Source organism: Pelecanus crispus, chromosome 2, assembly GCF_030463565.1.
Source record: "Pelecanus crispus isolate bPelCri1 chromosome 2, bPelCri1.pri, whole genome shotgun sequence".
NCBI classification, from domain to species: domain Eukaryota; kingdom Metazoa; phylum Chordata; class Aves; order Pelecaniformes; family Pelecanidae; genus Pelecanus; species Pelecanus crispus.
In genome coordinates, this window is record NC_134644.1 from 124039693 (window position 1) to 124183871 (window position 144179).

General features: G+C 43.3%; 2 protein-coding genes across 2 annotated transcripts in view; one reads left to right on the plus strand and one right to left on the minus strand.

The window, feature by feature from the left end:
• Nucleotides 1–11475: 11475 nt before the first annotated feature.
• On the plus strand, nucleotides 11476–85446 carry TAF4B (TATA-box binding protein associated factor 4b). The gene is made up of 16 exons (XM_075705706.1): nucleotides 11476–11797; nucleotides 27380–27528; nucleotides 28299–28406; nucleotides 32694–32861; nucleotides 32967–33089; nucleotides 35251–35340; nucleotides 38712–39290; nucleotides 44959–45094; nucleotides 45678–45783; nucleotides 51297–51466; nucleotides 51632–51712; nucleotides 54219–54349; nucleotides 60252–60377; nucleotides 61423–61479; nucleotides 74017–74136; nucleotides 85279–85446. The coding sequence occupies exons 1-16, from the start codon at nucleotides 11476–11478 to the stop codon at nucleotides 85444–85446; spliced, it is 2634 nt and encodes an 877-aa protein (XP_075561821.1).
• A 31867-nt stretch (nucleotides 85447–117313) lies between these two features.
• The window catches only part of KCTD1 (potassium channel tetramerization domain containing 1), a 34623-nt gene continuing 7757 nt past the window's right edge, over nucleotides 117314–144179 (minus strand). The window contains exons 2-4 of the mRNA XM_009489324.2: nucleotides 124006–124150; nucleotides 121354–121659; nucleotides 117314–117472 (exon numbers count right to left, since the gene is read on the minus strand). Of these exons, the coding sequence (XP_009487599.1) occupies nucleotides 117314–117472; nucleotides 121354–121659; nucleotides 124006–124150 (610 nt within the window). The remainder of the gene's footprint in view (nucleotides 117473–121353; nucleotides 121660–124005; nucleotides 124151–144179) is intronic.

The window sequence follows — 144179 nt, forward strand, 5'->3', positions numbered from 1 at the left end:
TTATTAAATGAAGACAGGTAGAGGCAGGGTTGAGGAAGTCCTCTGGCTAAAGGAACAGTCACACCTGACTGCAGCTGGTGTCGTCCATACTTCTTACTCAGTCAATGAGATATTTTTCACTTTAAATTACTGGAGTAATTTAATTGCTGAGTTTGTGCCTAGTGGTTGCTGAAAGCCCTTACAGTGCGTGAGCTCATGTGAGAGAGCTCGCTCTTCATTAGTAAACAAAACTGCCAAAGCCCACTTCTTGTCCCCAAGACCATGTTCGTACCAGACTCTCCTTGCCTCCAAAATGGACTAGCTGTGTCCTGGCTGCCTGCTCCCAATGTGTGCCAGAGACCATTGTAGCAACAGAGATAATCTGGACCCGTGCGCTGACAACTTTTCTGTTCTGGCATAGGTACAGCTAAGGTAGCTGAAAGCTGCTGCAGTGGATTGGTCTCCCCAGTGCAGACAGGAGCGGTGTCCACCTTTACTGTTCAAAAGGCTTTGGATTAATTCTTTTTGAAAATAAGTATCTTCCAAACTTAGCAGGAGAAGAGGAGGGGGGAAGATAGCATGCCAGCATGTTGTAATAGCTTCGTGCTTTGGTTATGTGTAAATTGGAACAATTTTTCTGTGGAATGGGTTAAAACTCCCCCAAACCTGTAAGTGTATGTGCCTTGGTGAAGGCAAAATCAAAGATCACATTTGCTTTGAGGCAAAGGGCTGAAGGGTATAAGGATCCTTTGAAGTCTTACCCTAGTTTTATGTATGTTCTGTGTATTTTATGAGTTTCTTTCTGTCTTTGGCCACCAATGAAATAAATGATCCAAAGAAAAAGTTGAATAATGAATATCAACTTCTGTATTGACCTATCTTTGTTTCCAAGTGGATAGTTTATTATATAAGTATTTCTCATTACTGTGTTGATACTGTAAATGCCAGTTTTATCAATTTGATATTTTTTGTCACTTTTCTTGCACATAATAATACTATTGATGGCTTTAACGTAGCTGCTAGTACTGGCAAGGAAGTAAACACTTTGCGTTGTTTCCAGTTAAGAACTTTGTGGGAAAAAATGCCTTTTAGATAATTTAATGTGTCAGGCAATAGCCATTCTTGCTGTTAGCATTATCTCCTTTCCAGCTCCCTTTTGCTCCGAGTTTTGGGTTCTTAACTTGGAGGTTATGGACAAAAGGTAAGGAGAAGTCCTAATTCCTTCTTTCCTCCTTTTTTTAATTATTGCATTTTTGTTTTGTTTTTTTTGTTTTTATTTTTCCCAAGGTGAGCGTAGACTAGCAGAGTTACGTACCAATGCAAGTGGTAGTGTTTTTGCTTTGCAGTCTTCTATTGTTCTATACCATGATACGCTCATCACATCGCCTTCTTGGTTCCCTGTCCTGCTGCGACCTGCTAGTAGTTGCTGCTTATTCCCTAGTTTTTGCCTCAAGGGTGTAGTTAATTGGATTATGGTTCATGTTCTCTGCTTGATTCCCAGGAGTCAGAAAGTAGGGAAGTCCTAGCCACCATCTGCTTTTCCTCGGTTCTGTGGATTTCTTTCATCTCTAATGAGCTTGGACCAAAACATGGACCACTGTGCTCATGAGCTATCATAATACTTAAGATGCGTTTTTGAGCTAGCTGGGAAAGAGTCCTGGGACATGCAGATAAATGTTGGATAGATCAAGCAATGAGTCTGTGAAAAGCTGAGGACTTACAGAATCTGACAACTGGTTTATTAATGACAGTATTGTAAACATGAAAAGAAAAACAACTTTCTGAATGTACTTTTTTCACTGTAAATAATACAAGACGCCATTCTTGCCTTTCTCGTTTTCATTTGAGAAAATGCTGCTGGAACCTTGTCTGCAGGATTGGCAGAGGTGTGTTGGCAGTTGGGCCACCAGGGATACAGTTAGCTGACAAAGTCATGGCATGGGTGGAGATGGTCATAATCAGCTCCTCAGTAAATTGAGATGAATCTTCTGCCTGCCTTCCACTTCCCCTTTAAATGAACAAATGTTAGTGATTTTTTATAATTATTACATTAGAATAAGTTTTTATTATTACTGAACTTCAGAGAGGGGAAGATAATCCTTGAATCACTACAAATATGTATTCACTAGATATTGCAAGAAAATACAATAGCCGCAGCACTGGAAGCCAGTCCTGCACACCAGACCATGTGGACACTCCTCAATTCACCAGGAAGCTCCAATAGCAATTTAAATGCCAGTGAAACGGAAAAAAGCTTTGGGTTTCATTTGAGAGAAACCCTGTACGCATACTTTTTTTCCTATCTGATGTAAAGAAATCAGTACCAAGCTTTGGCAGTTCTTCCAAATGGAACTTCTTGGGGTTTGACTGAAAAACAAACCCACAAAATAACATGGCACTTGTAAAATGCTCAATCTAGATCTACGTTGGTTAGTGAGGTATTTTACATCCTGGCTTATTCAGAATGCTTCTCCCATGGACAGAATTTAATTTGAGTTTCTTCAACTATTGCTCAGAGGACTGTGTTAAAGAGTGTTGACATTTCTGTCCTTCCCCTAGCTCTCCATCAGAAGAGGTTTTAGCAAACACAGACTTGCTAGTGTAGTTTACATAAAGAAAAAGATGCGTGGCATGAAAAATTTGAGAGCTGCTGTTCTCATATGTTCTCAGATACCCTAAGATCAAGTATTGAAACATTAGCAGAGGCTACGTAGAAGCTGCGAGGGGAAATCATTGACCTGGCAGACGGGCAAGTTGTGCACCGCATATTCCATAATGATAGTGAGAGAGTCCCAGTATGAAATGCACACAAGCCTTTATGAGATGGATTACAGCACGTAAATTATGTTGTGGTGAGATTTATAATTTCCTTTCTATCTTCCACAGGCCACTGCAATTGGTGACAATGCTACAACTGGATAAGGGTTTTTGGAAAAGAGTTACCCAGAAGAAGCTACAGGAGCTCAAAAGGACTCTATCGAATTAGCAATCAGCTTTGCTAAGAAGTAATCCAGTACAAAGTATGTGATAAATGCTTCAAGACAAGCTTGGGCTTCTTTCCTTCATGAAAATGTAAACTGCTTGGTAAATATTCTTGTTTTAATGATTTCATTGTATGCTACCCTGTGAAATCTGGTGGAAAAAACATTGAACTTCCTACAACAAGGAGAAACCAGCCACCACAGGTATGTGTTAATGACTTTATAGGAAACAAGTATGTAACTGGTACAGAAAATCTTCTCACAAAAATTATTCCAGGTGACACCTGTGCATTCAGCTTGATGTATGAAATCTCCCCTAACATCTGGTGGTACAATGTTAGGTGACTTTTGTAGTGTCTCTGTGGATTGATAGTGCTGGGAGCTATAGTGATTGCTGCTAATTTATAATAGTGTAAGACACTGTTGGGAACATTTCATGCAGGAAGCAGTGTAGGAAGGTGTATGGCAACACGCAGCTTGTGTGGGTTGTATAAGACATTATCATTGTCTTTGAAAATGATGAAAATGATGGCAATGTTTTATCCTGTAGTGGTCCTTATCACAGTATTTCTGACATGCTGTGGTCCCTTCATAGCTTAAGAGCTTCTGCTTCTATCACAAGTGGAAAATACAGCCTTTAGAATATATATATATTAAAAAATGACATTAAAATACTATCATTATACAATACTTTCACTTCTTGGAACAGTTACTTGAATACTTACTACATACTACAAAGTTTTGCTGGAAGGTCGAGGGAGGGGATCCTTCCCCTCTACTCAGCAGTGGTGAGGCCACACCTGGAGTGCTGTGTCCAGTTCTGGGCTGCCCAGTACAAGAGAGGCATGGACATACTGGAGAGAGTCCAGCAAAGGGTCCCAAAGGTGATGAAGGGACTGGACATCTGTCCCATGAGGACAGGCTGAGAGAGCTGGGACTGCTCAGCTTGGAGAAGAGAAGGCTCAAGGGGATCTTGTCAATGTACGTAAATACCTGAAGGGAGGGTGCAAAGCAAAAAGGACGGAGCCAGGCTCTTGTCAGTGGTGCCCAGTGGTTGTGGAGTCTCCCTCCTTAGATATTCACAAGCCATCTGGACATGGTCCTGGGCAATTGGTTCTAGGTGGCCCTGCTTGGGCAGGAAGGGGTTGGACCAGAGGACCTCCAGAGATCCCTTCGTGCCTCAGCCACTCTGTGATTCTGTGATAGTTTGTGGAAAAAATAAAGCCATCATCTTCAAAACTGTGTCCATTGTTCCAGCTCATCATGTTTTGGGTTTGTTTTGCTTTTCTCCAGTAACTCTCAGGTGTGGATGGAGAGGAGGGGTGGACTCAAATTTACCTGGCCTAACTACAGGTACCTAGGGTTTCCTATTGACTGTCTCTAGGCCTTCAGCTTGAATATCAAATTTCAATGACTGTGTGCTTTGAAATTCAGTGTGCACTTCATCTCTTGCAATACAATAGTACAGTAAGTGACTGTGACTTGGATGTTTAGGAAAACAGCACAGAGAAAATGGGGGACGGAAAAATATGTAAACACATCCCAAATATTTAAAGAAGTTGAGCAATTCATCTGCTTTGCATTAATGCTTTTGACATTAATTAGACTAATGTTTTAGTTTTAACATTTGTTCAACATTTAAAATGCTTCTCTGCCCCCTCAAATACGAGAACAGTGGGAGGGAGGGAAAAGGACCAAAAAAAAAAAATCTCCATCTTTTCATTATTCACAAAAACAAGTGAAAAGATATGTCCAGGTGTTCTTTGCAGGCAGTTTTTATTTTTGATCAAGTAAACCAGCTTGTTTGAAACATCCATGGAACTAAAAGCAGGAAGCAAGGTTGCAGTTCCAGGTCCAGAAATCATGTATTTCCATGCTTTTATGCTTTGTGTGTGTTAAGGGTGAATCAAATTACAAATTCCCAGTGGAAGGCCAGCAGTTCAGCTGAAAAACATGCACCTGCTTAATCCAAGATGATATGCAAGCACAGGGAGGTGGAAATTAAACACACCACTCCAGCAACAGTTTCCTACAACATGATACTTATGAGGATAAAGGAAAACAAGGACACAGCCTTGTCATTTGAAGGAGAAATTGTGTTTTGCCCTGATGGAACTGATTTGCTATGTCCTTTTTCCAGTCAGTACTGGGTTTTTTGGTTTTGTTTTGTGGGTTTTTTTTTTTTCCCCAGAGGAAAAAAATAACTGCGCTGTAGGCTTTATTTTCACAACAAATTTGGAATACTCACCAGAGTGTTAGTTTTTGAGTGTTCTCTTTTCTTTTAGAAATACAAATTTCTAATAGCTGGCATAACTACCTATGTGTTTATAAAATGCTGATAAACACAATTAAATATAGTACATATTCTTATATTTTGGAAAGTACCTAGTGGAGTATAGTTCCAACTGACATCTGAGCTTGTTTAATACTAGGGCACAGAATGAAAGAATAGGAAGGCATCCTATATGGTACAACAGAATTCCAGTCTCTGTTTAAGGAGGTAGGTGAACACCAAGACCAGTTTTCATTTGTCTGCAGTTGGATTTCAGATTTTACTGGTGTAGTCTGTGCTACAGCTTTCGCTCAGCCTTATCGTGGCTGGTGTTAAGTGGTGGAAGGGGGATGCAGTCCCTTTTAGCCCCTCTGGCAACTCCACTGTTGGTTGCTGGTGGTCTCTTAATTCACCATCATTTGATTCATAAGTCTGATTCTGACTGCATTGCTTTCAAATGCTTTACAAATATTTAGAAGTTTTTGCTATGGAATGTAACTAAATAGATTAGAGCATCACAATTGGAAAACAGTGCTATTAATAATTTTGTCTTACTTGGATTTTTAGTGCAAAAGATATTGAAATGCAAGTTGCAGAAATAGAGAAAGGAAAAAGAATCTGAAAAGAAAAAGAGAAAAATACCTGTCACAGAACAATTATGATAGCTGTTATAATGTTTTTGAAGTTCTAAGAGTAATTGTCTACAGTGCACATAGCTGCTGAATGAACTTGTTTCTTCCTAAGCCAAGTTCTGTAGTTTTCCTGAAACTTGATGGAGCTACAGTTGTGCTAAACCCAATATGCTCGTTCATGCTGCACTGTGCAGAGAGGCATATATTCACATATTCTTTTTTTTTTCTTGCATGTGTATTTGCCACAAAATGTTACTAACATGTTTTCCAGAGGCTGATGATTGCCCCTGGTTAGTGTTGGTACAAGATACGTAAAATCTGTCAGAACCCCTATTTTTTTTTTCCTTTTCTACTGTAACTTTTTGCAAATGGGATAACAACTGCTCAGTGGTATTACAAGTCCAGTAAAGTTCTGATTTGTGTTCTGTTTCATTTACTAAGTGTTGCAACGTTGTACGTTACTCACAAAAAATAGACTAGCGATGTCACTTTATATAATGCTGTATTATTATACGCCACTGCAGCTTCAGTGATAAAGCTGCTTTCTTTTGGTGAATTATACTAGATAGCAATATGACTTCTTAATGCAGTTATGTAATTCTTCAAATGTTAGGTCTTGGATCGATTTTTTTTTTTTTTTTTTTTTTTTTACTCTCTGTGTTCTGTTGAGAATATATTTGTGCCCAATGGCTAAGCCTTTAATGCTGTGAATCTTTTTTGCTGAGGCATTTTAACTGTACCTATTCCCTGTTACTGTATATTTTCAGCTACCCATTTCTATTGCTTGTGCCCGTTCCACCCTTCTTTCTCCCTCTGTGCACTTAGTCTTCTCATTTTTCTGCCTTACTTCAAGCCTAGCTTGTGAGGTACTTGTGCTTCCCTGACCTTCCCACCTCATCGGGTCGCTTCTGTGGCTTCATGATGCAGCTTTGGGTTCCCCAAACCAGCAGGAACTGCAGGTGCACATCCAGATAGGCTTTCCTTGCCTGGGACTTAACATGCCTCACCGTGTAGCTAACTAAGCTCCGTGTTTCGTTAGCTCTCTTGTTATTAGTAGCCCAGTATAGTCAACCAAGCTTTATTGTTTAGAATAATATAAAAGTATATGCCTAATTCTTTTGTTGTACCTTCCTGTTGTACTTTTAAGTGTTTCGTAAGGTTTTGCAGCTGCAGTGCATTGCACCTCATGGAACAAAGAGTTTGACTTATTTATAGTGTAATGTTTGGCATCTGTCACCTGAATGTCCAAAAGAAAGAGGCACCTCCATAAAAGACCATCAGTCAAGACAGAAATAACAGGGCAGACTGTAACACTGACTATAAATTCAGAAAAAATCTGCTCAAATCGCAAACAATGTAGAGGTGTGGTCACTGAGGATATTAAGTAGCCAGTCGTGATTTCACTTGACAGTTTTCATTGCTAAATAAATTCACATTTGCAACTGTATTCCCATTACTTAATCTTTTTGGTCATATCTTGTATTTCTGCATTTCCAACTAGCTCATTCTCACTTTTTTTTTTTGTGTGTGAAATTTTCTGTTCCCCAATTTTTAGTGCTGTCTTCTACAGTAGCGCATTTCTTTCAGCATCTTTTCCTGAAGAGCTAGTGTTCTTTGTTACTATTTAACATGTTTCATGGTAAGCTTTTCATTTTTTCCCATTAAAATCAACTATTTTAACTAATGAGATTAAATCTTCACACATTTCTTCCCTTCGTGTTGCAGTTACATGCTTAAGTTAATTCCATAGAGTTGCCAAGTCTCTGTCATTTAAGAAAAGCTTAAGGCAAATATTACAAGTTTCTCATTCCAGCTAATTTGCTGGTTGTATTTAATTGACAATTTATCAATCAGAGAGAAAACAGAACTTCTGTAAAAAGGATCGCTGACAGATTAAAAATCTTGAAGCATATTAGATGGATTTTATAGGGTGTAGAATGCTGAAACTGACTTAAGATCTGAGGGCTTTAGAAGGGTCTGCCTTTGGAAGAGTTAAGGTCTGCTCTCTGGACAGGAATTTTGGAGGGTGGGTAGTTGGTTTGTGTTTTAAATACCTTATTTGAAACCCTGGAGAAAGCTTAGTACAGCAGAGACCGATTCAGTGTGCACTGTATAAGTCTCAGCTGTTGGAAAGGGGTTATGCAGACCAAACTACGGGCAGTATATCACCTAATAGCCCCTGGGAAGGAAATCTGAACTGTTGTTTGCAGTAATGCTTTCCTATGCCCGGAAGGTAAAGAAGATACTTCTACGTAAATGTCAGAGGAGTCTGTTCATGGGTTATTTGAAGTAGCAAAGCAGGTCAATTCTCCAAGGCTGGAAATTCATGGAATGAACAGCTTGATATATCTTCAGCTGACTTTGAAAAGCAGTTACCGTGTTTCTCAGTACATCCTGGACAAGGCCTTGGGAAAAAAAGCTGTAGACAAGAATGATGACTTAATTCCAAGTTTTTCAAAGCATGGGTTTTTTTGGTGGGGTAACAGTCACCTAAGAAAATAAAGATTAAAAAAAACCCCAAACTCCAGGTGTAGCGACAAAAGTGACTTTCCTTACATGTGCAGTAACCTGTTCAGTTATGAAAATAGCTTTAGAATTCCACGGTCTTTGTTCCTTGTTATTCTGACTGACTTTTTGCATTTCTTTTACTCTGGGTTATGAAGACTGCATACTGGTAATATCCAGTCCTCTATTATAACACATTTTTCCAGTGTGAAAAAAGGACCCTTCCTTTTTATTTCCTGTGCAGTTTCATAGAGTGATAGATGCACCTGCTTTGTTTGGAGAGGACACTTAGGGCACTTTAACTTAGCCCAGTGTGGGGTTTTTTGGAGATGTGCATATTTCTAAATCTTCTGGGCTTTGGTGGATTTTTTCTCTTTATTATCATTGTGCTATACCTTTTCCTGTGTTGTCTTTCATATCACTGCTTTTGCTCCTTCTGCAGCCTCTGTATGTGTTTTCTCTCACTATGCTGTATTTTCTACTTCCTCTTTTCACGCTCTGCTGTGCCTCGCAGCTTTAGTGCATACACTTCTGTCTTCTTCAGCTGCTTCTTTTTGTCTCTTCCAGATATGCTTTCACTCCTGAGCATTTGCATGGGGGTCTCGGAGATTGCTTCAGAAGTTGAATGGCCCCGAGAAGAGAAAAACGTGGTCTTAAATAGTAAGCCAACTCTGTTCTTCCTGAAGTCCAAGAGCATTGGACAGTGTGCCTTCCCTTGCATCCTCCTCCTCCCACCGTCAGTCACTGTTGGCCATTGCTGGAACTGAAGTTTCCCTGTCTCCTGGTCTCTGAGCATCCTTTGGCATGTGGGAAGTAACTGTACCCTGGTTGTTACTTTGGGCGTGTAGCACAGCTTCATACGCCTAAGAAGTGATGTAACTTGCTCAGACTTGGCAGAGCTCTAAGGGGTACAGGGACTGCCTCCCTCCCGTGTTACGCCATCGCCTCCTCTGCCACCGTGTTCCTAGCCTGCTCTCATACTCGGAAACTGTAACCATTGCTGCTGCCGCCTCTTAGGGGATTTTGGACTGTTTGCTCTGGAACAGTAGGTACGGCGAGAGCTGTGGCGATGGGGGAGAGGGGATACGGTGTGACAGAGCAAATACTGTCTGTGGATCCTGAATAGTGGGGTTTTTTGTGTTCCCAAATATAGGCTTCTGTGGCAATGTTTCCAACCTGGTGTGTTGCAAATGCAGGTGCCATAGCTGCACCTTCTGCAATCTGCTGAAGCTACTGGGGTAACAGTAGTGGTAAAAGTGTGGTAGAATGAACTTGACATGCATGTAAAAGATTAAGGCACTTACCCAGCTAGTCCACGCGACTTATCCTCATGCCTGTTACTACCTGTACTAGTGGAGTTTGGGAGAGTACAGTTACCTGTGTTGCGGCCATAGTGGAAATTAAGCTGTCACCATATGCTTTCAGTTCTCATCTCAAGCGATTTCTGTTCTGTAGCTGCTTCAGCTGCTGCTGACAGCATTTTAAAGCAGTAATACTGTGAAATCGAGGAAGGTTGTGAATGGAAATGGTCAAAAAGAGGAGTGTTTCCTTTGCTCCTCCAGTCTGACAAACCTGCAAGCAGCAGTGCATGGAACAATCTATCAGGGCATGGAAAAAGAGTTTTATAATTATTTTTGCATTCTGTTCACATTTTACATGATTTTCAGTGTATCCTCAAGTATTACAATTTCTTGTCTACGCTTCTACCTGGAAAACATAGTTGCAAAGGATGTTTAATAGAAGAGTAGTTAAAATGAAAATTATTTTTTGCTCTCCTAACACTTTGTTGGATTTTGTGCTTTTTGTACCACTATAATGAACTGTACACCAGGCCTTGGTTTTTGTAGTCACTTATGCTATGCTCAGCTTGGGCAGATGAGCAATGCCCCTGAAGTTTTATGGGTATAAAGAAGCACGTGCGTAAGCATCCTTCAAAACCTATTGAAACTTAGCCCAAACTTAGCTATGATAGACAAAAAACCTCAAAACAATTATTGAAGGTCATGCTGACATCCCTATCAAATGAGCAAAAACTTGCAGTTACGCTGTGAAAATTGTTTTTAAAAGCTGTGTTGTACGCATCCTGTAACGATTATGCTTGCTTTACAGGGGGAGCGAGCTGCGCATCCTTCCTCAGCATCCTTCCTCAGCCGTTCTTCAAGTCGAGCCCTGGGCGTGAAGGTCAAGCGGGACAACTTTGTCCCCTTCATCCTTACAGGTACGCGCTGCTTTCGCCTCTCTTCGGCCGGGCAGCGAGGTCAGCTCCGGTCCTGGGCCGACCGCGACACGGGGAACTTCCTGCGCTTGCTGGAGCTCCCTGGTCGTGATCGGACGCCCCGAGGGCACCTGCAGCCCCAGGTGCAGGCGGAGGGGCGGCCGGACACCGGCGGCCGGAGACCGGCGCCCGGCCCGCTCCCGCCCAGCGTGGCGGCTCCGCCGCGCTCAGCCCCGCTTCACCGACTGGAGCTGACGGACGCGGGGCGCTGGGAGCCGGCGGGGACGGCAGCCGGGTCCCGCGGGGAGGCGAGGGGGACGCCGCTGCCTCCCGAGGGAGCCCCGGTGGGGCCCCGCGGCCTCTCCCCGGCGGCGAGACCCCGGCCGCCCCCCGCCTGCCGCCAACTTTCCCCTCAGCGGCGGCCCCGCCCGGTGTGTGTGTGTGGGGCGGGGGGGGCGCCGGGGAACGGGGCCGCGGCGCCTGCGCGGGCTCCGCATGGCTCCATAAACACGGCGGGCGGGGGCGCCGGTCCGCGGCCGGGCGGGCTCTGAGGGGCGGCGGGCCCGGGCTGGGCTGGGCGCCGCCGCAGTAGGGCGCGGCGGCGGCGTGGGCCCGCCCTCCGCCCGCCTCCCCTCCCTCCCTCCCCCCCCTCCCTCCCTCCCCCCCCTCCCGCCGCCGGCAGGGGAGGCCGGGCCGGCCGGGCCCACGTGCGCGGCGCCCGGGAGCCGGCGGAGCGGGGCCACCATGTGTTCCCGCGGGCGAGCCGCCGGCCGGGCCAGCGCCTGAGCGTCCCCCGCCCGCGATGCTGCGGGGCGGCGCGGGGCTCTACGCGACGCGGCCGCCCGTCCCCTCGCCGCCTGCCGTCCCGTCGCCGCCGCCTCCTCCTCCTCCATGAGCGCCTCGGCGGCGGCCCCCGTCAGGCTGATGCCCGGCGGGCACCCGGAGCAGGCGGCCGCCGCCGCGCCTCCCGCGGGGCTCCTCTGCGCCCCCGCCGCCGCGGGCCCGCCGCCCGACCGGGGCAGCCCGGTCGCCAAGGTGCCCGGCGGCCCGGCGCCCCCCGCCGCCCCGCAGCCGCCGCCGCCGCGCCTGGCGGCCGCCCCCATGGGGGCCCTGATGGCGCGGGGGGCCGCCGCCGGGGGCCCGCGGCCGGTGGCGCCCAAGGGGCCGCCCACGGCCGCCCTCCAGCTGCCGGCCAACTTCCAGCTGCCCCCAGGTGGGTGGGCTTCGCGCTGGGGCCCGTGTCGCGACTTGCCCGGCGGGGAGCGGGTCGGGAGGACGGGGTGGCGGCCGGGCGTCGCCGGGAGCCCGTCGCCCTGCCCCGGCTGCGGGGGGCGAGCCGGGAAGAACGGGCAGGGCGGTGGGGGAACGGCAGCTGCCGAAGGGGGGCCGGGGGTGTGTGGGGGGGTGTGTGTGTGTGTTTCACGGGTGGTGTGCCGAAAAGTTCGGGGCGAGTTGCTTTTCCGCCCCAAACTTCTGGGAGCTGGGGTGTTTGTCTGTCTTGGGGTGCGTGTCTGTCTTGCAGGGCATTGCAAACGTAGGTGGGTGAAGTCATTTAGCGCTTGGGATGCTTAGAGCATCCGAGATGCTTGGAGCGTATCTGGAGGATGCATCTGGAAGTCTCTGGATTAAGGCAACTTTTTACTTTGCTGGATAGCATGAGGAGCAGGAGGACTAGCCAGAAACCCGGTGGCCAAGTTACCTCAATTTGTGGCTTGAAAAAGGCTAATTGAGGCTTTCGTGGAACTCGCATGAACGAGTAACACGGGGAAGAGTGAACGTGGGTTAGCGACTGCAAAGTAACTCCCACTTACCGTGCAAGTCATACTGCTCTTACTCCCCCTCCAAGCAAGCTGTTCTGGAGGAATTGTTTTCCCTGTTACAACCAGGCCGATGCGAAGTGTTATTGAAACAAAACACTACCCTGCATAAGGAGCGTAACGTTGAAATTTCACTATGTGTTGCCCTTTGAAACACTTTGTAGAAAAAAGCGTATGTGGGAAACGAAGAGTTTAGAGAGGTACCACACTTATGCATGTACCTCCTATAGCAGCAAAGAAAATATTAATGTAGGAATTGCATAGTGCTGATAAAGACGGCTTAATACTTTGGGTAGTAGCAGAGGGTTAGCCAGGGCTGCTACCTGTGCTTTCTCACGAGAGGAAGAAAGTGCTGCTAGTTCTGTACTTCCCGCTCTCCCCTGTCAGGATGTATTTAAATCCTTTTTTAAAAAGAAAGTGACTTTGATTCCACTGGTCTTGGTCTTGCCATATTGAGACCCCAAGATATGTAATCACTTTATTGCTATTGTTGCTATAATTGTTTCCTGTCAGGACAGTTCCTTTGTTAGAGCATCTGTTGCAATTACTTTCAGGTAGGATGTTGCCTAAAAGGATGACTGGGTTTACATTAATTCCTGTGCTGCTGGTACCTATTTGCATTTTTTTTTCTTTTTTCTTTCTTTCTTTCCTCTTTTTTTCCCCCCGTGTCTTTATCAAAGACATGCACCTCTCAAGGAAATAGAGAATGCTAATGAAATTTAAAAAAATATTGTCTTTAATCAGTAAGTTTCATTGTAGATTTCCCAGCACTCGCGTGATGCTATAATGTCTGGGTAGTCAGCAGTCGAGGATGAGTCTAAATCCTTGCCAACTTTCCTCTGAAATGAACCATCATGGAAATATATTAATTTTTTTTGTAGTACCCCCCCCTCCCCCCAGATCTTCAGGTATTTCTATTTAATATTTTTGTTTTCTGGAATGTATCAGCATTCGGTTAAACATCTTTTTGAGAAGGTGAATGCTTATGTAGTTTGGGAACTACAAGTTAGCAAAACTTTTGCTTTTCCTAGTAGTTTGCGTTTGTTTACATCAAGGTATACTGCTGAATGTCATCTGACTTGTATTGTGGCAGTAGGCAGGTGTCACACAAGCAGCGTTACCCTTCGGTTGCATCGGCTTGTTTTCCTTGCTCCTGGGACAAGAAACAAAGCAAGCAGACTTTGTATTGGAAGTTCAGAGGTGCCGGTACTGTGCAGCATTGTAAATTAAAAGTAACTGTATGGAGTTTAGTGCTCCAGAAGGAGCATAGAAGTTGTCAGATTTCAAATGGATCAATGTTTCAGGGAAACTTGTCTAAATATTTGTCCTAAGGATGATTTAAAAATGCCTTCTGGCTTGAGTCAGTATTCTACCCCTGCCTTCTATGGGGATTCAATTTTTAATGAATAATGCAATCATTCAAAAACTTAAATGCAAGACGAATAGCGTTAAAACTACAAGTGTTAGCATCCTTAAAAAAAGGAAGTGGAATAAACCACCAAATTCTTAGGCTTGAAAAGTTTTTATTTCAAATAAATTGCAAAATCTAGCCGCACAGGGTAAAATACAGAAGAGAGAATGCACTTGGCTTTAAAATCAAGGCATTCAACCTGTGGCACACGCTAAGAAAAATGCATACAGAAAGCATCCTCCCCCTGAGTTTCAAAGGGAGATATTTCAGCTGGCTTGTTCTGAGGAAGGCTGGACAGCACTGCCCTTACTGGTCATCCTGAAGTTCTGGGGAAGGAAGGGCACCAGGGGAGCTGTGTTTGCCCCCATGGCTTGGAGGGCAGTGGCGGTTCATGGAAGTCATGGATTTAGGCCGTTCTTTCTCTTCCATCTCTACCTCCCCCTCCCTCTTGCCCAGAATAAAGCCAGGAGGTGGGAAAGGCGGACGACCAGGTATGACTTCTCACCTCTCTGAGCACGGATTGTCCCTCTGCCAAGTGCCGCTTTACCCGGTTACCCAGGAAAGATCACTGAGCTTCGCAAGTTCTCCAGGTCTTGCAGGACCCAGGCTTGCTCGTGAGTAACAAGGGTTTTTCGTCACCTTCCTATGTTTTCCTCTACAAAGTGCTGGTTTTCAGCTGAGTAGCCAGCTGTTAGACCAGTGCTGGTACTTGAGACCTTCCTCCTTCACCCTCATGGTATCTCCTGTACCAGCAGTCAGGAGGTGTGAGTCCACCCCTAGCTTATGGCTGGCCACCATTGGGGGTTTTAGCATGCAGTAGGACTCCATCCGGGGACTGTCTCCTCTATACTCCTTCAGCTGGACAGATTCTGCCTTGAAGGTTTGGTTGTGGCGTTTTGACCTTGCATACCATCACCTCTTAGACTGAACGGTTGGGCTGTGCCTTCCTAAATGGAGGGAGCTTGTATGATCTACCAGAGGGACCCTTCCTCAGTTGCCCTCTTTGTTGACAAGAACACGTTAGTGGCATTTCAGAAGGCTTTGCATGTAGCAGTGTGTGGGACTGGCAGAGAGCAAACCAGCACAGCGAGTGCAGTACTGCCTCAGACCTGAGCTCTGCGGGTCGTGTGGTCTGTGCTGATGCTCACAAAACTGCCAATGTCTTGTGTCATAGGCCATCTGCTTAAGAAGAAATTGGGTCCTTGGTTAACTTGAGCTTAATGTTGGCAGGAAAAATGGTTGGGCTGTGCTACTAACAGGAGGGAAGTAGTTAAAGGCTTGGGAAGGGGAAGGAGTGACAAGGTTTCCATGTGTCATGATGGATGTTTATAAGCTCACCTTAGTGCCTTTGGGCCCCACACCGCTTTGGAGAAATGGAGGGTAGAAAAAGAGCATAAAAATAACAAGGAGAATGTTGTTCCTTGGTTTCCTTTCTTTGCTTTTCTTGAACTTCGTTTTGTTGTCGCTTCTGTGTCTGTTCTTGTGGCTTTCATTCTATCCCTGGCCCCGGAATGTTCATTACAGGCAGGCGTTGAAAGGACAATTAGCAGATGTATCTGCTTCTCTTGTGGAGGGCTGAAAAAATACAGAACTCGACCGGATGCTAGGGATCCTCCGTTGTTACCTTAGGATCTGCTTACAGCAGAAAGCTCTTCAAAAAGCTCGCCTGATGCCACTGCTGCTGGTTACAGGGCTACGACAGCAGCTGCCGGCGCTCTTCACTGTAGCATCAGCTGCCTCTGGTGTGTGTATTTCTGTTTTACGCTTTCCATTATTGCTAACGCCAACGGGCCTGAACAAGTATGGTGTCAGCAAAGAGAAGTTGCCCCGAGTCTGCCTTAGTTTGCACTCGTAAGGTGGTACAAGGCATGGGCGCCCTATAAAGTTTCCTTTGCACCCGACTTACAGGGGAACGGCGGTAGGTACAGATTCTTGGTTTGTCTGCAGCTCAGTTGTCTTTGCTTGGATGTTTTGGCTTGTCCCTGGCAGGTTTGCCACTGCCTGCAGCTTATCTAGGCTGATAGTGGGTTACTGTTCAGAAAGCACAACCCCTGTTCGTGGCAGGTGGCCAGGGCTGCGTGGCAAGAGGCAGGCAGCCAGCGTGCGGGCACCTGTGGCTGGGAGGGAGAGAGCTGATGTGGATATCCCAAAACTGCTGTGGGGTGGTATGGAGCCTGATCTCATCAGGTTTCTCTTAACTGGGTGTAGCAACTAAGGTGACCTGAAGAGGTAAAGGCTGGTAAACGTCTGAATGCTGCCGCCTTCTGCTTTTGAAGTTGGCCTAATACCTCTCAAGTACAGTACTCTGAATCTCCCTCTTCATGTTCTAGTTGTTATTTCTTGATTGTACAACTGCATGAGGATGTATCTGGTCCTTCACTTTGGAATAGGAGGAAGCGCTGATTTTGAAATACTTCTTAGTTTATATTATGTTTGGGTAGGAGGAGGCTAGCTAAAGATTTCTTGTTTCAACGAGACAAAAAACCTAGAAACTCCTTCAAAGCCAGCAATTTCTGGATGTTGATTATCTCATGAAGTCTGAGCATAATACTTGTGCTGTAGGATGACCAGTAGGGGCTAAATCGTACATGGCTGCAACCTTTTATATCCCAATAGTGTCCTCTGTTTAGCAGCTTTGTCAGGATGGATTCTTTGCAAACTTCTCTCTTCATATTAGGCAACACCAGTCAACTTTTTTTTCTGAGGGAGGGGTCAGCAAAGCTTTGGCAGGCTGGAGGAACTAAGTCAGACTTAAAAAATAATGAGTAAATATCTTCCATTGTAACCAGTAGACATTTCAGCTGCTCTGTAGAACTTTATTTTGCTTTCAGAACTGAATGTGTCTAGCAAAACAATGCCTTCATATCATTAAATGCGCAGCCCTGTGGGAATTAAGATTTAAATCTTGGCAAAAGATATAAAGCTAATTTCTAGATTTATGGTTTTCACAAAAAAACCCAGATGCATTCTGAATACTGAAGCACTGAAATATGATGCTCAATAAAATTAATGTTAAATGCTGTTCAGATTTTACAATCAATTGGAGTGTATTACAAAGAATTACAGCTACAGATTGGCGAATAGTAAACTTTTTTTAATCCTTAGAAGAGAGAGGATGTGAGCCTGACTTCTGTTGCTTTTGCAGTATTTAAAGGACCCTTCAGCTTGTAGCAGTAAAAATAGCATCATCCACACACAAGTGACAGCTGGAAGAAATAGTAATTATATTTCAGTATTCTTTTCCCAAAGATGCTGATAAAGTAGGTAAGCTCATGAGTTGTTATTTTGAGTAGTTTGCAATACTATATATTTTTTTAAGTTATCTTAGAGAATCAAGTATTTGTCATGCCATGTGGTAGAAATCTGTGGTGTGCTCAGTGGGTAGGATTGCATGTTACAGTTGTATATGCAAGTTTTGATGTAAGTTGCAAAGCTTCTGATAACTATCAGAGATAAATAATTTCTACTGCCCTAACCACGCCCAAAGGCAAATGCTTTTTTTTTTTTTTTTTTTTTTTTTTTTTTTTTTTGGAATTCTTTTTGCATGAAGCTACTTCTCTGAAAAATATGATGATTTCAGAAGAAAAATGTATATAATTCACAGAATGGAAATAGATGTTTCTGAGTGGCTTGCTATTCAAATTGTCAGGATTAAGGTCTGTTCTGCCATCTGGGTCACCTTTAGAACAAAGTCCACTAACGGATCTTTTCCACCAGTGCTTGAGGAAATAGCCTCTGATCATAGCTGATGCAAGGTAAAAATGACAGCAGATGGAAGATCCTTGTTGCTAATGAGCAAATCTAGGGTCTGTTAAGGCTGGAGAACTCATGAAGCTCAGTGATCTTACTGGGGTGATTTGGTGAACTAGGAACAGTCAGATATTTGATGGCACTTGGTTTTCACAGCTTGTGTTTGCAGACCTCTTCTAGTGCATGCTTCCGGTTTGGTGGAGGCAGAGGAGATGGCTTTGTTGGTACTGGCTGCTCCTAGGAGTTGCCTGGGAAATCAAAGTTCCTTGTGTGGATGTCCAGGCTAGACTAACAAGCGGGTGAAACAGCATACCCTAGTTGGCATAACACCCGAAGACTTTCACTTGGAGCTTGCCAAGTGGCAGTTGCCATCTAGTTCAAGTGGAGCCCTTGAAGCCAGGTCCAGCTGACTGCTTGGTGGTGTATTACTAGGCAGTCTGCTTGGGGCAGCCGATGGTGTGTGTTGAAGGGGCTAAGTGTGTTCAGAACGCTTTTGTATATGGCTTGCATGCTAGCCACTTGACAAATAGCACACAGTTTTGGTGACAGTTTCCACAGTATCCGTGTAGACAGAAGTTAATACTTCCATGAAGGTTCTGCTGTCTTCTACAAGAATTTTTGTTTGCTCCATCCCACTTACAGCAAGGTGGTAATCAGTGTTAAAATTCAGTGCTAAGCTCTTGCTTGCCCTTCTGAAATAAGTGAAAATCCATCCAACAGAGGGGTGAATATGTACTTTTAGAGGAAACTAAGTGGAGTTCAACCTTCTGCTGGTCCCCATGTGAACACCAAGGAAGCAAGTGTCCCATTGCAAAATTACTCTGGATTGAGTTGATTCTCCTCTTATACAAATGAGACAGAGATTTAAAGGGGGCTGATCTTGTTCTTTATTAGAACTCTACCAAGGCACCAGTTATGGTTTTAGCATCTCTTTTTTTAAAATTAAGATTTATAGTTCAACACTCTGGAAGCTTCAGATTTCTGTAACAGCTTAATAGCTTACAGTGTTCTAGAAATGGTAAGTGGAGTGTATTGGCATACCTTCTGGTCCTTATAAAGCTGTGCACTGTATATGTATGGCTGCAATGTGCCAAGCATCTAACTTGCTATTTAAAGAATTTGACTCCAGGGAATAGTAGGAGTGCACAGCAAACTAGACGAGGGTGTGGTGTATAGATTCAGTGCTTTTTTCAGTGCAGTAGGAGTTGTCTTGAAAGTAAGGAAGTGTCACTTTGGCTTCGTGGAGGTGCTGTTTCACTGCCATCAGCTGGGTCCTCTGCAAATGCTTGAAGCTCCTTCGTGAAGTAATCTGAGTCCTGGAGAACTCTTAAGTCAGATCATCTTATCTGTAGACAATCCTGGACTGTATGATTACTTGGATAGGAAAGCAACTAAGCCTCAAGTAGCAAAGTTGCAAACCACAAAGATGAGATGGGGAAATGCTGATGGGAAATGATCCCAGTTGCTGAAAGACGCGGCCCAAGGACAAGAGCTAGATGTTCTCACGATATCAAATAAGACTCTGCCTTGTGGAGCACAGTGTTGGCCAGGAATCCAGTATGCCTACCCACAATAAAAAAAAAAAAGCTCTTGGGATTCAAGTGTAATAAATACACTTTGAATTCGAATAGAAACAGTAGTGCCATCTTGGAACTATGCCCAGAAAAAGTCTATGACCTGTCAGTTGTTTACAACCCCTCCAAGAATCAATGTAAAGTCCAGATTTTCTTTAGATGGTTGGAATGGACATCTGTTGTTTGCTATAAATAAAAGGTATACTACCTTGCAACTGGGACAGTTACATTTTTGCACAAGAGTTCTACTATAACTGTAAAATTCTGTGGTTATAAATGTATTCTCAAGTAATGAAGCTCAACTGTGCATGCAGTCGAGGAGAACTCTTAGCTCTAAAATGTGGGCCTGTATTCTGTAAAAAAAAAGTCATCAGCGCAGGGGGGGCCGAAATTGCTAGTCTGTTAAATAGAGATATCCATCTGGGCACCAAAATGCATTGATGAGCAGCTAGCTAGCCTCCAACAGCTTGGATAAGATTTACTGATTAAGCAGTGTGTAAAACTAGGCTTCAGGTTTTTGCATCTTCAGCACTCTGTGTCTAGTTCCTGGAGGAAGGGAGGGAGAGGAGACGTTGTTTAGGCTCTTCAGAAAGATGCCTGGTGCCCATTATTCCAGACTATTTTAAATAATAGGCTATCAGACTCTGCTCCATCCTGCCTAGAAGAGACAATTTCATCCCTTTCCTGGCTCCCTATGCTTGAAAAGGCTGTGCCTGTACTGGGCATCTCAGGAGCTGGTGCCTGCTGTTGGCCCAGGGTCTTACTAGAGAAAGGTTGGAGTTACTGGAGGCAGCAGCCTTTGCCACTCGAGCTGTTAGTGTGAGAGAGTTGTGGGTGCATGGTGGTTTAAAAAGCTGCTCACAGCAACCCAGGCAATCTGGGACACAGTAATGCTAATGAAACAGTGCTATCAACTGGACAGTGATGTCTGTGAGTAAGGCTAATCCCTGGCTTTGAAAAGGTGAGATGTGGTCAGACATCTAATGCTCACGCAACCTTAAAAGTTGTAGGCCAGAGTCTACAAGAATCTGCAGTGTGGTTTTTGTGCAGTTGGCAAAGATGCAATCAACTTCTTTAAAGAACTTGTGGGTATAACATTGTATTGTATTTTATTTAGCCTGTCTGTGTTCCGTTGTAGCATGAAAGTGTATTGGAATCATGCCCTTCGAACTTTTCTCCTGACCTGAAAATTAATTAATTCCATATCCATGGGCAAAACAAGGTGTCTTTCATTGGAGCTCAAAATCAGGCATCTCATTGTGACGCTACAATATCTACACACTAGTCATTGGTCCTGAGCCATTGCTACAAAGACCCGTTAGTATAGAAACTTCTGTGGAACGGATGGAAAGGGCACAGAGGGTGATTTCTGAGGTGTGTAATTATTTAGTTAGTGAAACAACATGTGAGTGGAATGAATTGGGTGCGGGCCTGGGTATGTGGTGAGTGATTCTAGTTGCTGCCGTAACAGTGTTGATTACGGGTTGATTATTGCTGTATTCCTCTTGCATCAACTAAAATTGACTTCCAAAGGTTGGAATGATTTGTTGTAGAGAGTAAAATGCTTTGTGGATGTAGTGTACAAGCTGAACAACTCAACTTGACCCTTGTGGTGCAGATGAGCCCTCTACCCTGCTTGTCTGGGAAGTCTAAGAGCAATCGGAGATGTTTTCCCAAGAAAAGCCCCAAACAGGTAGTCTTTGTGGCTTCCCAGAAGATCAGTTGTCCGAAGTCAATTGTATTTGATTTAAGAAGTTAGAGCTCATCATTGGGAGCTTGTGGCGAGGTAACCTTGGGTGGCCACCAGATACTCATTGTAGCTTTGTTCCTAAGACAGTGAGAAGCACAGCTAGATGTTGCCTCCAGATTGGGCTGTCTTCGTGTCTTCATCTTCAGTACAGAAATCTGCAGTAGACATCTAGGAAAACTCAAGTACCAAGTGAGGGTCATGGGGAACAAGTAGTTCTCCTGCATGCAGTATGGTCCATACTTCATCTGAAAACATACAGCCCCAACATATTAGAAGCATTATGCAAGTCATGTAAAAGTTAAGTCACTTCAGTATCAGACTTGCCTATCGTGTCTTTCGCAGTATTTCATTAACACTTTCTGCCTCTTTAGCAGTCTTTTACAGCCAGTTTACAACATAACGCACCTTGATATGAACACTGTCTAAACAGTCGATGTCTCTAACAGTGTCCATTCTGGTTCTGTCTTATTCAGTCCTGTAATGTGTTTTTGTAACTTTGTGACCTGTTCTGTGGGGCTCAGTAAATGGGGTTGAAGAAGAAAAAAATGCTTTTTTTTTTTTTTTAAAGGATGTCTTTAGAGAGAAAAACTATTTTCAAAGCTGTTGCATGGATTAGTAGTATTTGGTGCGTTCATTTTCTGAATTTCCAGTCATCCTAAATAGTCAGGCTAAGAAACTTAAAACCAGTATTCCTTTCTAGTTGCTATTTAGTTTCGTACTAAAACGTCCCCTTTAAAGCTTGGTCTTACCTTGTAACTGCCTTAAAAGCTATCCCTTTGTTTTGAGTAGTTAGGGAAAGAATGAGATTTGTTTAGGAACAGAGAGCACTGAAACATTACTGTTGTTTTAAAACATTCTTGTTGTTAAACTGTTCACTTACTGATTTGGGACCTGAAAGTCTCCTTTAGCCCTGTATTTGTAATTGGTGTTAAAGTGAACTTTACTAAGGTTGACAAAGTACCTGTGCAGGCATACCTTGTTTTGAAATAAGCTAAACTTACCCTTCTTCGAAAGTGTTTTTTGTAACTTGTGTTCTCTTAAATGAGTTGGGTCTAATGCAGTTGGTTTTTGCTTGTATTTTATTTTAGAAGCAAGAGACTTCTTTGCATTTACTCACGTTGCTCCTCAGCCAGCAGTTGCGAAGAGCTGTTGTGTTGAGCAGTTGTGTTGGAAACCATGCAATCGAGGTGGTGGCTTAACTTGACAATTTCAGCTTCATGTGTAACAGCATATGGTTCATCTCCACTGGAGCACACCTGGCTCATCTGGTGGAGCTGGTTCATCTCAGGAAATTCCTTCTGGATGTTCCCCTTAAGAAATGGCCTTGAGCTTGTCTTATGTGTTGGAAGTTGCCCTTATGGTGGGATGCTTTTAGCATACATTGGTGTTCAGTGCTGCTGGATGAAACCCTGAGTTTCGGTTGGCAGCACAGCTTTACATTAACAACAGTGTGGTTTCTTTAACGCTGTTCCCTGAAATACAGTGAAGCCCATGCAGGTGGCCTTACATACGGTGGCATAAACAGATCTCTGCGATGATCCCACAGCATCTTGTTTATGTCTCTGGTGAGTTTTTGGTTCTCCGTCTGTAGTTACAACGAAGAGGCGTCTGGAAGCTGATTTTCCTGCTGACCTGTGTTTCTTCATTCCTGGGTTGGGTGCTGAACACAGCTACAGCTTTGAAAATTTGAAGTGCATTATAACCAAGTTCAGAAAAAGCTGAATTTCCTGTGTTGGTGTTGCCAGGACAGCAAAAATTTACAGTGGAGGTATCTCAGGTTTGAGCAGCAAATGGAAATTTAATAGAAGGCCTCTGGTTTTCCTTGGCATTCACTGCTGGCATGCCTAGATGGAGGCTGTCCTGGGTTGTGGCTGCCTAAGCTTTGCAGGAGTGATGCCAGGCACTCTTTCTGGAGGCATGGTTCCTGGAGCCCCTGTTCCAGGAGAAGGCAGGTCACTGGAGAGGAAGGGTATAGATCTCAGTGAGACCTCTTCAAGGTGAGAAGCTGTAGTGTGGCTCCTTCTGTGTAGCTCTGGAGGAAGGCGAGCTGGGTTTCAGTTGTCAGTTCCTTCCCCTCCAGCCTTCCTGCAGGATTGCAGCTGAAGGAAGGTGTGCAGGCAGCAAAGGGCTGAAATAGCATATTGTATTTTAACTGCCTTCTCTGGCAGTCAAGAAAAATAAATAACTTTCCAAAGGATGTTTTTGGCAGGACAGGCAGAATATCTAGAGACAGAAGTCTCAATCCATTGTAAAAAGGTCTGTTTATTAATCTGCAAGAGACACGCGAGTCCTCCAGCAAAGCATGTAAGAACTAATCCCTGCTGGTAACTGGTCACTTAGGTTTTCTGTTTGTGCTCTGAAAACAGGAACAGCCTTGTAGCCTCAAAGGGATTGTGCCTTACTCTTATTATCAAAGTGCACGAGTGGTGAGAAAGTCTTTCCTGTTCTCTGAAACAACTTCAGTAAAACTACCAAACTGTGTAGGCTGTAAACATTGCTTTCCTGGAAGTGCTGCCCAAAAGAGGGCACCTTTGGCATTATGAAGAAGCCCAATTGCTGTTCAGTAACTACAGTTGGTGCTGATATTTTGGCCAGAGGTTGCAGATATTTTTTCGGTTTTTAAATGCTGTGCTGAGTGGTGTTAGCTGAAACTTTACTGTTTCAGCTATTCAGAGTTTTTTCCCCCCATTTCCCCTTGGAGTTGCAATGACTGCAAGACCTGACCTGCTTTCACTTTTAGTTTGGCAAAAATTGCCTTCTAGTGAATGTGAAAACAGCTCTTGATAACAAATATTTTTTCTTTTTTTTTCTCCAAGTGAAGAATGTGGATTCTTGCACTTCATTTCTGATAGTAGCATCTTGGTAGCTGCATGAGTCTGTTTACATGACCTTTCTGTTGAGAACCTCAAGGTTACCATAACCTGGTGTTCCCTCATTTCACACTTGTGCAGCTGTACATGGTGTATGAGGCTTCAGGCATTGGTTTTGAGTGCTGTGGAACCTTTTCTTCTGGCAGAAGACACCTCCTGTGTCTCCTCTTGGAGCCTGCACTGTTGACTTCAGTGTTGGGTCGTTGCTTTTGTTTCAAGGCAGAAAGAGAGTATTGGAAGACTGGGGGTATTTTTGAGTTGGGAAAAAATATAAGTAAATTGCAGCAACCAGAAGTGAAAAACAAATGCCCTTCTCCACACCTTTCAAACTGTTTCAGACGATCCATGTGTCAGTTTACTGTCACTTCGCAACATTAGGTTGTAACTGCCCAGAACTGTGTGTTTCATGCTTGAAGTTATGTCTTATGGCGCTTCCCTGTATGGATCTGTAACTATGACAGTTGTTTCAAATTTGCCTTCACCTTTATTTGTGCTAGCATCAGGCATTTACAGTATTAAGCCTACAAAAGCAGTAGTTAGTAGATTACCATAATACTGGTTTTGTTGGTTTTGGAGTTCTAATTTTGCTAGCTGTCACGAAAAGCTACTGCTATGAAAAAGCTACCACCATACTAAAAATTCTGCCAAATGAAACAAACATAGGGAAATTAATGTTTGTTCCAAGTGGAACAGGTTCTTACCATAACTTATATGAAAGTAAGCAGGCATCATCTTAGTTGTTTGTTCCAGTCAAGGCTATGACCACTGGAGTGGCCTCAGGTAACTACTTCTGTGGATGCTCTCACCAAGAATAAGCCTAAAGTTATTTTACAGTGTTCTGATAAAGTATAGATGTCTTTGTATTGACTAATCCTGTTACTAGGAAGAAAGTTGATTTATGTTTCAGGGTACAGTGCTGTTGGGGATCACTGCAGTCATAGTCAAATGTGAAGGGGCTACTGGGACTTGTTAATATTGGTGGTGGTGGTTGTTTACTTTTTTTTAGGTGTTCATGAATTTGCGTATGAACTGCATTGTGTTTGCATAAGCTTGCTAGCTGTGTTGCTTTTGAGTTAATTTCTGTTAAGTGGAGTCTGCTGGAAACTCTGCCCATTCAAGTGACTGGAGGATGGAACACTCTTCAGGCAGGGTGTCCATCTCTGGCAAATGCTGACTGAAACTTCAGAACAGTAGTGCAGAACTGCCCCCCCCCCCCCCCCCGCCGATATAATCGAGTTGACTGGTAACGATGCTGTTTCTGGTATGCAGTATGATTCGGAGAAGTAGAAACTGTGCTTCTGACAGTTTGGCTTAAAACCCAAATGTAATGAGTAGTGACAAAATATCCCAATACATGATAACAAGACATTTAATGCATTCCAAATCTCTAAAGTAACCAAATGATAAATTTATATGTGCCTTCTCAAAGAGTAGAGCTAACAATGACATTTTAAAGCAAGCTTAGAGGGGGGGGGGAAGCTTAAAACATCCAGCAGCAACACTTCTACCATCCTGAGTGTAGACTCAGTGTAGAGAAAGGCAATTGCTATCCAAATGTGTGATATCATCAGCTTTCTCTCTTCCCCTAGAATCTGCATAAGCACGTGATGTGAACAAGGAAAAAAATGCCCTTTTTTGACTGATGATAAATTGTATGCCATGAATCACTGTCTAAATAAGATGGCATGAAAAGAAATTTAGAAATCTGATATGTTTTCTATGACTCCAGGTATTCATTGATTAAATTAAAAGATCCATCTGTACCTAAATATAATTACAGTCAAGACTGCAGTGGAGGAGGAGAAAGCTGAGTTGTCAGATGGAGTAACAGTACTTTTCTGGGTATGCAACTGTCTTGTGCATCTGACCCATGTAGTAAAGGCTGCTTGAGAAAGGAGGGAATCACTCTAGATGCTACTGTTGCAGTCTCAGTTTGTGTGTGCTATGTAAATGCCAATGCTGATGTTACAGAATTTTATACCAGGTTTTGTGTTGTCTTGCAATATCCTCTTCTGCTTTTAGATGTGGAGGATGAAAAGTCGTTTCTAAGCGTGTGGTTATAGCTTGATCTTTTTTTTTTTTTAAAGAAAAAACCAAAACCCAACTCATGGAGCTTGTGGCTTTTCCTGTTGTATTCATTTAAACTCGGACAGAAGCAGTGTTTTAAGGCTGTATTGTACAGCAATATTTTGACAGCTTCCAGACTAACCAGGTAGTAAAAAGACTATTCCATTGATGCAGGCTTGTTTTACACTAGGAAAGATCATAAGTGTGCTTAGAAAGATCTGGGATTCTTCAGATATTGGATATCTTGCAAGCAAGTTTAATGCAGTCCTCCAAAAATGTTGAGGTGCTCTTTACATATCTGGCATTCTCCTGTACCTTCCCCCTCTCTTTTATGCAAAAGGCCTTTAAGTGAGGTGTTTGAGGATGGTGGTTTTAGTGGTGGACTCTGCAGCAGCTGCTGTTGAAGGTAAAGGAGATGAGGCAGCAGCAAAGGTGGGGTGCTCCGTAGCTCTCTTGAAGGATCTGAAGCCGTTGAGACCAGGGACCAGCCGGCACTTTGTATTTGTGACTCTCTGGAAAATCCAGAGTTTCATCAGCCTAGCCCTTAGGCGGGGAGGGAGGAGGAGGCAGCATTGGTAGCTGAATTGTTTCCAAATGCAGGGAAGATGGGACTGTGATGTGGCATCTGACTGATTCTCCTTAGGGTGATTTTCATTTGAAAGCTTTAGGAAAAATAGTCATTGTTTGTTAACTGTTTAATTGTTTGTCATTATAGCTGATGGGGTAGGAGAAAAGTGGTAGGAGTTCAAGCATGGCGGGCTGACATTGCTGTAGGGTTGAAAGGAAAACAAAAAAGCAAGGAAACAAGGCAGAAAAGTCTCTTCCCCCCCCCCCCCCCCTTTTTTTTTCTTTTTTTTTTCCTTTCCCATTGGAATCTCCCTATTTGCCATAAGCTGTTTTGATTAAAACCATGCATTTTAATGCTTTTGGACAGACCCTTGACAGAGGGTCAGCTTCAAATGTCTGAGTGGCCTTGGCTTTCATTGGAGACCACTGCCCTCTGACCAAGGGGGATAGTCTTGATGTAAGCAAGTGAACTGGTATTCATCAGGCTTCAGTTCCCATTGCAGGTTTTCTCTAAACCATATCTTCACCTGTAGGTATGTGCCTACATGTTCAGAAAGTGAAAATGTATAGAGGCAGCCAAGTGTGATAGTGGTGATGAATTTTGCAGGTTGAAGAACTGCTTAAAGAAGTTACTGTTAAAGTAATCCCAGAGAGTGTGTGTGTGGTGTGTCTGTCTTTTTAATGTTCAAAATATCTTTTTGACTCAAATGATGAACTGCTTTGCAGTTTGCATCTTGTATACACATAGTGTTTTGATGTGGCTGTCTAGTTAAGTTTTTCTCTTGACTTTAGGAATTGTTTTCTGTCATAAAATGTAGAGTGAAGCTGAAGTGCACTTAGCTCTTACATTTCTTGGCAGCTGTTCCTTGGAGTAAGAAACTAAATATTACATTATCTTATCAGTGTGGTCTAGTTATTTCTTCCACAGTAGCATAGGAAAGCCATAATATCGCTTAATTTCTAACAGTCTGGATGTTTTTCTCCAACAGGAACTGTTCTTATCAGAAGCAGTAATGGCCAACTAATGCTAGTATCTCAACAAGCAATAGCGCAAGCACAGAGTCAGCCACAAAACAACACAAGTGTGAGGCCATCTGTACCGACCAGCACACCTGCAATCAGAATATGTGCTGTACAGGTAACTTCTCTCATAGCTTTAATTTGATGTAGCTGTATGTTGTGTAGTTATAACAGGGTTTGCAAATAAGTTATGGAGGGCTACATAAGCATTTGAGCACTGTCTGAACAGCATGATGGTGTTTGGTTTTGCACATAAACTTCACTATGTGCTTTGCTTTCTCAGTTTGAAAAAACTGCTAGCTGTTACATATGGTATAGTTCAAATTAGGGGATTCCTCTCTGATGATCATGATGTGAAGGGTTTTAAAACCAAAACCAACCCAAAACAAAAAAACCTACTTAAATGGTTACTGCTAGTAACTGCAACCTTGCGAACCTCTGGTGGGATACTTCTCTGAACCTGAGTGAAGCTGAGGACCTTTCACATGTCCCCAGGATGTTCCTTTGTCCCTGAGCTCTGCTGGCTTTTTGCTTCTGTCTCTTGCAATGTAGTCGGCATACAAGAGGAAGGGTGGGTATAAAAAAAGTAACCATCTGCGTAGGTCTCGCCAACAGGCTTATCCTTTAACTGTTTTGTTCTGATTAGGCATTGTGTCTAAATGTCTCTGAATCTGTTCTTGATTATTAAACTGGTAGAGAAATAGCTTTGAACAGTGTTTAAACTATATGGGCTATGTGAATGATGCCTCTGTTGTTACTGTAAGAGTGGATGTCTTGGTTTATATCAGACAAGAGCCGGTACTAACTTCAGTGTCTGTTCTGTCGTTTACTTGCCTGACAGCTGTTCTCTGCACATGTTTAATTATTTTTTATTTTTATTTTTTCAAGAACTCTGGCACCCAGTTAGTAAAGAAAGTAGCAGCTACTCCTGTGAAACCATTATCCCAAACAACAAATGCTGTGGCTTCTACTGTTCAGCCACCTGCTGTAATACAGGTAGGTGGCAAGCTTTACTGTGCAGTGGAATAAGTGACAGAGAGAAATGAAGAAAATACGGATACATTCTTGTCATTTCCTAACTCTAATCTGGTTTTCACTGAGCTGGTAACTTTTGTCCTCATGATAAATTCTTTCCTGAATGTCTTTTTTAAACGCATAATTTAATTATGCTTCTGCCAGTGTGTGTCAGCTCATCTTCTCTCACTACAGTAGAAAGCGCATGAACAATGGATAAAATAGATAGTTCAGAGAGCCATTTCCAGTGCCTTTGTACCCTATGACACAGCTCCTTCAAGCTCTAACTGATGCTTTTCTCGGAGATGGAGACTTCCTAATGCTCTCTCCTGTTTGGGTTCGTTGATTCCTTAGGGGGGGAAAAAAGTATACCTGGGATGTTGTTGAGGGGGAAAATGAGCTGTCTGCACTAGTCAAGCTGTTTTTCAGGTCTACACATTTTTTCCCCCTCATTAAAAGCTGAAGGAAGGTCATAGCTGAAAACCTCTGTTCACTAATTGAATTTGGTAGACAGGTTCCACAGATACTACTGAACATAGGCAGTGGTTGGAAATGCCTCATTATTTTTAGGTAGTTTTTTGTCTTACTTCTCTTTTTCTGGAGAAAAATGTTGTAGGGCTCTTCTGAAGAGGCTCTTGCTACCTGTAGAGTATGAGTCTTCTCCTAGATACAGTTCTTCCTGTGTTCTTGGAGACCAGAGTTCTGGATAAGCACGTGTGATGAAAAGAAAACTGCTTCTTTCTACAGCTAAAATATTTTGTTCTCCTCTCAACCTGGAGGAGAAATTGGGAAGAAGTCTGGCTTGTACGTACCTTTTCTTTTGTGAACAAGAGGCTGAAGGAGACTGGGCTGTAGTGGCTGACCAAGCATTCAGTAAGTGAGCAGGATCAGTCATTCAAAAAACCATGCTGGATGTATGCTCTTGACCTTGAAGGTGTTTGAAGGATTGGGGGACATGTTTGCTTACAGCGGTAACTAACAGTCTGACTTAAAAATTCATCCTCCTGCTGCTCTTCTATATCAGCAACTGAAAAATACTCACAGCTCTGCCCGTGATTTTTTTTTTTTCTTCCTTCTCACTACAGATCGATAATGTTGGGCTAAAGGGGAAAATCCAGAGGCTTCTCTTAATACATTTTCTATTTTGCTTAGAATAGAAACCACATACGCTTTATGTCTAAGAACAGTAACAGGTATTCCTTACGCACTTTTATTTTGGAATACTAGCTTGCAAACCATGTGCTTGTGATCTCTGCATAGAGATCTTTAGGATATAAAAACAATAGTCATCTGCTATACTACCATTGCACTGAGAAGAGATGAAGGTAAAGATTTCTTCCATCTGGTGGATGAAGCTGCCTGCATCCTCATGCGCTCATGTGGATAAACATTGAGATTCATCATGCTATTAACGTTTCCTTTTTAAATTTACATCTGCCTTTGTCTTGGTTCTTCTGTACTTTCTTAGATCAGTTTTGATGTAATAATTTAACTTGTGTTCTTCTGAGATATTTAAAGAGGTAGGCATGGAGTATTTTTTGTAAACTGTATGTTTTTCAGTTGTAGAAACTTGAACACTTCTAATGAGCATAGGGCTGGATTTAAACAGCAGGAACGATGACTCTAGGAAAAATTAATAGTGCCATTCTGTTTGGAGTGGCTTCCTTGGAGCTCCTCTGTTTTGCAGAGGATTGCAAAGCCCTCTCTCTGTACAAGCTCCTCTTACAATAAAGAGTAAATAGGTGCAATACGGATACATCCTGCCATCACAGGGCGGCTTCACTCCTCACTCTGGGGCAGACAAAAGAAGAGTGCTGACAAGGGAGTCCATGCATAAGGTTGCAGGAACTGTCTGGGGAAAGACAGACGAGTCCTTGGGTCTGATTTCCTTGGCAGCGGTTCATTCATCAGTTCTTAAAGAACTTGCTGATGTTAGTCTTGACAGTTTTTTGAGGTCACAAGAGAGGAGTGTTGGTGTGGAAGTATGATGTCATCACAAAAAATGGGAGACAGTGGATAGGAAATAATCCTTGGCTTGGTTGTGTATCTCCTGTCCCACGCTAAGTACAACTTGGAACGCTACTATCTGCAAAACTGTAGTTACTGAGACCAGGATTATTCTCCTCATCTACCAAAATATTTCAGTTTTTTGACATTCCTGAATGTTTAAGCTCTGAGGTTAGACAAAATACCTGCACATTTTTATTTTTTACCTTCTTCCCAGGTGGGGTAACAAAGCTGCAAAGTATCTAATTAGCATCATGCTGGGGCACTTTCATTTAGATGCAGAGCACTTCTTCTCTTGAAATGACTTCAAAATATGCAGGATTAATGCCATTTTTTGTGGCGACTGTTTCTCTGTTGCTCGAAGTGAGAATGAGAATTGTCAGTAGTGAAAAAGGTTGAGGGCAGATGACAGAAGTTAATTCCCATATATTCATCTTCCTGGGAAAAAGGTCCAGCAGACTTCCTGTTGTTCCCTCCCTCAGCTGATAAAATGCCGTTCTGGTCTTGATGTGTAAACACGCTGGAATTTGCAAGAGATGAGCTCCTGCGAACCTCATGTTTTCGGCTTTTAAAAGCCCAGGGCGTTGCAGCTTGACAGATCGGTACTCTGTCCCCTTCCGTCTTCCTCCCGTCCATCTGTTTGTGGGATTCTTGTGCCCAGTTTGCCTCCCTGTGGTCTTAGAGCTGTTGAGCCTCATCGTTGGAAGAGGCAGTGGTGGTGGCAAAGATCCTGCGGAGAGCTATTAAAGTGTTACCAACAGTGGGAGCCTAAGCTGGAAAGCTTTCTGGTAGCTGCCTGCTTCTTTCATGTCAAGCTGGCAGCAGCTTGGGAAGGAGGGGGGACACCCACCCAGGAAAAAAATAATTTACAAATAAAGAGCAAAAGTGCGAGTGTTTTGCTTTAGCTTTAAATGTTTGCTCATTAATTTTCCCTATCCCGAAAGACTTAATAGCCCTTTGGTATTCTACATGATGGCTGTCCAAGTCTGATTAGTTTTTGTTTTATCCATGGTAGGGTAATTTGGGCTCTTGTGCTACTGTCTTATCATTAATGCAATTACCACGTATTAATTTGTGATTGCTGGAATAAACTGTGGTGTTTAAGTGTGTTAAGAGTCAGTTAAAGCAATTGGGTTGCACAGATCTGAACCTAGAATTCAGCCTACAAAACCAGACTTTCCCTTTCTCTGGAAACGTTTGGAGGAAAAATGACACCAACTTCACGTTTCAAATGCTAACTTGAAACTCCTCCTTTTCTGTAAGCAAGTTCAATCTCGCTTTTTCGTTTTCAAGTTGAGAAATCGAAAGTAGTGGTTTTTATAGAGGCAAAGTCTTTTACTCATATTGTGTTCTCTTGTATCAGAAGAACTGTGTTGGGTTTTTTCAGTGTGGGTTGTTTGGGGTTTTTTTTTTTTCTTTAAAATCTGAAGTAGAAGTACTTCAGTTTAGTAGGTTTTCCTCTGGAAACTACTATTTAGCCTGGTTTGCAAAGGAGAGAGGCAATTGTGTTCTTACTTTTTCCTAAACCTTCATTACGCTCCTGTTGCTGGAGCTTCTCAATCTGTTGGTAAATTCTAATGAGACTTTAGAAAGAAGTCTCAAAATAACTGAATTTTTTGAGGCTTTGTGTCTGGACAGAGGAGAGAGAGATCCAAATTGCTGCCCATAAGGAAAAGGCAGGAAGAACTTGTTAGGTGAATTTGCTCAGCTGAATGCTTCTGCTGGCACATGCATCCTTCCAAAGTGGACACGACATCTTTTGCCTACTGCGCACGTGATAGGGAGAATAAAGGATATTGCAATTGGGAGAGGAGCTGCAGGGGAAGAAAGGAAGATAAATAATCACTTAAGGTCGTATTTATCTTCAGTGTAGTATCGCCTGGCTTAGCATTGTCCAAAATTCATTAGTCCTAGAGTGCAGGAGCCTGGCAAAGTTAATATATTGGTTTCTTCAAGACAACTTTACCTTTCTCTCTTCGCTTGAAGTTGCAGGCGGTGCCTCAGTCTGGGTGAGCTTTTGCCATTTCTTCCCCCCGCCCTTGATTTAAAAACAGAATTATGGCTGTGGGGGTTCTGTCACTTACTGTATTAAATAGAGCCTCTCAAAGCAAATGAGTCCAAACTTTAAAACCAAAGACAAAAATTGGTTATTTATGTTTTAAATAGTAGTGTTGGAGGGAGGGTGCTACATTACACGCTAGCAGAATGCAGTATGTTTGTCACGTTAGTCTTTGGTTAAAAAGTGTTAATTTTTCTTTTCAGCCAGCAGCTGCAACAGCTAGTGTTACTACAGTTACTGCTGTAAAGCCTTCGAGTACTGGAACACCTGTAAAACTTCCAGTTACAGGACCACCTGCACAAGCTATCTCCCAAAAGGCAGTCTCTGTGAAAGCAGAGGGCACAACAGTAACACAGACCAGCGCCTCTACAGTAAGGAAAAAAAAGTTTTTAATTAAAAATTAACATTCTCTATATTCATCAGAGGTTGGAGGGCCAATGCAACATCTAACAGTCTTCTCTTGATTTCCACGCTAGGAGATGCTAGAGAATGTGAAGAAATGCAAGAATTTTCTTGCTACACTAATAAAACTGGCATCTAGTGGACCTCAAGCCCCTGAGATGGGACAGAATGTGAAGAATCTGGTGCAAAATTTATTGGTGAGGCTTTTTTTAAACAAAGTCTGCATCATATCATTTTTGACATTGACTTCATCATAGCTTTGTTCCTTGTCTTTTTTTTTTTTTAACAGCTGAAGAGTTGGATTTGTGGCTGAGTACGTCTGACCCTCTTTGTCTTACATTATAATTCTTATTTTAACCACATCCCATGCTGTATTTTTCCCCCCTCACGTTCCTGTTTCATTTTATGCACACAGATAACTGACAGCAGGAGGAGGTGATAGGGTTAACACAGCTTGTGGGGCTGAGCTGCCTTTTTTTCATGTTAAGTGTAGTTTTGAGTCCTCAATAGCAAGAGTATTACCATGGAGGTTGTAGTGCAGTGCTAAGTCCGTACAACTGCCTTACTCCAAGACAGAACTGACTGACAGGTTGATAGTGAAGCTTCAGTGGAACAAGCAGGACATTATCTATGTCTTTAGACAACGGGATGGAGAAAATAACGTGGTGGCTGCCAACCTCTCTCTCCTTGCAGGTGGCTTCCGTATGCTGCGTTGTGCTGTACCCCAGCACAGCTGGGTTTTCTTGGTAACGATTTCTCCTGCCACTTCTTGTCTTGGCATTTGACCGCTGCTGCTGTTTTGTTGTTCCACCGTAGCAGAAGGCTGTGGGCTGGTGGAGGGGGATGGCTTTGCTAGTGGTACCAAAGAACTTTTCAGTCTAGAAAAGCATGGTGTAGTCAGAGGTGTGATTTCAGAGAGCAGATTGTTTGAAGATGCAGCCTTGCAAAAATTTGATTCCTCTGCCTCTGCATCCCTGCTGGACTATACACCTTGCTTCTGTAGGAAAATACTAGAGCTGTTCCTTCTTGTGCTTACAGTACTTTTATTATTTTTTTTAAGAACAGTTGTTACCAGACATCAATATATCATTAACTGTGCATTTGTTTGCTTTTTGTAGTATTTTAAAAATGCTGTTAGTCTGCCATTCGGTATGTATACATGATTTAAATGCAAAATAAATGAATGTCTTGTATGTATGAGGCAAATAAGTTAACAGCAGCTCTAAAGTAAAATGGTCCTTAAGGCAGCATCTCATGAAGTGAGTGTCAAGTGCCTTGTATGCACCGAGACGTAGTGTACAGTCAGTGAGACCTCGGTGACCTGTATCCACAGCTCAGTGAGACCTAACAGGCAGCAGATCAAATGACTAAATAGGAGAGCTGCTGTCAGTTCTGTTTGTCTGTAAATATGCAGTCCTTAAAAGACCTGCTCTGGTCATGTAGCTCCTTGGAACAGTTCTTCCAAAGGCGAATTATGGGCAAGAGGAGTAATTTCTCTGCAGAAAGAGAGATTGGTGCTGGGGTCACTTCCTTGTGTGTCTCTGTACCTTCTTGGAGGAGGTAATGTTCTTGGTGACTCCACGGTAGGGTCTCACCTGGCAGGGTGAGAAAGGGCAGCAGTGTCTGGGGCTACCCACCACCTTAGCCCCGTCGTGCTGGCACTGAAGTAGCGAGTGAGGGGTCTCAGCAGTCTGCTGTGGCTTCCTAACCCTCCCAAGCCCTTGAGTCAGGTGTTTGTGTTGGGGCAGAGCAGAAAGCATTAAGAAAGGAGACTGTGCTCTGCGAGGCAGAGGGCTGTTACCATAGTGGTATGCAGAGGTGATGTTCTGATGTTCAATTTCTCTTGCTTTTGAAAGACAATGTTAAGTGTTCTGCTTTATTATGCTATGTATGCATTAGACTGGAATTGTCTTACAAAAACTACTCAGTTGTCTTTTGTCTCTGGTCTCTTTAAATTGATCTTTATGCAGATAGACTACCTTTACAGGAAAAAAAAGTACTTGTAGTGGATTTTAAATATCTCTGCATAACAATGAGGTACTCAAAAGGATCAGTGCTACTTATAAACTTGTTTCTATCAGTTCACTTCAGTGAACCAGTATTTGAACAAATACCCTTAAGTGTGTTAACTGCCTGTAGTTCAAGAAAGTAATTTAATTTGATAATATTATATCTAAATTACAACATCATTCCATCCTAAACCCTTTTGTTAAAAAATACAGGAGGAACAAAGTGTTTGAGTACTGAAATTGAACAATTCCATGATAATGTAAACTTCGTGAATTTTTGATACATCTGGGAAAAAATATGGTAGATTCATAGTTATAACTTAGCATTGTAATTATACTTTCCCCTTAGGAAGCAAAAATTGAACCAGAAGAATTTACAAAAAAGCTATACATAGAGCTCAAGTCATCTCCACAACCATATTTAGTTCCTTTTCTCAAGGTAAGTGCCTGATTGTGGATATATAGTATTTAACAAGGGGAGGGAGGAAGACCAGAAAAGAAAAGGAAAGAGGCAGAGCATTCAAATAGGTATTTGCTCAGGTCACTTGAAGAAATGGTGCTTAACCTAGCCCTGTGTGACTGGTGCTCTTGTAAAGACAATTTTTTGGGGGAGGGAGGATTTCAGAGGAGTGATTTACACTGTGTTCTTAAATTGGAGAGTAATTATCCTCTAGTTGTTAGTGGAGACTAATGTTTTGGAAGCTGGTGCATCTACAGTAGAGCAGCTATACTGAGATGACTCTTACTTCCTCATGAAAACTGTAGCTATTCTGACTTCTAATACAGAAGACCATCAACAGTGGCTGCGCACAGCTTATGCAGTATTTAAGCTCAAAGAATCTACATAAAGCTATTAATCTGTCTGCTGGTTTGTGTTTAACTGGAGGGAGAAAAACCCCCCGCTCCTTTCTCCAGAAAGGGTCTGACAGGACTACTACAGACTAGGAACAGTAACCCAGGACAACTCTACCTCCATTCAAGCAAATAATCATGTAAATTAAAAAATGCTACCTTAACACTTATAATGATATGGTAGAATGATATTAACAAAATAAAAATGAACATATTTGTGGTACAGCAAGCATTAAATCCCAGCGAAGACATGGAAAACTTGGTTACATTTACTTAATTGCAATGTACACAGTATTCTTAGGCTTGATAGATTGGTACTTTTCCTTGGCACTCATTATAGGCATGGTGGAGAATCAAGGAAAAATAGTTAAGTGATAAAGCCAGGACAGAGGTTTTCTGGAGTTTGTCCTCTTCCTTAGTATTTAACAGCACATATAACAATGCACATGGTAATGTTGATACTACTTTAGATGGCTGGTGTTAATCTGTTCAAGTGTGGGATGAATATTTTTGTTACAGTGGCAGCCTTTAAATGCTTTGCTAGATAGTTTGCCATGAGTCTGGAAGACTACAGTCATCTCTGCAGAGCTTGATATAACATTTTCATATTGGTCACTTATTTATTCTCTGTTTAATTTCCTGGAGGTTTCTTAAATGCCAGTGCAAAAGCTAGAAAAACAAACAGCTCGGAGTATGGGCTTTCCTGCATCCAGTGCAGCTCTGGCTGCAGAGGGACCAGGCTGTGAGTGCAGGGTCAGCGTGACTGGCAGAGATTTTCCATGAGCTGTATGAAGTCTCAGCAGAGCTCTTCTAACTGTCAGGGCAAGTTAGGCTTCAGAAGTAGGGTAGCTGCCTTCTGCAGGGCCCTGGCTGATGAACCCCATGGGATGTGGGGTGGCTGTGTGTGCGTGGGGCCATCTTAGGTGCTGTTGTGTTCCCAAAACAGCGCGGGGGAACCTCAGTAGCTGCACGCAGACCCAGCCTAAGTCTTGCACAGCTAGACCTCACCAAGGGCTGGTGAGCCCTGGCAGCCCTGGACTTGTTCATGCAGAGGAGCTGAGCCAAGGGCTGGCTGTGCAGCACTTGCTAAAGCTTCTACGCCTTTGGGTCCCCCGAGGGTTTATTAGCTCAGGCACAGCACTGTCCTCATGCACTTGCAGAATGGATGATCTTAAAGGTCTTTTCCCACCTAAACGATTCTAAGTGCTCGGCCTGAGTTAGTAAGCCATCCCACAATGGAGAGCTGCTGCATGTGGTGCACGCGCCTTGAGGCAGTTCTGCAGGAGTTAAGTTGGGTTCATGAGCGCGGGTCAGACCCTGACCCGTCACAGCAAAGCTGTTGCACATTTCTCCTGTGGCACGCTGCCAGGCACTGGTATCATCTAGGCTTTTCTGTTTTGGGCAGTACCCATACCCCATAATCCTTGACAAGGTGCTCTCTCCCTGTCGCATGCTATATTAACAAGGAAGTACTGTGACTTCAGAAATGTCGTAGGCATTGTCATGGTCAAAGTTAGCTGACTTTGTAGGGTTACACATCCTTTAAAACTTATTGCATGCTGATTGCTTTTTTCCAAAATACCTTAAGGATGTGTAGTTGATACACACCAATTAGGTCTGGTCTGTAACTGTGAGCAGCTGTGACAGGACTGAGTGCCAAATGGAAGGTGACTTCAGGAGCACTTCTCTAAGGTGCTACGAGGATCGGTGCTGGCCTTGTTTGTGTGGGAAATGCTTGCAGCTTGAGTCTGGAAAGAAATGTGATACGGCTTGTTGCCAATTCACTTTTAGCTAGCGAAGAGGAATTTTAGGGAGGACTCTGGAGTTGTCTCTTACCTTGAGCTGCAGGGTTTTGATGAAGTTGTTGCATGTGTTTTGTTTTGTCTGTTCCAATAGGTGGAAAAGTACAGTGACTTTGGCTGTAAAGTCTGCTTGATTTTTCAAATCTGTGCTGGATGCTTGTGGTAAATAAATTGCATCAGGAGCATGAGGAAAGCTGAGCAGCCTTTTAAAAGAAAAGGAAGTGAACATTAAAGATAGGTGTGCCACAGAAGACCTAGCTGTTTAAACAGTTTGTTCACTTGGTATATTAGCATGTGAGACAACATGTTCCTTTTACATGAAGCCCAGAGCAACAGCACTGTTCTGGAGACTTACAGACTTCAAAAGCTGTGGGGGGGTGGGAGGGAAGGTTTGTGAGGTACACAGGTAGCTGCAGAACTGATTTCCCCTGGTTCTGAGCCATATCAGATTGTAAATAGTCAAGGAGAAAAATCTGTAGAGGGCTTGAAGATTATTCTGTCCATTAGTGTTCTCAAACATAGCTGTAGTAAAAATGAGCTGTTGCCAGATACCTTTACTAATGTTCTCTTCTTGCAGAGAACTATCTGGCTTAAGTTGTGCTGCTGCAGCTGTACAGGCATTATTAAAGTGGTATCCCCCCCTAGTGTAGATACAGCTGTATTGGTATAGAAGTGCTCATCTCTTCAAAGCTTGTTTCTGACTTTATTGGATAATCTGTAGTTCTGTCAGACAGGCTTCATGGAATAAACATCGCTGTTATAATATAGGAGGGGGTTTTGGCAAAAGGAAGTTTTTTGAGGTAGTGAAACAGTTAAAATCATCTTTTTCTAGAACATAAATTCCAAATTGAAAAATCTAAACAGAAGAACAAAGTTATGGGTGAGTTTCCCTATAGATGGGATTTGCTACATGCAATAAAGCTATGGTGACTGACCTTTGCTCAGCCTGTGTTGGTGATTCTTGTGGTCTTCACTGAGCGTTATCGTCATCAGTTTAAGAGTGCCTGAATTCTGGCAAAACTTGTTGGAATAAGCAGTTTATTGTCTCATGAAAAATTAAATTGGAAGACGAGGAAGAAGATTCAGTTTTTAAGGTATCAGTAATGTGGAAGCCTCTGCTGATGTTACATCCAGTGTTTTTTCGTTTTTCTTCTAGAAAAGCATGCTTGCCTTACGGCAGCTAATGCCCAATGCTCAGAGCTTTATCCAGCAGTGTATGCAGCAGCCAGCTCCAACCCAAGAAGCTGTTTCGACTTGTACCTCTGCAGTACCAGCTCCTTTGATAGCAGTGGCAACCTCAGCTGTAGCAACAACTTCTCTTCCAGTTATAAAACCAGTGTCTGCCTCTGTAACAGTTACAGCCTCTCCAGTTATAAAACCAGTTCTTGTCAGTGCGCCGGCAACAGCTTCTCTGCAGACCGTGAAGCCTGTTCCTGCGTCTGCAGTGGTGACAGCATCCCTTCGGCCTGCAGCTTCAGTCCTCACCACAACAATAGCAACATCAGGGCTGACTGCTATCCAAACTGTCAAGCCCGTCTTCACCTCTGCGGTAGCAACGTCCTCTCTCCAGTCTGCAAAGCCAGTGCTGGTCTCTACAGCGGCATCTTCAGCAGCAACCCCTCTCCAGCCTCTGAAACCAGTCATTGGAACCCCAATCAGTATTAAAATCTCACAGCCAAACTCCATCGTTGCACAGTCAGTGGGTGCTCAGCAGGTGGTTAAAGTGAAACAGTTGGTAAGATGAATTTCTCTGCTTCTCTGTAATTGGGCTTCTTTGCTTTCATTCTTACTGTTTTGTCAAGAGGATACAGATTTGGATCTTAGTGGGGTTTTTTAACATAGGAAACTAGTCTGTCATGTGTTGATCAGTTGTGTTTGTCATAGTTAGGGATATTGAGCCCTTGCTGAAAAGGTGAGTCCAAAGCCAAACTGTAAGCTCGGTCTCTTGCAAGACGTGCTGACCACCGTTCCACCAGACTGAACATCCAGCTTGAGACACAAGGGAATATGAGTTCTGACCACTGCAATGCGTGCAATTAGGCTAGCCTGGCATCTGAAAGAAAAGGCAGGAAATGGTTGTGTCAGAAACACGAATTGCTGATGGGATGCTTATGTTAATTACTGTGAGATGCCCTGTGAGGGCTGTGCCTCAGCCTCAGAGATTCCAGTCTCTAGCTTGGTAGTTCCTACCCTGGATACTTTGCAGGCACAGGTGGCTTGATGATGTTTAGTGATACGTGAACTGAAATGTACGAACTAGCCCAAGGAGCTTTTCGGAGCAGAGCTCTGACCTCCAAATTTACTAAGACATGTTAATTACGAAGTCATCCAAAAGTGAGTTCTTTCTATCAGGCCTCATTAGCTAAAAAATTCCAGGAGGAATAAATGTCTTATTAAAACAATACCCTCAAAAGCAACGTGTTAACACTGTTTTCTTGGCACAGGTTAACTTCTTGCTAATGTTAATGTTAAATACCAAGAAACTGTGGAACACGGGTATACCCAAAAGAGCAACTCTGTGAAATATATGAGGTTTGGTTTATGGGTGTTTGAGATATGGAGTAATATGCTGTCTGACTGGTCTGCCTGCAAGTAATGTTCTCAAGTATTTTGAGAGAATAGTCTCCCTTTGGCAGATCAAGAACTTGATTCTTGAATAGGACTTTCTTATAAAGATTTGTTCCTTAAAAAGAGGGGGAAACATTAGACTTCTTCTGAAGCTAGATTTACTTTCCACAGGTATAGTATGTCATCTTGTGTGTGAATTTCCTTTGTAGTTTGTTTATTGTGTATACTTGATTTAACAGTATTCAGACCCCTGAAATATTCTGCTTTTTAAATTTTCTTCCTTTCAAAGTGCATAAGGTGGATCTAATACAAGAATCCTGCATTCTAAATAAAGAGCTTATGCTACCAGCTTTTCACCTTTTCAGACTTGCTTAAAAAGAACAAAGCACTCAATTATATGGAGGGGTTGGGGGGTCCTTTTTATGAGTGGGTTTGTTTTAAAAACAAACAGTTATCAAGCATATGTACCAAAAGCCTTCAAAAGTAGTTCCTAAAGCCAAATTGGAAAAGGAGTTGGTACCCTTACTGTCTTTCAGGACGAAATCTGAAATTCCAGCCAGAAGAAAATGAGGGCTTCTTAGGTTGTACAAGGGCTGGAGAACAGTTTGTTGGCTACACAGCAAGACATGTAATCCAGGGGAAAGGTTGACCATCTGTACAAATAGACGAGGAGGCTTAACTCTACACTGGGGAGTCAAAACACTTCTTGAATATGATATTGGTGAACTCAAGAAATGACTTCTGCCTCCTCCGCTACCGCAGTGTGGCAGCCTGTTGCAATTGCTTTTCTTCGCAGTGCCTTGCAAGCATTGAATTGCATACAAAACATGTTTTTATCCTCATTTGGGTAGATCCCAGGCACAGTGATTAACATACTTGCTCTTCAAAATACCTATTTAATTTTGTTCTTGGATGTAGTTGAAGGACTGAGTTGACTACTTCGCAGTTTAGCCATATCAGGAGCTTGGTGTTTGTTCAGGCAACCTATTAGCAGAAAGTGCAAGTTAGTAAAGTGGCTGCATCTTCTAGGGCTTCCCTGGTGCATTTCCTTGAAAGGACAGAGGGTCTGTTTCCTCCCACAAGAAAACAAATCTGAACCTCCCCTCCCTAAACAGAAGGGTCCTGCTGCCAGCTGAAAGGAAGCACATGCCAGCTGTGCAAATCTGTCCATACAATGCTGCCAGCAATTTCTTTCCCTTTCCAGCCTTCAGGGTTGTCTGATGCCATACACTCCCTCTGCATGCCCATTTCTAATTTAGGTCTCTTGTGCTTGAGGAATCTAAAGCAAACTTTCATGTGCCAGCTCCGATGTGACACTGGTGGTGCTTAAGAATGCAGCACTGCAGTATTTTAATATCAAAATCGTGACTGGAGTGATGCAACATGTAACTGCCTTTTCTGTGGCATGACTATCGAAACTCTGGGTTTGTACGGTGGACACAGAGGGACCTGTTCTCCAGGGATGCCGTTGGTGTTTATCGCGTGCCTGTGCCGTGAGTTGCACATTGGAAAGGGTTCCCTCCTGGTGACTCTCTTAACACAGCCTCATTTAAGGACATTGCCATACAGAGAAGTTCAATCTTGGAAAGCAAGCTTGTCTTGCTGTAGTATTGCTTTGTCTCTTGTTAAACCACAATAAATGAAAAATTACATTACCAGCTGCTGGCTTCCAGTGGTGAGAAAGCTGCTGTGAGACTACAACTTCATGTTAAGCATGAAGAGCAAGATTTTTATGGTGTAGTCCCCACAGTTACCAGTGAGACATGCTTCCTGGACATTGCTAGCGGTTGAAGCAAGGAGTGAATTGCTTGTGCTATTCCAGCCACTTGTTCTTAGTGAGTTGCTGTTAGTGTCAAGTCCCCTCAGAGCTGAGGTTTCTTGAGCAGAAAATCTTCTCTGTTATTTTTCAAGAGCTTTTTGTCCTGAATGTATGCTTTTGCATTCAGCTGGTGAAGCTTCCTTCGTGAAGCAATGCTGCTTGTAGTGTGTGATGGTACCTTACTATCTCTCCACTCATCTCCGAACTTTGCTTTATGAATGCAAAACAGGTTCAAGTAAGGTTAATCAAAGTCTCTCTGAGGCAGCTGTCCCTATGCTGTCAGCTGGATGTTGCATTGCATTTTTTTTACTTGAGTGTTGGTCCTTTTTGTTCTGTTGTCTCTGTCAAGCTACTTAATAGGGCACAAAGGAACAGTCCCTTTTCTTTATTACTTCTTGCTGCTAACCTGAAGAAAAGAGGCAGTAGCTCTTTCTTACAGATATTATCTATTTTTTAAATACTTTTTTGTGGCATTAGACCCTTGTCAAGATTTCTATGACTGTTGCCCTATTCTGTTGCAAGTCCCAAGGACTTCCAGCTTTTGTTCGTCTAGCAGTTAGAATAGCAAACACAAAATCAGCCTTACTGCCAACACATCCTTTCTGTTTCTCGTTGATCTCGTCTCCTCGGTTACTTGACTGACTTCCCAATCTCCACCTAGGCTATTGAATTAATACTGCCTATCTCTGTTCTTTTTGTCTGTTGCACCTTCATCTTGAATGCTTATGTCCCCTCTTGTGCTGTTCCAGTGTTTTGCATGCTGAAGGTGAAGCATCATTCTTGCTGGTGGTAGGGAGGATCTCTCATGTGTGTGTCAGTGTGGGTGCTGGTGGAGCCTGTAAGTAGTTTGCCCAGGTTGGTTGGTGGCTCAGTAATTATCTGAACACTGTCCTGGTTTCAGCTGGGATAGAGTTAATTTTCTTCCTAGTAGCTGGTATAGTGCTGTGTTTTGGATTTAGTATGAGAATAATGTTTGATAACACATTGATGTTTTAGTTGTTGCTAAGTAGTGCTTACACTAGGCAAGGACTTTTCAGCTTCTCATGCCCTGCCAGTGACAGGCTGGGAGGGGTCACAGCTGGGACAGCTGGCCCAAACTGGCCAAAGGGATGTTCTATACCACATGACGTCATGCTCAGTATATAAACTGAGGGGGGGTTGGCAGGGGGGGCAGTGACCACTGCTCAGGAACTGGTTGGGTGTCAATCGGTGGGGTAGTGGGCAATTACATTGTGCATCACTTATTTTGTATATTATTATTTTTTATTATTATTCTTCCTTCCTTTTCTGTCCTATTAAACTGCGTTTACCTCAACCCACGAATTCTGCGTCCCCCGCCCCAATTCTCTTCCCCATCCCACTGGGGTGGGGGCAGTGAGTGAACGGCTGTGTGGTGTGTAGCTGCCTGCCGGGTTAAACCACAACACCACATAAATGATGCTGTTAACGTTATTTGCAATTTCCAGTGTATGGAAGCCGGATCTTTCAGAAAGATCAAACTGCGCTTTGGTAAAGACACATAGAAGCAAATGTTAGTGTGTGTGCTACTTCATGAGGAGTGCTGCATGTGTGAGCCTTGACTCTGTCCACAGTCTGTCCCCCTACTCCCATGGTTGTTTCCTCTTATGGATCTTACATTTCTTCTCAAGAACTGTCTGCTCGTTTTCTGGTTTTCAGACACCACCTTCAGCTCTGTTATTCTACATTACTGCTGCTATGCCAAACCATGGTGCTATTAATATGGGTATGGATGGGGTGTATCTTGACTATTTGATATACAAAGTACCTCTTTTTGTGAATGTCTGAGGCTTATGCTGATGATGTTTACTGATAAATCTGAAGTTAGATGACAGAAGGAGACAGCCTAATTTCTGAAGCATAATAAATGTCAATTCTTTAATTAAACTTGTGCAGTGTTGCTGTACAAGCACTCTTTAGACTTCCTGAAGCTAGAATAAAAGATGTAGAGGAGGAAAAAGTGGTTTCTTGACCCTGAAAATTCCTTTGTATTAGCTTTTTGCTGCTAAAAAGATAGGATTCAATCTGAAGATGTTGATAATTTTGTGCTTTGCTAAAAGCACATCTTTCTGCTACTTGTAATCAAGAACTTTTCCAAAGGATGTATCAAAAGCTGCAGCCCATATTTTGCTAGCTAGGAGGCTTAGAAATGAGGCTTTTAGGGATGCTGCAATTTTATTACTTTCTTGCATTTTAATAGCTGCCCCTGAAGAGGAAGAATTAGTATTTATGGGCTGTGCCTGTAGGTCTGTGTTGTGATGACATCCTGCTGTCTGGTTTTGTTTCTTTCAAGAGCCTCTTTAAACAAAACTATCAACCCCCTTCCTTTTTACCCTTCAGCAGTGTACTGATGTTTTTGTGTAGAGGCTCTACTCGCTATAGGTGTTGCTAGTTGGTACTTCATGTTCCTGCTAACTGATGTGTTCAGTGTACTTTTGCTTAATGCTTTGAAACACAGCATCTCAATTTACAATTGGTACTGCGGCTCCAAAAATGCGTTAGTAACTTTATAGTGTGTACTCTTAAATCCTTTTCATGTCAAGAATTAATGCAAGACTTCTGTTTTGGTGTTCCCTCTTTAACTAGGTGTATGTGATACCTACCCTTTTGAACTTGTTGGCAGGCAGACTCAATATTCAATTATTAGTCTGTTAAGCAAGACTTATGGAGAGGAAAGCCTCTTAGTGTAATAGATTGTGTAATACTCAGTGAAACTCATCTAACATGGTTATCAATAGAGAGTAGGGGTGAAGTGTCTGTTAGAGCTCACTGAATGAGCTGGACCTTAAAGCTCACTACCAGTTGTTAAGATTTCTTGTCATAAAGTTTAAAAAAAAAAAAAAAAAAGTGATGTTTTTCTGAGCATGCTGTTTGCTTTAAACTGAAAGCTAGACATGCATGCATGCCCAGCAGCACTTCTGGCTGAATGAACATGTTGATGCTATTTGCTTCTCTGTTTACCTCTTCTCACTCTTTATATTGGATATTCCACTTCCAGGTAGTCCAACAACCATCAGGAACGATTGTAAAGCAAGTATCCACACTCCCACAACCCTCAACACTGACCCTACAGTCATCTGCTGAGAAAAGGATGCCGCTGAATACACTTGTCCAAACTAACCAGTGTCCTGCAGGTAAAGTGGAACCTGTTTAATGGAGAAGGGAGAGGACTGCTGAGGTATAGAAATAAGTGCCGGCTGTTGGTAGATTGTAGGAATGTAAGAAGGTAGTTGTCTATCAGGAGCAACTAGCTCTGTGCGGTAAGTTGGACATCTTTACTGTCTGCTTAGAGTTCTGATGAGAAACTCAGTGCCAGGTCTACTTCTGGCACCTGTTAAAAGCATGTCAATCAAATGTTTGTACTTGTTAAAATACTGAGAATAAGCTCCTTGCAGTGAACTTCCTTTAAACCGTGATGCCTTTGAGAGTCGTTTCATGAGACTTAGCTTTTTCCTTCAACAGGTCCAGGTTCATGCATAATGGGAGTTTGTCTCAGCCAGCCAGTTTTCACTAAAACCTTTCACTGGTCAGCACAGAGAAGGATGCTTGCTGAGAGCATGCAGGGGTTTTGGCCATACAGAACATACAGAATGTCAGACTCCAGAGTGTGGACCTAAATAGTTGTTATTGAGTCTGCGGTAGCCTTTGCTAGAAGTATGAACTGATTAAACAGTTGTCATTTTGCTTTCTACTCTGTTTTGTTTTGTTTTGTTTCAGGTTCTATTCTGAAACAAATTACCCTGCCAGGAAATAAAATTCTGTCGCTGCAAGCATCTCCTGTTCAGAAAGCTAAAATAAAAGAGAATGGAGCAACATCCTTCAGGTAAAAATAAACAATATCAGAAGTTTACTATAGGAAGGAACAAAAGGAACAGACAGCAAGTATAGAGGTGGGAATGGAGCACAAATAAAAGCAAGTTTCTCAACTTTCTTTTAGAAACTTGTTTATGATAGGTGTTTTTCACATTGTAATACTAATTGGCAAGGGGGAACCCAAAAATTTTGACCTCATAGCAGATGTTAATTATTCTTAGTAGAAGAAAACTGTCCTGATGATGTTGGATTTTTGTTGTGCTGTCACAAGAGTGTAATTATATAAAGTGTGCATCGATATGTATCAGTTTTTCATTTGTAGAGGAGGCATATTGATCTTCATCCTATGACTACTATTAACTAATCTAAAGCAAAATTACCTTGTATTAAAAGCTCTCCATAGGATTAAAGCAGATATAACCTCGGTTTTTTGCAGATGGCCATATAGTGTTGAACTGTTATTTGGACTGTCTAAAGCTCTGTGCAGTGTTTCGACGTCTTTTATTAGCTCCTCTTATAAGCTTGTTCCTGTATGTAGAGGTGAAAGTCTTTGACTACACCTCTAATTATGGCTTCTGGCGTATTCTCTAGGCCTTCAGATTACAAGAGTGCTTAAAGCTTTTAGTTCTGGTAACTGATTAACTTTTCAAAAGCAGAAATTGGTTTTGTAGCTCTGAAATGTAATGTTGGAACAGAGGTACAGACTGCCATAAGCATTATTGGTCTTAGGACTTTAAGGCAAGCTTGAAGTTGCTCTTTGGGGGTAAAAGCAGACATGACACCTTTGTCTGTTGACCAGCTGACTTCTCATTTCTTGAAAGCTACAGCTTTGTGTGCACTGGTATAGACAGAGAGCTGTTGCTGTTTACAGTAACGTACAGCATAGAGCAAACACTTAAAGCTCATAGCCAGAAATTGAAATGAAAAGCTGATGTTAAAGCAATAGCTCTGTTCAGCTGCCTCAAGCTCTTATGAAATATACTTCGGAATATAATTTGGGATGTAATTTTGAGCAGTGATGTTTGGGGGAAAAAAAAATCACTTAATAAATACCATAATTAAAACCCAAACAAACACACACCTACCAAAAAGAATAAAAACAGTGGTTTTTTTTCCCTGTGGTCTTCCCGTTGGAATATATTAACTGTCTTACATGAAAAGGTTTGAATTCTTGAAGAATTGTTAAATTCTTAGCGTAGGAAAAACTCTGCTTTTACAGTGTGATCCAAGATGGATTTCTGTTCTTGCTTTTTGGACTATGATTTTCAAAGTAGCTTAAGTCCATGCTTCAGATTTGAAATCTCTAAGTTGCCTTAAATTTTTCTAGTAAGTCTCCTGTCTGAAGAATTTACGTCTTTGGATACACCCCTGGCGCTTCTTCTATTCACTGCTATAACCAAACTTTCTGCCTTTAAAAACTACGTATGAGAACCTTCTCTGATTCTCAGGTATCTGAACCTGGGCAGCGTGTAACCGAGCTTTTGGCTTCCCTTGGTCAAGTATCTGTGTTCTCTGAGCAGGTCTAGCACCACATAGTGTTAATCTGGCCTGGGCAATAGATGTTCCCCAGTAAGCCATGAAGTGGTTTGCTCTCTTCTGTCCTGACTTTCAGTATTCCCAACACAGCTATTCTTTATGACCTGTGATCCATCAACTGCTGATCATGCGTGAGGCAGAGAGAAGCACCATGGCCCCCTTTCAGGTTTTGTGATGAGATTTGTAATGGGCAGAGAGCATGTCTTGTCATTGATGTGATTGTACATATGACACTTCAAACTGTGGTCTCTCATTGCAGCATGTCATCAGGCCTGACTCCCTCTGCCGTTGTGTGACTAGGTTAGGTTAGGATTTGAGAATGTAGTACTCACTAAGCTGTACTTAATAAGCTGCAATTTGACCTTGTCTGTTTTAGGTCATTTGAGATGAGCAGTAGAAAAAATGGTGATTTGCCTCCCTCCTCCCCTCCTCCCCCCAATTAAAAAAACCCTAGAAATTATGTAAGCTAAGCATGGGCTTTGCTGGCACTTGATTGCCCCATGGTATGTATTGTAAAGGGTAGTCTGTTTTAAAAGCATCAAGATTTTTATAAACTGCTCCATATACTTCTGTAAAGTGTATGCTAGAGCACCCTGGAAAAAATAAGACACATATTTGCATCTTCAAATATTTGGTTTATATCTGTTCTGTTTAATAGAGTGGTTCTCCAAAGCACATACAACTCTGACTTGTGCATTTTGTCTGGAAGGTACCAGCAATCTCAACTAACAGACAAACAGGAATGAGACAGCAGAGTGGAGAGCATCTGGGCAGCTGCTTCTCCTGTCCCGTGATGGTGGGGAGTGCTGCTGGTTCTTACTCTGCTGGAATTGTTCTGTCCCACATAGTTGTCCGTGATGGTGTACTGAGGTTTGGGTTAAGTGTGCCTTCCTAGTTTTCCCTTTGACTGTTGTATGAAATGGAGTAAATAAAGACGGATTCAGAAGAAGACATGTGCATTGGTTTAACACCAGAGGGTGCCACAGACTCACTTTTCAGCCAGTGCAGGCAAATTCACAGATGTGAGGTGCATCTGTATTGCTTGGGCTTCTTTTTCCAGTGGAATATTCGGTATAAATGTCAAACCTGATTTCATGCAGGGTAATGCTCAGAACTCTATGTTCTGTTTTCCCCCTTGTCCTGATAAGCTTAAATCACTGGAGACTTATAACAGCTGGGAGAGTTTTTCTTGTTGATTCCTGGGTGTGACGTGATCAAATGCAAAAAACATTAAAGGAAGTGGTGTAGAAGAGAGGCTTTACGCAGGGATTGCTGAAAATGAAAGCAAGTCTGTATCCCACAGAAATGTCTGCATGTATACTCTGGAATATTTTTAATTTATCACTTTAGTAGAATGATTTTTATAGCGTGCTTGAAGTACATGATACCTTACTTAAAATGATGGAGGTTTATTCGAACAGCAAAGAAAAAAGAACAGTAAAAAGTACAAACTTAACGTGGCTTCTGAAACTTACATTAATCTTTAGCGGGCACAACTTCTAAGGAGAAGTAATGATAGTTTCTTTGGGTTAAGTAAAATAAGTGCAGTGGTGTTTTCAATAGGTGCAAATTAGTCTTTCATCAAGGCTAGCGACTCGGTGACTTAATGCAAACTTATCCCACAGTGAAGAGGTTAGAATTGGTCCTTAAAAACAGTACAGGTAGAGATGTCTACTTGCATATAAGCCCTTGTATGTGTGTACTCACAAGAGAGACTTTGTGCATAGAAATATTAAAGAAAATAGTAGCCTGATAAAGGCTGGGTTTAGAGAACTGAAATGTGTATGTAGAAAGGTGGGTAGACGAATAGTATAGAACTTTACCTCCTTCTTGTTTGAGTATTTGGAGTATGTGGCCAGATTAAAAGCTAAAATGATTTACTGAAACTGCGTGCTGTACAGTTGTACCTGAGGTGTAAGCATCCTTACTTGGATTGCATAAACAGCTCCATCAGGGTTATGTCAGGTTCCAGCATCTGCAGCTCTGATAGCTTGTGATGTATGTTCTTGGTGCTAGTTGTGCTGATTTTATAATCTCCTTTATCAGCAGATTAGTGGCAGTCACTGCACTTTGGTTGGATTCCTGTCTCTGCCAACAGCAAAGACTTCTCTGTAGTGGTCATTAAGAGGAGGAAACTGGAGTGTACTTGTGAAGATCAGTTAGCACTCAATTAGCATGCAGTGAAGCTTCATTTACACGCTTCTTGAAAGATCAGGGTCTCTCTTAGGCTGATAGAGCATGAGTATAGGCTTGGAACTGCTCAGTTGTTGGTTGTGAATGGGTAGAAGGAGGGAAGCTGTTCTGGCCGTGGTGACTTCAGCTTTGAAGTGTAACTGTGGTCACTTAAATGTTCTCACAATATGAGGGTTTAATGCTTTTCTTAGCATTCTTGACAAGCCTAGTCAAGAAGCTGTGTCTAGTTAGACTTAATGAACGAAGCTGGTTTGAGAATCTGTTGGGTCTCCTTTTCCTGAACAAATTGTGTAGAAACTCCTAGCTGTGAGAGCACACAAAGGGCAGAAGGAGTAGGGGAAGGCTGGACTCCTTTCCTAGCTAGGCTTCTCTCTAGAAGTTTGTGGGAGACGACTTGTGCCATAGAAGCCTAGTGAAGCCCAAAGGAGAAAATGCATCTATAGTTTAAGAAAAAATCCCAACACTTTCTTTTGTCTTTTGAGTATTGCTCAAACCCAACTCATGTTCTAACAACTTCAGCTTCTACCTGTTGCCAGTCAGAAGACAGCCTCCAAGAGATTGCATCTCACCTAGGAATGGCAAGTTTCTGACTAACCCCTTGTTCAAAAGTTATGTAGGCCACACACTATTTTCTGAAAATGAACTTCATCAAACCTTGCCAGTGAATACTTTTCAGGAGGGGTGTGTCTGCAGTTTTTAGTCTTTGTTTTCTTTTGTTTTCCAAATGAAAAGACCTTCAGATTGAGTGCTTCCACCTGTCTGTATTAATAATGCTGACTTGTGTTCTGGTTCTAACCCTTGAAGCCACCATTAGGGCCTTTGTCACTTTGTAAAGCAAAAAAAAAGCTTTATTTTGATAATCTAAACTTAATTGAAAATAACTTGGGTATTTTCATTGCTGAAGTCCTGCAAAAACTTTTCCCATATAAAATTAATTCAGTATTTTAACTAAAATGATCTTTTTTAAAAAAAAAAGCTGAGGCACACAGGCTATTTGCTTAACATGAGCTTTGCCATGATTATAGCTAGTCTTAGTTATGTTAGCCCTAAGTACACCAGACTTGAGTTTTTATTTTGAACGTGCAGACCAAAGCTGCTACATCAGAATCCAGCTAATGGAGGGATGTTAAGAACTAGAGCTCTGCCGCTGTTCTTCAGAAGCATAGCATCCTCCCCACTACGTACACAAGTACTGTATGGTAGGACTGATTCAAAGGGCAAGGTCTGGTTGGCTCTGTGTACTACTGACAAGGAGCTTTTGTATCTTATTTTTTAAGGGAACTCACTAAAAGAAAAGTGAAGATCAGGTTTGTGCTAATACACTTGTGCTGTGAGCTTCAGTTTGTAGGATCTCAGAAAATGGGCTTGTTTATAAGTTCAATGAGTCACTATTCAACTTTGTTCAACACTTGGTTCTACCTGGTGAATTAGAGTTTTAGAACAAATTTCAGGCTGTAAGAGCAGAGGTGCAGGGTGGTGGGCTTGTGGGGACTCTTAATCCAGGTTTGCCTCAGTCCTTGGTTTCCAACCTTGCTCAAAATTTCAGTTTCATGTAAAGGATTTGCATGCCTAGCAACTGAAGCATTAGTCAAGCTAATGTTTGAGAGGCACTTCACTGAAGTGTGAAAGCTTTTAGGAGCCGCCTGTCCCTGTCCACGCCCACACTAAACATCTATTGTATAGGGGTAGCCTCCAAGATATGTGAGTGAATGTGGCTGTTTGTTGATACTCAAGAGGCTTTTTCTTTGTACCCATTCTGAACGAAGCATAAAACATTGTCTTTCTCTTTAATAGAGATGAAGATGACATAAATGATGTGACTTCTATGGCTGGGGTCAATCTTAATGAGGAGAATGCGTGCATTTTGTCAACAAACTCTGAGCTCATTGGTACAGTGATCCGCTCTTGTGCAGATGAACCTTTTCTCTCCTCGGAAGCGCTTCAGAAGATGATCTTGAACATAGGTGAGAACAAAGCATACGTAACAGATATGTATGGATGCAGTATTTCCTTGCCTGTTTCCTCAACCAGCCTCCAATCTTTGAAGAAGGAGCTGGAACTATTAAGATCTGCCATCTCAGTTCATGTGTTTCTACCAAACTATACTGGGTTTTTACTTCCACTTCTAGGAAGCAACTGTTCTCTAAGTTTTTTACATAGATATAGTCTGAAGCACAACCAGGGAAAAGAAATTGGTGCTGCTTTTACATATGAGAACAGAGCAACTTTATTACTCTTAAAGTTAATGGAACATAGAACAACCATATAGATGCTATTGTCAAATCACTTAACTGTGCTTTTCTATTTCTGCAGCTCCTAACTTGATGCATTACACTGACTTTCCCAACAGCTTTTGCATTCCTCAGCCTCTTTCAGATATATGTACTCTATTGACCAATGTTACAGATCCTGCCTATGTGATTAGGAAGAAGTTTCAAACTGCCAATATGCACAGGGCAGACCTTTGTTTATGACTCCTTCTATGGAAAAATCTTTCATTAATTTTATGCAAAAGAGATGTTAAAGTTGTTTGTATCAGTGAATAGTACTGTGGAATGCATGTTGAATGGTTGAGACTAAACTGTAATATGAAGTTTTTAGTGTATGTACCATCTCGGCTGTTAGTTTCTGAGCAAATTAATAACTGTTGCTTAGCAGTATTGTATTAAGTCAGAGTAGGGAGCATGCATTTGTATAGCACCACACTGATTGGTACCACTGCTGTCTACAGCAAACTGGATGAATGTTGCTCAACTCCATGCTCCTGCTCTCTGCCTGGTAGCTCGCCATACTGGAACAGTGAGTTTTACAGCTGAGCATTCAAGAAAGCCTGCAGTTCGTACGTGCGGTCATAATTCTGTCACAGTGCTTTAACTGCATGATCGCAAAGTCTTTCTACATGCAACTTGTTCTTAGTCCAAACTAAGCAGCTAGCCTGTAACGAGCATGTAACCTGCAAATGCTATCTGCTACCTCAATATGTCCTGTGCTAGTTAGCCAGATGTGCCATCTGAGCTGTATAGGGCATAGCTGAGTGAAGTGCGTGCTGTGCTACTGGTGGAAAAGGGGAAAAGACACATTGAAACTGGTGCCTAGAAGCTTTTCTCAAAATTCAGTAGAGGGTTAACCAGTCATCCATGGGAAGTAGATATAAGGAAAAATAAAGAGCTCCACAAAAACATCACGTACTTCTAGAATAATTGTCTGGTTTGGAGTGTAAAGACGATTCATTGAAAGATGGAAAATACAAGCCTGGCTGTTTTCTGGCTGGCATGGTAGCAATTCCACATTAATAATAATAATAATAATTAATGTGGTAATGAAAAGTGTTTTGATTGCAAGGAAAGGAATACTGTCAGCAAGTACAGCAATTCAGAAAATGAATGCTTCTGCTCTTGAACTGAGCCCTCTTTGATTTAGGAAACGTGTGTGTGGAGGGAGGTCTTGAGGTTTTGGGGGGGTTTTGTTTGTCTTTAAGTTGATGTTTCAGTATTATGATAGTATAGTGGGAAACTGCTGAGGAAGTGTTGAAAGGTGCTTAGGCAAAATGAGCTTTGCACTCAGCTAAGGTACAGACCAATGTTTATTGGCCAAGATCAAACGATGGGAACACTTTTGATTGTATCTGGGAAAACATTGTGGATTCTCCCTGTCTTGCAAGATTGTTATTCATTTTCAGTTAGAGTAGCAAAGGCAAATGAAATAGGTGATTAGGTTTTTTACGGTGTACTGTTTATCCATTCTTAACACTCCACTTGGCAATAAATACCAAAACGGGTTTTGAAGGCGTGCTGTATATTGCATCATAAAGTATTACAGCTGCTGTAAATGCAGTGAGGGGCAAGGAAAAGCGCTTCTGACGTGTACGGCGTATGAAGCGTGTGAAACTGCTGGCTGCCATGCCTACCAGGGAGAAGTTGTTGCCATCCAGGTGTCTTGACAGAGTTGCATTGAGTGATTGATGGTGTCAACCATGGGAAGGCTTCTCCGTCAGCAGCCTGCAGCCGCAGGAAGGTTACAGAGGTGATGCCCCGCTCTGGGCATGGGACTGGGACAGCTTTGCCCAGAGCTGTCACCAACCTCGGTCACAGCTGCTGAAACGCAGAGAGACAGCGGCAGCTCAAGAGAAAAGGTTGAAGGTGATGGCATGATGACCCTGGCTGGACTTGGTCTGGTTGTCCGAGCTGCTGCCGTGGGATGGTTGGGTCTGTCTGCCCCATGCCGGTCGGTTGAGGCAGGTGAGAGGGTCCCATGTGCCCAGAGTGTGCTGCAGAAACCATCCCCACTCATCAAATAAATGTCATGAGTTGTTAACAAGCATGGTGTCAAGCAGGGCAAAATGTAATTCTCTATTTTTTTTAATTACTGGAATTAACAGAATATGGCACTAATTTCTACAGCTACCGCTTCTCCCCCTCCCCGAACATGAAGCTTGATTTGTGGTCTTATTAACTTTGTCCTATAAATGACCTTGCAAGGAGAGTGGTTCTGGAGGCTAAGTGAAACAATGTCTATATTTTCTGAAGCTCCAGGCTAAGTTTTATTAATGTAATGTCTAAGATCTTTGAAGTTGTGACTTTACCAGGAAAATCATAATCTCCAAACCTTTATTCATAATGGGTATGACTTCCAGGGGGAACAGAATACCTGCTGTGCTAATTATTTCAATTATCAGCTACTACTAAAACCTGTAATGGATTTTCTATGCTTCCACAGGTAAAAGGCATGACATTATGGAACTTAACTCTGATGTTGTGAACTTGATCTCCCACGCTACACAGGAGAGATTACGAGGACTCCTAGAAAAACTAACTGTAATTGCTCAGCACAGAGTATCAACCCACAAGGTAAAGAAAATCATTAAGCAAGTTTTGCACCAAAGTTTTCCTGCTTTGCAGCCTTGAAGGTAAACCTCTTCCAAGTATAGGCACATCATGTGCAATATGTGCATTTTCAGTATCTACCAAAGGCTGGTTTTGTTTTAACTGTTTATAGCCTCTAACTATTCCTTACGTTTTCCATTCAACTTTGTTGGATAGGTGCTCTTAAAACCCAGCATAAGAGTAAATGCATGCGTTTCTCCTCTTCCATAGAAGTGGTGGCTGTTACACAAAATCTGTCTTGCATGGTAAATGTAAAGCTATTTTTGAATGCTCTTGGTGGTCGTGTTGATTTAGGGGCCTGTGTTTGCTTCATGCATTTACTGTTGCTGGAACTGTAGTATTGGCTCAGTAAAAAGCCTTGGGAAACTGAATTTGAGTATTTTATTTTTAGAAAGTACTCCATGTGAAGGCAGAGATCCCTTTGATCTTAAAGTTTCCGGAACGTTTTTTCCACCAGTACTACTTAAGATTCCCTCCCCTCCCTCTTGTATTAGCTCCATTCAATATAAAGTATATTGGGTTCCAGTGAGCCCGTATCCCTTAAGATGCTTGTATGGTATAAATGGGAAGCAATAACTTACTAGTGGCCACAATAGCTCTTTGAGGCTGCTTTTTTTTTATCATTCAATAATAAGATATTAGTCCTTACTTTTTTCAGTATCAAGCTGTTTTAGAAAAAAAATTGGAAGTTAGAAGCAGATGTACCTGTCAACCCTTAAGTTCTGTTTTTGTGGTAGTTTTTTTTTTTTTTACAGGAACTTTATACTTAACAAAATTTAACAAGAGCAACTAACTGATGGGATAGGAGTTATTTTTGTACTGAGCACTTTCTACAGGCTTCTAAGCACTGGAGAAACAATAGTAAAGAACAGGAACTATTTGGAAATGTCAAAGTATTTATAGTGATATCTGGAGCAGTTGGGAGTATGCTGTTCCTTGCCAGAAGAAGATGCAGTAGAAAAAAAAAAAAATCCAAGTATTGAGTTTTTTATGTGAAGTCTTTAGAAATCTGGACATGTCCTGTGTTGTCTTTCCAAAGTGGGAGATCCAATAGAGCTTGTGAGCAAAAGTGAGGTGGAAGCTTAAGTCCTGAGTAACCAGTAGGACTTAGTGTCTTGCAGACACCAAGGACACAAGGGAATGTTTTTGGACAGTGGGCTTGATAGGGCTGATTTCTTTCTCATTGAACTAAAGCAATAGACAAACTGATAGGTTTTTGTCTGATTGAATTGCCAGAAGCAATGATAAGATTGTTAGACTGCAATAAGCTTGCTTTCTTTTCGTCTTTTCTCAAAAACAAAACAAACAAACAAACAAAAACCTAATGGGTATAATAATCCTAGAGGCACGGGTACCCTCTTTTGCTAGGAAGATGGTATTACACTACAGATGAGTGTCCTATAGGATTGCGTTTGTGAGTAGTATTATTGTGAGAGATGCTGACAGGCTTTTAGATATCCAAGTTCAAGAACAGAACATTACAGGGTTTTGGAGCTCAAGAACAGAACACTACAGGGTTTTGGAACCCTGATGTGTATTTCTATAAGTATTTATACAGCCCTGTATTCCATCTCCCCCAGTGCTTGCCCCTGTCTTCTTTTCCCTCTAGGCTATCAGCAGGTACCAGTGTGCAATGTGGGCTCCCTGTATTTCGGAGAATTATCCAGAGCCTTTCCGAGAGGATTGGGTAGTTGCCCTGTAAGGCTTGATGTATTGGCCTATCTTCATCACAGAAAGATGGACAGTAGTAGGGATACGTAACAGTTTAACTTCCTCACATAAGGCCAAACTGTTCCCAGCTACAACAGTGCAATCCCAACAAAACTGAAGTTACAAGTGTAGTCGAGAACAGAATTTAACTTAGTAATAAATGAAGCATGTAACCACAATACAGACTGTGGTTAGATTTGTATGTGCCGAAGGTACACCAAGGTAACCTATTGTTAGGGTAGAAGTTGGTGTAAAAAGCCAATAATTCATGGGATCATGCTCAGGAAACTTTTCTTCCCAGTTTGCTGAGCTCATGCCTAGCAGTTTACATCTGATGGCTAGCCCTGCAGAGAGTGAGTGAGTTGGCAGGGTAGAAGCTTCATACCATGCCACCATGTAGACTTGCCAACTTTTGTCCTTTTTTGCTAAATTTAAAGAAGGGCGGGGGGGGGGGGGGGGGGGGGGGGGGGAAGGTGCGTAATCGGAAGTTACTGACTTAATTAGGTTAAAACTATCATGGTGGTCTCTATCTGAAGTAGGAATAGCCTTTCAGGTTGTTGTAAACAGCTCTCTGTGCTGTGACTCTTGTTGCAGTGCCTTTATAGAGCCTTGGTAAGACCATAAAGGCAATTAGCTAGCTGGTTTGCTTCCTCGGCTGCTTCCCTCCTATGATCTGGAGAACTGCTGAGGTATAAGAGTATGCATGTGACATAATATGATACCCAAGACCAGAATTAATAATGGTAACTAAACAGTACAATGATTAAAAAATGTTTTTGAGGTGGATGGATTCAGCACAGTATGAGATGACTGCCGTGCTCCTGTGTTTGGAGCCCATGAGCACATGGCTTTGAGAGGCATGGTATGGTGCTGTGCTATAAACATTGCTCCATAAAAACATCTTCCCCATGTGCAATAGCAGTAAAACACTGCAACCCTAAACTGCACTATCTGTAAGGCAATATGGTGTGGCAGCTGCATTGGTTTAAGGGGTAAGCTCTAAATGTAGCAAAGGATTGAACGCTCTTAGATGTGAAAACAGACAGCCTCCTCCTACCCACTCTGCACTGCCATCAAACTGCAGAGTGCAGAAGTAACTTATCAGAAGCTTTTCTGTTATTAACTTGGTTTAGGGGTTGACTGTATAGAAGCCAAAGCTTAATAGGTTCCCACATAGTAGCTGAGTCTCTGCAACTGCCTGCATTCCTGCTCTGTCCTCATCGAGGCTGTTCAACATGACTTGAACTCTTCAGATTTTGTGGGAGAACTGGTCGTTGTGGGATTCTTCCAACTTCTTTCTTGGTGAACTGGAGTGCAGCTTCCCTGTATGTGGGTTTTCCCTTTGTGCCCATGGGTGTGCAATACATTCCTGGTGCTAAAACCGCAAGTGCCTGAGTCAGGTTTCAGATTCATTTACAGGTATGTGACAATCTAGGAAGGAAGTTGCAAATAGCAGTCAAGGCATATAGCTGTTCTTGAATTTGTTGCCAGCTCTCCTCTCACTAAAGACATGCCTGGGAATGCTTTGCTTCAATGCTGCTTCTTTCAAATACGTGTAAACCTAACGTAAAAATTTTGGTAGGAATTGGCTATGCTTTAGAGCGCATCCATGGAGGGGTCTTGAGTATGTACATCTCTCTTGAAGGGGGAAAAAAAAAAAGTGTGGGGGAATGAACTTCATAACAAGGTTGTGTAGATGTTGTGTGAAAGCAATAGCTTCTTTCAGGATAGTGCAGTGAACTTTGGGTTAAATTTAGCTCAGTTAAAGTAAAAATGACTTTTTAACTGTCAGTTATACAAGTTCAGCTTCGGCACATACAAATCTAACCACAGTGTATTGTGGTTACATGCTTTATTTATTACTAAGTTAAATTATGTTCTCGACTACACTTGTAACTTCAGTTTTGTTGGGATTGCACTGTTGTAGCTGGGATCAGTTTGGCCTTATGTGAGGAAGTTAAACTGTTACATGGACAAAAACTGAAGCCAGCTTGCTTCATCACAGCAGGAGTGGCTACAAGTTATGAACAGGTATACAATATAATGTTTTCTGTCGAAGCGGTTCAGTGCTAAATGATCACAGAGAGCAAATTTATTGAGTAGGATAAAATATAACTGCAGGTGATTCTCTTCTAAAAAGACTTGAAATAAGGTATCTTGAAACAGTTGTTGATGAGCTGAAATACTGTTATGAATGCACCCATTTCTTGTCCCATCTGAGCTCATGGTAGTGCATTGGGGTGCTTCTGGTTGAGAAGCTTGTGTTCCTAATTGGCATAAGGTCTTTGATTTGGCTTTAAAAATGTAAGTATTGACTTACAATCAAGTACTGACTCCGACTTTGGGCATTCCAAAGCAAAACACTTAAACTTTGTAAAAAATAATCTGGTAATACAGCTTGCTTCTTTGTCTCTTCAAAATGATTGCGGTATGGTGGTGTATTCTTATAAACTCCTGCTTCAAAACAAATTGTACTAATGAACTGAGACTGACTCAAAACAGTGCATGTTTTGTGGGGAGCAGTAAAAAAAAAAACCTGGAGCAGTAACAGAAGGGGGGGAAAGGTTTCTTGGACTTTTTTGCAGAATCACAGACTCTGCTTGGGAAAGAAAGTCTCCTTGGTTGCAACATATGGTGTGGTGTGAGCCACAGTTGGTGATACAAGACAATGTGGTGGCTCATTGAAAAGGACCAGACTTAATACCAGAAGAGGGATTGATTTCATGCTCTGGCTGGGTTGTGAGAATTAAGACTGGGAGACAACAGTGTCCCACAAGAAGACTTTTACTTTCCTCCCAGCTTTTAAAAGTATATGACTGGGCGTGGGAAGAAGAGTCTGAGTATAGAATATACTCTTGCCTAAAATATAGCTTTAAAATACGCTGTACTTATTCCAGAGCAGTTGTGTGTCAAGATTGCTTCATCAAAGTGTGAGATTGGGGTAGGGTAGAAAGAAGTGTTGCTAAAAGTATATAGTGTGTTTGGCTGGTAAAAGCCCAAGGATAAATTTCTCAGGAAAAGACAAGTTCACAAAGTAACGGAGAAAGAAAATGACTCTAGGACGTGCATTAAAGAGTGGTGCAAACAGGTGGCACAGACATGTCTCATCTAGAATGGGCTCGGTTCCTTGTTTTGCCTAATGCCCTCTGGCCAACACATGGCTTAAATAGCTTGTCTTTGGAAGAACAGAATAGTAAAAACAAGCTTTTCATTGCCAGTTGACTGCATTTTACATCTTTCCTTTCTCTGTCTTCTTTCCTGTCTAAAGTAAAACTAAACTCAGACTTTCCAGTGAGGGGAAAAAATAGTATGAAAAATAAACTCCTGATTGTTACTTTTTAGACCAAAAGGACCATAGTCTTGTTTCAATGCATGCATGTCCAGTTATTGTTGGAGCTATTCATTAGTATTCACTGGCCCAGGTTTGCACAGGGGGCTGGACCAGATGACTTCCACAGGTCACCTTTCAACATAAACTGTTCTATGACTTGAGAGCATCCACTGAGGCAAAAATAGGTATTCCTAAAGCTCTAATAAACCATATATAATTTACATCACTTTTCCCACCCCCAGATTCATTATAACTAGTTCTAAACCACCCCTCTGCTCCATAAAACCTCTTTTTGGAAATACTAGGTGAGGCTTATTTCAAATTCTGGATTAAATGGCTGAAACTAGAACACCAGACATGAGAAACTTAAAATTTCAAATTTTATTTTTTCTTCACCCTTTCTCTTTAAAGAGGAAAGAATATGATGTTCTGCTGCTTTACAATGCTTTTTTTTTTTCTTTCCCCTCTTAACCTGTCCAGAAGACAGTCTTGTATGTATGTTTACTGAATATGAAGTTGGTGTTTAAAACAAAATTTTAGCCTTTAGACTTAAAGACTTTATTGTTGTTATAGTCAATATACACTGGATGTTTTTAATGTCACTTGTTCAATAACACCTTACTAATCACAGATGCCAGGAAACATGCTTCAGTGGAGAGGAAATGTGTAAATGACTACCTACCACCTGAAGTCTTTCTAAAACAGCCTACGCTTTTCATCTTTGAAAAAATAAGTGTTCATCTTTTCAGGTTGTTCCCATTGGGTTTATTAGCTCTAGTGGTGTATATAAAAGTCTGGTTGTTAATCACAAACTTCTCTTTCCAGGGGAGTGATAGGTACATCTTATCCAGTGACACCAGAGCACAGCTGAGATTTCTTGAAAAGCTTGATCACCTAGAAAAGCAGAGAAAGGATGAAGAGGAACGTGAAATGTTGCTTCGAGCAGCCAAGGTAAGAACTTCACTTCTTGCTTTCCAAGGAAGCAGTGGTATCCTTTAGACTGGTGAACATCTTCAGGTTTCTCCTATTTCTGCTTTAAATGTAGTGACCTTTAACCCTCTATCTGGTAATCCATAATGTTTAGGATAGCTTAGGCTATATAGAAAAGGATTTTAGCTCTTTACATTCTTCAAAAAAATCACAGGAGTTCTTTAAAATGTGTGGCGGGGTGAACTCTCCTTTTGAGATTATTCCTACTGGTCAAAATTAAACAAAAGAAGTATTCACATAGCTGTAAACATCCTTCGCTTTATTTCTGGCTCCGAAGTTGGTATGTCTTTCTCCATATCTGTGTATGGCACTGTTTGAAAATATGGGTTCACTATGCTTGTTCAAGCTGGAGCCTGGTGAGATCCACCACCCTGCCAGATGTATGTTTTCTGTAGTCAGATCAGAGGGCTAGCCTTGGAGCTGGTACCCTGGCATCTGCAAACCACTGATGGAGCCACTGCTAGTACGGAGTAAGTACCCTTCTTCCCCCTTCCCTCCCTCAAGAACAGGAGGAGGGGGGGGGGAAAAATCAGTAGATGTTGCTGCATCGGATGTGACTTGATCATATTCTGTTTGTTGTTTTTTCGGTTTCGTTTCAAGCTGAATTCTGGAGCCTCTTGGGTGGAAGCCTAATCTAGGCTTGAAAGAATTGTGTTGTACTTGCATGAGTACGACTCGCTTTCTTTCCTATACTTCCTGTCCTTTTTAAGTGTCTGCTGCTGACATGAACAACATCATGCCTAGACTGGACCTGACTGACAGTGTTAGCATCATTTTCAGCTTAATCTTGCTTCAGGCTAGAGCAGAGGCAGCCGGCCCAGATGAGGAGGGGGGTGCGCGTATGTGCATGGAGGGGGAGGGAAGCCAGTCTGGATTGAGGCATTCACCCCTGGAGCTAAATCTTTCAATCACCAGGGAAAATTGTCATTTATTAAATATTTAACAGATACGATGGTGTTTGGATGCCAGTAATTTCTATTCAATCTTTTTCCTCTTCCTTTGGTAGAGCCGTTCCAATAAAGAAGATCCAGAGCAACTGCGGTTAAAGCAGAAAGCGAAAGAGGTAGGACTTTCCAGTTACCATGCTTGCCTTTGTGTGTTGAGAGAAGGTTGGCAGCCCTGTCCTGGCAATTAGGTCAGGGTTTATTTTGTTGCTGCATACCATTTGCAGAGGCCTTGGGGAAGGACAGGAACTGCCACAGGCAAGGGCAGTGCTTCAAATGAGGTCAATGAATTATGAGCTCTCTTTTTTAACATTTTATTTTTGTAGTTTCAGTCCTGTCTAGAAACGGTCCTTTGTAAACTGCAGCAGTACACTTGGTAGGAATATAATGTGGGATTAGGGAAAAAAAAAAAAAGAAACTTTTTGAGATTTAGCATCTGGGACTGTACAATAGGCTACATTTTTCCAGGGTAATTGTTCGTTTTGTAAATCTGATACTGCTTATAATTCTTTGGCTGGGAGGCGGTACTGGGATTTAGTTTTAAATGGAAAACGCCTCTGGCTTTTAATTTTCTGGGCCCAGCAGTTTTCTGTTCTGGAATGGAGCCCTTGTTTCACACAGTTCATGTTTAGCTGCAGGGGTTTTTAGTTTATAGCTTAGACTGGTTAAGCTTTTACTCCCAGAGGCCTCTGCATAGCAACTGTAGAAATCAACAAATAAGTTCATTTATGTCTGCAGCCTCCTCTCAGTAGCTGACTTTTTACATTTCCCAATATCCATTTCCTGACTTTTCTAGCCTGAGAGAAAAAAGCTCCACTAATTGGAGCTTATTTTAATTGAGCCTTAATATTGGATCTCACTGGAGTTGCCCCCAGAGCTACTGGGAACAGAATGAAATGAAAGTACCTAAGGTTGAAGATGTGTGTGCGTGTGTATGTGTGTGTGAAATTTTTCACTTGACCTACAGATTCTTTTCCCTGCTGAATAAATCATCAAGCCTGTTCACATTTCTGATTAAGGATCTGACAGCAGACGATAATAAAGACAATTGAGGTGTGAGACATGTGATACAGAGCTGAAGAAATTGGTTTCTATAGTTACTTGACTGATTTCATGCAATTTTTAAGGATCTTTGTGGTAAATGAGAGTGATTTTCTGAGCAACCTTTTTCCTTAACTGTGCCTCTTGAACTATGAAATTTGTTGTTGCTTAACATTGCTGCACTTGGCTCCTAGGTGCCAGCAGCAGCAGCAGGTTATTTATGAATGCTTTAAAGGCCCTTATTGTTTGGATTAATGTAGGAGCCCAGGCAAAACAAATGGAAATCCAGTAAAATAGTATTAGAATCAATGCTCTGGATTTGCACCATAATAGAAGAAATTTGTAAAATAAGAGGCAAGAGAAGGAACTTGCTTTACTATCTATCTTTTAATTCTTTCTTTCTGCTTATAAATCTTTCTTCATGCTTATAATCTGTGAGTACAAAGTTGCCCTAAAGCCCTTCCCAGTTTGCCTCTAGTGCCACCAGGATCAACAACCAGTGGGTGATGCTAATTTGTCTTGTTTTGTAGGTGGCTTTACCTCTGCATCATCTGGTCGTTTCTAGAGGTTCTTTCTTTTAATAAAACACTGCAAAGCGATTCATTTCTGCAGCTTCTTTTCTCTTTCCTCTGAGCAATGATGTGTAGGATCTTGAAAAATATTCCATGATTGGGATATTTAGAACAGAAAGAAGTTAGATATGTGTTTTTTTTTTTTTTAGATTGGTTGGTATTGTTAGTGAGATTCCTTCTGAAAAGTGGCATATAGGTATACAGAAAAGGAGCCAGCAGAGCGGAGAAGGCGTCTAAGTTTAGTGCCTGGTGTTCTCCTAAGTGCTTGAGTTCACCTCCTTCAGTGCATTTTACCTTGTGCCAGAGTAACACAGCCTTCATCGGACTTGTCCTGCATATTTCTCCATGCTCTGCTGCTCCTAGAGTGGTGGTTTCCAACTGTTTCACCGAAAGGAGGCAGATGTGCCTCTTGGGACAAGCCAGGTCTTTGGCTTGGTATTGTCTTGCCCTCTGTCCTGTTGCTTTGCTCTCCAGAGAATGAGGCAGCTGGAACTTCTCCAGGCTTCACGTGCTGCATGGGAAACCCACCTTCTGTGCCAGGGGTACTTTCTTATCTGTGGGACCATCTCAAGCTTGAGTGGAAATAAGCCCAAATGCAGCTGGTCAGTTTTGGCACTTTATTGACAGTTTGGAGATAAATGGTCAGCACGCATTTGCATTAAAAAATGCAAACATGAGTAGAGCTGGAATAAGAGCAAAATAAAAATCAACAAATATTCAGAGGCTGAAACTGGTAATGTAGAAGCATAGTGTATACTGGGATGAAAGCCTGAAAAGGCTTACCATTGTGTGTCTGTCTTGTCATGTTGTGAGTGTAGCCTGCTCCTAAGAAACCACACTTGGGGAATTTTGATGCGTCTGTCAGCTGGAATCATATCCTTTCCAGGCCACTCTGGTTGAGTATCCACTGGAAAGCCTGATCTGATCCTGTTGAAGTTCTTAAAGAATGAATATGGGCCTGCCTTCCTCAAAGCTGTCTTTTATGTGTTGATGGTGACCCTCGGGAGAAGGGAAAGGGTGTGGGGTAATAGCACTGGAGCATGTTCTAAAGCAACGTTTCTCAAAATACAATGTATATCCTAACAATGAATACTTATAAATCCAGGATGTGCTGTCATCCAGCAGCTGGAGGCAACATCTTAACATTGCTGGAAGTACATCCAAAGACTCAGCAGTGGATTTTTTTTATCCAAAAGGCTATACATAATTTCTGTGACCTTTTCATCCCTTTTTGCATGACCTATTGCCTCAAACTTCCCCTATGCCAAGTCATTTACTTTCCTATATTCTTAGTCTATGTAGCTTGCTGTGAATCAAGTCTTTATTTACTTCCCTTTCACCTGTTTCAGCAGATTTTAATACCTACAGAAAGTGCGCATTCCTTCTGAGGCAGCTGCAAGGCTTGCCCCAAGCTGCTCCTTTGTGCACTCAAGAATTTTATCCTTGCTTACCTCGTGGGCCAGCTTTTTGTGCAAAGGTGTTCCCGAAGTCTGGGTAAATTACCCCTGCTTTTCATTCAGCCTTATCTGCCACTTCAAGCTGAGAGGATACAGTCCTCACGCTGTCCCTGATGCTTGTGCTTTTAAACCATAACTTTTTTTTTAGGTGCTTTCTGCTATTTCCTGTTCTACTTTCAACTATACTTCCAGTTTCAAAGAAAATGTTCAGTTGATGCAATTCCTGTAGCTGTATTTATAGTTTATCTCTGGCTTCATCCCTTTTTTGAAATGAGCTTACTTAAATTGAGTAGGTGTAGGATACTGTCAAATGCGCAAGCATGCCATATGAACAGTGTATCCCAGAAGACCTGTGAAAATGTCAGTATTAAACAGTGGGTACTGTAAATTTAAATATAAACCCTGATCTTTTTTATTTCTGTCTCTCATCTTCAAAAGTGAGTGTGCTTGTATGGCTTCAGGAAGCTTAAGGCTGAGGCTGAGCAAACCTTTCAGACTGTATGTGTGCAACATTGCTGCTTGGGGTTGAGCAGGTGAACAGGTATCGTAGTATCTTTGCTTATGCCATAGTAGCTACCTTCATCTCTGCTCTTGCCTTGTGGCACCTTGCAGCATCCATTGGTGGATAAAGGTGAGCAGCTGTGTCTTGAACTAGGGGAAAGCGGAGCAAGCACCTGATGGACATCAGACTTTCCTGCCCCATTCCTTGCCCTTCCAGCAGCTCTGTTCATTTATGACTGCACAGGTCTTCCCAGGCCCTTGTTCCTGCCTCCTTGATGCACTTGTGTGTTTTACTGTTACGATTTTGACACAGATGTCACAAGACAGCAGCAGATGAGATGCTGAGAAAATTCGATACCTTCAGTATCAACTGATTGGGAGGAAAATAGCAAACCCTAGGTTTTTTGTTGAGATAAAACAAACCCCATCAAAAACATTTAAAAAAAAAAGTCTGTATTATTCCAGTGAGTTCCTCAGTGCTATATAGTATTGACTGAAATTTAGTTGTTCTGTAGTATCTTTTTTCAAAAATCATCTTTTTTTTTTTTCCATTTCATGTGTCCATCCTAACTCTTTCCCTTATTTCCTCTCACATTCTCAGATAACAAGTAACTGTAACCTGATCCTTTGTCTGCTGTTCTCTCTACCGACTCCAACCCACATTTTCAAGCTGTTTGTTTCCTTGTTTCCCCACACCTCTTCTGCTGCTTCTGTATTTAGTCTTCTGGACCTAATGGTTCAAATTCTTTAAGACCATTCTTGTGGCAGAGGAAAAGGAAACTCCCTAGTTAACCACAACCTCTCAAAAAAGCAAACAAGATGCTGCGAGCAAAATAAGATCTCATCGCGGTCAGTTGGCTTTTTATGAGCCTTCAGTGATATCCTGAGAGCTTCTGCTTAATTATCTGACTTATCTTTATTGTTCTGTAGTGTTTCTTACCTGCTTCTGCATGTTTTGAAAAAAAAAAAGCATGATTATTGAACAGACATAAATGTTGTTATCTGCAGTGTAGCCCTACAAACAGCAAAGGGCTATCATCAGAGATTCGGTGTATTACGAGTCTTGCAGAAAGTTAGAGATGGAAATCCTGTGAAGTGTTAAGATTATTGAGCAAACTGAAAAGTGAACCAAATCCCTGTTTATGTGGCATTCAGCTTGGTGTTTTGAAGGAGTATAAGAAAAAAGCTGAGATGCTGCGTTGGATACCCTGAAACCATCTGGCTGGAAGGTGATAGCGCCTATCTTTATCTAGTGAAAAAACAAAAGCACTGCCCCCCCCCCCCCCCCAAACTCCATTCAGCCTGTTCTTGGATTTTCATATAGCCTTTTCTAAGCTTCTCTGAGAGGCTATAATGGACATGTAACTAGCTGAAAGTATGGCCTTGGATTAGAAACTTGCTAATAGAGGAAAACTTAGGACTAAAAGTATGACAAAAAGATGATAATGGAGAGCCAGAGAGTTATGTACCAAGAATGAGGATTGGGTGGACTGCACAATGAGATGGAGAAACTTGCAGGTGGAAGACAAGTCTTAAATGTTCTCTAGCTTTGAGACCTCAAGAGTGAGTGAATGAATGCGCAGTGTTACAGCAGCTGAAAATCATTCAAAATATCATGCGTTTGGAAGAGCTGTGATTGGCTTTAAAGTAATGTCTTGCAAGGGCTGGGCACTGTCCTGTTGTGACAGTGCAGGTCTGCTGACGGTCATTGAGCAGTCTTCTCACGATAGCATCTGAAACAAAAACTACAGAATATATTGCTTTGGTGTGGTGTGCTGTAGCCTTTCCTTGGCCTTGCAACAAAAGTAGCCTGGGCTGTGTCTGAAAACACACATAAAGAGAGCTTGATGCTGGTTGCTAGACACCCAGGAACTTCTCTGAGCCTCCAGGTAAGGCAAGCTGATGAGACTGCACAGGGGAAAGCATGCTCCAGGTGTTCTAGAATACATAGACATGCATCAGTAATTGTTAAACAAAACAAAAAAAAAAACTTGTAAAAGGAAATACACGCTCCACACTTGGGAAATTCTTAACAGGAATGGGCAAAATTAGAAGTCAAGAAGTCACTGCACCCTGGACTTTTTTCTTAAATTCTGTGGGGACCTAGTTATTTATATATTGGAGAATGTCAAATATCAACTGAAGGAATTTTTTTTTTAATGGGTAGATTACTTCATGGCTATCCTGGAAAAAAAATTCTGTTCTCCAAAACATCTTAGTGCACCCTTTATTTCTAGACAGAGAAGGCACCTGGTGTTGGGGGACATAGCCATGGTAGGGGCTATTCTGCCGCTGAAGCATGTATGTGGAATATTAACCTGAAAGAAACCTACAGTATTACATACAGCTCTATTACAAGTTAGGACTGCGTATCAAACTAGTGTGTGCTATTCTGCCTTTATGCTGTTAAATCTAAATTACAACAGAGGGAAAAGTCAGTGGAAACTAATTGTATGGCTAATTAAAACAGTTTGAAAGGAAGCAATTGCAAGAAGAGAAATTGCATTATAGGCAAGAGGAGAGGATGATAAATGTTTAAATATGCAGCCTTCAAATGTCAGTTTTCCTCAGAGAGTGTCCCCCATATGAGAAGTCTGCTATTCAGCCGCATTCAACCTGTAGGGCAGAAAATTTTGTATAGGAAAGGTAGAGGCTGGAGGCAGTAATGCTCATTGAGCTTTATGACAACCAGTGCGAGAGGCTTGGGATTGAAAACAGATTTTTAAGGTTTATTTTTCATTTTCGTCACAAGTTCCTTAAAATGCTTAAAGGGAATGCGAAAAAATTGGAGTTCTTTTTTTCCAAAGACAATGAAGGGAGAAGTGACTGGGAGCAGTAGAAAACTTTCAAAGCACTAAATGGAGGACACAATGAAACCTAGTGAAACTTTGAACAAGATGGTAAAAAAAAAGAATTGATAGAAAGAAGAGAGAGAAGTCAGTTCAGTAGGATAAGTGGCCCCACTTAAAAGGTACCTCAATATTTAATTCTTTAAAAATATACAGTAAATGGCAATAGTAAAGACCCATGTAGATGTTCAGGTTCCTTTTCCACTGAAGCAAACTAGAAAAAAGTAAATGCTGATATTTGGTCACAGTTGCTTTGACTTATTTTGAATTTTAATATTCATTAATTGTTAAATTTCTTTATTGTAGAAGCTGAAAGAATCGGGGGCTTCTGCCTCTTTTGTATGCTTATATTCCTGCTTTTCTTCCCCCGCAAGTCTTATACAAATTCTTGTTCATCTACTTTAGTGCTTTTATTACTCCTGATGTACTTATTGCTGGATAGCACACATAACCCTTAGGCATACATTAACTTGTCTTCAGCCTTCCCTGCTTTCCTTTCCTGCCAGTTCTTCTGTTACTTTAAATATTTATTTAATCTGTCCCATAGTCTGTCAGCCTACAATGTCATATGTGGAGACATCCCCACTTTTTTCTTGATATTAAACCCAGTATGTTGTACATATGCTTTTTAGTCTTTCCCATATATTAATTATAACCAAGTCCAGGATTTTGGTGTTTAGCTTCCCCATCTGTCTTACCAGCATTTCTTCTGAGCTCATTTACATCCATACGGCTGTATTTATTTGTTATTGCATTGCCAAGATGTTCCCCCCGCCCCAAACATAAGTTCCTAGCACTTAAATCTGAGAAGTGGAGAAAAGAAATCTCTCTTCATTCATTTCCTAGTACTTTACATATTAAAGCTCCTGCAGAAGTGGGCAGCGGTATGAATTTCTTGAGATGCGTTTATCGGCCAGCATTGTGCTGGACAAGTGCCACCTGTGTGGCTTTTCTTTAACCTCAGACCTGTTACTGCTCTGTGAGCCCTGGCTAATACAGATGTTTAATTTCTTGTCTCGACCTTTAGAGAAATCTTCCCTGGTAAAACTATTCTTGAGGATCTAGAGAGTAAAGGTTTCATGTGCTTTGTCTTCTATGAAAGCTTATACCAAATACCCTGTTCTGCTTTGGGTACTTTGTGACCAGACATGATGGTTTTAGTTGCTCCTTTTCTGAAGGTAAACAGAAGATGCTAGGTAGCTCTTCTGTTTCCCCCCTTTGATAATATAGCCACCTGCTGCTGTACACATCATGGATTAGCTGGTGTGAATTAGTTGACTTTATTTGCAGTAGAGTATACTTTTTCCTTTCTTCAGTTGCATTTAAGGGATTCTCCCTTGCAGTGCTTAGGGAAGATCTTGCCAGATTTGCAAAGCTTGAATTATCAGAGCTCTGATAATGCTAACAACCGCATATCACGTACTTTGTAACTGAAAGGGTTTAAAACCAACCTGCAGTATTGCTTTAAAAAAAAAAGTCTTGGCACCTCATAGCTGAAGTACTTCTTGTCTTGTGATGCAACTTGAAATTTAGTTTTTAATATTAAAATGCCACAAAAATGTCACTGGTGTAGCAGTAAAAATAGATTTTGCATATTGTCTGAAATGTGGAGTATGAGACATAAGCAAGATAGAATTTCTGTGAGCAGGAAAGGAAATATTTTTCTCAGTAGAGAATTGAGTGAAGAACAGAGAGGTCAATTTTAAAACCTTTCATTTTGTGTGATTACAGCTATGCTGCAAATGCCATTTCACTATAAGGGAGGACTTTAAAACATACCTTACTTCTTGATTTGTGCTGCAGGTCAGATTAACTAAAATGGTTATTGTGTCACCCTAGAGATTCCTGCTTGCTGCAAGACCAGACTTTAAACCCTATTTTTATTATTAAAAAGGCCAGCAGCAACAAAGACTATTTTGCAAGTTCTGAGACGTTTTCATAGCAATTTGATCTTTATACACACGTTTTTAGAACTCTACTGCAATTCTTAGCAATGTGAAAATCAGAAAAGGAGAAGGAGCATGAGTGTTCATTTGCCTCTTGCCTGGAGACTGTCCCCTCTCAGTGCCCTCCTTGAGGAATGAATTTTGAACAGAACATGTGTTGGGCTCCTGTGCCGTGGTGGAACAGCAGCATCTTTCAGCAGATGAAGTAGGTCAGGTTGAGGGGAAACCTGCTACTTTGTGGGTCCGATGTATGGCGCGGGTTCCCTCTGCTCCTCTTAAATCGCCATTAAGCACCTCTATCAAGGGAAGAAAATTGTCTGTTTTCAAGATACAAACCTGGGTATGACAGTTCCTATTTGTATCCTATTTTAGTCAGAGACACTAGTATTAGTAAAACTGGCCCCTAGAAGGGAAACAATACTAGATACAGCTTCTCTATGTTATATTTTAATAAAGTATACATACTACTTTCACTGTCTTTCACGCAAGTGATCTTTCTGCCCTAACTTGTGTGCTACAAAACTGTCTGTTAAAGAAAGATTTGATTCAACAAAGTTGCCTTTTGCTCTTTCCTAATCTTGTTTAGGAAAATCCGGCAGTAGTTAGCCAACCAGTATCCTCAGGTATCCCTTGATGTTATCTTGCCTGTCTCCTTATCCTTGCTTTTAACTGCTCACACAATGTTTGGACATTTAATCTCACACTTTTTAATGGAACAAAACTTGATGAAGAGATGATTTTGCTGGCTTCAGCAGAGTAGTTTGGATGCCTGCCCATATCTCTTAATGGGGATCTGTTGAGTCCCTTATGGAGATTGAGTGTTTAAATTCATTTGTCTTAATTATATTCTCAGAAAAATCCCTGAGATGTTGCATTCTAGACAAGACTATGATTTCTCTTTTCTTTTGCTCCAAAACCCTGGTGAGATTCTGCCTGATTTGAAAAATTGTTTGACCAGTTACGAGGTGGAAAATGTATTGGGGAGAGTAGATGATGGTAATGATGTGCGTTTCCGTCATTGTCTTGGGAACTGCATGGTCAGATGCATCAGTTCTGTTTCTAGGAAGCACATCTTCTTCATACTGTCCACCAAGTGTTATCCCATTCTTCGTATCGGTGGGTTTTCTGCCAGCACTACCCTCCAGCAGCAGTGCTCGTTCCTGCAGGGTGTCTGTGTCGACAGCATGCTTTGTCAGCTTGAATTGCATGGGGTAAATGGTGATGGTGCCCAGGCGCTACCCAGTCTTCAGCCAGGCCAGCATTCTAGTACTCCACCAAGAGTACCACCACCCACCCCGTCCCCCTCCACCCTGTGCTGATGCCAACCCAGAGCCCCCTCGGTATTTAGTTCATAGCTGTACCTCTTGTCCTCAGTCTTTACTGTGGCTGCCCATCAACGTCAGCTGTAAAAAGGAGAAGGGGTCTTATGCTGCTTCAAGCCAGTGACCAAAAGTTCAGCAGCCACCCATTTTTGACATGTCTAAATGCAGTGAAGCTGGCTTGTATGTGTTTTGTAGGATTGAGGGGGCAGGGGAGGATATGTTTTCTAATGAATCCCAGGGAAGGAAGCACAGGGTTAGGCTAGTAAAGGCTTTTGTTTTGATTTTTTGTTTTAAGTTTAATGGTTTTAGAAGTCCTTTTCATTTTAAGTGTAATGTTTCTTAGAAGTAAAGCAAATCATCTTTCCCCTTCTGGTTTTCGTTGCCACTGGAGCCTTTTGGAATTTAATCTGCCCCCAGAGGGATGCCATGTGCACGGTATGTTGTAATGCCTCTCCTCATGGCCAGAAGACTGTGGTCTACATGCAACCACTGTGACGACTGAACTACATTGCTAGCAGGAGGGTGTACTTCTGTGGGGATGCTCCATAGCTGCCTGTAAGTGTGGGTGGCTCCAGGTGTTGGAGGCCTGGGCAGCTGGGGCTGGAAGTCAGCACATGCCTCTGCCAAAGAATCTCAGTGTTTTATTGCACCTGATTAATCCAGGGAGTGATGAAGATGTCACATAAAAATAGTTTCTAAGCCTCAGTGTTTCACAGAGTTTGTGAAGTTTCAAGTTACTTTTTCAGATTTAGTCATGTTTCCCCCCCATTCCTGATTGGTTGCAATGGGTTCCTGAATATAAATATACATATGTAAGACTGACATTAAAGGGAAGTTTATCTTAAACATCTTATGCAAGTAGGCCAGCTGGAGGTAATGTCAGACAATTGCAGAACTGTAACTTTCAAGTTTAAAGGACATAAAACCCTACAGTCTCTAAAATATTCTTGAAAGCAATACTATATACTTTGAAAAAGACAAAAAAAAACCCCATTCAGAACTGAAGTAATTCTGATAAATACAGTTATATATACACTGCACACAAAGAACAGTGTGTGTGGGAAGTGAATGATGGTATCTGGCATTGAAGAAGTACTACTACATTTCTGTAAGGAAAAGCCTACATAGTGTGATCAAAGCTGACTTGCAAATGGTGTTGTTTTCATAACTGAATCATTTGTTTCATCTTCCAAAAAAAACCCAAAAAACCCAACTACTCTCAACATATGTATGTCAAAGTCTTGCATTCCCTGATTTCTGTTGAAAAATCTTGAGCATCTCTATAGTTTGAGTCTTACAGGGCAGGATGTCCTTTTAGGAATCTTGCACTGAAATACCATTTTTCTTTAAATAGCCTAGCTGGCTGCAATACCTGATGTGAAGCTGCCAGCATCACTAAAGTAAGAATGAGTCTACTGATCTGAAGTAAAAATAACAGACTTGCCAAAAAAACAAACCAACTGACCTAAACCCCCAAAACCAACCCAAAAAAAACCCCAAACTCTCAACAACAAAAAAAAAAGCTCCCCCCCTGGCCCCTAACCCCATGGTATTTTTTTTATTGTGGATTCTTACTTAAGTAGTAGCAAGTGGGGGAGTAATGCTCTGTAGGTGCTACAAGCTCAGTTCTTAAGCAGCTGAATTTCTCTTCTCCAAGTGGGATCTCCGAGAGCTGAAAAGCAAACAAAAACATAGTGTATCGCAAGCTTAGTAAGGAAAATAACTGTACTGACTCAATGAGGAATTCCAAACAAATTTTTTTTTTTTAATGATTTGCGGGGTTGAGGGAATGGAGAAGAGTTGGATGCTTTGCTACCATGATATGGCTGTACTTTCTTTAAAGATGTGGACGTGCACGAATGTAGAGAATTCCCATCCAAACAGATTTTGTAAGTGCCGGGAGTGGGGAGAGCCATGGGCTAAGGAGCTGTTCTAGTTGGATGTTGGATCATTTAAGGATTAACATCAAACCTAGAGGTTTGTGTTTAAGTACAAGCTCAACATGAGTGAACAGAAAAGCTTCCTTGTCTACACAGAGAGAGAGCACTCCCCTCCACTCATGCTCCAAGTTGGGCAGCTGGCGGATCTGAAAGCAGTGTGGTTGCATTAGCAAGGTGGCCCATCCAAACTAGTAAGTCTATTAGCAGTCTTGACTGGGTTGAGCTCCAGAGCAGCTGGCATCTGTAGTTATCAAATAGAATGAAGTAGTATGTACCTTGAAAGGGAGAGAGAAAACTTTTTTAATTCTCTTGACTATGGGTTTCTCTCCCATCCCAAGTCTACCTAAACCAGGTAGAAGTTGTTTCTAAGGATTTCTTTGTGTTGAACAGTTTTTGGAGCTGAGTGAAAATAAATATATGCAGTGTATCTCTAACTTGCTTCAGATATGCCTGAAGATTCAAATACATACTGGGAAACGAAAGAACATCAGTGAACTGGCAGCATCCTGTTCAGTTGGATAATAAGATGTTTCACAATGGCAATATTGAATGCTGGGTTCAGGTAATGCAGCATAAAGAAATTGAGTGTCTTGCTTGTGCAGTCATGAATTGAGATTTTGAATTAAGAATATGCCCAGTTCATAGAACTTGGCGACTTCAACTTTTAACACTAACCTGGCTTCATAAACCAGTTCTGATCAATGTTTTCTGTTAATCAGAAATGGAAAAGCTTATGAGCTGAGGAACTAGCAGCAAGGCTCCTGTTAAGGCTGCAATGATACCACAATGCAGTCTCCATAAAAAGTGTTACTTACACAGTGCTATGTATAGGGCCGTTAGCGTTTCAAGTCTCTAAGTGTGACTGAGTATTGGAATCTGTCAAAAGTGTCCAGAAAGACAGGAAAAGATGCTGTGAAATACGTTCTTTCAGTAGGGACTGCAGAGCTGTCTGAAGGCGCCATAAAGAGAACAAGACCTTTAGGGTACTGTATATCATAATTAATGTAGGTGTTTTCTTTTTAAATTAGATGCAACAATTGGAGTTAGCACAAATGCAACAAAGAGAAGCCAACCTCACAGCTTTGGCAGCCATCGGACCAAGAAAGAAAAGACCATTGGATTCATCAAACGTTGGATCTGGGCTGGAGGTACGGAGATGACTTGCATGTTGTTGTGTCTTCATCCTGAATTACTTTTATCCTTCCCTATAGGAAAGAGTGAGAATTCTCTTACATGAAATGGCTGGTTACATACTGTAAGAACTAGTCTGTGTGTTAGATACTTGAAGGGATTGTTTTGGGTAAATTTGATGGGGATGTTTAGTTGTGTGTTGTAGGAAGAACTGTGGGTAAGAGCACTGTGTGTAAAGGACTGAATGAAATGATGGCTCAGAGAAATTTCCATCTGTAGTGGAGGGTAACAAAGCTGTGGTGGTCTTCCACAGCAGCTAGTTGTCATGGCCCCTCAGTTGAACTCATGATGGCTGTTTTGGATGGCTTTTGAAATGGCTCTTGCTTTGACATTTGGCTGTGGATTTTTTTCTATGCACAATGCATAGGGACTCTTCAAGTATACCGTGAGTTCACCTTGGCTAGACCCTTCCCTCCACCCCGAAAAATGATAAATAAATAAATAAATAAAGCTAGACCATTCAGTTCTGCAATGAGCCAGATCACCTTTTCTGGCTTGTGCTGCGTTTTAAAAGTGCCTTGAAGCTGCTTTTAACAAATCCTGGTCTGAACAAATCTCTTAATGTTGTGCTGGAGACTTAACTGTTTCCGGGAGCTGGGAAGCTTATGGAGCTGCAGAAGTTCTTTCCAAGGAGACTGACAGCCTACTTCTGTTAGAGATCATCATCTTGGCTGGAGATGGGAGAAATGTGTTGCGGGCTGTCATTCAACTGTTGTTGCCAGTTTTGCCCCTCTTTCTCATGAAGCCTCAGTGTTCCTCAAGTGAACAGCTTGGATGGCTTGTGACCCAAGCACAGGGAACAGGAGCCTGGAAAGTAACTCTCGTGTGGAAGAAGTGGTGGTGAAGTTGTCCTTTCTGATAAACCTTAAGTCTTTTTCATTCTTGTGGCCTAGGAAGCTTAAATAGATGCTAGGATTGAAAATACTCTGCCATTTTTGTATACTGGAGTCTGGAGGACCTTGTATAAAGCTCAGTTATTTGCAATGTAACTGAGACAGTGGTGGCATCTGTCCTGTAGGTTTTGCCTCAGCCTGGAGTGTGACAAGAGACCTCTCTAAGGAGGCGAGGTAGACTAGTTTCTCTGACGGTGGTTGGTGGTCCCCCCCCCGCCCGCCGTGGACTCACAATTAGCTCCGTGAATGCTTCCTTTTACCGCAAGTGAAATAGTGAAATGAAGGAATCTGTATCTAAACAAGCTGCAAAAAGCAGCGTTCCCAGCTTTTGAGCAGGTATTCTTCACTTCTTTGAAGTTTTTTTTAATGCACTTTCACATGAAGCTGAAGGTATAGTTATTTTTTTCATAATACCACTGGAAAAACTTGAAAAAATGAGTCTAGCACAAGAACAGTTTTCCCCATCCTTTTCTCTTCTTCTCCCAAGCTTCTATCGAGTAACTATTCCTGTTCTTCGTAGTGGTTTTCTGTAATTATTGCCGGATTTGTTTCTGAATATTTAACAGGTCTGCCTGTTAGGTGCTTTTCAGTTATTTCTCATCGTCTGCGGTGTGTCTGCTTTATTAAAAGCTTCATGAGATTGTGCCAAAGTGAGACAGATAACAGTGTTGCTTTTGAAAGGTGGTGATCCATTATTTACATTGTCAGTTTAAAAGAATGTGGACATAATGTGCCTAAAACTGACCATAAACTTTGGTAGCGTTTAATTGTTACAAATGTACCTGCTGTATTCTAAGATGCTTCTCATATAGGTTGCCTTACTAGACTGAGTTATAAGGGCAGTAGGTGAAGGTAATTCTGCCAGTGAAACTGCTTTTGTTTCTCACATGCAATCTTGCATTCCAGTGCCTAGTTACTTAGGTTTCATGCTACCAGAAAGCAATTCTCTGTGGACCTTTTTTCTTTTTTTGTGAAATTATGTGGAATAGCAGACTTGAGAAGGATGTTTAGACTTAGACGTTTAAGTGTCCCAATATATCTGAGCAGGATTTATAAAAGGCTTAAGACTTCTCATGTAGAATAAAGAATGGTTTTGACAAACACTCTCTAGTTCAAGAAGCAGAACATTTGTAATACATTCATGATAACACGGCAAAACATCCTGAGCAGTAAACAACATTCCATTCTTCAGAGATGAAAGGAGGTCTTTGAAACTGAAAGCAAGTACAATATGGCCTTAGGCAGATACACATTTGGGCATCTTTAAAATCATCTTTTTGGGCAACCTGTCTGAGAATAATTTAAATAGGCAGGATGTACTTTCTCATTTCAAATTGCAAATACAGACAGCTTTACTCTCAAGTAATCTTAAATGTCAGAACTTCCTGGCTGTGCAATGGCGAGGAGTAAATCTGTGTATAATGCTCCTGTGACCTTTTTTTTTTTTTTTTTTTAAAAAGCCTAATATCTTGGTAGACAGGTATGATGGAAGAAGTTATTCCTGAATTTGAATGCTCCTTTGTCAGTATTGAATGAAATCACTGATGCTAACTGCATTAAGTTTTTTAACTAAGACTTCAACTTTCCTTGGATAATGTTTTTTGTATAATGTTTGTATCTCTTATGTCTATGTTAGAGCAAAGTTGACTCTGTTCAGCTTCTTTTTATCATTGTCTACTGCAATAATTAAAGGAAAGGAATTGTTTCAAGCCATTATTAATGTAAACTGAAGCCCTAAGGTATTTGGGGAGACAGGGAAGAAATAACCAGTTACAGTATGTATTAAAAAAGTGAAACTCTGTAAGCAAACTGGTTACATATTTGCCTTTGTTTATTCAGTACCAAGATGTAATGGGTACTGGAAGATTGCAGCTCAGCAGACTGGGTTGATATGGATCTGCTACCTTCTGTTGCAGTAACACTAAGTGTTGAGGGCTAAGAACAGCATTTTGTTAGCATAACATGTTTTCTTTTTCCACAAATGAGCATCTGTGTTTAATTGGGATGGTTCTTCAGCCCTAGGTATCTGTTTCTGCACGCTCTGCCACCTTGCTTGCACCTCTTCTGGAAAGTCTTTTTCCTGGGATAGTTGAATGCCTGATTCCTGCACATTCATCCTATCTTGTGCTCTGAAATCCTGCCTTCTTTACTTGGTCTTTTACGGAGACCTATTATGGCTTATTTTAATCTGGGAACTAGAACATGCGGTGACATGAGCATGTGCTTTACAGCTAGAAGCCTGCTTACCAGCAACGACATCACCTCGTAGTGTGGTGGGTAACAAATAAAGAAAGAGGTTCTTGCCCAGTGAGTGTCTGTTAACTAATTTGGACCTAAAAGCAATATAAAAAGGACAAATTATATCTTACCATGATTATTGCTTATGTATCGCTAAACTTGAAATAGCAGTAGGGGCAGATCCATGATGATCGTGGAATGAAAAAAATAAGGGTAATGCTCTAGGCCTGATTAAAAAAAAAAAAAAAGAAAAAAGGCATCAGTATAATAAGAATTTTTTTCCTCTTCTCTGGGTAGTTTTGCATGTTCTATTCACTGCAACTTAACATTTGAATGGTATTGTTCAGAAAGAGTAATTTGAGGAAGCCCTGGTAAGAAAATCCCTCTATTGTCAAAATGTGTTAATTGGTGCTACTTGTATTCCAGAGGTGGTAATATCTTCATCTCTCATCTGGTCCCTCTGGACACTTTTGGATAAAATGATGGGGAGAGGCCTTTGGATTTGATTCATATGTGTTTTCGGGTTTGTGTATTTGTTACCCACCTCTTCTCCTCCCCCAGTTTGGGGCCTGTGGTGAACAGTAATGAATTAAAGGCTGGGAAGTATTGAAAAATAACTCATCTTGAGAAGGGAGACTTCTAAAACAAATCAGAAAAAAGTAAACTTGAAACCACAGACTTATTTTCCCGATTCTGTGTTCTGTTTCATAGTTTTTATTTGTTGGTAACATGCCCCATAATATTTTCAATGCTAAGAAATAGTCAAGGATTATTTTGGATTAAGTTTTACTGCTTTTCTGATGACAAAGCTATTTTGGAAACAGCTTTGTCTCATTCTCACTGTAACTGGAGTCTTAGAAGTTTGAAAACCCTTGCAGATATTTAAAGTTTTTTTCTGTGAGGAAACAGGCTGCAGTTCTGAGTCCTTAAACTTTCTTTCCTTCTATCCAAAGGTGTCCCAGCTCCAAGGTTGGTTTTGGCCTTGAACTAAGAGCAGTATATTTGTGTGGTATGATACAGCAGGGAGGAAAAAAGTCTACATGTTTTTGAAAGTAGAGTTAGGAGACTGGCTGTTACTCTTATGGTCAGCCCCTGAAGACCGTGGTTGACCATTCTTCTACTTTATACAGGAAAACTTAGTTGGATGCCTGCACTTCTGTGTAATTTTTCTGGGGAGACTGCTTGCTTCTTTTCTGGCTCAATGATAACACATTAACTGTTTCAAAGTGGTGCAGTCTGTCTTGCCCCAAAGTGCTCCTGTTGGTGGTGTGTCCTTCACTTGCCTCCTTCCAGGTTGGTCACATTGAGTGACTCAGGGATAAATCTTGTGTCTTTTCATTCTTTTTGCCTGATCCAATTGCAAAGGAAATTTTCTTCTTCCAGATACTGCCTGTGGTTGTTCTGTCCACTGCCAAGACTGGCTGCTCTGTTAGTAAGCGTGGGTCTTGGCTTGCCACCCGTAGTCTAGCTCTGCTGTGGACACTTAGGCTACTGCAAGTAGCTGCTACAGAAGTAAATGATGGGGCTGATACCCTGTGGTCAGTGCAGAGCCATTCAAGTACTTTCTTTCTGTCAAACTCCTAGCTCTGGCCAACGTGCATAAAATAATGTGATGCTTCCAGAGTGATGCACGTCTTCTATTATGGCAGTCCACAAATAAGCTTGTATTCTCCTTCTGGGAAGAAATTTGGCAAGAAAAAATGGGACAAATGTCTTGTTTATCACGCTGGTCATTGTACCATTTTTAGTATTGATTATGGATGCAGAAAACAAGCTTGTTGCCTTCTCTTTTAGGGCAAAGACTCTGCCACATCTGATCATTGTTAGCAGAATTTAAACTTACCCTTCTTGCTTTACAGCTTAGAATGCCAGTATGCATGTTGATCAAACATATTCTGTATGTGGTGTGTGTTTAAGCTTTGGAAATGCTCTTTAGGCTGACCTGGGAAGAACTAAGCTTTTAAGCAACAAGTCCTTTTCTGCAGAATGAAAGAAAATCCTAACTCTTCCAAATGTTTGGGGAAGAGAGATGTTTTGCTTTTTCCACTGTGTGGCAATCAAATCACTCCTGGTTTTTTGGCATTTGCGGGAGGGCTGTGTGGTAGTTGTCCGGCTTTTACACTCTTATAAGCTGTAGCTGTAGAAGTCACTGCCACCTTTCTGGCCATAAGCTCTTCTGATGAGAGGACACACTAGCATAATTCACCGACTTCAGTATTGGTGTTAAGGACGTGACTGTGTCTAAATGTGAATTAAATGCAGAAGTTGGCTCTGTAGCGAATGGACGATAGGTTTGTTGCTCCCTGTATATCCATGGGGCGCAGAGAGGCTGCTGACTGGTGCTTGGCATTGGTACATGATAGTCTGCTGAAGTATTTTCTTAAAAGCTGCAGAGAATGAATTTAAAAGCAATCACTTGAAATTGGACCTATACTACTTGCATTGTAAGTAGGTGTTCAGAGCGAGGCTACAAAATCTATTTCTACACTTGAGGGGTTTCCCTCTCTTTCTCCCTCTCTGTCTCTACCACCCTTTCCGCCAGCCCATTTTGAGATTTAGGTCTGAAGTGATACAGGAGGGGTTTTCTTTTTTCTACTTTGTATATGCTTAATATATGAAGACTCTTGATTTCATTTTCTGGTTCTTATTCTGGCTGTCGGGACAATTGAAGAGTCTACAGCATGGTCACACCTTTGGGGAAGAGGGGAGCTAAAAGTGTTACTGCAATTATAAAATACGGCTTCAGCATCTTACTTATCTGCTGCAAGACCTAAGTGCAGCCCTGCCAGCTAGAGAGTTTCAATCTCAGCGCTGAATTTCCTGGCTGCTGTCAGTCTAGGCCATTCACTTGATACTAATTTTTTCCCATGTAAATAGGCAAAAATATTCTTGACTGCCATTCATGTACTTCAGAAATACAGTTCATTGGCCCATATCGTGCCTTCTCTGTGCTAGAGATGAACTTAATTCTTTTTATGTGTGAAAGATATCTGCAATTTAAATGACTAATTGCATTGTAGCTTTAGGCTGAACATATTGGTAATGCGCAAATGTTGATGACATGTGAAGGGTCAAGAGATTTATAATTTAGTTGACAATACATTGCTTAAAATGATGTGGCAAAGAGCCAGAAAATTTCAGCTTAATAATTGTCTATTAACTAACGTGACATATTTGTATAGTATTCATTACCTCCAGGTACAGATTAAGCATCTGATGTAGCCATACGAAGTGACATGCGTACATGAATCTTGGGCATAATAGTGAATAAACTGACATTACATTCGCAGTAATTTGTTTCAGTATGTAAAACATGTTGTTGCCTACATTTGAAAGGACTTGTAGGAGTGTTGCAGTGAAATCTGAGGGAAAAATGCTTAGTTGAGTAGCATTCTCTATTATATAGATCTGACAGCTTCGTGAGGCTTCTTTGTAGACTACAGATAACATAAATATACATGTTCGTTTTCAGGTGCACGAGAAGCAGCCTGGAAAGAGAGATCTAAGCCTTTCAGACATTGGCTTGATCTACCCTAATGGTCTATAAGGTTTAAAAAAAAGAAGAAACCACACTGAAAATCCCGCCATCCAATGCCACCAACTTTATTTTTTAAAAATATCATATTTGAGTAATGTAGTATTTTAGTGTTGTGAATGTGGGAGTATTTCCAGCAGACTGAGGCTTGTTAGAATAGGCAGCATCAGTAGGCTGGCTTGTCACCAAAGTAATACCAACTTCTTTCACTTTGTTTTCTCTGGCCTAAAATGATGCGCTTATTTGTACAAGTAAAACTGTCACAATTCTGACAGTGTCTCTTCCTTCCTCCTTGCTGCTGGGGGAGACCCAGGAAAGTGTTTGAGCACTCCACAGTGCATTAATGGCTTATTAACCCTTTTTTTCCTTCTGTGAGACAGGAACGTGAGCTGTGTTTTACAGCTGGGAAACTAATGTACAGGGTACACTATCACAGACCTCAGTGTGACCACAGGTGACAGAGCCAGAGTTTGAACCTGGATGCTTTTGCTCCGATTGGCTAGGTGCTTTTACCAGCTTCCAATAATGTCTCTGCTGCACACAGCTGTAATTATTCAGTGTTTGGAGATGTCATTGAAAACTGTCTCGTGACTTTGCTTCCTTCTGCTGGTGGTATTTTTATAATGTGCAGCAGAGCTGCAATGACAGTTTGTTCTCTTGGGATCTTGGCTTAGAGACTGGGATGTGTTTATGCCACACCAAAAATTGAAATGAGAACTCTCAGCTTGACTTTTTAACACTTGACTGAACACTTTGCTCCCTTAAAGTGCCCCCCTCTTAAGAGTTCAAAATTTTGAGTGTGATTGGTGTGAAGCCATTGAAGTTGAGAAGGGAGAGTGTACTCTGCCAGGAACAGCTCACTGAGCCTGACCTGGACTTGGTGGGAAGAAAGGTGTCTGCTGACCCCTCTGAGCTTTGTGTCAGGGCCTGAGCGACTTTGATATCCTTGTCTGTACCAGTGATCCAGACTTGTAGATTCCGTGCTCCAGATACCTTGGAGACTAGCATTAAGGTGGTGATGGTAGCTCGGGTAAAGGAGGAGCCTTGTCGTGAGCTGGGGCTCTGCATCAACTTCACTCTTGCCTTTTCAGAGAGAGCTGGAATTTAGTTCTCAGTCCAGCCACTGGAGAGAGCTCTGGAGATCTTAAAACTGGTTTTGGGAGCAACCTCTCAACAAAACTAGCTGCACAACAGGCGTGGGACTACAGCAGGAGCTCCACAATGTCTTTTGCTGCCAAGATCAGCGAGAGTAACTGATCCCTGTCAGGTGTATATAAAAGGCTCTGAGGATCAAGAAAGGGCGACAGCATGTTGCTTTGCCAAAGTTGCTGATTTGACTTGACTCTGAGGATAGGCCAAAAGCAGGACTGCAGCTGTTGTGGCCTCCTGGGGCTGGTTTTAAGCCAGCTGCTGGTCTCTTTACTGTGAAGGGTGGTTTCCAGTGGTGCAGAGCCACGTTGCTGTAGTACCTTACCTGGCTTACCAGCAGGGTCTGTCAGCTGTTGGTAACCCAGGCTGACTGGTAGTGTTTATGCTGGTAGTTACCCCTCCCAGGCTGCATGTCTCTGCATTGTTTCTCTTTTGGAAGGAAAGCGGGGTGCTGGGGGTTGGGTGAAAGGCAGGAACTTCAGGATACAGCTAACATCTTCCAGCCTCCCCTGTGCAGAAGAGGACTGTTCCCAATTTAAAACAAAAAAAAAAACAAAAAAAAAAAGAAAAAATTTTAAAAAAAGAAAAAAAAGAACCTACTGGTTAAGGCACTAATAATTAGATGTTACACAATGGGGGGGGGGGGGGGGGTGTGCGCGTGCAGGCTGATTGCAGTACCCTGTGCTAGAATTGGTTCTACAGGGATACATTTTATATTCACTTATCTTTGTACTTGTGTGTGGCCTGGTTGAAAAGCAGCACTTTTCACTTCCCCTCAGAAGAGGCTTGCAAAGCTGTTTTAGGGTAGGCTGAAGACTTTTGCAGTGAAGAATTCCCCAAAATAGCAAGACACAAGCAGTTGCTGCCCAACTAGGAGGAATGTAATGGAGATGTCTGGGAGCAAGGAGTGGGCTGCTGTTGTTTTAACCAGGGTATTAAGGTGTCAAAAGCAGCGTGGGGGAGCATCTGTGCAGGAAGGGGTATATGAGATGTAAAGGAGAGGACTGCTGACTGTTGCCTAGGGCCAGACAAGACCTGCTGCCCAAGAGGAACTTGCTCAAGAGGAGGCTCTGAGAACTGAGCAGCAGAGGACCCTCCCCTAAAGTGTCCCTTGAGTCAACTGGAAAGCTCAGGAGTTGGGCATGTCTTAAATAAGGTCTTGGATATTAACAGAGACACCTGTGATGGTTCATTTTGATGCACAGATGGCATCTTAACTTCCAAGTGTTTCTCACTTTTGGTTCTCTAAATGTAACTGTAGGGGACAGTAGCTAAAGGAGTTAGTGCTCGTTCCTGTATAAACTTAGTTCAGAGTGAGTTCCCCAATGCAGTCCCAGTCTGGACTGGAAGGACCTAGGCTGTCTGTTGGCTTCTTTAATTTTAAACCATCATGCACGTTGTGAGAAGGACCTTTTCTTTTAACTTGGATATGGTAGCAGCTGTTGGTTTAGATATGTTCAATAGTCAAAGAGCCCCTGGCCCCTGAAATGCTGTACTCAGCATCACACTGGCTTACCAGAGCTACCATGTGAAACTTAGAAGTATGAACTGTCTGTCTTAGCAAACAGGAGTCCAGGATAAGCTTTAGCTTTGGATGTGATATTACAGCATAACATCGCTTTACGTCTCGGCACTGGGCATGATGGGTAAGAACTTAAGAATAAACAAGTAACTGTCTCAAACGCAGGCAGCTTGGCGCTTCTGCCCTATTGTAGCATGTTGCAGCTGCAACAGCTTCCAAAGCAGGCTCGGGCATTTGTGCTGTCTGCCTCCTTTTTGTAAGGGAGTGAACAGGATTGAGGTGGCTTTGTTTGGTGTCTTTTTAAAGGTAAGACTTCTAGTCTAATGACTATTTAGAGAGAAAATACTTTCACCTCCGTAAAGTTCTTTGAATTATAAAGGACATTGCTGCTGGGTTACTGAAAACCCTTGGGGTTTGTTTCATTTATAACATTGCCTCAGGCCTTCTGCTGCATCCTGTTGGATTGACCTCCTTTTCAACCCGTGCTGGCAGCTGCATTGCAGAGCTATCTTTTCCCTGGATCCTTCAGGGTTGTCATATGACAAACTTGAACTGTGACCCTTTTGTGTCTTACCAGGACAGCAGTGCCCTCTCTGTGCGATGTGGCCAGCAGTCTTCCCCACACACGCATTTGTTCCAAGCCATTTAACAAACTGAAAGTTTCAAATGATGGCGTTTCATAGTGTTTAATAGTATCAACTGTAAAGCAAATGAAATGGTGCTGAATACCCTGCATGCTGCTAGTAAGAAATACAGCTTCCATTTCTGCAGTGTGCCCTGGGTTTTCTGTGGTTAGTGTGTGCTCTCTGGTGAATCTCTTTATTTTTTTAATAAATTTCAATGCTTCCCCCCTAATAACAGTAGTATTCACTGCTATAGATAGTCCAGCACTGGTATTTGTTTCTAATGTATAGGGTTTTTAACCAGATTTCTCTAAGCGAAGTGGGCAAAGTCATTTTCCTGAAGTCTTGCAGAGAGTGTTAGGGTAAGAATTGATATAGTTAACACGGCATCCAAGCAACACCATCTCCAAGCGGTGTTGATGCTGGCAGGCATTGCCTTGCTAAAGTTACAGAGACTGAGCACTCGTATTTGTACAAATTGCATTCATTACCAAGAACCCTCCAGTAGTGATAAGAGACTGGCTGTGTAGCATAGATTGGCTCCAAGATAAGTAGCCAGTCTATTGTGCAGCTCATGGTAATCTTCCTCCTCCCCGCCCCTAATAATAAATCTTGGGGCATTTTGGAATGTGTGGGGGTTGCTCATTCCAGTAGCCTGAATGTATAACTACTAAACATCACCATCTACCAATCGTGCTTTCATAACCAAGCAAGGCAGCTGACTGAGGTGGATAGGCTCTGGTACAGTGTTCTGAACACACGGATGCTTTGACTCTGTGTGTGTGTTGCTCCCTTAAAGGACAATTCACAGGTGATGGCCAGGGTAAGAGTTTCTCCTGGCTGTGTTTCAAGGCTACAGCCCACTCGCAATGATGGTTTTCTTCAAGAAGAGATGTGAACATCTGGAGCGGGTTTTTTCATTGCTTTGACTGAAATAAACCATTAACTGGCAAGTGTTTGCTTTGTCTTTTAAAGTGTCTAATGTGTAAGGACTTCTGGATTGCTGGTTTTAAACACGTAAAGCTGAACATCAGCAGGCTAGTTTTATGCAGGTAGGCAGTATAATCCAACCAGTTTGGTTAAAAACTTATATTTACATGGAATTCTAATGTTTTTTTCTCTCTCCCTTCCCCATTTAGGATTTGAAAGGCAATGGAATCGCTCCTGGATCATCAGGTTTTAGCCTTACGAAACAGCTGCTCTGTCCAAGAATAACCCGCGTCTGTCTCAGGGACTTGATATTCTGCATGGAACAAGAGCGGGAGATGAAACATTCCCTAACCTTGTACCGTGCTCTTCTGAAGTGATTTTGAGTTTTACATTTCAACTTGCTGTCTACTGCCAAAGAAAACACTGAAGCATTGTTGCACTGTCTTGAAATTCCAATTTCTGGAAAATGATCCGTTGTAAGGATAACTCTTGTTTACAGATAAACATTTTTATTAAATACCTAACTTAGCACCTGTAGGGGTTTTTAATAATATTTGGCTTAAACCAGTCTGTAAACCAGTGAAAACACTGAGCTGCACACACAAGCACCTGACTACCTGCTTGCATTTAACTGTCTTGCAGGCTCTGAGGGCTTGATACGTGTCCCTAGTTTATGTATGTCGCTTGCTTCAGTACTCCAGAGTCTGCAACATTTGTTCTACATGTAGTGCCTTCTTCTAATCCAACCTTATTTAGGTAACAAGTAACACTTTAAAGGCACTGCATAGCATGGCAACTGTATTTAATCATGAACCAGCAGTCAGTCAACATGCTAATGTATTGCCTATCTGACTCAGCATCTCCTTAAATTTTCTGGGTTTAGAATTACTACTGGATGCTCGTTTGTGGAGAGCAAAGTGGCAAGCAAAAGGAATGAGGGGTGCTTTCTCACCCCCACCTCAGCTGCCCTCCCCCTTTCCTCTGAGAAAGTGACTGAGGGAAGGTGAACAAATTGGTCATTCTTGTGACTGAAGTACATCAGACAGTGTAGTTAGGGCATACTTCGATGTTTGGGGAAAATTTGGAGTTACTAAGCTTGAATACAAGGAGTGGAAGAGCCTAAAAAGGAAGAGTAAACAGAAGAAACAGTTTCTCTTTCTGTAGATGTAAAAATTAGCATTGAACTTGAGCGTAGATGTAGAAAGAAATGAACAAAAGCAACCTGTGCTGACTGCAAAAAAGGGAAGACTTGAGATGCATTGAAACTTTGCAGCTGGAGACTCTCTTAACGAGAAAAGCAGTGTTTGCAAAGCACAGGATTCACTGCTTTATTTAGAACATTGATTTAATACCTTAATGTGGTATAACAGGGAAACTTCCCAGATAGAAGGTATTTAGACAGTTGCCTGGTTTCCATTCAGTGAGGAGGACGACTCTGGATTATTAAGACTGCTAGAATAGACTCAAAGATTTTCTGCTTGCTGGTAAAGACTGCCTTGTGGTGGCAGGAAGAACCTTCAGGTCGCCCCTCTCCCCAGCCTCCAAACATTTTGCCTCCCCTGACACAGTGCTGTATAGCGTGGCTACTTCCCAGGACCGGTGGGAAAGGCACTGACTGTGTTGAATGGCTTCCTGCTGAAACTTTTTTCTTTTAAGGAACAAGCTTCCTATGGTTATTTGGCATGCTACTTCAAAACTTGATGATTCAAACGCCCTCCACTGTCAGAACCACTGCAGATAGTTACCAAATTCAGTAAGTTTTGAACCAGTTATGTTTTTTTGTGTTGGAACAGTAGTAAACAAATCTAGTAAATGAATGCTGTAAATTATTTATATATGTATATATAGCATATATATATATATATAAAAGAAAAGCAGTACTTTGACTAAGCTATGGTTTGCAAGGTATTGATGGCATCAGGCAAAATTGTTTTGTATAATTAAATGCTTAGCTTTACTTTTTATGTAAAGTGCAGCATTTTCCATATTTGTGTACTGTATCTTATTGATCAGATGTTTAAAATTATTTTAAATACTGCATTAAAGCAATTATTTTATTAAAAATAATAAATTGGTAACTTTGTTTCCTAACATGAGAAATTCGGCATCTGAAGCTGTCATCACCATGACTAATGGCGTGGCTCTGAGAGTGAGCCCCGGCTATCTGCCCATCACAGTAATTGGCAGGGTTGCCCCACGTGATGTATTAACGATAACCATCTATATTTTAAGGTTTTTAAACAGAACTAGGTGACAGAGCAAAGAATTACTTTAAGGGGGGGTGGGTGGGGAGAAAAAGCAACCTCTCATTTGACTAACTTCCCCCAGTCAGTCAGCACAGAGGCTGGGTTTGGTTTTTTTTTTTTTTAAACAGCTGGGCAGAGGTGAGCACTTTGCACGTGTTCTGGGAAGGAAAAACACAGGAACCGTCTCAGACTTCAGCAATGTGCAGTGGAAGCATTGTCCTAAATTATTTTTAAAGCAACTCACAATTAATTAAGTGCAGGTTGGAGAACAAAGATGAGCACCTGCATATTGGCCTGCCTCTTTGTCTCCTTTAAACCAATGTGATACTTAAAATGAAAGATGTTGGAGAAAATAACTTTATATATAAATCTATTTAACAATTATGACAGGTGATTCAAGTGCTTTTATGGCCTGCCTACAATGCAGATTGCATGCTTTCATTGCTGCCACAGCAAGTTGTCTCTTTCACCAGTAGTTCCTCCCTGTGTGCCACCTCTTCCCTCCACCCCAAACCCCAAAATTTTATGCTGTAAGGCATAGCAGACATTTTCAGAAAGGTTTTTCAGCAGGTCGTTAGGCCTAATTTCAGACAGGGGCAGACAAGGCCTTGGTGCAAAGGCTGAAAATACTTGTCTCCTTCCACCTCAAACTCAACTTTGTTTCTGAGCAGAGCAAGTGTCCTCCAAAGTGGCACTTAGGAGACACTGGAGCTTTGCGCAGCCACACCAGGAGTTAAAGGAGAGGTGACCGTGGGTTCACTTCCCACCTTTTCCCTGTCTCATTACCCTTTATGGGAAGGTGGACTGCTCTGTATGCAGACACTAAACGCCCAGTCATAAGGTAGCAAGGACAAACCCTGCCATCGTGCTTCCTTGCCTCTTAGTTCTCGGCATGCTTGTGTTCAAGCTTGGGGACCTAGCAGCAGAGCTGTCTGTGCCACTGATGCTGCGAGGGCTCTAAAGCTTACTCCAGGCTCTTCTTGCTGTCCAGATGGGCTGCTAGCCTACTGGCTATTTCTGATGCACCGAGCTGCCCGGTGAACTATCCCTGCCAATCGAGTATTCTGCCTTCACAGAAAATAGTATATACAGTTAGGGGGGGAAAGCATCGTTGCTGGCTCTTGACTACTACCTTAAAAGCATAAAATGCTGAGTTTTGTATGTTTGTGGTGACAAAAGGGGTCCTGTACTCTTTCTCCTCCAGCTGCTGCTTTTTCCCTTTATTGCCATTTTCAAGTCTTACCACTGAATCCAGCCCTGTGCACTGTCTTTGACTCCAGCTTTTCCCTTCTCCCCCTGGGAAAGACTAGCCAGAGTGCACTAACACACCCCGCAGCTTTGTTGGAGGTTTAATGAGGGAGGTAGTGGGGGCCTGTGAGATGTTGCTAGATGATTCCTCAAAGCCATTGCAGTCTCTTGGACACTTTGACACGAGTAGCTTAAGGCTATGGTTTGCATAAAGTTGTTCTAGGCCCACTGTCTCGTAGGCACCTGTGTCCTGCCATGTGAGTGCACTGCTTGGCAAAAAAACGCCATCAGCTGTTCTACAGGTTCATCTCTTTGCTCTGTTCTTTGCTTTCCTCTTCATTTGTAATCACTGGGGTGAAGAAGGAAAAGCTAAGGCAAAAGAGGATGTCCTGAAGGGGCAGACAGTCCAAGTGATTGGACTTGATGAAATAGGCTTGCTCCCAGCAGCTTTTCAAATGAGGTCTGCTAGTTTTCTGAGGCAAAGTGCTGCATACACTTCCCTCTGCATGTATAGCACGCATGATGTCTACACATCCTCTGAGAGCTGGATCCAGCCATTGTTGTCCAAAGTCCCATGGCTGGAGCCTGCAGCTCTGGAGATAACTGCAACCTGCAGTGAAGGCTGTACTCTTTTGATGACTGCAAAATTGAGTACCAAGACTGAATAACGTAGTGCAGCAGACCTCTCTGTTTTGCCACTTTTGGCACTGGGCTTGTTGCCACCTGTCAGTGGCTTGTCCTACCCTCATCTAGTAGGAAAGCGACCTGTTTGCAGGCCACAGTTCCAGTGTTTCACTTGGTGCAGGCCTTTTGTAAGCTAGGTGAGCATCCCTTTTAGGCAAGAAACCTCGTCTTTTGCTTCCAGATACATCAGTCCTTGTTTCTACCGCCTCTTCTTCCCTCTTGTACTATAGGCATGAGCTGGTCATTCCTTGCCTGCTCTCTGTAGCTATTCTGGTGTGCTTGCTAACTTTGCTACCCAGTCTCTTCTCAGGATCCCCTGCTTCACAGTTCACAGGTTGCCTCCAGGCAGCCTGCTTTTGAAAGGGTTTTTGCTGTGAAGGAGGAAGGAAAAGGAGGATCTCCATCCTGGGCTTGAAAGTTGAATGGCTATTCTGGAGTGGAAGGAGGTGGTGGTGCAGGTCAGCTCACATCAGCCCTGAGGCTGCTACTTTCTGTGCAGCGAGCAGATTCTCACAGGAAGCTTGTGTTTCATGGTGGCCCAAGACTTCTACCATTAAGTCCTACTTAGGTCAAGGGTTTTCTACAAGGTCCTTGCAGCAGTAGGTACTTCTCACTTTCCAAGGGGTGTTTCCCTGGCAGTATTGTTTCTTCCGAGCCACCTAAGGTTCCTGCCGGAGACCCATCAGGGCCGGTTGCCCATTCTCTTCCCCAGCCTCCATCTCACAGTCCCACAGCTCTTCCAGGTATCTCCTCTTCAGCCTCTTTCTGTCTCAGAAGTAGGAAAGGGTATTGCTATGTCTTGCGTGATTCAGCTGGACATTGGGTGGTATCGGGACCTGCACTGAGGCCCCAGGGGGTAACCAGTACGTGTTTCTCCAGAGCTCTGCCCATCAGTAGTGTCACTGAAAGACTGCTTCTCCCAGGGCTGTACCCTGGCGGGAGGGAGCAAAGGTGAGGGGGTCTTCTGCATGGGTACTGCTAAGGCAAAAAAGTTGTCTTCATCTTGGCAGCTTGGCATGCGTGCTCCTGCTCCGCAGGCTTTCCTTGAAGAACTGCAGTTATCAGTAAGCGGTTACGCTCTCTACCAGATCACTGGGGAATATTATTTTAAATTCTATTTGGAATGAAAAATTATCTGACAGATCATCTGTATCTGGTTTTGAGAGCTAATTCATTATTATGTGTAGTTCCCCAAGCTTCTTGAGATATTTGTACTTCTACTTTGAAGTGTTTAGTGTGACGGGGTTTATTATTTACAGTTATTTGAAGGTGTTTCTTATTTCTGTCCTTAGAAGCTGGAAGGGAGGAGGGGGAATATTTTTTTCAAGTAATTATGTATGAATATACATGTACTCTGTGTGTATAAGGATGGCTAAGTAACTTAATTTTTAAAAGAAATACCCTGCTTCTTGTAAGGGCTGAGTTATAACAGCTCCCAGGTGTGAAACTCCAGCAACAAGGAGAGAGGGGGAAGGATACAAATTCCTGAAGAGGTTGAAAGTTTTAATATGTTAAAATCCTTTGATACCTTTGTGCAAAATTGGGCAGAGAATAAAGACTCCCTTGAAGAGCTGATCAGTGGGACTTCTCAAGAAGGCAGGATAGGAAAAGGAGAAGGCACTTGGAGGATTGAAGACAGAGCTCGCTCCTCTCTCCAGGAGCTTCAGTGATACCTTTATGTGTGTTCTGGCAGAGGCTCTCATTTACAGAAATGACAGAAAAGGGCCTTTCTAGGAAAAAAAAGATCCATCAAAGTAGGTAGGTGTGCGTATGCAGGCTATGTATTTAATGAAGCAGACTTACTGAGTAATTTCTATTTGGGAAGAAATCCTTAAATCATTGCTTTCTGCTCAATGCAGTTTTCATTCTTAACTTCATGTTTCCTAAAATTTGGAGAGGCCCTCTGTAATCAGCTCATCTCTCTTTGAAGGACTGGCAAGAAGCATTATTGCCAGCTGCAGCCCAGTGCTGCAGTCCAGCCAGAGCTGAAATAGTGAGATGTGGGACGGGGGGACGTGTACTGCCCACGGGAGTCTGTGGCCTGACTGATGCTGAGAGAGAGGGGCTGGAGTGAGCAGAAGCTGCAGAGATACAGCGTGGGCTATTCAACATCTCGGAGCCGAAGCAGTTTTTCCCCTACTGATGTGAATAAACCATGGATGGAGGCTTACAGCCCGTGTGAGCATCTGCCTTGCGTCGAGCTGACATGGTAATCAGGGTTGCGCTACCTCTTGTCAAGGCTGGGGCTGTAATTTTCTGCACCCTGCCTTTCACCAGCCGATTCATTAGCCCTTTGCAGCACTGCTGACGGGCGGTGCGAACTCAAACAGGCCTCATCTCACAGAGCTCTCAGAGTCTTTGCTTCTAATTTGAAAGCTTTAGCCGTCTTTATTACAGGGGAAAAAAATTGAAAGTGACCCAAACTTCAGGTACAGAGGGCAAATATTAAAAGTAAGGTTGGGTTTTGCCTTTGAAATTCCTCGCTTCTTAGAGACTGTTGGTGAGTGATGCCCCAGAGCTGGGGAGGATGGCTCCAGAAAGAGATCCCCTCGAGTGGGTAATCAGCCCTTCACAGCAGTCTGCTGGGGATGCTGAAACAGAAATCAGTGTTTCGAGTTTTTTTTCCCATGCTGTAAAGAAGAACCTGTGGGAAGGTTCTGCCTGTGTCCTTACACAAAACCAGGATATCCAGTAATTACTGAGAGATACCTCCAGGGCAAGCTCAAATTTTGCAACACTTCCCAAGGCAGGGAAAATGCCCTGGGCTAGGGCAGTCTTGGGAAGAGGGTGAGTCAGGAGGCTTTTTTTTTTTCTTTTTTTTTTTTTTCCTCTATAGTCTTGATCAAGTCAAAACTTACGAAAACTTTGCAGGGACCTGACTCTTCCAGACCTCCCTATACCTGGGTGAGGCTCCTCTACCTCCTGAGGTAGACAGCTGCCTTTTCAGGCTTTTTCTCTGTAACAGGCTAAACTTTTTGCAGTCCTGAGCTACAGCTGAGTTTCCAACGATGGCTGGGAGCGGGAAAGCCAAGCTGACCCCAGGGCCGGTACCCCCCAAGGGATAAAGGCTGGCGAGGCGCAGCCCAGCCCTTGCAGGGCGGCAGGGGCAGGGTGCTGCCTCTTACGGTGATTCCCCCCGCCCGCAGAAACACGAGTTTCTGCTCGAGAAGGGATTTAAAACCCGGTGTAGCTGCCACCTGCCCCGGGCGGTGCTTCGGCACGTAGAAGTCAAAGCAGCGCAGGGTTTGCGCAGGGTTTGGGCAGGGTGGGCGGCACCAGTAGCGACTTCCCCACGACTCCTGCGTGGGGACCCGGTCCCGGGAGGGGCGGTGGGGCTGCGCTGGCGGAGGTGCCCTTGGGAAAGCCGCCTGCTTGGCGGAGGGCCCGCAGGAGCCAGCACCGCCCCGCCGCCCCGGGGCTGCCGGGCATGCCCAGCCCGGCCCAGCCTGCCGGGGGCCCGTGGAGCTGCCGTGGGACTGCCCTGCCCCTCGGCTGTGCCGGGCTGGGGTCCGGTGGCTCTCGGCCAGAGGATGAGGTTGCAGGCGTGTGGGTGGGAGGCCTGGGGGGGCGCGGATTTGAGCCTTCGTTGGGCCAGCCGATCCCCCTGGGCGCTCCTTGATCCGTCACGGCACCGTATGCTCAGCCTCCTCTGATGCACCCCGCGTTGAGGAGATCTCCTTGACGTGAGGATTCTCCATGAGTCTCCATCAAGGGCAGTAAGCCATACGTAAGGGGCTCGAGCTCCTGACGGCGGGATGCGGCACAAATACTCCCTGGCTCTTTGAACAAGGATCCCCAGACACATCTGACTGAGACGCGGGTGCAGCGGCCCAGCTCGGCTTTCCCGCTCTTGCTTTTCATCCCCTCCACCTGGTTTCTGTGGTGTTGGGTCTCCTTCCCACCTCCCCTCTCCCCTCACAGCTGCTTTAGTTTTGCGGTTTGCCCCCATGCTCATGCCTTGCAGCACAAACACACTGTAGCACTGCCTGCCTTCCCTTGCTGGTCTCTGTGGCTGCCGCCCTTTCTCAGTGGTTTAAGCCTTAGGAATGATTTGTAAACACGGAGTGAACCGTCTGCTTCATCCAGGCACCCTCCGACCTGGCTTTAACTTCTGTGCTCAGGTGAAACCCAAGTGAAATGCTCACGGCCAAGCACCATCCAGAGTGGGTGCTCCCACCCTCATCTTGCACAGCTTATTGTGCACTTCTGCTCTTCCCAAAAGCTTGCCTTCCTCTTCAGCTTCCATGGCTGCTCTGGTTCTCCTCCCCACCCCTTAAATAATTTGTTTCCCTTGGATGACTACCATCCCTTCCCAGCCGTCTTCAGGCTTATTGCTTTGATTGCCTTCCACAGGAGACATCTCCTGCACAAACAGCTCCTCAGCTGCCACTTTTCTGGGCTAATGGCTCACAGATCTTGATCGCAAACCTGTTGTCCTCTGCACAGGCAGAAATTGTGAGCACCTGGAGACATCCTTTGTGCATGCTGAGACATTAAATTCAACAGACGTTAAAATAGAGCTCAGTTACTTTCTCTTCCCATGATCTTTGCTAATGACTAGGCAATGTTGCTCCTGTTGCACTTGCCCTCTCAAGAGCTTTCAAATCTTGGACGTGGCTTCTGGAGAGCCTTGAGGAGTGCTGGCTGCAAAGGTCTCCACCATCACCTTTGGTCTCCCAAGGTGTCTGGGATGCAGGTTTTGTTTTCCCCAGGGGAGGACAGCCGGGCTGGAGCAGTTTTCCTTTCCTAGACCCCTGTGTGCGCCTACAGCAGAAAGGAGGCGGGCTGTCTCAGGCAGCTGCAGTGCTTTTAGGCTATTAAGCTGTTCCCTTTCAGATGTCTCCTTCAAGTTGTGCTTTGCTGTGATGCCAATAAAAACTTGCTGTTGTTAGGCTTCTGTGGCCTCTCAGCAAATGCCACGAGAAGGAAGCGCTTGCTTCTCGGCAGCTAAAGCCCTGCGTCAGGGATTTCCCTCCATCTAGTTTTGGTAGTTCCCCTTCCCGACATGCCATCCTCTGAGGATCTCTTTGGCACATAACTTGAGGCAGTGGAGTCCCAGGGTGGCAGGGGCTGTTTATACCTCCCTAATACTACGACAAAGCCCTTTCCTGGAATTAGCTGTGAGTCCCAAACCCACCAACAAGGCCACATCTCGTAGCACCTCCCACGCCTGGCCCTGCATGCTCAGAGCCCACTGCTGCCCGATCTGGGGCCAGCACCCCGCAAACCCTCTTCCTCGCAGCGGGGCTCCCTTTTGCTCCCTGACTGCTGCTCTGCCTTCAAGTGGGCAGGGATCCCTCGCAGGGAATGGAAAACAGTCCACTCCCATGGGTGTGGGGTTTTGCCTTCTATCGTGCCAGCAGCAGGCTGTCTATGGGAGTACAAATGGTGCTCAGCACAGGCTTTGGATAATTAATACTGTTTCTTTGAGCTAAGGTAGCACTTATGCCCCTGATTGATATCTACGGTGATAAAGATACAGTCCCTGCCACAACTAGAGAAAAAAAATATTTGAGAGGAAAAACCAGGACTACCTGACTGAGTATGGATCCAAAAGCCTCACACTTAATCTCCCAACACAAAACCATCCTCTTTTTGTGACCCCAGGAGAGGCCCTTAGATTCCCTCCTAGGGACTTAATGTGCCTGCACGCACCTCAGACCTCCCTCCCCAGAGCAGCTGATGCAGGCAGGAGCTCAGCTTTCCTGCAGAAACATGGGGACAGACAGGTCACATCCACCATGGCACTCCAGGGCTTGTCCACCACTCCTAAGGTGGCTGTGGTGGGGGGACAGCTTTTTCCCAGTGCTCCCTGAGGAGAGGAGCCCTTGCCCAGCCTATCCCATCCTAAGGCAAAGCAAGAGCAGGGAGGAGTCGCTCCAACCCGCCGTGGTTATTTTAGACTATAAAGTTGTGGGGGATTTTTTTGTTGTTGTTGTTTAGTGAGCGGCTCACTGTGAATTTAATAGATGAGTTTTGCTATTGGTAACAACTCCCCTAACCCCCAAGCAGTTTATTTCATGTATACAAGAGTAAAAAAGGGAAAAGTAAGAACACCTCTGGGGAAAATAAGGGGTTGGGAAATGGCTGTAAGTGCAAGCGCAGGATTGCCAAACCCACACGTTCAAAAAGCATGAATCAGATCTCCAGGAATCACAAGACTGGTGGTCTGAATTTCAAATACGAAATCTGGGCAGTTTTTGAAGGGTATTTCCCTCCATGTTTTCAATGCTCTAGGGGAAGCTGCATGCCCTCTGTTTGGGAGGGAGCACTGACGGCCTGGAGTCGAGGCTTACACATGCTTATAGGAACCCCTCCTCCCTGTGCTGGAACCTGAGATGGTCATCCCACCCTCCCAATCCCCTAAGCTTGCCTCTAATCTCCCCTGCCATGGGGCATCGCTGCCGCTCCCTCGCATCCCTGCTGAGCTGCCTGGAGGGACAGCCGAGCCCCAGCACCCATCTTGCCATGGTGGGGAACAAACGCCGCTTTCACCAGAGTTCGTCTTCCCCCCGTGGATAGACGGCGAGGAAGCGGCGTCTCTATTTTTGCCCCACAGCCTTCAATGAGAGAGAGTCAGTGCTTCGAATAGTTCAAATACGTACGTAGCCTGGGCCATAAACCCAAAGCGGCACTGCCTGAGGTAGGGAGAGTTGCCTGCAATGCCTGTTTCGGAGGGACATGAATTGCTTTCCACGCTATGCAAGAGCTCGCTGTGAGACAGAGCTGAAGATACTTCATCTGAGGGTACAAATTAATACCTCTTCCCCAAAAGTGACCCAAACCTACCCAAAGCCTGAGAAGGAGAGAATTGTGGCAAACTTCCTCGGTGCTAGACTAAGTCGCCCAATTTGTTGGCGCCTGAGCCCCTAGGCAGCGAGCAGCCTTCACCCACACCTCCAAATATGGATGTGCTGGCAGGAGAGGGAAGCTTCTTCCGTCTCCTGCCTCACTTGAGGGCCTCTAGATCTATAGCTGATCTAAACTGCTGTTGCCCAACTCAGCCTTGCAGAGTCAGCTTTGCTGCGAGTCCTTTCTTGTCTATCCCTCTGGAGTCCCTCAGCCACTGCCAGCACCGCGATGCTGGTCCTTGGCAAGCTCTTCAGTCATGCTACAGCTGCTCGGCTACAGCTGTCCACACCAGAGGACCAGCAGGGTGACTTCCATGGGAGAGGACTCCCAAGGTTCATTGCTTACACAGCACCATGAGATGGTCTTCCCAAGCTCATGCACATTAGTGTTGCCTCCCTGTGCTGGACCAACATCTCTTCTGCTTCAGCAGAAGCCACTCTCATCCTTGTGCATTGCCCCCTTGTCATTCTTTCGTCCCAGCTCACAGTTACAGGAGCCTACCCATCAGGACTCATTGGCGTGAAACATGGGGAAATCCCAGGCTGCATGGCTCTTCCCAAGCTGCTGTCAGGTAGGCAAATTACCTGTCGCAGGGAGACGATTCAGGAGTTAGAGGGAATTGCATGCAAATGGGAAGAGCAACCAAAGAGCCCCAGTTCTCTCAGACCTGCTGAGGCTGAAGTCTGCAGTTGGCAGTGCACCTGCTTCAGTGAAGGGTGGAGCTGCAGCCATGCAATAGGTAAAAGGCTGTCATCTTCAAAGCTGAGTATGTATTTTGCTCCAAAGCACCTGTACCACTCACCCGTGGAAGAGTAATCCAGGTGACTTCCAACCCAGTGGGCAGGGACAGCAACCAGCGGACAGTGAAACACTCACGTCTAACAGGAGCAGTAGCTCTTGCAACGGTAGCTCACGAGCAGAAGCTGGTCGGCTTCCAGGGCAGGAATGACTCACAGCCAGTTTATGGTTACCTGTGAGCCGTCATGCCCGGCTCCAGGCTCCCCGGGGCCTGGTGCAGCAACGTCTGCTTCCTGAGTTCGGTGGAAGGGAAAACGTGCCTCGCTCCCTATTGATGAGCGTGAATTAATCCACTCTTGCCCTAGGTTGGAGGTAATACCAATAGCACCATGCACTCCCGCTTGCTGCATAACAAGCAACTGTGGGAGTATCCTGGCCTGAAGGACCAGGCATATTAGCCTGACCCGTAAGTGAAGTGTCTACATCAAAGAAGAGGTGAGAATAACGCATACCTGCACAGCCAGGAGCAGCGGCACGTTGTAAACGTTCCTGCTTGCCTCATTAGAGGCTCTTTATCTGGTAGATGGTCTCATTTGCCAATATAAATACACACTTGCTAGTGGGAGACAAACACAGCACGTGTAGCGCAGTAGAAGCTGAAAAAGCAAAGTGAGCCCAGCACACGTGGAGATCCCAGGAAAAAAGCACCATCAGATCCCAGGAGGACAGACCTAGCCATACCCCAGCATAGTTCTTGCTTCGATTCCTCTTCTCCCAGTCTCTCTTCAGCCACAGTTACCTGAGGGGGAGAGAGAAGACCAGGAAAAGTCCTTCTTGATGCTCACTGGTGTCACACATGGTACATCGTCCTACGCTGTTCGTTGGAGCAAGGTGATGAGACCTTTGGCTGCTCCCAGGCTGACTCTCTGTGGTGTAGTGTCTCCAGAGGAGAAAAGTTAGCTCTCTCTTCACTCTCAATCCACAGTTGGCCCTCACAGCCCTCTCTTCCTTGCAACAACAGAGCAGCCTATGTGGGCCATGGTTCCTAGCAGATCGACCAATACAACGTGTGGGCCTCCTCATCTCACAGTGCTGGCGCCAGGTATAGAGGGCATGGAGCTCCACGACAAAGCCATCTCCAGCTGCTCCCTGCCAGCAAGAGCTGTGCTACAGCTGTGTCTCCATCTGACAGCGGCTCTAGGTCAACAGTGAGCACCCTCCAGATCTGTATGGGTTTCCCACTCTTCCTCAGGACTGGCAGTGCGCAGTGCAGGGTGCAAGGCTTAGCCTCCCAAGCCTCTTGTCCACATTGCATGCCTTTCCATGCCCAGATGCTGCCTGCACCCCAGCTGGCAAGCTGTTGGGGAACAGCCCCCTTGCACACTTCTCCCAACTGCCTCTCCTCTGGGAGCTGCATGCAGTGGTTATTTTGGGACTCAGCATCAGCCCATGAGCGGCAAGTGAGCACTTTTACTCATCCCAAGCTCCCCATCAAGTTCTTCAGTGCGTGCAGGCTCTGGAAGAGCGCTCAGGCTGTTTCTGTGAAGCAATACCTGTCTGGTTTTAGCTACGTGTGCCATCAGCCTGCTGAACTCTCCTTCTCCTTTGAAGGGGAGGGATTTCCCACCCTTTACTGTGAACTTTCACTGCTCGCAAGGGTACTTTGGTCTGGGCAAGATGGCCTCAGAGGGGATGGCTCTGTTCTTGATTTCCAAATACCGCTGACTCTTTGAAAGGCTGGGTTTGCTGCTGGGTCTTTGCCCTCAGAGCAGCAGCCCTTCCCCAGCTAAATTCAGCTGGGGGAATTCCACCTGTAAGACGTGCAAGTAAGGGCAAAGACATCCTCTGCTTTGTCCCTGTCAAGTTTCTGCTCCCCAAGGCCTTGCTTTCTCTGTTGGTAGTTCCTGCATGCAGCAGCAAGTCTGCTCCCCATGTGTTTCGCTAAAGCCGAGATGCCCACACATTTTTTCCATTGTGAACCTGGCTACATCCCTGCCAGCTCACACAACCAGCTATTGTTAAGTAATTGTTTCAGTCATCCACTGAGCCCACGCCCAAGCAGGCTTTTCAGATTTGACACATGGGAGATTCACTACTGTTGGCGTGGCTTTGGGGTACTCTGCCTCCTGCCTCCGCCCAGGAAGGTGACAGCAACAGAGACACTCCAGATGGGCTAAATGTGGCCATTTTCATGCCCATCCTTGGGTTCGTGGCTCCCAGCCACCACTGACCCTTTTCTCTCTGTAACAGAAACTTAATGCGATACAGGAGGTCCACCAGCTTGCAGGAGCCTGCATTTGTCTCCTGGTGCTGCTTGAGACCAGAGGTCTCTGTTTCTCTCCCTATCCCCACTGTCATTACCAGATAATGCAGAGCAAATATCAGAGCTGCTTCCCCCACTGGTGATGACGCCTCCTCCTGATCTCTACTTGACATGTGGGATTTATAGTTCAATTTAAGTTTGGCACGGTTGCTACTCACCAACTGCAGCAATTAGAGGATTTGAGAAGTGCATTATGGGGCCCTGATTTTTCATATGGTCATTCTGGCTGACGCTACCCTTTATACCACCTTTTTACATACACAGCCAAAATGCTAAGCACATTTTCAGAAGAGGGAAGATTAAAAACCCAACCAAAAAAAGCCCAGAAAAAAACCCAAAGTGAATTGCTAAAGTTTATAAGGCTAATACTTTATAGGGCTAGTATGCACAGGCCTGGGGCCTTCAAGATAATATAATCTAACACTCGGAGATCCCCTGATGAAAGGCACTATATATGCAAAGTGTTTTATAAACATTAATTAGTTAATGTTGAAAATTTTGCCCAGGGCAAAAAAAAAGAAAAAAAAAAACCTACCAAAAATCCCCCTTCCCTCCCTCCCTCTAGTCCCTAACTATACAAAGTTAATGATTCTGTGTGTGCAAACTTAGAGCGTATTTTAATTTCTGTTTACCTCTGAGGAGATGGAAACACTGGAAGTACTTTTGATATACATTATGCTTCTGCAAGCATTGGTAACATGGCTGCTTCTCCGGTCGTGTGATTTAAGCTTCATGAATGAGGACACCTCAACACCTACAGCATGATCTTGGCCACAGTGTTTGCAATAAAGCTGCCCAAGCTCTACTAGCTCATACCTTCATACTCTGTAATCACCAACCGACCAACCCATGTGTGAAGGTCTTTACGATGACAGCTTTCATTCCAGACGACCTTTCCAAACCTTGGGGAATCTTGAGCACAGGGCAGCTGGTTTCAGTGGCATCACCACATCATACGTTACCATGTAACGTATGCACAGAGAGCAATGGAGAAAGTAATATACTTGTTAGTTATCACAAAAGGAGGGAAACTGGGCAGGCTGAAGGATAAAGTAGACCTTGCTTTTGTAGCTGGTTGCATGCAGGATGAGGTTGTGTTTCAAAGTAGTAAAAGGCAACAAGTTGTGCGTTCAATGATATTTCCAGCAAGAAATGTATTTCATGTCTCCTTTGTGATCCTTGCTGGGAAAGCATTCAGCTTCTAGATAATGCTACAGGGGCTGCTTTCCCCTGAAGCCTACGTCTGCACTGGTCTGTTGGATGCTGTGTAGATCCCCTGGCAGAGTGAGCAGAGCCCACTTTCAGAGCTCCTTTCAGAGCACCGTGATCACCTCCATGCTTTGCAAAACTTAGGTGCCCTTGTAGGCAATACTTTTCCCCAAAAATCCCCTTTGCATCCCCAACAAGACCCTTTCAGAGTCTACTTAGTCCAAACAAGTCTGCACCACGCATACTATGCCACAAACCACCACACCGGCTTGCCTGGCCCTGACTTCTCCATACCACATCCATCAGCAAAAGACCAGCAGGCCCCTTGCCCCACGGCCAGGATGGGTCACCACCTCCCACCGTTCTCCTCTCCAGCTGTGAGGGTAGCAGACACCCTGGGGTAAGCAGAGGCGCAGACAAACCGCCTCCCTGAAAAGCTGGTGGTGTCTTCTGGAGCTCCTTTCCCCCATCTGTCCTGTTTAAACCCCACACTCAAACTCATGCCTGTCAGCCGGGACACTGAGGTAACTGTGCTTGGTGGGGCAGGAGAAACTTTAATGATGGAGTGGCAACCTCCTTGCAGCAGCGTGGTCTGGCCCAGCAGTGTTTTTCAGGTCCCCGTGGCAGCGCCTGGATGTGGGGAGTCCCTTTGCTCTGCATCTGCCACCTTCCCTGCCAGCCAGGTTTCTGCATGTGCCTGCTCCTTGCCCTAGCACCCAAAGCAGCCAGCGGTGCCTCCTTGACAGTGGACCTTTGGTGCGGGATCCTTTCCCTTCCCTCTCCTGGGTCCTGTGTGCCTCTAGGGCTGCTCTCAGCATTTTGGCTCCCCACGGTGCCACCCTGTGAGATGCTGCGCACTGACAGCAGGACACCCAGCTAGACATTTTCCGTCTGCCCGCATTGTATCTGGGAGAGGCAGCACCAAGGGGTGAGACCACTGTAAGGTACCACCATTGCCCTTAGCCTGAGACTTGGTAACTGCTATGAGCAAAGACTTAATATGAAGTAAAGTCAGCCCAAATGACCACTGGCTGTGCTGCCGGTGGCTGCCTTGTGCCTCCAGCACAGCCTTCCCTGCCATTCCCTTGCTTCCCCACGCTGCCATGCAAAATCTGCACGTGCTGAAGTGCCGTCCCTGGCTCAGCACGCCTCTAATGTATCTTTGAATGCAAACCCCACTCGCTGCCAATGCATTGAGTTTTGCTTTGGTGCTCCTACAACTTAAAAACCCCCACCGCACCGCGATCACTCATGGAGGTGCCTCTCGCCTGGCCAGACTCCTCCAGCACTGGTGTCCCCAGGACCTCTCACACCACTGGAGAGCAGAGCTCAGCGGCCAGGCAGGTGCATGACCTAAGAACGCATCTCCTCTTCACCAACTTGTGAAGAGGTGTCTTACTGAGCTTCAAGACTTGTTGGCGCAGCACTGTGCTCAGTAGGTGAAATGACGGGGCCGTGAATCTGATGCATTCCCAAGGACCTCAGCCTTGATGACAGCCCCCCTTAGTATCAATGGCAGCTGTTGATGGGGTCTTCAGCGAATCAAAGGCTGCAAAGGTTTGCCCTGGCCTAGTCCAATCGCCGCCACCTCCGGGCATAGTTACAGTTCATCTGAACATCCAACTCTGGCGAGCCGTCTCAGGGGAGTTTTGCCTGTACAGAAATGCAAGATCAAGTTAGCAGAGAGCAATCACTTACACACGTATCTAATAGAGATGTACCTGAATGAGCTAAGCTATACTTTCATCTCGTGCAGTTAAGGATGTTTAATTTTAATCCTGTGTCAATGGGGAGAAAAAAAAAAATGGTATGAAGTTCTAATAAATAAATCATGCTGCCGAGTGCTCAGATCAGCACATCCTTGCTAGAAGCAGTACAGAAAAAGCCGCCTTCCAGCACTGCAGACTGCGTTAAAACATCCCTTCAAATAGATGCTGTTGCAAGCCAGTGATACACCAGTGTTGCTGTGTTGACTTCAGATCACAAAGCGTTTGCTGTTCTGAGAGCGTGCAACACTGAGGAAGAAGAAAAATGCGAAATATTTTGCAGTTTTTGATGATCGACTTTAGAATCCTTGAAGACCTCTGATTTTCTGAAAGCATTGTGCATCTGCTCACAGACAGCCTGGCTGCTTTCAGGTGCATCACGCTGGGCACCTGCCAAGGCAGCCGCTGAAATCACAAGTCTGCTCGGAAAATCTAGATGGGAGATTGCGATGGAGGAAACTGTCTGCGCTGCTATTGCTGAAGTTACTGATTTTTACCTCCTCTGTTTTTAAATTACTTTGCGGCATTATTTGCTCTCAAGGAGACAACTGGAAATTTAAAACACAAGAGACGTCTTTTGTAGTGCAACAGGCAAAAGACTTGATTTTCCTGGGATTTCTTGAGCGCTCAGACCCTGGTTAGGCTCCCACGATAGCAACTAGCATGGAGAACTGTTGCGTCTCAGTCACATGCTACCAATTTCACCAAAGCCATCAGTCTGTGCCGCAGCAGAATATTTGCAATATGTATTAGGACAAAAGCTGTTTACCACCCACTGATGAGCTTTTATGTGTAAAACGTCCCTTTCACTCTGTGCTGAAGCAGACACTTGCTTTGATAGTTATATGAAAAAACCCTTAACTTTGCTTCAGGATATTTATAACCAAAACATGCAGAATTATTGCAACATCAAGTCTGCTTCACTGGGTCTTGCTGATATAAAAAGGAAAAAAAAAGGAAGAAAAAGAAGGTTAATATAATAAAGAAAAAAAGACAGGTGAGTACACAGAACACAGTTCAGATCTACAGCACTATATTGTCCCAGCAATGCCACCAATTCAATTGAAATCCTAAGGAAAAAGCTAATGCTATTGAAGCACTGCAAATTAACGACAGCCCTGGTCTTGTACATCACCCCTCCACAGCAACCGGCACATCAAACACCTTCGCTGCTCTGCACAGATACAGAGAGGAAGAAAAGTAGTGTGAAAGTGAAATGGTTTCTCGTCCTCTGCCCTGCCCAGAGGCAAATGCCAACTCCTGCTGTTGTGAACTGTAAGGCAAGGCAATCTGCAGTGCTACAGAAAGAAAACGAATACCACGCTAGCAGGCAGGCAGGCAGGCAGAATGAGACAGAGATATTTTTAATTGATGCTAGACGAACATAAATAGATGAAGCTGGCATTAAGCAGCACAGCCCTTTTTCTCTCTCTCTGCCAGGTACCCATTTACCCGGGCTCATAACCAAAGGCCAACATGACATCAGAAGCCCTATGGTCTTTTGCCTTTGGGCAACAGCCGGTAGAACTGGTTTCATCTGGCAGATGAGTGTGTGAGCTGAGGTAATTGGTGTGTTCTTTTCTGCCTCAGATTCCTTATCTCATCCTGAATATTCCCATAACCTCCCTTTTTTCCAGCCCTTTTGTTTCTCAACAAAAAAAATATTTACATTGAAATAATAGATCGCATCGCGGGGAGACACAGGTGCCGGTAACTTCATGAACAATGAGCAGAGCAATGACAGCTGCAGAAAAGATAAGCTAGAAATGGGGGACGTTTTCTAGTGGGATGTTTCCTACTGAACAGAAGGGGTTTGAACAGACACCATTTGATAAAGGAGCCTCAGTTAAAACCAGCTGCCGCTCCATTTTTCTTTCACTCCTGAGATGGGTTTGGATTATTTGTCTGCAGTGTTTTGCAACTGAAGAATAAAAAACATCTGAATGTGATGGGAGCACAATGTGGGAGTCTTTCTTTCTACACACCAAGGCTGGAAACAACCAGGGCTGCCTATTTCCAGGGCTGCATTAGCAGTGCTTTGCCAGTGCAGCCATCCCAGGTTATGCAGAGGTTGAGTGGGCTTCCTGCGGGCACCCCTCAATCAGTCCCTGCTTTGCTGGCTGAGGAGAGCAGGGTGGTGGAATAAATCCTGTCAGCAAAAGCGTATTTTCTAGCATATCACTGAATGTACATTATGGGGTTTTTTTGTTAGATTAGCTATGTGGATGAGTGGCTTCACCCATCATAGCTGTTGGTTTGGGATGGCCACAGCGTGTCTGCAGGATACGCATGCTCAGAAAACTACCATGGGGCAGCACCACAGCCAGGTAACATGTGAGTGCGTAAGCTGGGTGATGGGACAGGCATTTCTGGCTTGACTGAAAGACGTGAACATCTACGAGCTGCCCCTGGAAAGAAGTTGGAAGGCAAAAAAGATTTTATCCTTCCTTCCAAACGTACTACTGATAAATGTAGCAGAAGGGCTGGGCATGATGCCTAGCAGAGACTCGCTGGAGATAAGGTTCCTACTCTGACACGTTGGATCAAACCGGGTAGGCTGCTGCCTCCGTCATCTCCATGTAACCTAAGGAAACATGGCCTGCTTTTCAGAAACGTTGTTCTTTCTACCTACAGGTCCCTCTGGAGCTGGGGGTACTGGAAGTGTGGAGTAGCTTGAGAAATCTGGCCATAGACAAACTCAGACACTTTGTTTTAGTCTCTCACATTGCAACATTTTGAATGTTTTCCCCCCCTGCTCCCATGGAAATCGCTGCTGAAGCTTCCAACTGCAGTTGAGCTGGATCCCAAGTCTGTCAACCCTGACCTATATTAACAAGGAGAAGAAAATGCAGAACATAAGATGGAAAAGGGAGCATTTAACCTGCCGAACAAGGTTAAAACACAAATCTAGTGGTTATGTTAAACAGTCCAGATGAAATTATCCAAATATACAGGATTATAGGAGAAGAAAGAAAACACACGACTGGAAAGAGATGATGAAAAATGGGCTAAGGGAGGAGGAAGATATAAAAGGTGGGAAAATCCACTTTGGGATGAGGGGAGAGGCCAAAGAAGATGTGAAAGCAGGCAACAAGTGGAGGACCGTCGGTGTGAAACACAGGAGGTGCTGGCTGCAGGGACAGACACAGAGGCTTTGACGTCAGAGTCTGAACCCCATTAGTGACACAAAGAGACTCCCCCAAGGAGTACCGACGCCTCCAGAGGGGCGAGAAAATGTCTGAGCTGTTGGTGGTCGCTATGGAAAAAGACATTGGGGTAATGGGGCAGGGAAGGAATAGGGGGGTAGGGTGGGGGGGGGTGTCACCTTGTCCTGCCCACCCTGCTGGATGTACCCCAGGGACTGAGCTTTTTCCTGAGGGGCTTCAGGGCTTCCTGCGGAACCAAGGAGCACAGGGCAGGGGTGTGCGGCACAACGCGCAGGGCAGACCCAGGTCGCTCCTCCACCACGTGCCCCCTGCCCCAACACACACACATACACCCCTCTTTGCAGCACCCTGCTGCTCCCAGCCTGCAAGCCAGCAGCAGCAGGGGGGGACCTGTGGCCCACTGGGGGTACCTCAAACATTGGGGGGGGGGGGGGGGGGGGGGGGGGGGGGGGGGGGTTGTACACTGGGTGGCCAAGGGGCTGCATCACTGCTGTGGTGTGCCACCGCTACACCCCTACATAGCACACGATATTTGGGAGCCAAGGGCTTGAGAGGTTGCTGAGCTAACCTGGGAAGGTGGCTCTCCCCACGGACGCAGCCCCATAAGTGCCGGACAGCTCAGTGATGGCACGCGATGCTCCTTGGCCACCAGGTTTTAAACCAGGTCCATGAATACAAAGGTGGGAGCACAGTTTTGACCTCTCCTCCTGTTCCTGTCCTCTCTCCTGTGCTCGGAAATTTTTGGCCAGGGTCTCAGCAGCAGAGCAACGTGCTCCCCCTCTGCTTCCCCCTCCCTTTGGCGAAACTCTGGCCAGCACACCGCTTCGGCAAGGAGACAAACACCTCAGGTTCAGAAAACACATTTTTGACTTTTAAGAACAGTGAAATGAGGCAGCTGCCCATTGTAGGCAATTTAGCATAATGCAATACTGAATTCAGCTGTTTAATACACCCAGATGCTCCAGCAGGGAGTGTATTAAAAAAATTCTTCAATAAATAATGGAGATGTGAATAGGGGTTTTTTTTGTTTGTTTCCTTTTTTAATGAAAATGGCAAACCCAGTAATTTGCTACTGTACATCTGCATGAGTTATTTAACATGACATCTTGCTCTAGTAAAAATCCATCAACATCCAGTATTACATATGGATTCATAAAAAGGTTTATGCTTGTGTTGGTGCATTTGCTGTCTGCCAAACCAATTATATACATTTTACAATAAATTATACATATTGAACTGAGAACCTGCTGTGTTAATTGCTCACATTTTTATAGGGGAAAAATGTGGTCATGGAGTGATTTTTCTTTTAAAGCATATTGAAAATGTGGCAGAAGAAGATGCTATGTCTTCAGTTTTTCCAAGCTGAAAAATCAGTATTTAGCCCTACAATCAGGAAAACAAACAAAAAAATCAGGAAGAAAGAACTTTGGGGAAGCTTTCGCTGGTATCTTCTAGCCCCTCTTTCCTTTAAGCATCTGTGTCTTAGCTTGGTGAGGTATGGAAACATATGCACAATTTCAGTACCGTGAGTGTCCCATTGAAATGAAGACTAAACTTCTACCATATCGATGGCTAAGGACACCCTGAAATGCCTTCCTAAATCAGGGCCCCACAAGGGAGCTGAGGAGCACTGGGTCTACCTTTACCAAAGCACCGCTGTTCGTTTGTTCATTCTGCAGCAACAATGTCATGTAATTATGAGCTACAGCTTCACTGTTCGCAGACTTGCTATGAGTAATACTTTAAATATAGTTTATTACATCAAGCTCAGCACTGGCACCCGATGGCTTTCAACCCCCATTAGGACTGAAGCCCCATTCCATTCCCTAATGAAAAAAATGTTGTAAAAGATCTCTCTCCATTGAAAAAAATGAGAGGACAGAATTAAAACCCCAGATAATATGACAAGGGGAGGAAAGCAGAACGAAGCGATGTCTTACTTTTAAGAAGATGCAAGACAACTGTGATGCTCCAGAGATAAACAGCGTAACTTAAGAGTGACACTTGGAGGAAGAAATGCATTTGTGGCCTCTTCGGCTCTCTGAGAAGTGCAAGGAAGCATGAAAGCCCTTTCCCTGCTGTTTTTTATTTTTGAGGCAACACATGCAGACTATTCTGCTTTTGACACTGCTCAAAAGGCTGTTTTTATTTATGCTTGTTTCATGAGAGTTCCTAGCTGTCACTTGGGAGAAGAGCTCTTTCTGCAAGCAAATATCAACTTCATCCCACTGCGAGGAGCAGAGAAGTTCTCCTTTCCTGCGCTTCCCAAAGCAAACCTTTACTCAGGCTCTGCCCTGCCCAGGTTCTCTCAAAATACAATGAAATGCCAAGATGGGGGAATGGACAGACACAGGGTGCATATTCATTTTTAAGAAAAACAGTCATGTGTTAGTGTGAATAATGATTGTTTCTGAAAAAAACTACATATTTTTTCTAGTTCTTTTGATAAACTTTCTTACAGTCCATAGCACATGTTGATCAAGACAGAATGAAGTGATGGCCAGGCAGAAGATTGACTTTGTAATTGATGTACAGATGGTGGCAGGAGAAAATAAGAACATAATCTGTAACAAAACTTCCTTTTTCAGGCTGTCTCTTCTTTTTTGCCCAGCATAAAGTGGCTGCCCTGTATTTTTTGTTGCAGTAACAGGTGTAACAGTTCAATTTTTCTTCTTTAAAGAATGAAAGCAATCAAGATAATTTTCTTCTCCACGCACTTTCACTCAAATTAGTGTCCTCCTCTCACTCTGGCATGCTAAGGAAAAATATGTGCTAATCACTTCCTTGCATGCACATTTTACTTGCCCTCATCATTTATCATTCCCATTTTTCCATTGCTAATCTGAATTAACAAGTGGCATAGAAAATACAGACCTAACACCAGAGTTGCCAATGCTTCACCTGTGACATTGCCGTTGACCATTTTTGATGACTTACGGCTTCGTTTTTCCCACATTAAGACCCTTTCTTGTTTACACAGCGTTCTTCCTTCCGTACGCTACTTCCACCCCAGCAGAGCTGAGCTTGCACTGCAGAGCGGCAGGACTGGGACGCGGGGTGCTGAGCCCTCCAGCCAGCTAACTGCTCAAGCATGCGCTAATTGTCACTCGGGGACACAGCTGGCCCGTCCCAGTAATGCCCTGCTCGCACCCCTACGTGCTTCGCCAGCACCCTCAGCCCCCCGGAGGCCCCCGTGCCTTTCCATGACACACTTTGACGCCCTTCTCCAGCCTGCTTTCCCCGGTGTAATTTTTTTTTAAACAAGTCTTGCTGGTTTATTCAATGTGCTGGGAGCGCCAGGCTTACAGTAACGCTGCTTCATGCAGATAGTGCTTTTCCTTGCCTGGCCACACACTACTGCCTCTCTGGAAATGTTTTGCACTACTGGTGCGTCGCTCTACGGAAAGAGGAGGACCTTGACAGCAACAAGCGGGGAGTAGGGCCACATTTCTCTCCCTGACAAACATTTCACATCTCAATCAGTCCAATCCTCCTGGGAACGACGGAAACACAGCGTGGCTGAGGTTGGAAGGGACCTCTGGAAATCATCTTGTCCATACCCCCCTGCTCAAGCAGGGCCACCTTGAGCTGCTTGCCCAGGACTGTGTCCAGGCAGCTTTTGAGTATCTCCAGGGGATCTGGAGGATTTGCCGGAGGGTGTAGCAGGGAGCTGGGCACCCAGGACACCCTGCTGCCAGCAGCACCCCTCCCATCCCTGCAGCCTGGGCCGTCCCCGACAGCAGGTACAGGAGCTGCTGCAGCCTGCAGCCCTCCCTCGCTGCTGGACGGTTACAGCCACGGCAACTTTTGGGTAGTTTCTCCTCACTGGTGCTGCTCTTGCAACACTTGCTCATGCAGCAAGGCCTGGCGAGCTGGGGAGGGCACCGTTACAAGGGGGCCCTTTGTCACCCATGCCAATTGGCCACCACACCTCCTGCACGGAGCACCAGCTGAGACTGGACCAGCTGAGACTGCTGCAACAACAATAAAGCCAAGCCAAATATTGAGGACAAGTAAATGCCCTAATTTTTAATGACATGCATTGAAAGAGGCGGTTCATCTTGTATTGCAGCTGTTACTAGGTCAGTGAGAAAGACAACAAAAAAAAGCAACAAGCAAGGATGTGGCTAGATCTCTCAAGTTAAAAAATAGATGATGTTTCAAATGAAGGCATACTAGCTAAAAGATGCTAGAAAATGACTAAAATAAAGAGTAACATTTACTACCAACATGTGCAGAAACATCTTGCTTCTCAGCTCCTCATCACAATATGGCCCCATATCATGTCTTTGATAGCTCTCATGAAAGAGGTTAGAAAAAGACCCATAACATACACAAGAGGAAACAGGAAAGAAGCATTTCCTAAACACTTTGAGAAATGCACATTTTTTTTCCCCTACCAAAACAAACTATGTACTACTCTGATTGATTTATTATCTCAGCAGCACCCTTTGGGCTCAGTGGATATATTAACATTAAGCAGGTAAAGACTTAAGAATAATTTAAAATAGAGCTTACAGCAGAGTTGCAGATCAGACTGATTTCTGCTGTTATATGGTGAAAAAACCAGAAAGGCTCTGTTAAACTTAAAGACAGTTGTGTTTAAGGTGTCAGTGAGAAGGTGGTGAGACTACATGTGCCAGCGAATTCACTACCAAGCCAGTGCATGAACAACGTGGTGCCATTGGTTTGGCCTCATAGAGGAGGTCATCCTCTGAGCCTGACATTCATTCACTCTCCAAAGAGCGACTGGAGGATTTTTTTCCCTTCCAGAAAGTGGCAGATCAATCAGGAATGAGCTTGAATGCATGAAACATGTTAAACCACCAAGTTACATGCACTGTATTTGATTTTTTCTTAAACATTGTTTCTTTGTACTTCCTCACTAGCCTTCAAAGTACTCCAAGTACTCTGCTCATGCAATATCTGGTTTCAGGCAACCAGCGTGGCAGTTTGCCTGAGCTGAGAAAATATGCTTGAAGTCTGCATTCACAGGCGGCTTCAACATCCTAAGGAAAATGCTTTGTTTTTGTAGCCTGAAAGTATGTCACAAACATGAATAGAATTATACGCTCGTTCTCCCTCGCCCTCAATCCTCTTTACCTTAGGAAAAAATTATACACTTCCAATTACAGGGCCAGTTAAAATCAATACAAAGGTGGGAGAAAACAGATCATTTTTCTTATGGAAGTAACTGTTTTCATTAATTTTTCATTAGTCCTGCTTTTGTTGTGCTATCCATCACTGAAGGAGCTGGTATGCAGTAGATTACATTTAGGTTATCTTACATGCTTCCAGGATTTAGTAGATATTGCCTGATAAAGCTGCGAGCTTTATGGCTTTAACTTACACCTATCAATAATGCATCAGAAGAGAATTTTTCTGCGGAACAGCTGTCCCTGAGCCAAGCAGCTTTCTCCTGGAATAGCTGCACTGGTTACAGCTGAGATGATAGCACAGCTTTTAAACTACTCATCTAAAGGCTACAACTGTGAGAAAGAGGAGCAGATGCTTAAGGAGGAAGATAATCCGTGAGGGTTTGAGCCCTAGTTTCCTACTGTTCTAATTTTTATTTTGGAGCGTTTGAAGCCAGGAGCCAGCCATGCTTTACCCCATCTCAGCAACCACACCTGAAAAATGTTCCTGCCCTCAACCATCCTGGCGTGTGTCAGGATTTTGTTGTGACCAGTATATGAATGACCAAAGCTCTTTCATAAATTGCAGTGGAGCTTTTTGTTTCGATTTCCACCCCCTCTTCCCCTCCCAATGCCTGAGTTCTGTGGTAAGGAAACGAAACATCATAAACAGAAAATTATAGTCATTACTGAAGAGCTGAGCCAGAGGAAGGAGATGAAGACATCAGTAGACCCTACTTAAAACATGAAAGGTGAAGAAATTTTATTTCATTTGGTTTTCTCTTACTTGGAAATGAATTAGAAAAAAAAATCCCAAAGGTATATCAAGTCTAACATGGTTATAGTGTTACTTTTTAAGCTTTTTCAGACATCTTGGGGTCTGAAGTATTTGCCTGAATAGTCTGCAACTCTCAGTTTTAAAAACCATGTGTCATAGCACCTCACCAGTTCCAGCCTCTTCCTATACTGCAAGAGAGGTTGTGAAAGAGCGTGGCAGCTGAGCGTGACTCCTGAAGTGCGGCTTGCCACCTGGGTGGTTGGAAATCGAGCCTCTTCAGCCTCCCCAGCTGCAAGACAAGCTTATTGCTACCTTCTTCCCTTACAGGTAGAGAGATGCTTAATTGAAGGTTTGTACAATGCTTTGAAGAGACCAAGCGCTGCATTAGGGCCAAAACTATTACTCTTGAGCTTCCCAGGCACAGCCCCAAGCAGAAGAAAAACAAGCCTCCTGAACTGGAGAAAGCGAGGGAAAGAAATGTTATTTACCTGGTAATAAAGGTTTTTAATGTGAGCTACCCAGGGCTGAAGTATTTATTCAGAGGTGGCTGCGATTAGTGACATCACTGCTACAGCTCTTCAGAACTAGTGTTCACAGTCTGGTTTATCTTTTGTTTTTTCCATTGAGTGTAATTGCTTGGAGGTTAATCAAATGAAGTACCAACCATCCGTTGGTGATCCCTGCTAAGTCCCCTTGTTTGAACTAAAGCCAGAATGAGTGCAGCACATGAGTTTTAGGGACTTCAACATATGTAGTTTTTGTTTTAAGTCAATGCCCAAAGCGAGGTATGCACCCGACAGGTCACTGCCCTGCCCTTTAGACTGCATCCTAACGGCAAGAAGGCAAGGCCAGGGCTACGCACTTCCCTCAGGAAAATTAATAACAACACTGATGAGCTACATAATAAAACAGAAGCTAGAAGACCATTTGGGGTTGTAGATGAGATCATTTATCAGTCCAAACTCCGGAGTACAGAGACAAATCTCCCTCCCTCCCTCTCTCCCCGGACCAGCAAGCCAGAGCTGTGCTCCGAGGACCGGGGGATGGAGCACGCTGGGTTGGGCAAGGGCACCAACACCCCATGCTCCCTGAAGGGCACAAACCCAGCCTGCTGACACCAGTGACAGCCTCTCTGGAGAGAAGAGCTCGTGGACATATGTTTTCAGTGGGGCAGAGAGAGAAAAGTCTGATCGAACCACACTTCCTCTGCCCCAGAGTGGAGAATACTGTATTTTTTAGAAGCAACATGCAACATAGACGACATACAATCGCTGTTGATTCAGCAGTACCAACAGCTGATCACCATGCCATGCCTCTTCTCATAATTCCTAAATTACAGTAATCTATAATTTAGTTCATAGCTTGGGTGTGGGGCAAGTTCACTGTGAATAAGGAGGGCAGAAGATGGGATCTGGTCCACAATATCTGACACCAGTTGAAAAATTATATACTCTTCCTTATTTTAGGTACGCAGGACTCAATAATGTATTAAGTCCCTAGTCAATAGAAATGTGAAAAAAAAAAAAATCAAGGAAAAGTGGACTTTTCCCCATCAGTCAGAGGTCACCTCTATTTCTGGAGCTCACATCCTTGTACAAACAGAGGATGCTCCAGCAGGTCAGCACTAGGGTTTCCCCCCAGCATGGACATTAACATCCTAGTTACCAGGTAGCAGCACTGAGCTCTGCTTACAAGGGGATGAATTTTTGTGCTATGTGCCTGCATCTTTTTTTGGAAGCGGGGTAGGGATACAGTTTTGCAGTTTCAATCTCAAATAGAGGATCCCAAATGCTAAGTCAGTTTGGGGGTCTTCAATAACCAGATCAATGCGGTGGCAGCCAAAGCCAACACAGGAACCTGATGCAATGTATTGATTTTTGGCGGTGGCGATCCCTCCAGACCCTCAAGAAATAATAAACCACTCAAACTGAAGTCTGAGAAAAAGCAACTGGTCTACAGGCCCTGAGGATGTCTTGGTTTCATTTCCACTGTAAATAAACCTCAGGCTGCAAGATTGCCTACATACAAATACCAGTTGTCCCTAGAAATAATTCATAATATAGAATTCCACAGTCAAGAAATGACAGATAGAAATAAATGTTTTTATTTCTCTAAAAAACTGACCATTGGTTGATAAAAATTCTTTTCTCACCCCCCAAAATCAAACCCTTCCAAAATCAAATCCTTCCCCCAAAATGTGAACACTAAAGAAAAACGCACTTGACAAGTCATTTGGGTGATGGTTAAAAACCCTGTAATTAGTATAGCAATCAATTTTTAAAGGTTGCTGCAAAAAATTATGCTCATGAACAAAATGTTTCTCTTCAAATTGAGATCAGTGCCTGTTTAGCATAAAGAAAAATAATTGAATAGGTGGCTCAACTTTCATGTTTTCAGAGGGTAGTAGGTTGTCCCCATTGGATTTCATTATGGATTCTATCAGGCATCAAAAACCAATGCCTCAACTATACCTGCTTGTGCCAATCAAGCACTGAAATGATCAGCTTGCTTCTAGGCACGTGGCAATAGAGAGGAAAAACATTTGCCAGACCAGACTACCTGACCAACAAGTACCTGGAGATAGAACAACTTAGCAGCACTTATTTACAAGTAGTGCTTCTGGAAAGAGAGATTAACCTAGTGACGAAGCGGGACTTTGCTTTCTTCGGAGCAGGGTAAATTAACTCAGTCTTCAATGGGACACTCACAGTTTAAAGGTTCATCCAAGTATGCCAGGATCCATACTTACATTACATAGCTGTTTGGAACATTAAGGAGGCAATACGGGAAGAATTAAACCCTGGGCCGATGGTTATTGCAGAAATCCAGTGTTCACGTTACCAGAACAAAGGATGAGGACCCAGTTCCTCTGCCTGTGTTTCATTGTGGGAAGGGGCATTAGGTGGCATCTGCAATCTCTGCATCTCCGCAGCAGTTCTCCTGGCAGCTGCTTAACCAAGTTGCTGAAGTACAATGTTGGCAGCTACTGTTCACTGCAGTTCTTCCTCTTGTTATTAAATACAGCACCACTGATAGTATAAGATGGAATCATACTTTTTAATAAAAAATTAGATAAATTTAAACTATTGTACATGTCAAAATTACTAACCTCCAGAACAGAGCTGACCGAATCTGGTTGTCCTTGGCTCCCCCCACACCCCCTTCCTCATTTGTCTGTAGATCAGTTTTTCTAAAGAACATTTTAAAAACACACATGGTTACAAGCCTCAACTGCAAACAGGAGTAATCTCATTTGCTCTCTAAAATCTACATCTAGATTATATTCCTGCTTATATTTTTCATCAGCCATCGCTTTATTTATTCAGGACCTCTTGTTCCACGACCACACGGTAATTGCAGCGACATTTACATTCAGGGTCTGATTTTTGACTCCATCGACAATGAACGTGGGCTCGGTGGGAGGGTGACCAGCCAGTTGGGGATCTGGGAGGAGCACAAAGGTATCCTCGGTGTCATCGAGTCGGACAGGTACGTGCTGTGCAAGCAAAACCGCTGGCTGAGCACAACCGGCCGGCTTTGGGAGCAACGCAGTGAAAAGCACCGAATGCAAAGCTCCTCGCCCTCCACACCCAGCCTGTGCGGGCAGCGTGGGTGCTGCCAGCGCTGGGGCAGGTGCTGCGGGGCCAATTTTGGGGCTGCTGATGCTCCCGGCTAGGCTACCTGCAGGCCAAGGGGCAGGGAGCAGGAGAAGCAGCCGCAGCCCGCCGGCTCCAGCCTGCACCGGAGCACATGCCCGTACGTAAACGTGGCGGCTAGCAGGGCAGGTCTGGATTTGAGAGTACCTTTGGGCTTAACAGACAGTGTAAACATATCCCCGGGTACACTGCGGAGGCCCCAGAAAGTGAGGCTCCACCTGGAAACGCAGGGAGGGTTTCTGCAGGAAAGTCTCTGAAACATCACGTCGCCTTGCACTGGTAACCCCTGTACCCTCAACCCATGGGGACTGGCATCTGTTTCAACATCACAAGTTTCATACCACTTCCAACAGCCTGAAGATCTGTTAAAAATATTTATTTCCCAGAATTTTAGCTTTCTGACTTCTATGCAAACTAACAACCAAATTGTGGGCAGCGAGAGCAAGCATTTGTTTATTTTGTAAGAGAACTACTTGCTGCTAATTGAAAACAAGCATTTTCAATGAGGCAGCTGTTTCAGTACTGTGAATAGACAGATCAGCATCACATTGAAGTTCTAATAACCCGCTAACGAACGTTAATTTTTGGAGCCCCCTCCCTCACCCATTTCCACATTTCCATAATTTCAACACCATTGATATGTGCTGCCAGAGAGTTAAGTATGCCCTCTGACATCTTTTAATAAAAACCAGAAAAATGGTAGCTTTTTTTTTTTGAGTTATCAGACTATATTAAAAACCTTGTTACATGTATTTAACAATTTCTTTTTTTTCTTTTCTTAAATAAATAGCAAAGTGTCACCAAAATGAATGGAACGCCGGCACCATTGCGTCGATAGAAACTTCCATACTAGGATGAATACACAGTCATATTCTGGAATATTGCATAAAAAGATACTTTGGAGGAAAGGTGGTGGTTGCTGGTGCGTCTTAGGCGGTGAAAGCATCAACCTGTGAATGGTCCGTGCAGCGGTATCGTGATGTGGCGCCTTTGCAAAATCTCACCGGCCCGAACCAGGCGGCTGCAGAGGTGGCCTCGGTGAGACTCTGCAAGAGAACAACTGGCAGGACATCTGCGCAGGACATCGGCTGACCACCTGCTATCAAGAGCGAGGCAGCCGATGGTGTTAACAGGAGGGGCTGACCGTCTCACTCTCTAGGCAGAAGAACACTAGCTTTAAACGCGGGAAATGAACATCGTTAAACAGTCGGACTAACACTCAGCAGGGCAAGGGCTTGGAGAGTTGAAGCTGCCAACTCCTCAGTCAAGAGGGAAGGATGCAACTCTTCACCGTTACGTTGAATGTTACAGAACCAGGCGTCATTTTTTTTGATGGGTTTCCCTGGGCTGAGCTGGTGTTATTTTTAAGTCTGACCAACAGCCTCTCTTCAAACTGGGACAAAGCTTAAAAAGGACAGCGCTGAAGGAAGACCAGCAATGCGTGGCTCACCAGACAGATCCCGCAGTGGCGTCTGCTGCCTTTAACTCACTCCACCGTGCGCGGGCAGTGCTACCTGCCCGCTGCCTGCTGGAGAGGCCACCACTCCACATGCTAGCGTGCAGTGAGCTAAATCCCACCTCTCTGCTTCTGTTGGCTTAAATCAGACCCTCGTTATTTTAAACAGAGTTTATTGTATTTAATACATTATAAAATTTGAAAAAATTGTAGGAAAGCAGCAGATTCAAACCAGAGCATCTCTACCAAATATTAATTATTCTGGCCCCCTTTGAAAAAAACATAAAACAAAACAAAAACAACAAAAAAAAAAACCTCATTCAAAAGAAAAGTTAACCTTTCACATCTGTGAGGGCAGACAAAAAGTGTGCGACTTCTGTACAAACTACATTTAAAATTTCAGTCGACTAGCTTTCCAATGCAATGGATGGTCGTCTCCTGAACACCTGCCCATCCACCTCTAAAAAAGACAGACATAAACCTCCATATGCAAATAAAGTTGAGTCAAGGTGTGTACACGTTAAAAAGAGGATGGATGTTTGGCAATGGAAAATGGGTGAAGAGTAGTCTATGTATCCCCCAATGGTAATGGCTTGTACACCGTTAAGTGGGTCCAAGTAAGGCCTAGGACACTTAATGGCCATCACAGCACCAACCTCATCTACCACTTTTTCATTGTTGCATTTCCTACCCTTTGACATATACATACATATATATATGTACATACATACATATACATACATATTTTTTTAATATATGTGTGTGTGTTTTCTTTTACACCTTGAGGTTATTATTATTATTACTACTATTCCAAATGTTCCCATATGAATTCAGGTGTGGTCTCTATATTTGATATAAATGTGTCTTTTATTCAATTTTAGTTCCAGGACTTGTTTGGAGTCCAAACTGCACATGAAATGTCCCCCTTTTTTTCCTCTCTCTCTCTTTTTTTTTTTTTTTTTTTTGCATAAAGAAACATGTCCATTTTAGTCCAGAGGCTCTTGCTTTATTCGAATGACGGAGGGTGCACGAGATGTCCTTCTGAGTTCTCGTCTCAGTACATATTCACTGAATTGGGAAGAGTCCACCCCACCTCCACATGAGCCAACAATCTCAAACCCTCTTTGCTGTAACCTCTCAAGTACCTGCAAAAAAGAGGAAACAAACACCGATGTATAAGTAAATAAACAGACTATTTGCTGTCCAAGGATAACTGCGGTTTTCAAGTGGATCCAGCTAGGAAACAAAAGTGGTTACACAGATCCACTAACTGGTTCCCTCAGCTTCATTGTATTGGACTGATTTCTGCTGACTTTAGCCACTGAGCAGTAAGAAGAAAAATGAAGAGAGAGATATATATATATATTTTTTTTTTAGTACTGTCAACAAATCCAGTATTCATCTAGCCACAGAAACATGCCTGGAAAAACACATTCTCTGCTTCACAAAATTTACAAAATCTACAACACAAAAGCGCAAATACAGGATTACACAGCAGATACCAGAGGGTACTGAGCAAACACCTCAACTAAATGGTGACAAGGCAGATACTGTAGTCATGATTTCAGAAAATTTGACATCATATTTTCTAGAGACTTAAAAACCAACCACTGAAGGTTTGTGGCTACAGTTACCTGTGGTAAAACCTGGGACCTTTTAACGTTAATTATGAGACTAACGAGTTTTCACAACCTGAGTATTGCTTCCAGTGGGAAATAAAATGGCAAAAAGTAAAAAAGAAGGAAAAAAAAAAACCACAAGGAAAAAAGAAGAGTCAGGCGGGGCTCTCGGAGCGGCAGGGGGATGTGCCCAACACAGCTCACCCAACAAATGATGGTGCAAGGACCTCAGCTCAGGCTGCTAAGAACATGGTCTCCTTCCACACCACTATTCCACCTTTTTTTTTTTTTTAAATTATCCATGTTCATGCTTGTTTACTGTAACTGCAGGGCTGAGGCATTCTTTCCCTTGTTTATACTCTTTGCTACTTTTATCATCATCTTAGTCTGTTCTGCTGCCTGGGCTTCCTTCGCCTCACCTGCGAAGGAGGCTCTTCCAGGGCTTCACCAGGGTCAGCAGTGACGGCCACCAGCCCCAAGGGGGGACCTGTGGCTCCTGCACCCCCACAGGACATGGGATGCTCTGTCCAGTATGACTGGACCTCACTGGGGGTGTGGAGCAGGTGCCTACCAAGTCTTTCCCAGCTGTTTCACCAATTAGTAAATCAGCTTGCATGTGTGCTGGGACAGCAAGGGCAAGCAGAGCAGCAGAAGGCTGCAGAGGACTGGGATGCGGGGAGAAGTGAGCTGTGGTTTAAAAATGCTTAAAACAAGACATGCCACGTCTTTACCTGTATTGCTTCGGGTTGGCAAACGTCTTTCCAAAATACCTGAGCATGGCTAATTGCACAGCAGACAAATCTCAGAAAGGAGGGGGTGGGAAAAGAGACTCGGAAGCAACCATCAAAACATCTGTACAATTTTTGTTTACCCTGATCTTTAGCTTTTAACGATATAAGCCAAAATCCCCCCAAAACGTCTCAGTGCAAGACACTGAAAAACAGACCAGGAGAACTTAACGTCCTGAGAAAAAATGCAGTGGAAGCAACTGGTCAGGAAACTAGCCCAGCCCTAGACAAACTATTTGGTCTGTACCTCAGTCTCCAGGTCTATTGGTAGTCCCACATTGTTATTAGGGCTGGGAGATGCTTACGTCCCCCAGAAATGGAAGATGCAGCATTATCAACGTGGGATCATCACCTCTCTTGAAGCCTGTGCATATTTTGCCACTCTGACTCGGGTTTTTCACATCAGTAAATATGCTTGTCAATTCTTATTTGTGTGACAAAAATGTAAGCATCAGAATAAGTGATAAACCGCTAAAGGATACAACTGCTTTGAGAACTATTATATGACATGTGGCTAAACAACCCTCCTTGAAAGTCTTATCCCTTTTCAGTTGCAATCTTAGATCTAAGGCTGTTCTAAATTTGCATTAGTCACTACAACAAAACAACTTTGATGTTTCAGCATGACAGTGAAGGCCAGACAACTCTCCAAGCATAACATGGGTTAACCGTATCTCGATAGGTCTAGATAGGTCTACCCAGGCTCCTGTGTTAAGTGCCAGCACATATGCAGTGCCTGGCGAGCCTTCAGTGCATACCGTGGTGCTCAGCTCGCTTCCTCAGGGAAGGGAGCAGAGCAGAGCTTCTCTACCTGGCCAGCAGGACTTGGCAGATGGGAAGACACCAAGCTCAGCTTGCAAGTCTCTTCTGTGTAAGAACTCGCTCATGAGTGTGCAGTGTTTAGGAGGCGTACCTAAACCAAACAGCATCAATAGTGCTAGCGACAATTCCAGATGTGAAGAAGTGCTCTCACTCCACTGTGCTGGCTGTGCTAACTAGGTGGAGATGGGTGTGTGAGATTGGTTGTTTTTAGCCAACAAAGGATAAAACAGATGACACTAAAACTTACAAGTTTATTATAATTATTCTGGAAATTACCTGCATTTGTCTCCCAGATTTTTCCTTATCCATTTCACAACAGCTACCGAGTTTAGATATTGCTACATAGAATCATAGAACAGTTTGGGTTGGAAGGGATCTTGAAAGGTCATCTAGTCCAACCCTCCTGCGGTGAGCAGGGAAATCTTCAACTAGATCAAGTTGCTCAGAGCCCCGTCCAACCTGACCTTCAATGTTTCCAAGGCATCTACCACCTCTCTGGGCAACCTGTTCCAGTGTTTCACCACCCTCATCATAAAAAATTTCTTCCTTATATGTAGTCTAAATCTACCCTCCTTTAGTTTAAAACCATTACCCCTGGTCCTATTGCAACAGGATTCTACTATGCCATAAAAAATTAGGAAAAAACTGCTGAAAGAGGAGGGTCTTCCCTGAGACCACCAAAATGGATGGGTCCCCATTTGCTACAAGCAGACATGCCTTTGTTTTTGTTACCACAGCAAGGAGGAAGACTGAACATGTTTTCTTCATCCAAAGTAAAAAGTATATGGTGATTTATTCAAGAAGTATTAGAGAGGTCTTTATCAAATACAAAAGACCTGGGTAACACTGGGAAAAGGACACACTAATTTTTGATGACACCTGTGGTAACTTCTCCCTGCTGTACCCTTCACATTACGCCCTTGCCTGATAGTCTCATTGAAGGGTCAAAGTCCTCCTAGGATGTCTCAGTTTGAAATACAGCAGAGGGGGCTGAGGCAAAGTCCCCTCTACGAGGGTAAGACTCAACAGATGCCTTCTCCTGTGGCTGCAAGCTGCTCCCTTCTCCAGAAATACTGGATCCTGTTTCAGAAGGAAGGAGGATGAAGAAGGAGGACGTTGGCTGTGTTTTACTTCTGTGGAAGTGTAGCCCTCCTTTCAGTAGCTGACCAATGTTACTGTCCCATAGTCTCTTTCTCGCATTAATTCCCCTTTTCCCTCACTTCTCACTTGTTACACCCAGAATAAGAGACCAGGGCTTCACTTGTTTGCCCCTCCATTCTTCCTATTTAGTTTCAGAGCTCCTGTGGACTCTGGCAAATCAGAGCATCTCCACTACCTTTCTCAGGTGAAGGGACAGCTCCTGATGCCCTCACAACAGGCTCTGTGGGGATGTTGCATCTTCCCTCCCTACCTTGAGATGTCCCTTTGCCCTCTCATCAAGCCAGAAAACAATTTATAACAAGCAGGGCAAGGGACTGGAAGCAGGCTTGAGTGGTCGCCCTATATTCAAATGTCAAAAAAATGTTTCTCCAAATATGCAATGTCTTTATATTGAGGCAAACATATAACCCCTAAAGCAGTTTTTTAACACTACTGTAGTTTGCTTGCAAAGAGATTTGGTGATGATACGTGTGAATTAAGTCAAGAAAGCAGCCCTGACCCACAGAAGTAAATAACTAGCTTAAAGCCTCCAGCTGATTTTGTTCACCAAAACACTCCAGCGACAGTGAAGAGGGTCAACCCACTGGTACTTGGCCAGCAGGCTCCCTTCCAAAAAATGCACACATGACTTCCTACCTGAACTGAGTTGAGGTGACAGTATCCGTTCAGTGGAAATCGGATGACGTGCGTCGAGTCGTGATTCCAGCCGGCGTTGACAGAATTACACATCACGTCACCGATTTCTGGAAACACTTCTTCTATCAATGACTTATCGCCACTCAGTGTAATCCTCTCTCCAAGATCTGGGGCAACTCGCACCACCAGGCACTCACAAGACTTTGAGAAGCGGCCACTCTCCCGGTCCTGTTTCCACCTTTCCATCTCTCCTAGCATGGGCTGAAGCTGGAAATACTTTGCTTCTTCATATAACAAACTGTAGTCCTGAAAGACACATATATTACTGTGCACAATTAAGAAAGTGGCATCGCTAATGTACCGCTTAATGTATACAGTTATTCAGGCTAACGCCGCTCTAGATCTGGAACCCTTCAGACATAGTTCGTAATTACTGTGTAGGAAGGTGTGATAAAATAACAAGTGCAAGCAAAAAATAACCATCAGCCACTTGAAACAGCCTGGGTATAGCAGCGCTCATGAGAGGAGGGGGAGGCTATGCTTGCTCAACTCCCTCCTGCTATGGAATAATCCAGGCAAAAATCCCACTTTCCCCCATATTTTATCCCCATAGTGATGTCATAGACTAATGACCTCATTGAACAGATGGAACAGAATTCAATCAGGATTCAGAAAATTCATCACTAGGATCCATCGCGTCTTACAGCAATACTAGCAGGCATTGTAACAGGTATAAGAATGTAAATGAGGGAGCCTGCAATGGTTCTTAGTGTAAAATGATTCAGATATTTGCATAATGGATTGCACATATTACTGCATTTTAAAAATTAAGTATTTTTTAATACCTCCCTATTTTGCCAACAGTATTGTTTACTACATCATCTCAAATGCCAGAGCAGAGAGAACACATTTTGAAGCATAGCCAGTACAGAAGTAATTTAGAACTGATGATCTGGAGTCTGTCTACTGCCATTTTTTAAATTAAAAAAAAATTAAAATAAAATAAAAAAAAATATTGTTTTTCTAGGTTTAAGAGCATAAGACCATTTGGAAAATATTTATACAGAGAAAAGCAATACATGAGAATTAGGGAAGACAGAGGAATAGAATGACAACAAGAGAAGACTGCTAACTGTCAATACGTCCCTGAATTTGAGCTAGAAACCAAATACTTGATAAGAATGGGACACCTAAATCATGCTCAAAATACTGCTTACATTTAATGTGTAACAAAAAAGTCACCTAATCTATATATTTCTAAGAAACAAGGACCGCTGTTCATTTTAAGCGCCGATCTTTTGGACACCTTAAAGCATAACTGGGAAGGACACCCCTTTGAATATCACGTTGGTTGGGTGAACTTGCCAGGAGTTACATTTTTAATTTCAGCACAGCTACTGTATATTTATGTGTTTAAAAGGCTCTGCATATGTAACTTCTTAATATTGCATGGAAGGTGGCTTTTGCTTTTTTTTGTATTTCTGATTACCTTCAGGACAAATGCCGAGAGCAGCACAAAGCCATGCTAAGGCTTCAAAAGAGGGATATGGTGCTTATCGGCTAGTTCCAAATTCCCCGCATTATTCAGGTAGGTCTACCCTTGTCACGCATGGGAGAAGTATACGTCTACAGCAGATGATTCAAAGGTTGCTGCAATACGGCTCTTGAACTCAGCCTCACACGTATTATGCCCCAAACACCTGAAAAATCTGTCTCAGATGGGAGGGATAAAAGACTGCACACTAGTGTGAACTGCTCTAACCCTTCCCCATCACCTCTCCTGTTGAATGTGAATTGCTGTATTTGCTACAGTGAACTAATGGCACAGCCAGCTATGCTGATATGCATTCATTAAGCAACGATAAAGATCTGTTCTGATTGCAATCGCGGTCTCCAGCGCTCTCTTCGCTGACACCACATATACACCCACATACCTACAAGCAGATAAACACAGAACGTCACATGAAGTCTGAAACTCTATCTCTGTAGGTTCATGTCTAATGTGGTGAACTACCACAAATTTAATTTGTTATTAAAAAGAAAAAAAAAGCAGACACTTTAATAATGTTTAAATAATAAATGTGGAACTATTCATCCCTGACTTCTCTAAAACTCCAAAATTAAACCTGCAGTATGCATTCAAGAGTCTGAGGGAGAAAATATTCTATGACTTAATGCTCAAATATTACCATGTGTGCAGTTTATTTTGTCAATACTGCGATTCCCACACCATTCTCTGAATTTCAGTGTGGGAGTGGAAGCTGGAGCTGCTGCAATCAGAGGGGAAGCATAAAAGCGGATGAGAGGACAAGTAATCAGCAAAGTTCACGAGCGGTCGGTTCCAGATTGTAACATCCTTTCTGTCTCCATCAGCAGCCTACGATATTTAATTTCCCTAGGTCAAACATGGCAAGGTTGCTCCATTACGCTACAGCCAGGAGGGGAAAATTTAATCTTGATGCCACTCTAGGAAAGGCTGACAGATGCCACTTTAGCAACCCCACACTTATTTTTGCCACGTACCTGAAATCAAACACCATACCCTACAAGTCCCCTCCGCCACCACCTGGTCTAGGGCTCTGTTTTGACTACGCGCCAGATACTTGCTTCACCAAGGTACATGCAAAAAACCAAAGTCCCTTGAAATCTCACCTTGAAATCATCAGGAATGAGGAGTTTCGACGTCCTTAAAAAATTCAAGATATATCTGAACATCTGCCCATCTCTGTCGATGAAATAATGCTGCTTGAGACTGTCGAGGACAATGGGCTCCGTACCATCGAAAAGCCGGCCGATTCTGGAGAGGAAACAAGAGGCGAGCGGCAGGGTCAGACCAAGCTCAGCTCAGCAGCTGCTCAAACAGCCCAACGCTGCAAAACCCCCTCGCGCCAACTTCACCAAAGCAGCTCTGCAGCTCTGCTTCGTAAGAAAAGGGTTGGTTTCAAACCGCGATTTAAGCTAGGTGTTCTCTAGCGCGGCCTCAGAAACTTTGAAGTAGCACAGCTCCGCTATGGAGGTGGAGGGGGAAGCAGCTGGGGCAGGACCCTCTCGCACCAGCCTCGCTGTCCAAATCCGTGTCTCATGATACAACACCTCTGCAATGACTTTGGACATCTCTCTTAATAGCCCCCCATCAGCAGACCTCATCCCCCCAGATGCACCAACCCCCTTGATTGACTCCATTCTGCCTTCCCAGGGACTGCACAGTCATCCCGATTTAGTTTGGAAATTGCACTTGGGAAATGGGTTGGGTTGGGTTTTTTTTCGTTGCTTGCTTGGGTTTTGTTTGTTTTTAAACCCAGTTCATTTTTTGGATGCCATTTACTGCAACCAACACTCGGACAGGCACAGCTGTGGGGGCAGCACACTGTGGGAATATGTAGCTGGGGATACAAAGGCTATAACAGTCCAACACGAGATAACAATTTCACCGTAAAAATTAACTCTTTGTGGCAGGTATCAATTAGCACACTCTAAAATAACCAGGGAAAATGCCTTAGTTTTCAGACACCACCCACCAACCACCAGAACCACACAGCCACCTAGAGAGCCTCTGCTTGTCAACAGTTCTTGCAACATCAACCGCTGGGCACGCACACGTTTTCTAGACGCGTGCCTCACAAACCAGCGTGTTACAGCAGTAGGAAGGGCTGAAAACACCGAACAAAACCCTTGCCAGAGTAACACAAAATATACGTTCTGTTTCTGCGCCGGGGCGTTTGCAAAATGCTCCTGAGTCACTGGTGGTTTCTCAATGAAATCAGCAGGAGTGACTGGTAGGTTTCATTTTGCGTGCCTGTTTAGACATCTGTATGGGCAATGTGGAAGTACTTTTTGATTCTTTCCAATACCAGAACTGTAAACAACATGGTCTCGAAATAGCTTGCCCGCGATACATCACACGGACACTCCATGTGAAATACTACCGACAGTTTGGGACGTGATTTCAGCGCCTTGTCACAACCTGCTACATTCTGCAACATATTTTAATGAAAGGGCTCATTTGTATGTAGTTTTTGTCCCAATACAACCAATCTGTTTTGGGAACCAGCACGGTAAAACCTCTGCAGGTTACTAAAGAGCATACAATAGCATCACCGTACAAGGGGACCAAGAGGCACTTTTGTTCCCTGATCACGCTCAGTTTGTGGCATAGGTAAGGTACAAACATGTCTTCTCACGAGAAGGATACAGCAAGCAAAATGAACAGTCATGGCACACTATTTTTGTTATAAAAGAAGTGAAGAAACAACTATTCCCCACCACCAGTAGAAAAAAAAAGCCGCCAAAAATTCAGAGGTCATCAGCCCTCCTAGCTGCACAAAGTGTCCCAGGCTGCAAGACACCCCCATCCATCAGCCAGCAGAAGGGGATCTCCAGGAAAGGTTCAAGAGGCAAAAGACAGAAGTTCCCAAAGAGGGAGAGACAGCAGGGCTTGCAGCGTGGTCTCGGGCAACTGCAGAGGGACGGGGCTCCAGGTGACCACATCCCACTTCACATCCACAGCCATACACCCTCCCTTTGAAAATGGCACAGCCAACCCAAATGGAGTTTGAAGTGATGCCTGTGTCCGCAGCAGGGACCTCGGTAGTACACCCAGTAATAAGTTGTGAACAGAATACAAGTCTCATCTATTCTTTCTCAGCAGCTGGGAGAGATGAAGATCAGGAAAGAAATAAAACCCCATTAACCTCAACTGGCCATTTACAATTCTGTAGGAAATGCCTGAATCAATTCAAGTCACATGAAATCTGTAATATATAAGGAATTCAATATATTTTGCGGAATGATCAGGTACAAAATACTTTTTTCAAAGCCATCCCTTCAAACAATTCAAGCTTTCTTCCTCAGGTACTCGTTACTGCCTACCCTGCTGCTCAAAATTTAAGCTGCGACAGGCCATATAATACAGGTTCCTGTTCACTAGGTGGATGAGCAACATTTACATCTAATATGGATGCACTCAGCATTTAGAATTAATTTTCCCTATACTCAAGCATGTCATCTTGGAATCTATCATGGAATTCACACACAAAACATACATATTTGGCCAAGTCAGTCATTACTGAAATGTATAATGGTAATTGGTTTCTGAAGTGTTTACCTAGTTCTGAATTACTACTATAATTATATATTTACTGTGTTCAGCTCTGGGGCCCCCAACATACGAAGGCCATGGACCTGTTGGAGCGAGTCCAGAGGAGGGTCATGAAGATGATCAGAGGGCTGGAGCACCTCTCCTATGAAGACAGGCTGAGAGAGTTGTTCAGCCTGGAGGAGAGAAGGCTCTGGGGAGAGCTTATTGCAGCCTTCCAGTACCAGAAGGGGGCCTACCAGAAAGCTGGAAAGGGACTTTTTACAAAGGCATGTAGTGATAGGACAAGGGGTAATGGCTTTAAACTGAAAGAGGGTAGAATTTAGATTAGCTATAAGGAAGAAATCCTTCACTATGAGGGTGGTGAGGCATTGGAACAGGTTGCCCAGGAGAAGCTGTGGATGCCCCATCCATGGAAGTGTTCAAGGCCAGGCCAGATGTGGCTTTGAGCAACCTGGTCTAGTGGAAGGTGACCATGCACATGGCAGGGGAGGTCAGAACTAGATGAACTTTGAGGTGCCTTCCAACCCAAACCATTCTATGATTTTAAACCTCTAGGCTTTTTGTCTTCGTTTTATTAATTGTTTAGGAGAAGAACAAGATAGTATCAGAGGATGGAGCCTTCTGACAAAACCGTAATGCTGACAAGAGCGCACAACCATCAGGAGTGCTGCCTGGGACCTGAAAGCTGTTGGGCCTGGGCTGGAAGAGTTAACAGAAAGCGCTGCCTTAGCGCACTGCTGCTTTGCAGCAGCAGAAAATCCCAAGGAATTGCAAAGTCCCAATTCCTCCCCCCAGGATCACTCTGCAATACACAACTGCGCTTTCACATGTTAACACAGCTTTGGAAGGGTAGACCCCCAGCAGGGAGACTTCTGTAAGCAAAATTAAAGCCTTTTTCCTTTTCAGATGGAAAAATGTAGATTCCAGCTTCCTACGCTGGCCTCCACAGAAAGATCTGAGATCATATCTGGTGGCATGGTCCTTCGCCTAAGCTGCATTTGCTACACCCATCAGGAGAAGAGACCGGGCTATGCCAGGATCTGGGGAGCAACCAACGCCTTCACCCTCCAGCCTCCCCCTGTACTCTGAGTTCCTGGAAGCACAGCGGCAAGCTCTCTGCTGTGCCTCACTTGGCAACTTTTCTATACAACACTATCTGAGTAACCATCCTCCCTGTCACCCATAGCTCCACTGTTACTCCTGCTTGGTCCCACACTGCAATTATAAGTGCTTAAGAGATATCAATCCGCTGGCATGAGAAGGGACTGTTAAGTCATGTCTATTATAATATCATTTCCCAAGAAATCCTGAAAGATGTTTTTCCCCATCTCCTTCTTGACAACATTGGCTGATGATTGACAAAGATAACTTTTGTTTTTAAATGACAAATACATAACAGCTGAATGGTTTTCCAAACAGGAAAGTGCTTTGAAGGAGGCTTGCAAAATAAGCTGATAATTATATGCAGAATTAGCCAAATATCAAGGGTAAAGGATAAAAAACTGTAGTCCATTTACAAGAAAATGTATTTCTGAAATATTTAATTAAAACTAACAGGCTGGAATTTTCTATATGTAAGGAAAATTAATGTCCCATGGGTTGAAAGTGCGACCTCCAATGGGTAATAATTAATGTCTGTGGCTTTAAGTATCATATTCCACCGTTAGAAACTGAATGCTTCAAGGGTTGAAAATATAACCAGTGGAAAACCCCACTTCCATCAGAGAATTTGGTTTTACTTTAAGGATAGAAACTGGGTACAGCCACAAGCCTGGTTTTAGTGGGGAGAAAACAATGGGACACAGAAGAGATCAGTGTTTTAATTCCATAAAATACTACAGGGATGGACCCTTCTCCCCATAGACCAGCACTTCCATAGCAGCGTTTCTAGACCAAAGAGCTGGCACGGGAAGATGACATTGCTTACAGGATTTCTCAAATTCTTCAGAAAGAAGTCCTGTTTGTCAAGTATAAAAATACACTTAGTCTGCAGCAAAACTGCATACATAGTGTGTTTATAACCTTGCTGTCTCTGTGTATAAATATTTAAACATATTACTAGACACATAAAGAGAAAGACTTCCCTTTAGTATATTCTGTTTCAGTTGAGAATTTGGGAAAGCAGCAATAATGAGGAAGAAGATGGCCATTATTAATTAAACAAGCCAACTATTGCACAACTTTAACACTAAGAAAAATGACACAGTTCTGCAGATTGTTTTAGTGGCTTCAGTGGACAGAGCTAAAATTCGTCCCTTTTGTAATCGAAGAGATACAAGGAACATGGAAAAGATGCAAGCTTTGATGTGGGCAAGCATGCAGGATATTGCATTACTTTCAGTCTAAGGTAGAAATAAACCTTTTCTTTTTCCCCTCTGAAAAAACACCAATTCCTTATTATTGAATATATTCAGCATATTATTTTTCCATTATGACTATTGTCATTATCAGAGGACACTGCGAACCCAAAACTAACTGAAAATCTTGCAATAAACTATTTTCAAGAGTTCTAAGCTGTCACCTTTCCCTGTTCTCTGTGTCTTTCGCAGAAGAACAACAAAGGGAGGAAAACTCCTGGTGTGAAGCCCTTTTAATAACCCGGCAGAGGGAACTGTGCAGCAGCAGGAGCATCGGCGATGCCCCAGCACCCGCAATCCTGTGCTAACGGCAGGGCAAGGAACTGCCGGGGACTCCGCCGAGGTCGGATATTCAGTGGCTGGCAAGGGGCAAAGCACTCATGAAAACACATCTCTCTCCCTCCAGTAATGAATGGCATGGCAAAGAAAAAGTATTTTAGTTGAAATCTTACTCACCTGGTTAGAGCTGCTGTGGCAAAGTGAGCAGGGGTTTGGCCCTTAAAAGGATAAGTGAATGCAAGTTTTATTATCACATCATTATATTTATGTGGCTAATGGGAATACTTATTTAACACTCTGGGGTGTGCGGAGAGCGAGCTGGAATAGGCTTCTACTTTTTTTCTCCGAGACTTTTTAGTCCACGTTGTCCTTATTAATTTCTTTTCATTTTCTTTTACTGAGTGCTCAAAGGCAATTTGCATAAGAGCCCATTATAAATTAGATCTGTTTAATGGTATGCTCATCTCATGGCTATTTAATTTTACGTCCTCATATGCCTAAATTATATAATTTTGTACTGTCCCCTAGAAGCTAGTACATTTGAAGAGGTATCCACGCCAGGGACAAATGCTATCCTACCCAAATAGAGAATGATAATGTTTCTATTCTTTTTTCAGAGAACCACTATGAAAGTAACAACCTGCTCTTCGTTTTTGAATACCTCACGCCATTTGGATCCACAGTAACTGAATGCCTAGCAATCTTTATAGCTCTGCATAACAAAAGTTGGCTCATAAACATGATACAACAGAACACATTTGCAATTTTCAGGAACATATATTATGAAAACCACATTTTAACCAAATACCCTGTTGTAATCTCTTGCTCTCAGTGCTATTATAATTTGTTCTTATCTCTTCCTTCTTACATTTAATTTAAGGTTTCGTGTCCATGAGTCTCAGGAATTCCTTGGCACAGACAGTTCCTACAGTATCAGAAGAGGCATGAATGCAATGATTATAAAGCAAAGGTAACAGGGGAAAAATGTATTAAAACCTAAAATCTCATTAAACCTTCTATAGAAAAGGTATTTTTATAGGAGCCAAAATGACACAGCAAGAAGAATGTACAGGAAGAGGTATTAAAACACCAGTTCTTATGAGATTTAAAAGAAAATGTTACATGGCATTTTAAAGAACAGATAAATCCCAGATACTGAGTAGAAGGATGTCAAACCTTCGTGGAAATATTTGCTAAAGATTAAAAAACTGAATCATTTACATGGAGATACTTTCAAACATCTTAAGACTGTTATTTGAGCATGGGAACAAAAGAAAAGGTAAGGGCAAGCTCAGAGGGCTTTTAATAAAACATTTAGAAGAAATTGAGATAGACAAGAAGTGGTGAATAGTCTTAAACGCAGAGTAAAGCATGTGAGGAGCAGATAGGAGGGATCTGAAATGGTAAGTGAGGTGGTACCATCAGGGAACGCATCAGAGACCAAAAAAAAAAAAAAAAACCACCACCCACCAAACATGGGATTTGCTATAACGTGCCTGGTCAGAGGCAGCACCAGGAGCAGAGATGAAGGCAAATCAGACATATTACAAAATGAACTAACAGTCATTGGATCTAACCCACATGGACAAACTGACACATTAACTGGAAAAGAATAAATTGCACAACACCATGTAGTCATGTTGCAGGAATGCTACTTACACGAGAGCGAACTATGGCTTTCTACGCTGCAGATGAGCGTAAAGATGATGAGACGTGTAACTAGATAACAGCCAAACAAAAGAGGATATGTGGGCCACAGGAAACGTTGGGGTGAACTAAAAAACAGATGGCTAAGGCTCCAGAAGTCAATAGCAACACCCTAATCTCTGTTTGCCTGAAAAGGAAGTTTTTCCAAGAAAAATTAAAACCTGTATTTTCCCCGCTAAACAGGTGATCTAGCTACCTAGGAGACTCACACCAGAAGTAATAATTACACTATGAAATACAGCTAATACAGGAACATAACATACTGGTTGACAGCCTTATGGTGGGTGCCAAAAAATGTAGGCTCTGTCACAGCCTTCTCCCGGGATGGTCAAACCCCCATTCCCAAACTCAGGACCATCATCCACCCAGACCCAAATGGCACTTGTAGAAATGCTGACATCTTAGAAAAGAAAGGAATAAATAGTTGATGTGATGTCAAAAGCTGGTGACTCATGGCCAGAAAACTCTATGTGTGGGCAGGTGGAAACCATCTCCCACATCGCACGACAGCAGCAAGGGTGAGGCCAGGAGAGCACTATCCCCAGACTGCGGATGATGGGCCAGGGAGTTTCTGTTTGCCATATACCTTCTCCCTCTGCTCTGGTATACCAAAGAGATACAGACAGATAAGAGGAACAGGCCGCAACCCAAATCTGCATCTTTTCACGCAAGGCTGGGCAGGTAAGCGTTTTAAAGACAATTTCAATACCGTGGCAGCCAAATCTCCTAAACCTCTCAGTTGCAGTACAGGCTTCAGATGTGGCTGAGAGGGGTCTGTCCTCTCTTCTCCAGTTGTTCCCCTACCCCAAACCAGAATCCTCATCCCCACAATCCCCATCACTTTTGACAAAGCGAGGTTCCTCCATCTGACACTGAAGCTGCTGACACTTCCCAAGACATCCCGTCTATTCCTGGCCCTCACAGTTTTGCTTGCTTCCCCATACTAAGCTCTCTTGCTACCATACAGACCTGTTTTCAGAAAACTTGAGTCCTGCACTCCCAATATAGGCTGCTCCTCCAGCCAAACCACTATCTCCCGAGCGGTACTGCAGCCCCTCTCCTCCTCTAGGACCCCGAGACACCTCTCCAACCAGCCAGCTCTGACCGACCCGCCCCGCACGCCAAGTCAAGGAGACCGGGCGCAGGGGAGGGAGCTGCAGAAACCCGCCGCCGCCCCTCTCGTCATGAGAGGTGCTTTGCTTCAGCCATTTGTGAGGACATCAGGCAACGAGCAGCTACACACAAGGGCCCACCTGCACGCCCACTGCTCCATAGTCGCAGCTTGACCACCGATATTTTATGGTTTACAATGCCATCCCTCCTTGCTCTTTTTTTTCAGGCTCACTCATGCACTGGATATACTGCAGAGCAGGCTGCAAGCCTTTAAGCCCCACATCTCCTACAGTGTTTGGTATCTTGCAAGTCCTTAAAAACTTTTTAGTTTTCCAGAGCATATCAAAACCACTTTTCCTAAAATCATTTAAACCAATGAAATGTTAAATCAATTATTCATGCAAATACTTTTTCCATCTCTGTTCTTTGTAACCAAGTTTTCTTGGCAATGATAACATTTCACAGAAAAATTAACAAATATTCTCTTTGCTTGCCAAGATAATTTTACTAAGCTTGAATCCAATTTCATTGAGGTATGTTATTTATGTTTTATCTTGAGGGAAGCTGCCTATTAAGTTAGTAGCAACCGTGTCCTTTTGCTTATGATACGGTTATTACCAAGTTATCAGGAGTACCTTTAAGTTATTAGGGTGCAATGGCAAATTAAGTACTTTGAGTCATAATTAGCTAATAACTTTTGAATTATATTTTAATCATGTTTAAGATGGTCAGGTTTGCTGTGAGTACAGATAATGGAGGATAGGAGCAGAACCGAAATGTTTATTGTTCAATACCAAAAGCCAGAAAGTAGCTAAACTGGTGGATGCACAACATCCCAAAGGCCATGAGAATGTATATATTCGGAACACCGAACTCCTTTGCAGGCAGCAATGTAAAAAAGTAGTCTTGGGATCATGCTTAAGTAACAAGCAAAAATATATTAGCTTCAACCCACTCTCCTTTCAGTCTGTCAATTTTTCTTAAAAAAGACATGTTAGCAACACCCATCTTCAAATCCCTATCGATAAACCTGTAAATGCAGGTTTCACAAAGAGAGAACACTGTTAAAGCAACTTGGAAAAAGCTACCAGAGCCATTTCCCATTCAAAAATCTGGATGTTGAAAAAAAACCCCAACCAACCAACCAAAAAAACTCCTCAAAAAGGGGAAAATCTTTGTTGTATTCCTTCGTACATCAAGTTTGCCCCTCAGCTTTCATGAATTTCATTCAAACCACTATTAGCTCTCACAGTATTTCTTCTGTACCCTCGAGAAGACCCAGCATCAAAATTCCACACACAAACCACTGGAAATTAGGAAACACTCTGAGATTCTCCATGAAATCCCTTAGAGAAGTAGCAGCAAAATGAGTTCTGGATCCAAAACCAACAGATACCCCAGTTAAGCACATATATACTATGTAAAAAGTGCCATGATATCGCTAACTGCCCCTTTCCAGGATGTTACTTTGGGAACCAGGCATCACACTTCATATGCCTGGAGCCTGTGCCCCTGTAAACAACAATCATTCCAATGAAACCATAATGAATCAAGCTTTCCAAGATCTCCACAACTCTGCCTACTTAGCCAGAAATCCTGTCTATGTTGTTTTGTTAACTGTTGCCTCCTCTAAGAGAAAGGACAGCGCGTTTCCATAGGCAGGACAAGAACACACTTGCCCTTTTCTTTGCAAGAGTTGCACAAACTCCTCCTGCCTTGCAGCCCATAAAGGCAAGAGATTGTACAACCAACCTCTGCGTGCTGTACGGAGGATCCTATGGGGGCTGCTTCTCAAGAGAGAAAGAGGCCACTTCTATGTTAAAGCCTAAGTAAAAGCTTCTCATTAAAGAATAAAATTCAGAGAGAGAAAGTGCTTCTAAAACATTTAGCTGTTAACTGTGGCAAGCCTGTATCCCCAGAAAACACCATCCTCCAGAGCCTGCAATGGAATAAAGTATTCTCAAACATCCTCGCTCCTCTGCTCTCAATAAATACCTGTGAAAGTCACTTGTAAAGTTCGTAACATCCTTCTCAAGTGCAGTTCATGCAGAGGACAACAATTTGCTACTGCTAGCTTGTGCAGCAGAAGCCTGTAAAATGGATTAACAGGTTTCAGCCCTGCTAGGCTGAACTTGGGCTCGGACTGTCACAAGACATATTTGCCAGGGAAGGTGGAAAGGAGGTTCAGCCTGCTTTTTTGAAGCCCTACAAGAATAGATAAAGGAAAAAAATACACATATAAAGAATGTTATTAAGGTAGTCAAAACAGGCTTCACAAGATGTGTCATATACTGGAGATGCTCCCGCAATTTTCATTTGCAAACTTCCCTCTGCACTTTAGACTTTAATGACCGACTATTTTCCCATAGCACCCTCAATCCAGGCAGCACGCAATCTGGGGAGAAGCCAGGGTTGTAGAGCGTAGCCGATTGCTGCCCACAGAACCCCTCCTTCATCTGTTGGAGGAGTAGGAGAGGGTCTAATGGATAAGGAAGGGGTTTCAGGAAGGGAACGCAGGTAAGGCAGATGGGGGCTGCCCTGGAGAAATGAACTCTGTCCAAGCGTGTGTCAGATTTCCTGAGTGATGCTACCACTAAGCATGCCTGCCTTATTTTGTTGAGCTCCTCTGAGTGAAGCAAGAAGGTACTAGACTAAAGAATGCTGCAAAGAAAGCATGCAAGAATGAATCTTCAGAACAGGACACAAATAATATGCAGAAAATACAGCCCAAGGACACATGCTGAACTGTGAGCAGAACAGGAGCTGCCGATGACCTGTTTATTAATTAAGAACCACATTTCTCTGTGCATAGCAGCAGGTAATCATGTATTGGAGATAATATTACGACACATACACCACGAAGACAACAAACTAAGGTCATCCTGGCTGCCCTAGTAACATATAGCTTTTCCTATAAAGCTGACTTTAATTGCAACGAGAAAAGCTGCAAGGCCAGCTACACAGGAACACATTTATCATACTTCTCTCAAACATTTGTGTTTCTCTTTACTACTTAGCTCACCTGCTCACAGATTCTTCCACCCAGACCGAAAATGGTACTTCCAGGCTAACATCCTACATTATAAATTCTTTGAGAAAGGCAATCCAGATAGCATGAGAGCATACACAACAGAGGCATCAAAGATGTGGGCTGTTATGAGCACAGAATTTAGTATGAGAAACACAGGACCGTACACTGCTCTTGTTTTCATTATCCCTCACTTATATACATCACAATTACATTGCTGTGATTCCTAGTGTGGACACACACATGTGCCTACATAGAGACACGTGTTTATAGCCATATAACTCATTCCCATACATTTACATGTTTAAAGGCTTCCATGCCAGAGGCTGAAATGATTTAAGCATTTCAGTAACTAGGAAAGTCGCACCATTAACCAAGTCAGTTAATACAAAATCTGTGCGCTAACCAGTTAAGAGGATAGGAAGGTCCACCTACAACAGTTTAGACAGTGGCTCTGAGCAATAAATAATGCCTAATGCATAGGTTAGAAATGCCAAAGCCATGCCTGCACATTCTGCTGGTGGTGGGGGTAATAAAAAGCACACAGATAACATTATTTCCATTGACAAACTTTACATATACAAAACAGTGGCTTTATTGTTTATTAAATTAGATGCTGTCATAGTGTAATCATCCCTCCCTGCAGCCATACCAAACCCAACAGTATGTCAGATGTATTTCTGTGGAGGAGGTAAAGACAGAAGAAAGGAAGGGAACCGAGATATAGTACAGAAGCAATATAGCCCCATAAATAGTGGCGTAAGGAATAATTAATCCACGTACGTGAAAACAGACACTGTAATTGCAGCCAGTGAAATCCTCAAAAATACCACATGACAAAACTAAATGTTACATCATGATGCCTTTAATACATGACAGCCAGGATGTGATTCAGCTGCCTAAACACAGGTGTCTGGTGCTACTTGAGATGCTGTAGGGCATCGCCGGGACTCCCGAAGGGCTGGGGGATGGCGCAGGGACACTGCTGCAGGCTCGTGCCCTCCTGGAGCAGCCACAGGAGTCCAGGCAGGCACCGTGCACCGGCACTAGCTGCCCATGTTAAGGCAAACATAAACCACTCACAAAATGACCAGAAACTAACTGCACTGAAATCCATATATTAAATACGGTTTAACACTGTTCTTTCTAGATATTCATTTCAACAGAAAACTGGGCTTTACTAAATAAAAAAATAACAAATTTATATGATATGAAGTTGTGAGCAATAGTTTGCAGTGCCCCTAAAATACATAGGAATTCGTAATGTTTTTAGTCCAAGTACTATTTTACCCTGCAATTCAGGTTACCCTCACACAGAGGAGCTGACTGTTCTCTAGCTTCTTCTTGAGATGCAGCTTTGCCAGAGGACATACAGAAGAGTGCCATCTGAAGTTGTATGATACTGCAAGCGTGTTAGGATCCCATTCCCTAAATGCGGGCAGTCGGCCTCAAGTCTTTTAGCAGGGCGTTGAAGCGAGCTGACTCTAGGATCGAGCTACAGGCAATGGACAGGCACAGACACCTATGGAGGGGAGGGCAGCCCAGCCCACCCCACCTATACGGGACTGGATCTCATTCCACGTACGCCTTGTGCACCACTGCACTGGTGATCACGCAGCTGAAAAATTACAACTCCTCTAATGTAGCAACTAATAAATTCTGAATACAGACAACATGGGAAATGATCTGTGGAGAAACAGTCAAATAAGCATAACTCCATCAGGTCTGGAGGATTTACAAGCATGAGGATATAGATCTTACATCTGTTGTGATCTTCCCAGTAGAAACCAGCACAGCCCAACAGCCAAAATTTCCCTGTGGCAATTCCAGGCTGCTAATAAACAAGAAGTTGCCTACCAAGCTGAGCACTGCTTTTAAACTAGCAAAAAGATGTTCATCATGGAGCAGCCTACTGCTTGAATTTGTATGTTTTCATTATTGCATTCATTTAGCTTTGAAGCCTCTCTCTAAAAAGACAGAAACAAATTTGACTACACTTGCACTAAGGGGCGGGGGGGGGGGGGGGAAGCCACTGCCTAAGGGTCTTTCTCTACTGCATCTGCCCTTGTCCCCAGATACTGGTACCACCGCACAACTCTCGTATCAACAGATTAAGTTGCAGCTTGCACTAACTAATGACTGGTACTGCAAAAGAACTGATCAACAACCAACACAGGTATGTATGCCAAAAGGCTATGACCCCCTTACCAACAAGAAATAAAAAAAAAAGCTAACAATTCAGTGAGAAAAATCCTGAATTCCAAAACTACATTTTTTTTAGAATAATGCAAGTTCCAATACAGGCATTTTCAGGGGCAGAAAACTGTTTCAAAAAGTTCTCTTCCTCTTTGTGCGTGCTGAAAATAAAACATTGCAACAACCTTGCATTACCACCTCCACTTGTGTAGCTACTTAATACCAATCACTTTTCACTCGGTATCTGAATGTAATAAAATTTTAATTCAGCAGAAATCCAGGTGTTTTGGTAGATTTCTGATTTTTTTTTTTCTCTTGCATCACCACAAGGCACAGATATAATTGTTTTCTACTATCTTTACAGGAGATCTACAGAACCACACTACTGAAAGGTGCAGAAGCCTGAAAATAGTTTGGGGTAATCAAGAGCTGCATTGTTTCATCAAAGCTCTCCACCCCCACTTCTCCAGAAGCCACTGGTGCTACAATAAAGAGTTTGGGGCTATGGGATGATTCTGATTATTTTCCATTACCTTCCTAAAAACCTACTTTTTTAGTGTTTAGAGGCAGGCAGAAGCCAATTAGCACAATGAAAGGAAGGGGTTTGGGGAAAGATAATGTCTTAAAACAACCAACTCTGACTACAAAGCCAGACCATCAAACTATATTCTCTTGCTAACCATTGCATGCGTAAAAGTCTGTATTTATTTGCATTAACCAAGCAGTCTCCTGTGAGGGAAACCTATGGTGCAGTCCTCGGCCATTCACTTTTGCACAGCTTTTTGTCCCTAAGAAGGGAAGATTGCAAAATGCCTACCAAAAAAAAAAAAAAAAAATCACAGGAGGCGAAATGGCCCCGGGTGCCCAGTTGTGAAGCAGAAGGCAGAACCTGCTGCTGAGCACCAGCTTTGTGATGAGTTTTAACAGGAGGCAGAAGACACCTGAGGTCAAGATTGGGCTCTGGGATTTTACCACTGATATTGCAGCAATACAGTCAATAGAAAAGCAGCAAGAGGACGTGAAATTTGCTTGCAGCTGCCCCTATCAGATCCTTGCGCCAAGCCCTGCTGCGCCCGTAAGCCCCGCTCCATCTCTGCATCCAGCAGCCCGCCCAGCGCTCCAGCGGCAGTGGGCAGCAGCAGCACAAGCACACAAGTCATCTTTGCCACCTCTAATTGCCACCAGCCAGTACCTTCCTGCTTTGATGTTAAAAGGCCTCTGGCAGGGAAATGCCCCGGGCATTTACATTAATGTAAGGAAGGAAGGAGTCTGCCACATCTACGCCAGTGAGAAGTGTTGACTAAGACTTGAGCCTCATAACAGACTGTCAAAAGGAAGGGGTATTTCTCCACTACGCTTCAAGGGCTGGTTGATCTTCGTGGAAAATCCTCTGCTAAACAATACTGAGGGGTACAGAAACAGCCGCTGTATGATTGCAGACAGCAGCTCAGACTTCTTTGCAGGATCAAAGTCAGACAAGGCATGTTTGCTCCTTAGAGTCTGTGAACACAGGCAAAATTAAGTTCCACATCTAATTTTGGGAGCACATTGCTGGCTATTAATTATCATCGCCGGACACTTAGACGAGACAAAGAAGGGGTTTCACCTCAGTCTCTGAAGCAGGGAAAGCTGACAGGAACGCATTCCTGCCGGCTGAACCATGTGGAGTCACTTCTTACCATGGGGACCAGCTCTCCCCTGCACTACCCACCCTCCCAGCCCACCCCGCCATAAGTTTTGTTACTACGGGAATAATATTAGGACAGCGATGAGGAAAATAAACTCTCTCTGCTACAACAGATGTGCCCTCATTTCAGATGTACATCTAGTCAGCAACGTGCTACAACAAATTTGACCTTTAATTGGGACTAGATTTCACTGACCCTGGTTTTTTTTTCGGGACCTCACCCCATTTATTTTGTTCTGTCTGCAGCCTCTGCAATTTCCAGCTGACAAAGCTTTCATCACCGCTCACCTTTCTCAGCAGAAGCATGCTGCAAGGAAAAATATTCAGGCATGCAAGGCCAAGGGACAGAGTCCTTCCTGTGGTCCTTCATAGCAACAGAAAGGGCCCTTGGAATAAATGCTCCTGGAAGGAAACGCTCCTGGAGGAGCCACAGCCAAGCTGTCCTGTTCGGGAACAGCCCGACATGCCCCAGCAGAGCTTCTGCAGGCTCAGGGACAGGTTTGGAGAACAACATGAATAATTTTCTTCTTTGAATAAGAACTGCACTACCAGCTTTAAGCTTTCTGCATGGTACAGAAGCCTGTTACATGTTCTTCATCACTCCCAGGGCCCTTCATGTTTGTCGTGTTTTCAGGACTTTATTAATGAAAAGAAGGAAGGACTCACACCTCTGATTTCACTATTTAGCATTTTAATAGGAAATAAAGTGACCCACATGGAAGCTAAATGCAATTGAAAGTTGTGGCCATACCAGCTGTTTCTATTTTCAAACCAATGCTTTGTGCCTTGTAATGATACCAGACAAGCAGTGACTTCCAATAGCATCCTTTTCACCCTTCCTTTTGTTGATCCTACCAAAGAGAGAAGCATGAAACATACCTGATTAGGGCTTTTATTTCTACTTCCCAAACGGGGAATTAAAACGCTCACCTGGAACCAGACCTCTGCAGTCCAGAGAGCAGCATCCATTCAGTTTCAGAGCGCTATACCATTAATCCAGAGCAGAAGCAGGAAAGCGCAATTGTAGCTCTGCTGATGAGTTTATCGGGGTTAGCTACTAAGGAAGAAAAGGCTGGTATGAAAAGCATGGCCCAAGGCCCAGCTTTATGAGACAACAATATTAGAAGCTGGGAAAATGAGAATGCCTGATAAAAAAGCGGAGCCTCCAAATACGCTTTAGCTACAGAAAAGCAGCAGTTTTTCTCCTCTCCCTTTCCCGCAAGTTAGGTCTTCCACAGGGGAAATACAAGGAGGGAGGCATCTTTCCTGCCACCATTCCCCCAGCTTATATCTTCCTAGGATAACATTTACCACCACTTCCCTGCTCATGTATCTCCTTTGCACCAAAAAGACGGACACTCTCATGGGGTTTTCCTCTGCGGCAGCATGACGGAGGCAACGTGACTCCCTACGGCATTACTGCAGTGGGGCTGGAAACTGCCATGAGCAGGGGTATGGCACAACACCTTCGCCAGGTTTTGGAAGGCCAGAGGGAAGATTAACATTCAGGGGTACTTATTCACAGGAGAAGCTAGTAAAGTAAAATTAAACCTTAATATTCTGCAAAGGATGAGCGCATTTTTTTTGAGAACATTAGCAAGGCATGAGAAAAACCTATTTAGAAGTCAGACACTGGCATATCAGGAGCCAATCATCAATGATGGGCAGCAAAATGTTTGGAAAAACTAGAAGAGGAAAATAAATACTGTCTACATGTTTGAAACACATACATGCTAACTGTCTGCTTTTCATATGCTTGATGGTGACTTCAGTCATCCACAGCTGTATGCACAACACTTGGAGAACAAGCAAATCATCTTACTGTTTCAAAGAGAACATGAGCAGTTTCATGTGACAAACTCCAAGTATAAAATTTAAAAAATACATTTTTCTAAAACTCTGAAATTATACTGCTAGTAAACTAGAATTTAATAGCAAAAGCAAATAAACAATAGCTTTTGAGGCTGGAGAAATTACCATCATGGTGTCATCTAATCTCTCCCCAGAAGTCAAGAATTATGACTAAACCCTTCCAACACAGATATAGCCTGAAATTCTATGTCAGAAGTATGTCCAATTGCATTTGGCAACCCTTAGTCAAGAAAGAGGCTGACTATAACTGTATGAATATTTGAAGTGCTTCATTATTCATGTAGGAAGGCTAGGTAAAAAGTGTTTTGTAGTCCCAAGACACTGGAGGGTGTGCGTTATTGGGTAATAACCAATTAGGAATGTTGACAGCATTCTGCCTTTAGGATCACCCTGGCCAACAAAGCACCTGGGTTGTTGTGCAAAGGCACACACCCACTGCCTACTGCTCAGTTTATTTAAGCAAACTTTTCACCAGAGGTAATGGAGGACACCCCAAAGGATGTGTGTTTGACAACTCAGTTGCATTCAAAAATACTGCTTCTTCGTTCTTCCCTTTGCCCTCCAAAAAATTCATTTTTTCAATAGCACGTCTAAATTATTGATAATACTGGTTACTAGAAACAAATCAGATTTCTTCTCTGTTTTAATTGCATATAATCTACCAAAGAGCAACATCCTTATTATTTGCAGTAAGGAAACACTGACAGCAAAAGATCAGCTCCTAACCACATTATCTGGTAAAAAACACCACTATGCCATTACTGCAAACTCAGAACAACAGAAATCAAAGAGCTTCCTTTCATGCTAGTCTAAGAAAAACATACAAATCATTAGTACAGGCATGCAAAAGATTTTAAAAATTTCAGTGTTTAAAAATAACAGTTCTGACACTTGCTCACAAGAACCAGAAATTCAACACCAATTCAGCTCATGATAGAGCAGACCAACCCTTTCACTACTTCCCAAAACAAGGTTAGAATGCATTGATGGTACAAACACTGATTTTTCTTTCCTCCTTTATTTTCTTCATCATTCTAATGCAAAAAGAAACCTGAAAGTGTGTATTCTGATCAAAAGCAAAGCAATTTTGTATGAGATGCCCAACAGGGCTTTCATACCTACAAAAGAAACATTCAAAACTTTTCCTGAATGATTTGCTTGTTTCAAACATGTAAAATATGAATTCAATTTGTTATAAGGAGGAACATATCAGTTTTTCTGCAGCTCTCATTTTCTGGCTTGTATCATATTTAGCCTGTCCTGTGGCACTGAGAGTACTGCAGCATTTCCTCTGAATTCCCCCAATTGCCACCTCACTCTCTCCCCCATGTATCACAGACGATGATGTTTTGATGAAGCATCACGCACTGGCCCTCAAGATAATGGATTCAACGGGATACACTTAAAAGATCATTTTTCTTTTTTGTATTGACTGCTTGTGCTGCTCTAAGACAGGAAGGGCTTTCATTTTTTATGTAAGCTCTAAGACCCCGAGGGCCCTCTAAACTGTTTAAGAGGGATCAATTTTCAGATGGGTAGAAGGGGCCCGGCAGACCTTCATGGTTTGGAACGCCTTCTTCCCCTCAGATCGCCGACAAGTTTGGGCGAACCTAAAACCAGCTCCCAGCAGAGCCACTCTCTGGCAGGGCAGTGCTTCCTACTGTTTAGGATTTGTGGTTAGCATTCGCACAGAACTATAATTTATAGCATGCATACAGGGAACAAAATAAGAAAAAAAAGTTTCGCAGAAGCAAAATAACTACTGCTGATGGAGATAAACAGCAATAGAGCTGCTAAGCAAAGCAGTCCTTGGCACTGGTGTAGCGGCAGGAAACCATTACCCCATGACAAGGGTTTAATACACTGACATTGTTGCAATTACATCCAGGCAACCTAACAAAACAAATTCATTGTATGGCAGAAAATATTTCCAATTCAACATTGCAACATTTATTTTTTAATTACAGCACAAAGACGACTTTTGGGGTGTGGAAGGACGTAATCCATCATTTGCTCTGAAGTGACACACTTACGGCAAATGCTGTGTATTATAACTTTCTATGCCACAGTAAGTAACTACAAGCAATTTCTCAGGCAAGGAATGCAAAGGGTTTGGGTGTGGTCCTGGGAGATGCTGCTTATCCCTCCATCTCCCTCCGTGTCAGCGGGAGCCGAAGGCAAGCCACATGTTGCTGCACTGGGACTTCAATCACTTCTCTTTCACGCATGTGTCACACAGTTTGTGACAGCTCTCTACCTGCAACATGCCTTACATGAAAAGAGTTTTTGCCGTTCAAATATGCCTGTGCGAGAACACAAATACAATTTTTAATTAAAAGGAATGGTATTTTAATAGGTCACTTAAAGAACAATTATGTCTACCATTTGACTGACAGGCATGTCACTTTTTAACATGAAAACCCCACTGGGGTTTAAGAAGTAGAATTAATCTTTATCTTTATAAATTGATGAACTACTGAAGTATACCCCATCACGTTTAGTACTGCTATGCTCAACCACCTCATCTTATGCACAAAACCCCCGTAATCTTTCTGTTACTTTCACCTTTTTAATCCTCCACAAACAGAAAGTTAATTCATGGAAACTGAATTGCCAGTGTTGCTCTCCTTCACAGAGTGCCTGTTCTGCAAAATGCAGCGGTGTGTAGAAATATAAAAGATATGTCTTCAGTAATTAGCTTGGGTACCAGACACAGCCCAGCTGAGTTAGCTGGAAGCAGGATAAACGAGTCCAGGTGGAGTGCTGCATTTGAGCTTTGAGCATCTGAGCTAGCCCAAGTGCCTACACATACGGCGCTGCACAGTGGAAGGACTGGGTGGGAAGGTGACCGTGAGACCACTGATTTCCTAAAGATGTGCCCCTACAAAGCATACCACAAGTAGCTACAAGCTCAGCTTAAATGCTTTCAAACTGTTGCAGGAGCCCCTCGGTTCTCTGATGAAGGCAAGAAGTGCCTTGAAAAAGCCTAGAAAATTGTCCAAATGTAAGGACAACTGTGCTGGAAGAGTCCTACAGATCCAAACTAACGTACACATCACAGTTGGAAATAGTTTATTTTTATTACTGATTCAAAGACTCAATGAAAGAGATCACTATCAATGAGTCTCAGAGCATCCTTCCAACTGATGTCACTAAATATGAAAGCATCATCTGTGATGGTATGTAAAATATGCTATAAAATATGCTGGGCTAACTACTCAAAGAAAGCTCACCATTAACAGGAGCTAGAAAACCAAGGGTGTGTGGGGAGAAAGGGACAAGCAAGCAAACAATGTGCCTTGACCTGGTCAGGTAAAGATCACTTGTGACCTTTGTGAGCTCCGACTCCTTCCAACAGAGATAGAAATTAAGACAAATCAATGAGGGAATTCAGATGATAGAAGTAGGGTCAATGCTCAGAGCAAATTAGGGACAGAAAAAAAGATATTGAAGGGCAGGAGTCAGAGACAGCAACATCCCTAGAGCTGT

Bases quoted from the DNA above. Each gene is read 5' to 3' on its own strand.
- TAF4B (XM_075705706.1), top strand. From the start codon at position 11,476: ATGAGCGCCTCGGCGGCGGCCCCCGTCAGGCTGATGCCCGGCGGGCAC. The intron at 35,341-38,711 runs GTAAGTGCCTGA...TTTTTCTTCTAG, and splicing joins ATTTAGTTCCTTTTCTCAAG to AAAAGCATGCTTGCCTTACG. The intron at 54,350-60,251 runs GTAAAGAAAATC...TTCTCTTTCCAG, and splicing joins ACAGAGTATCAACCCACAAG to GGGAGTGATAGGTACATCTT.